Source organism: Vidua macroura, chromosome 9 (assembly GCF_024509145.1).
Source record: "Vidua macroura isolate BioBank_ID:100142 chromosome 9, ASM2450914v1, whole genome shotgun sequence".
Taxonomy (NCBI): domain Eukaryota; kingdom Metazoa; phylum Chordata; class Aves; order Passeriformes; family Viduidae; genus Vidua; species Vidua macroura.
In genome coordinates this window covers 18,561,166-18,682,637 of record NC_071579.1, presented here as the reverse complement: position 1 = coordinate 18,682,637, position 121,472 = coordinate 18,561,166, and the positions used below count along the sequence as shown (strand labels likewise).

The 121,472-nt window shown below is 41.0% G+C and overlaps 5 protein-coding genes across 17 annotated transcripts in view; 1 reads left to right on the top strand and 4 right to left on the bottom strand.

Moving 5' to 3' along the window:
• Positions 1-638, bottom strand: part of SSX2IP (SSX family member 2 interacting protein) — a 19,775-nt gene extending 19,137 nt beyond the window's left edge. Inside the window, exons 1-2 of one of the 3 annotated variants that reach the window (XM_053985557.1) lie at positions 552-638; positions 165-288 (exon numbers count right to left, since the gene is read on the bottom strand). The gene's annotated coding sequence lies outside the window, so the exon portion shown is untranslated. Of the gene's footprint in view, positions 1-164; positions 372-447; positions 492-551 lie in introns of those variants that run through there. The other 2 variants (XM_053985556.1, XM_053985558.1) reach the window with 2 other exon arrangements.
• Positions 639-30,273: 29,635 nt separating this feature from the next.
• On the bottom strand, positions 30,274-47,005 carry LPAR3 (lysophosphatidic acid receptor 3). 3 transcript variants are annotated; one of them, XM_053985432.1, is made up of 4 exons: positions 46,943-47,005; positions 40,719-41,231; positions 37,451-38,208; positions 30,274-30,909 (listed from the first exon to the last, which is right to left on the bottom strand). In XM_053985432.1, exons 3-4 carry the CDS (start codon positions 38,184-38,186, stop codon positions 30,560-30,562), a joined length of 1,086 nt encoding a protein of 361 aa, XP_053841407.1. In that variant the 5' UTR covers positions 38,187-38,208; positions 40,719-41,231; positions 46,943-47,005; the 3' UTR covers positions 30,274-30,559. The 3 variants fall into 3 exon arrangements, with proteins under 3 accessions (XP_053841407.1, XP_053841406.1, XP_053841408.1); XM_053985431.1 differs by lacking the exon at positions 46,943-47,005 and adding an exon at positions 46,405-46,510; XM_053985433.1 differs by lacking the exon at positions 40,719-41,231 and having other exon boundaries at positions 46,943-46,961.
• Positions 47,006-50,420: 3,415 nt separating this feature from the next.
• MCOLN2 (mucolipin TRP cation channel 2) lies at positions 50,421-71,133 on the bottom strand. Of its 2 annotated transcripts, none has more exons than XM_053984949.1 (14): positions 71,027-71,133; positions 67,555-67,714; positions 65,726-65,899; positions 62,088-62,232; positions 61,471-61,558; positions 61,244-61,340; positions 60,701-60,800; positions 59,077-59,192; positions 57,787-57,936; positions 56,369-56,470; positions 56,115-56,237; positions 53,428-53,634; positions 52,176-52,291; positions 50,421-50,910 (listed from the first exon to the last, which is right to left on the bottom strand). In XM_053984949.1, exons 1-14 carry the CDS (start codon positions 71,074-71,076, stop codon positions 50,874-50,876), a joined length of 1,665 nt encoding a protein of 554 aa, XP_053840924.1. In that variant the 5' UTR covers positions 71,077-71,133; the 3' UTR covers positions 50,421-50,873. The 2 variants fall into 2 exon arrangements, with proteins under 2 accessions (XP_053840924.1, XP_053840926.1); XM_053984951.1 differs by lacking the exon at positions 71,027-71,133 and adding an exon at positions 70,778-70,814.
• Positions 71,134-74,373: 3,240 nt separating this feature from the next.
• On the bottom strand, positions 74,374-90,001 carry MCOLN3 (mucolipin TRP cation channel 3). 4 transcript variants are annotated; one of them, XM_053985063.1, is made up of 14 exons: positions 89,727-90,001; positions 86,580-86,809; positions 84,661-84,828; positions 83,978-84,131; positions 83,421-83,505; positions 83,244-83,340; positions 82,528-82,627; positions 80,571-80,683; positions 80,344-80,493; positions 78,279-78,380; positions 78,045-78,167; positions 77,321-77,527; positions 76,841-76,970; positions 74,374-75,658 (listed from the first exon to the last, which is right to left on the bottom strand). In XM_053985063.1, the coding sequence occupies exons 2-14, from the start codon at positions 86,805-86,807 to the stop codon at positions 75,639-75,641; spliced, it is 1,677 nt and encodes a 558-aa protein (XP_053841038.1). In that variant the 5' UTR covers positions 86,808-86,809; positions 89,727-90,001; the 3' UTR covers positions 74,374-75,638. The 4 variants fall into 4 exon arrangements, with proteins under 4 accessions (XP_053841038.1, XP_053841039.1, XP_053841040.1 ...); XM_053985064.1 differs by lacking the exon at positions 89,727-90,001 and adding an exon at positions 88,692-88,790; XM_053985065.1 differs by lacking the exons at positions 80,571-80,683; positions 82,528-82,627.
• A 208-nt stretch (positions 90,002-90,209) lies between these two features.
• On the top strand, positions 90,210-118,158 carry DNAI3 (dynein axonemal intermediate chain 3). 5 transcript variants are annotated; one of them, XM_053985701.1, is made up of 23 exons: positions 90,211-90,267; positions 95,818-95,899; positions 96,157-96,195; positions 99,566-99,747; positions 100,286-100,390; positions 101,220-101,357; positions 102,839-103,038; positions 103,293-103,409; positions 104,055-104,239; positions 105,147-105,271; positions 105,373-105,462; positions 105,909-106,028; positions 107,303-107,431; positions 109,379-109,452; positions 110,817-110,958; positions 111,729-111,816; positions 112,495-112,625; positions 114,054-114,117; positions 114,463-114,593; positions 115,270-115,456; positions 115,871-115,962; positions 117,213-117,346; positions 117,924-118,158. In XM_053985701.1, exons 1-23 carry the CDS (start codon positions 90,211-90,213, stop codon positions 117,928-117,930), a joined length of 2,619 nt encoding a protein of 872 aa, XP_053841676.1. In that variant the 3' UTR covers positions 117,931-118,158. The 5 variants fall into 5 exon arrangements, with proteins under 5 accessions (XP_053841677.1, XP_053841676.1, XP_053841675.1 ...); XM_053985700.1 differs by having other exon boundaries at positions 115,252-115,456; positions 115,874-115,962; XM_053985699.1 differs by having other exon boundaries at positions 115,252-115,456.
• The last annotated feature ends 3,314 nt before the right edge of the window (positions 118,159-121,472 follow it).

The window sequence follows — 121,472 nt, the reverse complement described above, 5'->3', positions numbered from 1 at the left end:
AAATTTAAAGCAGCTTTGCTACAAATAAATAAAATTTTAAATAACGTTTTTAAAAAAAGCCCAAGTCACTTACGAAACCTGTACTCTTTAGATCACGTGAGCCGCCAGCTCAGCCCGAGCAGTCACAAATTCCCTGACTCAGTAGAAAGCTTTACGGCTCTCACCTCCGAGCATCTGCCGCTTGGAGCCTCACAGAGACAGCAAACGCTGGGCCTCACAGCGCCGGGGGAGCGCCGGCAAAGCCAGCCCCGCGGCGGCTCGCCCTCGTCCCCGCCGATCAGCCGGAGCCTGAGAGAAGGGAACACATGTCAGGACCCACAGCCCGCCCGGGCCAGCGGCTCCTGTGCCCCCGCACGGGGCCCTCCCCCGGCCCGGGGCGAGGCCAGACCACGGGAGCGCCGCAACCGCCGGGCTCGGCAGCGGAGCCCAGCCGAGCAGCGCCGGTACCTCCGCCCCCGGCCGCCTCCCCCGCGCCCCGCCGGCGGCCGCCGTTACCCGCCGCGCCCAACGCCCCGCCCGTGACGGGGCGGAGGAGCCCGCGCACCCCCCACCTGCTGCGGCCGCAGGGAGAAGGAGAAGGAGGAGGAGGAGGGAAACGATTCCCGAGCGAGCCCCACGGCCAGCACGGCCCCGGCCGGGCCCCGCGGGGTTAAACCCGCGCCGCGCCCCGCCCCGCCCCGCCGCCATTGGCCGCGCGGTTGCCGGGAGACCTTTAACGGCACCTGCCGGGCGGGCCGCGCCGCCGCCACCTGCCCGCGGCCCCGCCCGCAGCGCGGCCCCGCTCCCCTGGCAGGTTGAAGCCGGCCCCCTTGTGCCATCGCTCCCTGCCTGTGTAAAAAGGCATTCTCTCCCTTTTAAAAGCTCTCTTCAGGGACGGGAAGGTGTGATGAGTGTGAAAAATGCATATTTTATGATTGGCTTTACGCAATAGTTACAATGGATGTTATATGTGTAATGTTGGAGAGTTATGCTGTGTTAATTCTCTCAAGTAGTGTGTTGAATGTATTTTTAGGTTATAACACAATGTTAAAATAGAAACTATACTATGTAAGATACTTTTTAACTAGCTCAAGAAAGAGATGAGATAATCAAGGAATTCTTCGCACAAGGATAACAATTACAGAAACCCCTAAATTTTCCAGAGGAGAGGAATTTATGGCTTTCCTTATCAACAGAAACGAACTTCTTCAAGCCTGACTGAGACTCAAAGGCGCCTGGGAATTAACAGAAACTTTTTGACAAGTACCAGATGAAGTTCTTGTTTTAAATAAAATATATGCATAATCATGAAGTGTTTTGTATATGCAACAGGCTGTTGCTTTTAAGATTATTCCTTTGTTCACAAGGCATGCTTGTCGTGGCTTAAGTGCCCGAGAGCATCCGGACGTCCGTAACTCTTTGTTTTTTATTGTCTTGTAATTGTCCTAACTCTAAATTTTTATTACTCTAATTGTATTACTATTTTTATAACCATTTTATTATTATTAAACTGTAAAAATTTTAAAAACCAAGTGGTTGGCGTTTTTCACAATGAGGTTTGCCCTGAGCCGTCTCCAGGCTCAACAATCCCAACTCAGCTGACGTGCAGAGCTGCTCCAGCTCTGAGCACCTTCGTGCTCTCCCAGGACAGCACCGTTCTTGTGCTGAGGACACCGGAGCTGGCTGCAGTGCTCCGGGCGGGCTCTCACGGGAGCAGAGAGGAAAAATCCCCTCTCTTGACCTGGTGCCCATGGCTCTTTGGATACAGCCCAGGACAGGGCTGGCTTTCTAGAAAAGCTCATGTCCAGCTTTTCGTCCACAAGAACCAGCAAGTCCTTCTCCACAGCTGCTCTCAATGGGTTCTTCTCCCAGCTCCATGTCACAAAAATGCCACCCTGTGAAAGACCTGACAGCCTTCTCTGTGGCTGGGAGTGATGCTGAAAGAACACCAAGATACCCAGCCTGGCACATACTTTATTCCCCAGAGAACATCAGTTAAACTTTCCAATGTCTCACCATTAAATATGTGACATCATGCCTTTCAAAACTTGAAGTTTTCATCCTAATGTATTTCCAGGTTAATAAACAATAATTTTCAATATTATCAATCTTAACCTGTTGTGGTATTTTTTCAATTAGGATGAGGTCACCAGAATAGGCCCAATATTCTCTTTACATTTAGCTTTAAGGAAAGTGCTTTGTTGGAGGATTCAGTACAAGTAATCACAAGCATTAAACAAAGTGATCTCAAGGAAAGGAGATTCATCAGAAAATCCAGGACCATGAAAGGGAAATTTTGAGGCATGGGGAGTTCACAAACAACCACCAAAGACACTCAAAAGACCTCATATTCAAATAAGTAAGTGGAAACAATTAGCATCTATATATGTATTCAGGAAATGTAATGAATATGTAGTAGAAATGTGATGAATATGCATTAGTTCCATGGATATAACCTGGCCTGTTAGGTTGCTCATCATGAATGCTTTGAGGAGAAATCCCCATGCATCAAGTACTGCTAATAAACTAATGCCAGCTTTCTAACCTAGTAAATTTTGTGACTAGAAAGACACCACCACAGAGGAATAGCAGTGATTGGGATATAAAATATTTATTTTTAATAGATTGTAATTATATACCCTGTCTTAAATTCAGTTGTCCACCCAAGTTGGCACATTTCACTTATTTTCTGAGTATTTTCAGTATAAGAAAGTGGTAACATAGGACACAAGTAGTACATTAGCATTTTCACTGTTAGGGTCACCAAGTAGGCAGAACAATGCTCTGTGTTCCATCCAAGGGATGGAACTGCAAAAGAAAATGGGCCTTGTAGGTTTTCCTGCCACAAACACAGCGGTGATAAACCTCCCTACATCTCTCACACACTGCTTCCCCTGCTTCCAGATTCTCTTTCATTCGGCATTTCTGGTTTTCAAACGTCAGCTTAAGAATGTAAAAATGCTGAGTAAGGTCAAAATCAGCCTTTCAAAAGTCAAGAAAATTTAACTTCCAGGGGCAAAGTATACTCCTGCCATACATATTGGAAATAAAGCCATTTCTCTCAGTTATGAGCAGACCATAACTACCTCTCCAGGCAGGTGAAAAAGAATATGGGGCAAGTAAGCTGACTACTTCTTACTGTGTCAGAAGGATGTTCTATCAGCTTGCAGAAATACTGATTATTGTTTTGGCTTTTGGTACCTTTGCAAAATAACTTAAATTTTTTTTTTTAGTAACTGTTTTTTTAAAAATGTTATTTAGGTTGTAGGAAATCATTCCTTGCGGTGCAGAAGAAAACTTCCATTTTATCACTCAGGTTAATGCAAAGACTTTGAATCTTTATACTTGAGCTTTGCCACAGGTGCACTCCGAAGAGGAAGCAGACTTACACAGAATATGTTAGTGGTAATGGCAAGTGGGACAACAGACCTTGCTCACAGGAAGGATTAAGCTCCTGGAGCTTTAAAACATAATATAGGCATGGGTGGTGCTGAATTCCCTTTGTCCATTTGATCTTAGCAGCTGTTCCTGAAGTTGATGCTATTCAAAGGAGAACTCCCCAAGCACTCTGCTGTGCATCATGGATCAGGTTTGGTTTATGTTTTTTTAAAAGACTGCCCAGGAAAGGAAAAGTCTTTGTGGGATGCATTCAGGCAAAAGAATCAGAAAATTTTACCTTATGAAAAACTGTAATCCAACACAATCCTTCACTGATAATCATCAGTTTGGTATAACCTAGTCTTCGTAAACTGGAGTGAGAAGTAAAACCCAGCTTTCTAAAGTGATTCTTAACAGGGTGACATAAGGAGGATTTTGGTACAGAGAAAGGGTGGTATCTTTGGGAGCTTGGGGTCCTCAGGGATACAGTAAAGGATAACATCAGCTATTTCCTGTATTCTCTTGAGTAATTTCATAAATATCCTGTAGTGGATGTCAGGTCTTTGACAATAACCCAAATTGTAAGAGTAACTCCTTAAACAGTTTTTTCCCTTCTTTATTTGGGCTTGCTTGAGTCCAATCAACTGAATTATATGGAGTCTCCTTTTATTTTGTTTTATAATTCAGTTTAAAAAAAAAACAAACAACTTGTGTTATTTCATAGCTGTTCCACTCTGTCATACAGACTGTTAGCCCAAAAATTGATTGTAGTTCAATTTCTTTTACAAACATACTTTATAGAATAAATTATCGAAGAAATCTTGAAGATGTATTTATAATTTCTTCTTTGTAATTATTTGCTAAAAATTGGGATTAAGAATTATAATGGGAAAAAAAATTAAAGAACCAGAGGAAACTGCTTTATGAAGTGAAATATACAAAATACCTCTCAAAATTTAAATTCAAGCTGGATTAAACCGTAACATGAACAGTAAGACAACAGGCTCCTACAATTCAGAAGGCGAGGGGCTGATCCACAGGTTGTTTGCATTTCAATTCAAACTCATCTTCTTAAGTACATTCAGAAACGCTGTTTGCTGGAGTGGTTTCTATAGCAGTGTCCTGCTTGATTACAAATCAGCAGGGCTGACGAAGCCTGGGCGAGCAGAAGCTCATTAAAATGTCTGATCTGGTTATGCAATAGGCTGGTGGCAGCCTGTGACTCCTTTATTGTCCCTTGGTGTAAGAACTGCCTCTCAACAAAGCCCAGCTCACAGGGCTTTCATGTCTCTTTGTGGAGATGTGTAAAAATAACCTCATAAGCCAGTCTGTGGGTTGTGCTATGCACTAGTAAGAGCTTTAAGGTCTGCTCTCAGTTCCAGCTCACACATTAGAAGCTTCAGTCATGCAGTGATCTTAATGGATGTCTCTGGAGCCCATCGGTGGCTCCAAAGATGCAGAGACCTACAGCAGGTTACAGGACTTTCCATTCTTAAGCCCACCTGTGTGATCCATTCCCTCCTCTCCCCCAGTGTCCCACTGCATGAGAGTCACTTGGCTCAGTATTTAAAAGACATTCAACTTCTGGCCAAAAGTTTCTTCTGCTCCTGCACTTGGACAGTGAAATTTCAGACTAATCCCTGTTAGGTTAAATAAAGCAGAGAGAAAGATGTCTAGCTCTCCCTGGGTGTTTGACCAAGTACACCAACAGTCACAAAATATCCACAGATGAGATGGTGTTCTTACCTGTCAGAGTAACAAGTCTTTGTGCCAAGCCAAAGCCATGGAAAGCAAACTAAGCTTCAGGAATCCAAGAGGGTGCAAAACAAAAAGGATGCTGACTCCACAGAAAAGAACCCACAGCCAAAACCGTTGAACAAGACTGCCTCAGGGTGAGTGACAAGATGCCAAATAAAACACGGACTGCCACTATTTCACTGCTCCTCCCCAAAATTGTCTACATAGTTATGCTTTTGCACAGGCCCTGGTTTTTATTGTACCCTCATCTGAGTCAGTGCAGCTCATTAATTCTATTTATTTTAAGTTTTTGGTTGGGCGAGAGTTCCAGCAGCTTAGCAGGTGAATTGGCTCACAGGGTGTTCCAAATATGCTAGAGCAAGTACAAAACAATCTAGGATAGAAGAAAGAGAAAAGAAAGAACAGGGAGAGGAATGGGACTCCACAGTTTTACTGTCAATGAGGCATTAGATACTAATCCCTTTCAGGGACCCACAGCCACACGTTACTTTTTGCAACCTTATTTCTGATTAAAGATGGGAGCAGATATTTCCCTCATTTAACTATCTCCACACATAATAAGGGTACCATAGGCACTCAGTTTTTTCTTCCATTTTGGGAGGCAGGTACCAGGTAAGCTTTCACTGAATTTACCCCAAAGACCTTTGGAGGAAGATAAAACATCAACTGGCTACAATGCCTGCAGCAGCTCAGGTTTCCTTCTGAAATTGTTCAGACAGTAGTTCAAGGGACCTCTTTCATGAAGGAAGGAGCAGGACAGACAATGCCATTTAGTTGAACTGTTTTGAAGAGTTTCAGTGATGCAGATATTTCATGACAAATTTTGATGTTAGTAGCTATAGCAACTCGTGCCATGAAACAGCTGTTCTCCTTCCCACCTTATCCCGTACTACACATACATCATCTTTGGAGAATATGTGCAATATTTTGCATGTCTGCTTCAATCTCCTTCTGAAAAAGCTTCACAAAAATTTGTTCAGCATCTCACACTTGTGAAATATCACTATGGGCAGGGCCAAATGTCACTGAATCTTGTGCATCTAACTGCTCTCCATCATTAGACCAGCTGCTGAAATAGTTGTGCAAATGCCATTACCAAACACTAAGGCACTCAAAAGTGTTTGAAATTGTTTTAGTGTATTTGTAAAGGAGGAAGGGACAAAGGTAGCACCAGGGAAATGAAGAGAATCTCCCACAGTTTGTGAAAAGCAGCAAAATAGCATTTCGGGGGAAAGCAATAAATGAAGTGTGTTAGTTTGGTGCCTGCAGAAACAGTGTGTGGTTCATCTCATCTCACACCAGACTCACACCAGGAGTGGTGTTAATTTTAAACATGTGGGAAATTAAGCACCAAAGTATTAAGTGTATCTTTAGGGAAACCCACTCCATAACCAAAGGCTGCAATTTATTTTCTTAGTTCCAATTTCAGACCATTAGAACATTAAATTTCAATAAAAATATGTCCCTGACACACTCAGCTCAGTTTACCATTTGTTTTTCAGTCCTATGAAGCAGCACAGGCCTCAGAGCTACCAGGACACTGCACATAAATACAAATCTCTTTCCTTGAGAAAATTTACTGTAGCATAATTTTCTGACTGTAAAAGAAGAATTTAAAGCTTTCACCCAGTGCTACTATCAACCATACAGTGAATTATTTAAGAAAATAACATTTCTTGAATAATATTTTGCTTTTCTCTCAGTCTGATGCCCACAAAGCAACACAGAGTGTTAGAAAAGCAGCATAAAGTAATCATTCCATTCATCTCTCTTTAGCTGATCTCTGATTAGCTTGCAGAGCCATTAAACTGCAGTTGTCCACACAGAACACAGCTGATACTCCAGTTTTTAAGCATTCTCAGCTGCAACTAGTTTTGAACAATGCCTCTCCCAAGAGAGGTGCTTCATATCACTCCACTGAAGTGTCTGAGCAAGGGTGAGTTAAAGACCCTTAAATCAAAATCCTTTATTTTTCTTTCAGGATGAGCTCAGCAGAAATGTAGGAAACAACTGTGTATTTGATTCTCTATCACTCTTCCATCTGGCGAGAGCTGATGCTCAGGAGCCTATGTACAACTTAAACTTCACCTGCACTAGGGAAATAAAAGGAAATTTCAAGACAGATTACCAGCTGAAAAACTCTTTAACAGAAGTGCAATATTCAAGTTAATATCTTTAAATATAATCAAACTCTTATGGTTTAAAATAAATTTGAGGCACAAGAGTATGGAAGTGAGCAGTGTCTCTCAGATGTCTTTGCCCAGACATGCTGGCTCTGCTGAGAGCTGGCCTGCCTCTTGCACACTGTGCCTGCAGCAGAAATGCAAAGGCCAAACCAAAACTGAAGAACGTATTTTTAAATCTAAATGTTTAAAGATTATAAGAAAGTCCTGGTAATGTGAGTTGTTTTCTTCTTAGTTCTTGATCTGAAGCCTGCACAAAGAATCTTCTGATTCACCAGCACATACAGTCTAAACACGATAAATACAGCTGGTACACGAACTCTGTCTAGAACTGGAAAGACAATGATGAGTAACTTGTTCTCGCCAGTCTCTAAGGTAATATTTTAAGAAAAGTTTTCTGTTATTTGAAGGAATAAAGTGAACTGCTTAAAAAACCCAGATTGAGGCCAACAAATGGATGTTTAAAAATGTCCTTGAGTGAAATAATTTTTGCAAAATTGTTACCAGGAATTGCATTCCACTCCATAAGCTTAGGTTATTTCTTTGAATATCTGCAGAAACAACATCTAATTTTGTATGCTGTGGGAAAAGTAACAAGTCTCTTATGCACTTCTGCAGTCATTGTCCAGGCTGTGATGTGCTCTAGAACACTTAGATGATGATGATGATTATTATTATATCAGGTACCTTTTGACTGAAATTTGGTGTTCTGCATTATACAATTGGATTTACAAAAATTTAAACAGAGTCCTTTTGAAATGAAACCAAATAAATCCTTTTAAACATCTGTATTGGAGCATAAAAGGAATCCACAATGAATAAAAAAGGCATTTTTTCGAATAAAACTGATCACAAAGCATGGTGGGGAAGGTTTGTTGACATATTGAAATCACTTGAACTGCTGAAAACTGCAAAAGAAAAAAATCATGGTGATTTGTTTTAGGTTCAATCATAAATTATGCTGTTATTTCTGGCTCCATATCCACATAGCTGGCAGTTATCTTTCCCTGGTGGCTCAAGTACACTTGCTGGATTTTGAAAGGCAGTTGAAAAAAGAGGTTAGGGATTCCTCAGCTAGAATAAAACAATTTTGATTTTAATTTCAAACATTCAGTATTTTGTGTATGGGTGTGTGTGAAATTACCAATAGAAGGAATGTGTATGGGCTTCATGAGGAAAAAAAAACCCCTGTATTTCCTTCTTATATTATCTGTAGGAAGGAGAGGAAAGGGAAAAACTTCTTTTTAGTTGTACAGTGAGGTGCCAGCATATAACATAATTCCCTGATTTAGTGCAAAGTTTTAGAGCGGAGGATTTAAGACATTACTACCTGCAGTTGTTTTCTTCACCTCTTGCTGGAGGTGACTGCCTCTGGAATATCAAGTAGAGCAGTTAAGAGGAGAATGTCTATTCCTTCTTGACAGAGTTATCTCCTGGAAATGAGAAAAACCTACACATGGCTCCATGGCACAGCCAGTGAGGGATTAATGGTTGATGTGTGGAGAACTTGCATGGGAAAATGACTGAGGAAAACTGGCAGCTCACACTTTCAGTAGAGCAGGGCTCAGTGCCAGCTCCAAGTGGGAATTTAATCATGGCAAACACCAGCATGAGACAGTTCATGGATCCAGTGTTGTGGGATGCAAGTGTGGGGCAGTGCTACGCCCTGTGTTTAGCCCGAGGGTGAAAGGAAAGCCCTTGCAGGGGGGAAGGCTGCAGAGCATTCATGGCAGCACCTCAGCACTGCTCCTTGTCCTGAGAGCCACAGGGCTTCCCTGTGGCCTTCCAGAGGTCACAGATCTTGACAAGCTGCACACAGACCTAAGGATGATGAGAAATACAGCAATCCATGTCCCGTGATTCTGCAGACAGGCAGAACAGGTCTGGCTTCAAATACATATATATACAGTTTAAAATGTTAAAAAAAGCAAAGAGGTCTTAAAAGCAAGATAACCCAGACCCACTAATGTAGAGAAATTTTCACAATGTTGTAACGTTGTTGTCTTCTAACCTTAATGTCTCTGTGACATCCAACGCTGAGTTTATCACGGACAGAGGCTCTGAGCATCCCTGCAGCCTCTGCCAGCTGGGGACCACAGTACCATGGCCATCTCCCCCATTCAGGTCTCTGAATTTTTAGAGGCTAATGTTAGGTCATTCATTTCTACCTCTTCTCCTGAATAATGCCTAAATATTCTGCATGATAAGAGTGTGGATTTGGAATTGCTTCTCTTTAGTCAAAACATGGAGGTAGTCTGCCAGAGCCTTCAAAAGGGAGAGACTGGTGCTGTGATTCCTGCAGGGAAGGGGCTCTGAGCCCGGAGAAAAATCAAATTTCTAAACACATTAAAAGGCATTAATAATTTCAAATCTGATGGGTTGTTTTCTACAGAAAATTGCACGTACCAGTGCTATTTGAACTCTCCTTTTTGGGATAGTAAGCCTGTCAGAATATGACAACACTACACTTCATTTCAGTGGAACAATAGTGGCATCCAGTGGTCAATCAGCAAATCAAAAGCCCTGCTTCTCCAGGGTTTCACTGGGGTGCTGTGATCTGTTCATGCACCTCATAGTCTGAGTCTGTCCTTGCTTGCTTTTTTTTTTTTTTTTTTTTTGAATGGTGGGTGGTAGATAGTACTTTTGCTTGAAAATGGAGCATATTTGCATTGCTGTAGAAAGAGTAGAATACATTTTCTAAAGTCCAATAGTTAAAATGTTAATTGTCCAAGGCTCTATTGCAGTTGGCAAGTGACTGTAGGGAGGGCAGAGTTGGCCTTGATGTGAACACATCTGCTCTAAAGGCCCTGTTCTTGTGACGAATGAGGTCAAACAAACAGTAGTACATCATTGCAGCTGTCTTCTGTGTTTGGGTCCTGTGGCTGTCTGGAGGAAGATCTGTGTGCAGTTTTATAAATCACCAGAAGTAATACTTAGGTTGCTATAAATCCTTGGGAACTTATTTTGCCATGTCACTGAAGTCAGTTGCATCATATCTCCTTACTAGCCATTTCACTATTAGGAAAATGTGTTGTGTGGCTTTTTACCATGTCTTCCTAGACTGAAATCATGTTTTAGGATAATATGATTTGCCCTATTTGGTTTTAGAGTCTCACCTTTAAACTGTGGATGGAGAGCTTCCATTCACATCAGGCTGATCATCTTAATGCCCATTGCCTCTGTTCCTGCACCAAAAGAAAGGGGGTGTTCTCTCCACCAGAACTCCAAGTAGCCCATTTACATCCATCTTCTGTTTAGTCCATTTAGATTTCAGCCAAAGCAATGAACCTAGCCCTGACTCAGTAATGACAAAATATTTGGCTGCAGTCTCAGTCCGGCAGGAAACAAAATGCTGTAAATAAGATCCTGTGATACCTAGGGGGAAAATGTAATAAAATTACTCTAACATCTTGCAACAAGCATAATATTTTTTCCTATCTGATATAATCCTGACAAAAGTTTAAAGATTCTAACAGGGAACTTGATTTTGAATTATGTAACTTGATTGTCATAATATACTTGCACATCAGCCAAGGGGAAAACAGAATACTTAACAACCTGGATTCAGATCTCTGCAGTGTAGATATTGATATACCATCCATGATTACCACAAGTAATTGTGAGTGTTCTGAATGTATCTTTCCAAATTCCACCTTAAAAACTAAATACAGTTTTTACTTTCCTTGATAATAATAACATAAAATATGTTGAAGCTTTCCATCTGCCTGTGTTGATAGCATTCATGTCTATCCTAAATGTGTCAAATATAAGTTCTATAGTGTTTACCCATTTCAGATTTATACTTTTTTTAAACAGCATTTGTGCTACTTGACAAATACAGAAATACAATTAATCATAATTAGGTGGTGTAACATCTGACAGAAAAACTGAGTTATCTTCTTTGAGAAGTTCAGAAAAGTTTACTATCCTATAATTTAACATATGGCTGTCATGTGATAGGAGGGGCATTGTATGGAGGGGAGAGGGGGAGTCTTCAGTTGTGGTTAGTAGATGCTTGCTGCCCAACAAAAGGATGTCTTCTATCGCAAATGTTTTGTGCATTTTATTTAGGCTTATGAAATTCCCAGTTCTGATTTTGTTCAGGTTTGCCTATCCCCTTCTTTTTCCCCTCCCTGCTGTAAGGTCCCAACTCAGTCGCCATTGAAGTGATTGTAGACTCCCACCGACTGCAGTGGGAATTGGATTAAATCTCTAAAACAACAATTACATGCCTAATTGCTTTTTACTGCTCACTTAAAAATGCATTCTTTGAAACACTACCAATATTTGTAAGGGCTGAAGGCTTAATCTTCCAAACTATTTAGGTTATTTGGAGACCTATTTTCTACCAGTGCCTGGGGTATTAAATAAATGCTATAAAAGAGTGTTATTTACATTATGCATTTCTAATAGAAGTGTTTATATTGCATCATTATTCTTCATATTGGTTTTCCTCTAAATACCAAGACTTTGCTGCTTTGAAGTCAGTGGGAGATCTGCCCCTGACTTCATCCAAACTGAAATTGAGAGCTAACGTGAGGAAAAGAGGATGCAGTTTTCAGATCATGCTGAAAGACAGACAAATTTTGTGAACACACTTCCTAGAACTCTGTGCTGACTGTCTCTTCTGGCACCACAGGACACCCTTGCCCTGTGCATTCCTCAGTGGACAGGCATTTTGTGTCTCCTGAGCATCAAGAGGCCACATGTTAGTTTGGCAGTGGCTGTAAACAGTAATTGAAGTGACTGTGCTGATTGGAGAGTGGCTCAGAGAACTTCCTCTTCTGCAAGTGGCAGCCTGCACCAGCTCAGCTCTCCCTGTCACAATCCTAATTCTAAAATATGAACCCCATACAATAATGGGTGTGAGAAAGTTACGCAGAAATTAATTAACCACCAAAGATCTTATACTTGACATCTGAGCCTCTGAAAAAAATTAGTCACTGAAGGAAAACAGAGCAATCCTCTTTCTATAAAATCTACTTGAAAGAAACAATATAATTAAAACAACCCTGAATCTCACAGGCATGGCCTAGAGGAAGATTATAAAATCTGAATTTGGCTGCATGCCTAATGATTTTTACTGCAGAAGTGTTAGCTTCCTTCATCACCAGCCTCCCCTCTGAATGTGCAAACCCCATCTCAGCCACAGAGCTCTTCTGACTATAATTGACCAAATTCAGGCATCTTTCTAAACAAATAGAGCAGGAACTGCACAGGCCTGGAAATAATGCTGAGGAGCGCTGTGAGGCACCATAAGGAGGCAAGTCCGATTTGGGAAATGGATTGAAATGGCTACAAAATTTTCTCTTTAATTTGACAGAAGATTTGCAAAGAACATGTTGAAAGCAAATAGCCTGAAATGCCATGAATCTACCCACAAATCAGCTGATCAGTAAATAAAAATGAGCATGCCACAAATTAAGGTGGCGAGTACAAACATACTCTTAATTTCAGCAGTATTTCAAAGTATGGTGATTGCAGACCAAGGGAGCGAGATTTTTCAAGGAATTAAAAGCGTATACCTCAATTTGCTACAATATATTGATATGCTCAAGACTCAGATTTAAAATAATTTCAACATCATATCTTGATATGCTACTGTAATAAAAAAAATTATGCTAGTTTCTGGTGGACAATGCTGTTTCTCTAGAGCTAATATAAAAGTAAAAAATTACTCTTCTGCTAATTCAATAAAGTTAAATAACTTGAAAGCAACCTATTAAAATATCTCAAGATTAAGACAAGCATATAAGAACTTTGTTTTTGCAGGACTCTTGGTTTTTCTTTTTCTTGGTAAATTATTTTTTAGAAGGTTTTTCCACAAAACCATAGGGTGAGAAAATAGCTTCCAACTCTTACTTTCTTTGTTTGCAGCTCTGCATTTCACCCTGTGACTACAGGAACAATTTTTCCCTAAACAAGTTAAATGTTTTTACAGTTTAAATTCTCATGGTCAAGTTTATCTGCATAGCAAAATTTTCCTTGCCAGTATTATTTGATTAGTAAGATGTTACTATGATGCTAGAGGCAAACATTTCCAGTACAATTAAGAACACTGTGAAACTAGGGCAAAGCTGAAGATTGCTGAACACAGTAAAGTGAAAGGACATTAATGTGGGACGTAACAATATTGAACTTTATCATATATTAGAATGGCAGTGGATCAAGCAAACACTTCTGGACTAATGGAAAATGGTTGTGCGACAGGACAGACATGATAAAAGAAAAGGTCAGTTGTGTCCATATGCCTGGTTAGTTAAAGCAAACAATCCTTCTCAATTCCATTTTCTTAGTGATGCTCTCCCTGTTGCTGGATCTGAAGAGCATGTGACTGTTGCAGCACTGGTCAGTAAGTGCAATGCAAAGGGAAAGGTTATACTTGACCAGATCATTTAAATATAAACATGAACGTAACACTTCTACAAAATAGTACCAACAAAGACCCATGTTCCACAAGCTGAGACATTACTAGCATTACTACTACTACCTAAGGTCCCCCCAGCAATTTTTCAATATAAGGAATGATGATTTTAGAGCACATTACCCAGCTTTCAGTGAGCTCAGGTCCATTTCCATGGCAACATGAGATGCAGCTGTCAGAAAAGTTGTTTTACAGAAGGCTGTAATGTTTGGCTCCTGTGCAGCGCATGGCTGGTGACAATTCACACAGCTGTAGGAATTAGTCTCCACTGCAGGCTTTTAAGAAATAGAAAAAGAAATATCCTATTAATTGACTGGAGGTGTGTGTTATTGTACAATTTAGCTTTTTAAAGACTTAATAAAAGAAGTCTTTGTAGGAGTATTTATTGTCTAGAAAGTTCCAATACCTGTGCTTTAGTTATAGCCCAACCCTTTGCAGGAGAAACTTGATCTGATTCTCCTTTCTTTCCTTGGTTTGTCTCTTTGTTTGCTTAAAGTAAGCACTTTTTCTGTTTCTCTTCAGCTCTGACTTGTTCACAGCCTTTGGCAGGGGATGACAGCCCATGCAATACCATGAATACTGAGTGCAAGGGGTAGTTGTTTAGCACGGTTTAAAAGCTGGAATGTGGTGACTGACAGTAGATTGAATAGACTGTGAATGTGATGGGACAAATGGTCTCACGAAGAATTTGTGCAACTTAATAAAGTTTCTATGAGAAAAATACTCAAACCTCTGGAAGATTCCCAAGTGTTCAACTAATGGAAAAGCCAGTACAGCCTTTTGAAATGTACATGCCCTGCACACACTGTTTGCAGGGTGAACAGCAGCTGGATGTAGCTGTGGCCCTTGGAGCCGTTCCAGATGCAGGGGAATGTCCTGCCCTTCCTGGAAGCCAAACAGCTGCCCTAGCTGACTGCCCTGCATATTAACACAAGAGGAAACCTGCCAAGCTCTAGCTTAACACACCAAGCTGTAAAATGTGGTGGCTCGGTGGAGCTGAGCATTCCCTTCAGCCACATCTCCCACCAAAACATTCGTCCATGGCAGGGGCCAGGTGGTCACCCAGGGGCTGTGGCTGCAGCACTCTGAATGGTGGCCATGAGCCCTGCTGGCATTGCTCTTTGCCAAAACAGCACCCTCACACCTTCCCCAGCTGCTGTGGCAGAGCAGTGATTGATGGTGCTGAGCGTGCAACAAGCAATCCATGGATTAGGCAGCTTTATTCTCCTAACAGGATTTACTGCTTGCACAAGTTCCCGAAACACAGCACAGCCTGCTTCTACTCTGAGCATATTGAATTGTGAGGGACTAACTAGACACATATATGGGAGTGTGGCATGATACTGTGCAACATATGGCTGTTCTGGTCTGCAGTGCCCAAATTCTGTCTAGCATAAATAGGCTCATTTCCCACTGACATCAAGAGTCGTTGTCTTAGATTATTCTGTACTGAAAACTAAAAGTGGATCTTGATCATCTCTCACATTATCAAACAGAAACTAGTTGTCCAAAGCAAGGCAAAATTCTCATAACAGTTTTAGCATATGCCACCACTCTTTCTCTGACAAGTGATTTTCCTCTCATTGCACTGACTGTCCTCTGATTCAGCAGATTACTAGCAGGACAATGTGGAGAATGGGCCTCTTCCAAATGCACACAGCAAGAAATAACTCAGTTTTGGCTTGCACCTTGGTTGAAATGGTGCCAGAGCTGCTCCACACCCTGACCAGCTCCATTCCAGGTGTGAGAGAAGAAAAGTGATGCATAAGGGAGGCTGAAACTTGACTCCTGATTCACTCCCAGGCCCCCTGCTCTCCAAGAGCAGCCACGGCAGGATGCAGCTCATGATAGACATCCACCATCTCCAGCAGACAGCTGCGTGTGTTGCCACTGACCCACAAGCACATTTTTAGGGAATACAAGGCCATGATGACTCCCTTTATATGATGAGCAGCAGATTTGTGTTCTGCTTCCAGATAAGAGACTGTCCTAGCTCCTCCTGCATGGGTGGTCCTCCCAGGATGTGAGAGCTGGGAGACACAACAGTGGTTGGGCCCCAGGATGCTCTGCCACTTGCCCAGCTGTAGCACAGAGCCTTGTAAGCTCTGCTTTGCCATCAGACTGCAGCACCACATGGAAACCCTTGCTTTTTCATGGCAAAAGGAAGTTTCTCCAGGAAGGGACATGCTCAGACATTCTTTTTGTTTTTCCTGCAGCTTTTCTGGTGGAGTAAGAGAGAAGCCACATCAGCTGTCAGTGAAATGACCTTTGGACTGTTATTTTTCAAGTGGTCTGCTGTGTTGAATCCCTAAGTGTACTAATGGACCTAATGAATGAAACCTCTTGGAGGAAGCAGAGAACATCACAGTGAGAGTGGCATTTAAAATTAAATCTAATCAAGTGTTTGGGAATATACTGCCAGGAAGAGTTCTGCCTCAGAGTTGGTGCTGGTTCTACTCACCCTCTACCTGTTTTAATCTCCAAGAGCAGTTGCATTTGCCTTGGTTGGCAAAACCAGACCCACCTCCCCCATGATTGTGGAGAGCAGCAAGAAGACAGCTCTACACCACCTGAGCCACAGGCTCATTCTTCTGCTGGGCAGGAGGGGTTTCCTGCCCTAATACCCTCTCCTTCCAGGATGTTCTGTGTAGATTCATTGCATTGCACCCCATCTCACCCACCTACAAGGTGCTGGCAAGGGAGGAGGATGCTCCAGGGTTCACCACTGCCAGTCCTGCTTCTGAGAAGATAATCCTTAACAACTCTGTCTTTGCTTTTTCCACAGGATTTGCTACTGGCAGACATGAACCTCTGCTGATCTCCCATCTCAGCCTTCCACCAGCAGCCCTGAAGAGGAGAGGCTCATTAACTGTGTTATTTCTTTACGCCCAAAAAAATGCAAATAAACAGGCAAACCTCTTATTTCCTAATGTACCCTGATGTGCCTAATGTACCCTATGGTTATCAACCGGATGTCTGCAGCACGTTCAGCCCTGGAGAGGAGAGGGTCATGAAGTATGTTATTTCTTTATGCCAAAAAAAAATGCAAGTAAACAGGCAAGCCTCTAATGTACCCTAATGTGCCTAATGTACCCTATGGTTATTAACCGGATGTCTGCTGCTTTTAGTATCTGTTTTAAGCTGTTTTCTACAATTGTTTGGTCTGAAATGGGAGTGTGTAGGGCACAGCTTGGTTCATGGTTCTAAGATGATTTTTAATTACTGAGTGGCTTAGCACTTGGATGCTCAGATCTATCTTTACTAATAAAACAGATTATTTCTGTATCTCTCCTGCTGTAACTACCTGGTATATAAAATCTCTTATTTTATTTTTATTTTCTTAAACTGGGCTAAGAAAGAAGCAGGACCAAGCTCCTGCAGATTTGTGCTTTGGCTAAAACACCAGCAGCTATCGAGATTCCGTGACCAACCTGCATTCTGGTGCTGGTCAAAGTAACTGAGTGGAAGGCCATGTGGGGTTTGTCATGCTGTGGTTGCCATAGAATTATTTAAAAGTTATTTCATTGCAGGACAGTAAACTTCAAAAAACAACAGTAACAACATGAGTCTTTCACATTTTTCTTCCGTTACCCTTGCTCCTGTTTGTAAGTGCAAATATTTATATATGAGCCAGGATAGTTTATCCCTCCTGCCGCCTTAACAGCAACATAATATTACTTAGCAGATCTTGAGTTCCACTCACATAGAGACCTCAGCCCATTTCAGGAAAGAGTTTAGCTGTTAACCCCTTCAAGAAGTCCAGGGATTGTAAGATTATTACCTGCAGATAATGCTGCTCAGGAGCAGCAGTAGAACCAGTAACGGTGCCTGGGAGCCAAGGTTGTGCTGTGGCTGCCAGCCTGCCTTACTCCCACTCCATCCTGCAAAACTAGAAGGGTGAAAATTTTAAAACCCCAATTCAGCATCTGCAATAGCATAGGAAGATCCCAGAACACAGTATTGGATGAAACCTAAGGTTCTTTTTAAGATGCATTAATAACCACACCTGAGGCTTCAACATGCACACTCATCTCTTTTTGAAGCACTCATTAGTGGTGCTTATCCTCTCTAATGAGAAAGGTCTAGTGTCCAGCTCGATTATTTCAGACTTTCCTCAGTGGTCATATTTTCTACAACTGCCAGGTTTGTTGCTGTCTGCTGGACACCTCTCAGTGTGTCCAGAACATTCAGCCCAGTGTCCTGGATGTGACCTGCCACTGTCAAGCTCCCATGCTGCTGGTGCAATCATCCCACCAACAGATCTCAGAACAAATCTTGGCTTTTTTCCCTACTTGTAACATCGCAGCACTAATGGCTTATATCCAGTTTGTGACCCAGTATGTTTCAATGATTTATTTTTGGGATAGCCCTTTCTATTTTTGCATCTGATTCTTTCTCTGGGTTTATGTTTGTTTGTTCATTCATTTGGGTGTTTTCTTTCCTTTTTGCTTTATTTTCTTGGTAAACTGAAATGCAACTGCAGTCAACTTTCCCCAGGGAAAGCCAAGTGCAACAGCCAGCAGTACTTGGAAGCTGTGGCCATAATCTCATACAGAAGGTTCCTCTCTTGAGGAGCACTCAAGAGAAACTCATAGCTAGTTCAAGGCTTGTGTGCATCATAGAGCACTTTAAATAAGGTTTATTATGAGTTTTGTGCCATGTCAAATGCAGTTTAATAGCCTGTTGCTTGATGCATCCCCCACTTCTCCCACGTGTAGACAAAGCATGTGGCAGATAAACACCAACCTTCTCCAAGTCTGCTGCAACACACTCCTTTCACCCTTGACTCGAAGCTGCTGCTCCATTAGGCATCCTTTCCTCCCCCATGCTTAGCAATCTCAAGCCTTCTTCACCATCCCAGACTTCACCTCTTCCCCACGACTGACAGTGCTGTGCACCATCCCTTGTTACTGTGCAGAATTAGCTGGGGGAGCAGCTCTGCAGCCTTTGCAGCAAAGGCAAATTAAAATCAGATGCACAGACACTAAGGGGGTTCTCAAAGGATTGCTCAGTGAAATGGGGAAAAATAACTGGAAGACAAAAGAAAATAATTCATTTTTCTGGGTCAGCAATGCCGTGACTCTGAAAGGAGATGGTAGACATTTAGACTCCAATAAGGAAGGGACTAAAAGACCATCAGCAATCAGAGGAAAGGACCATTTAGCAAACATTGGTGGATTCATTTTCTCATGTTTTAGCTTAAGCCTCCTGCTCACTGCATTCAGGCTTTGAAGTGCCACATTAATTGTACCAAAGAATTGTACCTGCAGATTGATGGCAAAACTCACACAGACTCTTAGCTCAAAACATCCAGCAGCAGCTCCAAAGCCAACGTTTTTACACTAGCAGTATCCTCGGGATTTCTCTGCAAGCCCTCTGCAGGAACCATCAGTAGCTACTGTTTCTTTTCCAAGGACACATTCACTTGTAGGCATACACGGTACCTCTCAAGCACTGAGAGAATGTAAAATTAGGTAAGACAATACTGATAAGATATAGTTTTATATAGGTTACAGTTTTCTAATTAGAAACCATCCCTTTTATTTCTACTTTCCCTTCAACAATATTATAAAAACCTCCCTGCTCCCAGTCATTAGCTACTATGCTTTAACTAAATATATCCAGTGATTTTAAATACAGAACTAAGCTCAGTTTAGCCCATGAATCCCTCTGAAGCTCTGTCTCCGTGGCCTGGGCCATGACTCAAGGCAGCAGCAGAGCACGGGGCTGGATGCGCCTGTTTGGAGCCGGTGTTTGTCCTTCCTGCCCCTTTCATTTCCACCTCCTTGAGACAGGCGCGTGCGGCGGCTTACAGCCACCGTGTCACAGCTTACATCGCTCTGCTGGCTGGGGGCAGAGCTGAGGGCAGCAGAAGAACCCTTGGCATTCACGCCGTGCCCAAGCCCGTCCTTAGCCCGCGGCAGGAGGGGCGCAGCCAGGCCCTGCAGCGGCCCCGCTCTGGGCGCAGGGCACAGCTGGAGGAGGAGAGGTGCCCGCTCGCCAGCCGGACGTCAGCGCCACGGTAGCCATGGCTGGGGGGACAGAGGCAGCCCGAACCTGCAGCTGCCTGTCCTCACCAAGAGCTTAATCATTTTTAAATTCGGAGAATGAATGCCATGACCTGCAATTATTCATCTTTTGTGTTGTTAGCTACAGCTCCGTGCGCTGTGCCAAATCACACGGTTCCAGACCGGTTTGGTGGTTGGAGCCTTATCAAGAGCCCCATCTTTACCCTCCTCTGCTGCCCTCTCCCCAGACCGCCCGTCACCCCCTGCCCAGTCCCTGCTGAGGGGCTTCCAAGTCTGGGCAGGATCGGCGCTCTGTGCAAAGTCCCCAGGGTGGGGAGGGAGCCCTTGGGGTGGCACATGGCCAGCAGGCATCACACAGCTGTGCCACCGAGGTGCTGGACTGTCCTGGCAGGCTCCAGGCAAAGGGGAGGAGGGGACCAGGAGTGCCATGTACCTCGCAGGGAACGTGCCGTGCCACCTCCCAGAGTGGCTCCTGCCGGCTGCCCCATGGCAGCACCAAGGGTGCACTGTCAGGGAAAAAAAACAGCCACACCAAAAGCACACCTTACCTGACACATTGCAGACTGCAGGTGTTATCACCAGGAAGAGCCTGGGCCCCAGCACAACTGCTCCCCATTTCTGGTTTTAGCCCTAAAACATGCATTTCTCCAATGTGCTTTTTAGACATCCACAGTTGTGAGCAGGGAGACGCCCAAGAAATGCTGGGAAAGCTGCCAGTGCTGCTGCTGTGTCTTTCAGCTCTCTGGGAATGTGCAGCTGCCATAGGGCACCACTCACCTCTGTGACTACTTCTTGGGGCAGACCAAACCCCAAGAGCAGCTGGTGGCCATTACATCATCACCCCTGTCCCTCCTGGGCTGTGACTGGAAGAGTTGTGTTCTCCTGCAATTTTCCAGGTTGGCTGAAGGACCAGCAGGTGCTGAGCCCATGGGGACAGGGGTGTAAGAGCAGCCAGGACCAGGGACAGGGTGCCCAGGCCTCCTGCAGACATGCAGCTTGTCTCTGTGCAGCATCATGAAGCTGCAGTGTTGCAGAATTTTTTGGTTGTTTCCATGTGCCTGGTCAAGACTGTGAGGCTTCTGAAGGAAACTGCAGTCCATTAGGCAATGCTTATTAATGGGATACCTGTCCTCAAGGAGTCTTCAGATCCATTCAATTAGCATAAACAAGGTTAATTTGTTGCTCCAATTATCATTCATATTTAAATACACTATTCACTACAGAATTGTAATTTTACATTTCTAAGTGACACACAGGACTTGGTTCAGGGCATCTCCTGCTTCATGAGATATGCTTATAATTAGACTTTTGATTTGTCATGAAGTCATGAGGCTTACCCAGAAGATGAAACTTGGGTTTGGCCCAAGTGATCCTTTTTTATCCTATGTGAACTCCCAGAGTTGGGAAGTAACCAAACAGAACGCTGCAGGCAGATATAACAGAGGGTTATATATTTGTACATGGGTTATAAACAATAACACAACATTGTTTAAACCAGGAATAAGCAAATAATTGTACCTAAAATAATAGATTAGTACAACATCCCTCCTATCAAAAGTAAAATTCCAGAGGTGCTCTAAGTAGTAACATTTCTAAAATCAGACCCAAAGAAAACTTTATTGTAATAAAACTTGTCTTATCTTCAGTGGTATCAGGTTTTACTACTTTTTGAAGATGCCTAAATAGACCTTTGACAGCTGCTACTGTTACGGTATTTGTGCTGCTGGGGCCATGGCATCTAACAGATGGAAAAGCAGATAAAGCAATAACAACATTCATGAGTAATGTTTCAGAAGTAGGAGTCATGGTCTTTAAATAAAACTGGGCAAAGCAGAGCTGAGTCAACTTCACTCCTAGATCAAAGAAAGCTGCAGTTGCTTCAACTTTGACAATGTCAAAAGTGTTCCTTAAAAACTAAAGGGCAAAAATTTAAACCTCATACCTGGAAAGATGCCTGAGTGCCCGTGGGCTCTCCAAGGACAGCAGTCACGAGGAACCTGCAAAGAGCCCACATGCAGGTGGGAGCCAGCTACTGCACATTGTCTGACCAGGACCACCAGGGCTCCTTCAGCAAGGCCACCCACAGGCTCTCCTCGATCCTTCCAAAATGGGGCAGGAACTGTAAGGAGCTCCCAGCTGCATTTGGTGGGCAAGCAGTCCCAGTCACTGTGGCAACTCCAGAAGCCCTAGGTCCTTATTCTCACAGTGACATCTCCCACCAGAACCCATGCAGAAGGGAGGTGCACAGAAATCAAGTGAGCAGAACACAGCAGTGCCACCCTCTCACTGAGAATGTTTCCAGTGTACTGTTCATGGAAACAACACATCAAAAGAGCGTTGCTTGTCTCCCAGACAAACATGGAGACCAAATAAAACATTAGCAAAACCCACTTTGCTGGGCTGGGTGAGGCACTGGTTGTGTCATCTCTGGCGTGTTGATACAAATACACGCTGGATCCAGCTTGCCTTTCGAAATAATAGCTCACTCAATCTTCATTGTGGGATTAAATGAATCAACAGCCCTTCAGGACAGCTCCTGATGGAGCCTGTTACTACCATTTGTACCAAATTAGTGGTTATCAGCCCACAGGAAATTATTGTAGCAAGTCAAAATATTCAGTCTGACTGCCTCGGGAGAGGATGAACTGCTCATACCAAATCCGAGTGTTATCTCATCCCTGGCACCTCTTCTAATCAACGCTTGGCTTGACTGGCCAAAAGGTTTTGTACTTCAACTCTGCAGCTTGTACTGCTGTTGCAAAGGGTGAGAAGGAACAGAAGGCAAGACTAGAGGGGAGACAGAGAGAAGTGAATTGTCATCCACCAGGGATTCCTTTCTAGAAACCCTCACTGAGTCATTTGGGCTTAAATCCCTTGAGATACTGAGGTGTCACCTCCTAATACTCCTTTCATCTTCCTACCCTTGTGTCAGGGCACTGAACACCAGCACCTGGTCCTGCTGCCCCTGAGCATGACAGCTGAGCCTCTAAACTTCCACAGCTCCAGGAAGGCCCAATCCCATTCAGACAAAAACAGCCACAATCACAACTTACAACCACAGCTGGTACATGAACAGTGCAATGAAGAGTCAGTAGCATCAGATTTCATTAATAAGAAGAGTTTCCATCTGCACTGGGAATCTCCTGTGACCATCTGCATCCCCTAAGGCCCCCTCATGTCAATCCCTCCGTGATTTCTGGCTCATTTGAACCACTTCCACCAAAAGGTCCTCCTGCCTGGATCACCTCATGCTGGGAAGGAGCTGAATGCACATGGCAGTTTCTATCCAGTTCAGAGAAACCAAACAGAAAACAGATTTCTTTGCTTCTGTTGCCCAGAAAACTCACAAGTTAAAAGTTTGTAACTTCCAACTCACATTTTAACTGCAAAAATCAGCCATAAGCTCAGGGTCTCCTTTTCTTTTGACAAAGTGTTTTTCTCAAAGTCTTTAACTAATGCATGCAAGCATAACTATTTTTGTTATTTTTGGTATTCTGACCTTGCAAAAACTCAAGACTAAAATCTCTGCTCAGCCATCTTTATTTCTTTTTGTGGCTCTCTGGTCTGTGAAATTGAAGGGTTGCTATAGGACCCAATACTGCTGGAATTTATCTGTTTAGAGAGAAGTGTGGTTTAATCTGTGCTTTGAAGAACAAAGCAGAACACACAAAAAATTACATGGACCATGCAAAGAGATTATAAAGGAGAAAACAGGACAAAACAATGTAGGTCAAATCTAGGACAAAATCCAATATTGTAAATTTGTGGGTATGGGCACAAATGTCCCCTCTTTAAAATCAGTAATTGTGTGTGAAAGGGGCTGGTGTGTTTGCCAGCCAGCCTCCTGCTATAGGGACAGTTTCCCATACAGCAGGGACTTTCCATCTAAACCACACCATTAAATGTCTTCACCTCACAGCTGCTGACACTCACAGGGCTCCTTTCACAGAAAAGGGGCCACTGGCAGCAGTGGCACTGAGTTAAAGCACGGGGGTGACCACCTGCAAGTTCACCGCTCACCGGCTTTGATCCCTACAGGCACAAACCCTTATGTCTCTAATTAAATTAACTCTTTTATACCTGTGGGAAAATCCCAGCCCAGCATCACAGAGTGCACTGCACAAGCCAATACACTAACATTCATAACAACTGATGTGTTAACTGGGATTTGAATAGAGTCATTTAAGCATTAATAACATTTCCATCTCTGGAGATCAAGCCTTTTCACTTCTGTGCATTTTGACATCTTTTAGCAACTGAGCATACTGCTAACAGAAATCTAAGTAAAGCAAACACACCAAGCACTTGTTTGCATAAATACAAATGGAACCTGGGGACAAAATTACTGCTACAGAACTGTGAGTCTTTAGCATAAGCAAAAGAATCTTAACATTTAGGGACAACATAGTAGAGAAATATTCTTAACTCTTTCACATAGGAAATGCAAAAATAGATGAGACAACAATGCTCCCAGGCCAGTATCCCACCACCTTCCACAGAAGCTTTAGGAGGAAAGCTAAAGAACCTGCCTAGATAAGAAGCACATCCTCAGGAGATCACATACCAAACCCCTAAGCAATTACTTGTGCTCAGAAACAAGAATTCCTTATTTTCATATATCTCAAAGCAAGTCAGGGAAACTAAAGGTCAGAGATGGTAAGAGTGCTGACTTACTCGTGGCCTACAGATATGCATAATGTTGGCTTTGGTGTGTTTTTTTTTGCTTGCCATAGTCTTTTTAATGGGAGTTTTTGTTTATTTCTTTTGGGTTTTTTTAGAGAAGTTAGGCCATGTCTATGATTTTAATGAATTTAACATTTATTGTTAAGATATTGTTGAGAACACATTAATAAGTGATTTGTATTTTTCTCAATCTGCATGTTGACATTCTTACAGGGCCATATATCAGAATCTGAAGTGCACAAATGGGATTTTAGTAAAGGCTAATTCAGAAAAGAAAGCTGTCCCTAACATAGTTGTCTGTGGTAAGTACAGCAGAGGGTAGTTTAAATGTTGTTTCACTTCAGCTCACACACGAGGAGATGCATGGATGCACGTACAAGACAATTCACAGTAGTGTATCTGTGAGCTGAGCAGTAGCACTTCTAAGTGGGTTGGAAGAAAACAGATGCTTTTGCCTGCTGCAATGAAAAAACACTCTCAATACTATAAAAACGTGTACAAAAGAAGCCAGGGACCAAATGGCACTTGAAAGATAAGCAGGATGTTTTGAATAAAGGCTGAAAGCATATGAGTCTAAATTCCTTGTCTTCCAAAAGACCTTGTGGGTGGGGAGGAACTATCATGACCTAATTCCTCATTTCCAGATGGATTTTTTTTCCCTGATAGAAGCATGCGTAGTCACTGCAAAGTATAGCATTTAAGGGGGACTGTGTTTTACAAAGATTTCTAGAAAAAAAAAAATCTGTGTCACTCCACACATCAAGCAAAGGAAATAATGCAGCTGCTGGCTCATGACAAATAAAAAATCTTCTGTAGTTACTAGCAAAATGTGACATCCAGGGTTATTTTTCAGACCTACTACAGTTGACAATATGATCTCACAAAAATGGCAGCACCAGCATAATTACGAGTGGGTGCAAGAGGGAAAGTGGGATCACTTTCAAGTGATTTAATTAGAATTATAGGCTGGGATAAATAACAGACTGTCCCTGTCTGCTTCTTTTTAACATTTCCATATATTTTCTTTTTTTGGCTTTAGTCTTGCAAGCAGCCATTTCTTTGGGCAGGACCAAAGGCTGATCCTGCCCTGCATCTGTTTGGGTAGAGGCCTGTGGCCAGAACCATAGGAAAAATTCATAAGAAATATGACAAGCTCAGAAGGACCCTTCCTCTATCATCTTCCATTGACCAGTAGTTTAGAATCTTCATGCAGAGCTCACTAAAACTGTGAAAGAATCATATCAGAAGTATTCTTCCTATATTTCACTGCTACTTGGAAGAGAGTTTTAAGGGAAAAATAGATATAAATATGTATAAATAAAGATCTGATCAGAGAAAGGCACCATCATACAGCTGCAGTAATTATTGCAGTTCAAATATATGCACAAACTGTCATATGCACAAATACAGATGTATTTCACCAGTCTGCAGGAATTACTGAAAAAAAAAATAAAAAAAAAGCTCACAAAAAACCTATACAGAGGGGAAAATAGTCCTTTAGAGCAGCCCCAAAGTAGTGGAAGGGTCGTACTCTAGAGGCACTCAAGCTTTAGCAATCTGGCTGCTGTCCCAGAGGGACTCATCACCCACATCACCCAGGTCAAACTGACAGCACAGATATCAGGGAAACTTCTCTCCCACGCACACAGCTGTTAAACAATGATCAGTCTAGCTGCTTATCCAGAAAGATCCAAAAGATCTATCTTGTAAAATAAAACCTCATTGTTCCCAGCTTTTAATAATAGTTCTCTGAAAAGCATCTCTAATGATCGTGACCACACAGGCTTTATGGGAGAGCAAATCACAGAGGACAGACCATACATCTTTGCCCTGGGAAAAGCCATGGAGCGTTTCTTCCTGGACCCTATGATCAACTGGAAAAGCAACTTTGGTTTGGGAGCAGCTGGAGAGAGAAGAGGAGAATATCACAAAGGTTTAGCAACCATAATTGCTATGAAAATGTTTTCTTAGAAGTATCTGCTTGCTACTTGCTGCAATACAGCAGCTCTCAAAATGCAGAAAGACCTCCAGCACCACCAGGAACATGCAGAATCTCATACCTATCTGACTTAATGGTAGCTCTTCCCTTTCCTTCCTCTGCCTCCTATGAACTAATGTGCTGGGGTTTCTGTGAGTGTTCACCCTAAAGCCTTCCCCAGCAGAATGTACTTATAGAAATAGGAGCAGGCACATGCAAAGTCAACTGATACAGATATTTTGGGATATTAGTGAAAAGGGGAACAAGGGAACCCTGCAGAACTTGCCTTCACCAACTGCCCTTCATTCTTTTAATTATTTTTTTTTCCCTACTCAAGTATAAATAGTGCTTTAATGGTTTCCTTGAGACAAACTATTCTGACAAACGTTTATGGAGTTAATAAGGAATTCCCTGCTCCGTGAGTAGGGAGATGTTTAGCCAGTTTGATACTGGAAACATTACACAGCCTGTGCTGTAGCAGTTCCTAGGAAAGTTTGATGCAACATCAGTTTCCTTTTCCATTCATGTCACATTGCAATTTATAGCAGTAGACCATGAGGTAGCAGCTCCAAGGAAAGCATTCTGCAGCAACAAAGGGCATGTCACTGCAAATAGTACCATTCTCCAAGCACCAGTTTGCAGGCTTTTGATTTTTCGGGTTTTTTTTTTTTGTTTGTTTGTTTGTTTGTGGGTTTTTTGGGGTTTTTTTCTTTTTTTTTTTTTTTGGTTGGTTGGTTTTTTTGGGGTTTTTTTGGGGGGTGTTTTTTGTTTTTTTTTTTTTTAAATTAGACAACAGAAAGGATAAGAGATCTCATACCCTCCCACTTACTTGTAGGAGAATGATTGGTAACACCTCTCAGACCTTAACTCAGACCAGGAGTCCACTGGATGAGGTGCTGTAAAAAAAAACTAAGTCCTTTACCTTCACAGAAGTCACCTTTTCCTGCTTACCAGGAAATACCATCCACAGGTAGTTATTTTGCATCCTAAATCCCAAGCTCTGCAGGAGAGACCTAATGTTTTTTCCCCTGCTGCAGATGCTCAAGATCTTCATCCAAGCTCTCTTCAGAGCCTGATTCAACCAAGCAATACATTGGCTAGTTTTGCTAGTAAATAGGAAAATTTTATTAAAACAACCCCCACCCTCGCCCTGGACCCACAGTAACATGAAAAAAACATTTCCCCATCGTTGTTCAATCACCATTCAAACAGGAGGCAAAGCAAGATTTTCACTGTGAAGAACCATTTTATTTTCTATTAGGTTTGTATACAGAGCTTCAGCTTAGTTCAGACAAACTGTGCACTGCAGTAGCTGTGGGGACAGGGGTGCCTGCATGCCAGGCCTTTGCAAGGCCACCTGGGGTGGGTTTGCAGGGCAAGGTTTTTGTAGCAGCGTGGGGTGGGGGAAACAGGGGTGGCTCTTGTGAGAAGACACCAGAAACTTCCCTATGTCTGACAGAGCCAAAGCCAGCTGGCTCCAAGGCAGACCCACCCCTGTCCAACATGGAGTCCAGCAGCAGCAGTGGCAGCAGATCTGGGTTAACGTATTTAGGATGGATAAAAAAACCTGTGCAGCTGCAGCTGAAGAGGAGAGTGAGAACTTGTGAGAGAAACAACTGTGCCAACACCGAGGTGGGCAGGAGGTGCCCCAGGCGCCAGAGCTGAGCTTCCCCTGCAGTCAGGGAGGCCCATGGTGGAGCAAAGATCTACCTGCAGCCTGTGGAGGATCCCATGCAGGAGAAGGGGAATGCCCAAAGGAGGCTGTGAGCACATGGAAAGCCCATGCTGGAGCAGGTTTGCTGGCTAGTAACTCCATGGGGGACCATGCTGTTGGAGAAATTTGAGGAGAACTATCTCCTGTGGGAGGGACCCCATAAAGGAGAGGGGAAGAGTTTGAGGAAACCTCACCATGAGGAGGAAGGAGTGGCAATGACTGATGAACCAACCACATTCCCTGTCCCCCTGCACCACTGTGGAATGGAGATAGAGAAAATCAGGAGTAAAGCTAAGCCCAAGAAAAACAGAGGATGGGAGGAAAGCATTAAGATCTGGGTTTATTTCCCATTATCCTAACCTGATGTGATTGGTAATAACTTAATTTTTCTCCAAGTCAAGTCTGTAATTGGTGATCAACCTCTCCCTGTCCTTATCTTGACCCATGAGCCTTTTGTTTTATTTTCTCTCCCCTGTCCAGCTGAGGAGAGGAGTGATGGAGCAGCTTTGGTAGGCACCTGGTCTCCAGCCAGGCTCAACCCACCACACCACCACCTCTACAAAGCACCACTTTACACGCTTTTCAGAACACCAAAGCAGTGAAGTAGTATTTGCACAAAAAATTGCATTATAATAGCAAAAAATGTGTAAACATTTTTAGCCTTGCTCAAATACAGCATCTACCTTGAATACTGGGCCACATCCCTACAAGATGGGATGGGATGAGCACGTTATGGGAGAGCTCTCTGAACAGGGCCTTCCTGTGTTTGCAAGGTACACTAAGGGCTGCTATGAAGTCCCCCAGTGCATTCTGCAAATCTCCTGCTCAGCCTTTGAGCCAAGGGCTGGTTCTGTTTTGACCAACACAGTCCAGATATCCATATGCAAGAGGCACCAAAGGAAGAATTTGTGCAAACCGCAGCTGAACTTTATCTTTCAGCTTCATAAAATATGTCCTTGGTGTTGGCTCTTCATGTTGTTCTCTGATAATTCCAAGTGGCCAAAACTTCCAAAACTTTTCCAAGTGACCTCTGGTTGTGGTAACCTGCCTCAATACTAGGGATCAGACTTTCTCTAGGAGACAACACAGGAAACTCCTCTTGAAGTTAAAATGGCAACAGGGAGTTCACTGCTGTTGAAACCAGACAGCATGAACCAGCTTTTTAGAGTACTGAGAAATCTACAATCCAGTTTTTAATTTGAAAGTTTAAACAGAAGAAGTTTACCATAGAGCTTTGTGTTGCTGGACCCTCTGTTAGAGTGTAGTCCATAAGTCAGAACTCCAGCTGTTTGGGTTGTGGCTGCCTCAGCACTAGATCTGATCAGTCACGATGCTGAAAGCCCTCCATGGCTCACTGCTTCGTGGCCCCTTCCTCAAGTACCTGTTCCAGTAAGATCTGTGGCAAATGTTAAATGTGGTCCAGACAAGACCTGACAATCAATGCATACTGTACTATGGCAGGGGCTTAAATTGATTTCAGGCTTTTTTTGCCTGTAAATTAATTTCTATTTTAAATAGCTTGATTGAGCATGGACATATGGGTATTTAAACTTTTCTTAAAAGTTCCCTTGTAAACGAGAGTTTTGGATCTCATTTCTCTCAGTGGCTCAGCAGGTAAAGAGCGAACACACCCATTTGATGTTATCTAGGGAAGTAAAAAATGAGCATAATGAACACAGCCTCGATGCTTTTCTGTTAATCCGCCCTCAATGCCTGCCTACACAACAGCAGCAGAAAGTGCAGTCTTTGCCTGCAGTATTCACCCCACTATGGAAGAGATAATGGGTTTTGTGCTTTCTGTACTCTCAGATCCTGACAGTCCATGGTCAGACATACTCACACACACTGATGCCTGGTCTGGGTCTCCCATCACAGCCAGGTTTCTGGCATAGCTTTAATAAACTACCAAACTACCTATTTTGAAAGCAAGATGAGGAGGAGGAAGAGAAGAGGTAAGCATGAACTATTTCATGAAATTCACAAACCAAGAAAACAGGTCACAGTTCTGTCCAACCAAGCTTGCAATCCTCCTCAAGATGCACAGAAACTATTCAAAGTATAAATACTCAATGAATGCCAAACCTGCACAGTCAGGCAGGTTTCTTCTCTCTGTAGGAGCTTAAGGAGGATCTCTTTACATTGCTTACATTTTGTTTCCATGCACAAGAATTCTCTGAGAGGTATTTATTCCATTCACATGAAAAAACAATTTCATGTACTTGAAAGACAAAAAGGATGGCAGTACAGAAAGTTTTCTTCATTACAAAGTGTTTTTCCATCAGGCAATTATTTATAAGAACTTTTGTTAACACTGGAGTTGAGGCTCTGGAACAAAGTGGATATATTGTTTACTAGCTTTGCCAGTCGATCTCCTCTTACAAAACCTCTCCCTTCCCCCTCTCCTTTTCCAGCCAAGTCAGTCCCTTGCATAGCTCAGGAGTTTCCTTTGTCACCAAGATCTCCTTTTCCACAAATTGTCCCTTGAATAATGCCATCTTCAATGTAGTGGCCCGAGATGTCCGTGCTCCTGCAGAGAACTGTTGAGGGGATCCGAGATGAGCGTCTCTCCTGGCTCTTATCCTCAGAGGAGCAGCAAATCATCCTTTTCATGGTAGCCCACATCTCATCATCTTTGTATGAATAAATTATTGGATTCATGACAGAGTTCAACAGGGCCAGGAGAAGAAACCACCTTTTAACATGCTGAATCCCACAGTCAGTACAGTTCAGTCCATCAAGCAATAAGACAACCAGGCCAGGGGTCCAGCAGACAACAAAGGCACCTAGAAATATAGGAGACAATAAAAAGAAAACCAAATCTGACTTCAAACTTTTAGAGCTTTGGAGTGTTTAATGTCTTACAAGATTACTGAGTTTGTCAAAATTCTACACAAAAATGAGAAAAGCAGGAGAGGACGAAATTCTAATGACAGTAGCAAGATTATATCTGCTACAGCTCCTCTGCCAAGCCCTGAGCAGGAGGCAGGGCAGCTCTCAGAAGACTGCAGGGAGCAAGAATCTGAGCTGCTGACAGCATCACCTCAAACACACATAGGAAAAGGTCATCACAACAGTGATTTATCCATGCTGATAAATAAACAAGAGTTCTGGAGCATTTAAAAGCAGAGAAGTGGCACTGGAACACATTTCCTCTGTTCATCTCTCTCAGGTACTGGAGGAGAAGATATCAGGTGGTTCACTTCCACCACTGCCATAGCATGATCTAAAGAGAGAAGCCACCCCACAGCTGACTCTGCAGTGCCAATTAATAAGGCAGGTGTCACATAATTTACACATGTCCTGGGGGGAAAACCCACAGCTAGTGTAGGATGTGCCACTCCCTACAACACACAAGCACTGTGGGCTCCCCAGTCACAGCTGAGCCCACCTCCTTCCACTGCTCCCTCCCAGGCTCTGCGTGCTGAGACACAGTAATTCGGCTGCTGGAAAATAATTTAGTTACACAGGAAAAGAGAGGAGGAAACAAACAGATGAATTGGTGAAGGTGAAGTGAAGGATGTAGCAGTCAGGGCAAAGAAATGAAGGGGTGGGAAAAAAAAAAAAAAAGCAAAACAGAGAAGGTATGAGGAAGTAAGTGCATAGTGCTGGGGGAGGAGAGAACTCTGTGAGAGAGGCAAAAAAAACCTAGAGGGAGAATGAGGTAGAAGAGATCTTAGACTGAACACAGCACAAAGAAAGCATTAAAACAGCTTGAAGGCAGTTCAATATTAGAGAAGGTTCATTTGCACCTTCCCTTGTTCCTGCACACCCACACTGTAAGTGAGGATGAGCAGGGGTAACACTGCTACCAAATGCAGCCCCAGCCACAAGCTGAGGGGGGCCTGGCCTGCCCCATCTGCCCCTTGATTCCCTGCTGCACTGCACCCCGTGATCCCTTGCCCAGAGCCCAGGGAAGGAGTAGCCATATGCATGATAATACTAACTTAGCACAAGCCACAATTGCTGTCTGACATACAGAAATAGAAAATTACAACTCTGCCCAGCAGTCACAGTTTGAACAATGTACCGAGGAAATTCCAACCACTTAGCTCAGCAGAGTTTCCCCATTTTGGAGCTTAGAAAAAAAAAAATAATTCAACAAATAATAGTATCTGCATGCCTAAAAGCTCTCTGGGGATGTGGATATCTGTTCAACAATTTTGGCAGAACAAGCAAGTCCACCTCATCTTTTGAAAGCTGCTGATACTGCCATGTGCAAGCTGTGGAAGCCAGCAGTGGGAGGGAGGCTGACTGCAGCAGGAGCCAGGCAGTGCCAGAGGCAGTGCCCAGCAGCACCCAGGCACCCACCAGCCAAGCTGCACACACGGGCTGGGGCCAGCAGCACTGACACTTCTCCCCATCGAGGACTGGACTGCACATTGCCCACATGACAGGCAGGCCATAATGGTATGTTAAGAAGATTTGTGTGATTTAGCAAGCACTAGGATTGCTGAAAAAGGTATCCAGGACAAGGTATTGTGGATCTTGCTGCAACCTTGTGCTCCTGGACTAGAGACAAAATTCAGCTGATTTACTCTGTTCTAGGCAATACTGAACAGAAAGGCAAGAGACCACTTTCTGCAGAAACTGAATTTTCTACTCTGCTGTACCAAGATTTTTGTGATACTAAGTACTAATTTCATGGTGTTAGTTTTGAGATACTGGTTAACATCAGTAACATTCCTCCATTGCCCACTGGCACTGGGAGCTGTGTGCTGCTACCACAGCACTTGTTTTCCCTGGTCAGTCTCTGTACTAGGCACTGGTTTGGCTCCTGCATGCTGAGCAAGCAGTTGTGAGCAGGGCACCAGCTCTCTCTTATCATCTACAATGGAGACAACACAGCACAGAATTGCTGTCCTGGGCTTCACCAGCAAATCCCAAATGTTTTAACAAGTGCTGTAACTCAACCACCCAGACAATGCTGTGCCTAGTTAAGTGTCTCAGCAAGTGTTTGGACACAGAGCTTTCACTTCCAAGGGTCACTGGCAAAGCTGCCAATCCACCAGCTCCATACAGAAACTGAGATGTGACAAACCTTCCTTAGAACAGAGGCTGAAAGCATTTTGATCACTTCTACCATAAAGAGTGCAAGGTGCAACCATGCTTTTATGGAAGTCAGCAGGAGAGGAAAAAGACCCCAAAAGGCACAATTAACAAAAGACACAGAAATCTCTCCTTCAAACAGAACCCAAGATTGCAGGCAGGAGTAAGTCCATGAACTCATAGGATGTATCCCTGTCTATCTATAGGAGCAAAACCCTAAAAGGTCACAGCTTCAAAAGTAAGGAAAGATAAAAGACACCTGCAGACATATCTCCACACATTTCCCACAAACAAGAATGGGGCAATGCAGTGACAGTGTCCAAGTTACTGGATAATGCTTTCTTGGGGCTGCTTTGACTCCATCAAAAACACTTTTTGCCCTTAGCACCACAGAGATGAAAGTGAGGCACGTCTCAGACTCGCAGCCTTGCTCAGATTTTGTTATTTTTACCACCAAGTTTTCAGAGGGAACCATGGTTAAGCATAAAAATATACCTTAGTCTCAGCCCTTCGGCAATTTTCTTGTTTGCAGAATATTTATCCCAAAGGAGTTCCCCTCCCTGACAAAGTGCCACACTCCAAAAATAATTTAACTTCTGGGACTCATTAAAATGCACAAAAGGGACATGAAATACAGCCTGACTGCCACATAGATTAGAGCAACTCAGAGTCTCTTCATCAAATTATGGGAGCTCACATGTCACAATGCCTCAAGGTTAGTTGGAGGATTTTCCATTAGATTTAACCATGGTATTTCTTCTAGATTACATCATCTCTGTTTAAAAATTAATTCCTGTGGATCTGGAGGCACTACTGATGCTTCAACAGCATCATTTCATAAACTCCTGCACATCAAGGCTGTCCCTGAGCATGCCAACACTGAGAGGAAAAAAAAAGCGCAGTAGGTTCCAGATGCCAATGCCACATGTGTGACCAAGTTAAAACAGCAAGTTACCAATTAAACTATAAAGTCACTGAAACTGAAAATCATTCCCTCCAGAGCTGCTATTTCAGCAGGAATCTCACTGCCAGGTTCAGAGGAGCTACCACATACACAACCATCTGAAAATCACATACCCTCACACCTGCAGCCACTCTTCTTCAAAGCTACAGTCACAGGCTGAGCTGGGATTATGCCACAAGGTCAGCCCAAGAGGATTTTAGCCCCTTTTTCTTGGTTTCACATCTTCCAGTTTCAACTAGATGACACCCTGTGGTTCAGCATGCCAAAGGGAAAGCCTTACTCCAATACCATGATGGACTATTTTAGGGGTTATGGCAGGGATGTGCAGGTGACAGAGACTTGACTCCCAGCCTCTGGAAGGGACCCTCCAAGCCTAAGTGATGGTGCAAAAAGCCACCTGAAGCTGTGATCACCAGGAATCCATGAAATGACACTAAAATCTCAATTCCCTCAGCTGTGGGGCCATGGGAGGAGAACCCCCAGAGAGGACAGGGATGTTTTGCTGGAAGGGCAGCCAGCCACAGCCCAGCTTTCCCAAGGAGGGAGCAGGAGGAAGATGGGAGGAGAAGCATGCCAGCAGTACCCAGCTACACATAGCCTCCTTCCACACAGCAGCAGAGAAGGATTTTTCCTGAATCTCCCATGAAACCAATAGAGCACATGAACAAGAATGTTGGGAATTATTACACATTATCCAGCACATCTTGGAATGGGCTTTTAGTTAAGACAATTATCAGGTGTGTACTCCAAAGCATTTTCAGATGTTTCAGAAAAAAAAAACATTAAAAATAACTGCTTTGGGCAAAACCCACATGCTACATATAGCTCTAGGCTCTTGCATCAGTGGTTATAAGCAGAATTTTGGAAGAATCACTTCAGTCCCATGGTGACTCCTGGTAACTGAAAAGTGCAGAAAACAAGCTATTTGGATTTTAATGCATTTTGCGCACAGTGCTTGAATGACTTGGCCAGGGAAGTACATTTCAAACTATTTTTAAAAATAAGTTCTCATTCTTGGAAATAAATTGTTATAAAAAGCCCCTCAGAGTCAAAATTTGGAGAACTTATATGAAGGAACATGCCAAGATGCACTTCCTCTGACCTATGAGCTTGAAGTAGACTGTACACCTAGCAACACCAGCACAATTTAACTTCTTTGGAAGCAGGCTCTGTTTCAGTTTTGTTTCTGACTGACAAAGTAAATATACAAAATTACGACCTCTAAAGCAGCACTTAGACTAAGTTAAATTTGCCTGGCCCAGCACACAATAACATTAAATGTTCTGCCTGAATTATAGTTCAATTTCATGGCTGAAAAGAGGAAGCTAATGCTGAACTTCAAATCAACCCACAGTCCTAAGGCCCCACTCCCTAGGAAAAGAAATACCAAGTTCGAAATGAGATTTTAAGTGGAGTTTCTTTCCACACAGCAGCATGGTCACAGAGAGCACTGAAGGCTTGCCACAGGCTAAAGGACCATGAGGGATGAGCGAATGGCAGCCACCATCCCTGTGCCTCCAACTCCCACACTGGCTTCAGGGGGCAGTCCTGCCTTCAACAGAAATGCTCAGAGAGCTGCTTTTTAAAAGTGCTCTGTTTTCTGTCTGTTTCCAATGCAACAGTTAACCACAGTCTACGCATCCCTATGCATTAGGGTAGGATCAGAGTTGGAGCAATTCAGAGTTTTTGGAGCAATTCAGAGTTTTTCTGCAGGGATTTTCTCCTTCCAGGTGGATGGTTTAGGTTTCACTACACGGGAGCTTAGGTGGGGCAAAAGATCAAATCTTGCTCCTGCAAGTCAAGGGCAGAGGGACAGGAACCACCAAATTTACTCTCAGAAAAGAACAGTTGCGGGATGATTTAGAAGGAAAGGCTCTGGCAGCAGGGAAGCCAACTCCAGAAGACACAGAAGTATAAGTGAGAACCTTGTACATGCTTGAACTACCAGTCCGCTTTCTTTTACAGAGTCAGGCACTGTGAAGTTTAATGGATTTCAGCTTCTGAAGCTTCTTTAAGACATCATTTGGTAGACAAAGGTGTTATAGCACTATAATTTCAGAAAAAAAATCCAATAAAATCAGATACCAGACTGTGCAAACAGCATCCAAAAACTGCAAGGGGAAGAAAGTGTCCTCAGCTTGAGCTTCCTACCCTGGCAAGTCCTATCTCCATGAAAAATTCACTTTTCTCCCGGAGCTCTCTAATACTGCCATGCTGCAGTATGACACAACTGTGCCCCAGGTACACATGGCCACTAGCTTTCCCAAAAGCTCCAGTTCTGCTACATTGGCTCATCCAACCTCAGAGCAGCTGTTAGAGAAGTAAAGCCATATTTGTGGTTAGAGTCCACCACCACCTGAGCCCAGCTTCACAAATGTCTCCGTGTACCTCCAGCTCCACCTGGAGCCCTGCTGACATGATATTTGGTTTCCAGGATACATCAGATTCAAGTAATTCTGGAGAAAATTGACTGCTACAGCTGGTATTTGTTCCAAGAATCAGTCACCTGGTCTGTTCATCTCCAATTTAATGTGCACTACATCAGAATTCCCTGATGAAGTGATCTGAGCTGCTCAGGTATCAACAGTGTCTTTAGGGTAGAACCCAGGGCAAATCTCATGTTATGGTTTAGAGATATAAGGCTAGACTCTACCATGATTATCTAAAGTATTTTGCACCATGCAATATCCACAGAATGAAGGTGAATCCTTCCCCTGAAAAGCAAACCTCTATCAAAGTCGCAGACCCACCAGCCATTCTCTCCTTTCCCCAGGGAAGGTGCATTTCCAGGGGGAAGACGTTTCTATGCCCAGGAAACAGCCAAGATGAAGATGTGCAAAGAAAATTATTGACATCCAACAGTAGTGCTCATGGCCTTGTGCAAATATTAAAAAGCATTATTTTGAAAATGTTCTACTAGGTAATTATAAACCTTCACAAGCCTTTCTCCAAAGTGATTTTGTATCTTCCTGCTAAAAAAAAAAAAAAAAAAACTAGAAAAAAAAAATAGCCAAAAACTTTTACCTTCACAATTTGTGTTTTGTAACAAGGTGCCTACACTTTTCTTCTATGTGTTGACCAGTCCTCTGTTTCATGTTTCTGCATAGTGCAAAGCTCTTTCAGTGTCTAAAGCACACAGAAGTCTAGATGCCTCCAGCACTTAAGGGTTCAGTGAGGTTTCTTTGTGTTAGGAGGGCTGAGCAATTTTTGTGTAGTTTGTTGTTGGTTTGTTTCAAATAAAAACTAAACCAAACCAACACAAACCAATTCACTGGCACTGCCAGCCTTGCCCACCATGGTTTGAAGCCTCTTACCTAAGACAGTCATGACAGTCTTCATAAGCTTCACAGGGGTTCTCCTCCGGCTGATGGACCCGCTAGTGTGTGAGGACAAGACATTGGTTTTCCTCTGGACGTACATGTAGATTCTTATGTAAACCACCACCATAATGAAGAAGACAACCAGGTTTAAGACACTCCAGAACACCAGGTAACTTCTGCTGTAAATGGGTGCCAGGGATGAGCAGACAGTAATGTCACAGAGGCAGTTCCAACCCAGGGTCGGAACAGCACCCATGAAAATAGCAATGGCCCAAATGGATATAATTAAGAAGGTGACTCTCTTCTTGGTGAGATTGCTGTGGATCTTCATGCGCATGATGGACATGTGGCGCTCCACAGCGATGACAAGGAGGTTCACCAGGGACGCCGTCAGGCTGGTGTCCAGGAGACCCTGGCGCAGAAACCAGCGGTTAACCGTCAACGTCTTAGACACCGGGCCCGTGTTGAACATCAAGAAGACATAGGCGATTCCAGCAAAAAAGTCTGCAGCTGCTAAGTTGGCCAGAAGATAGTAAAAGGGAAAATGAAACCTCTTGTTCTTCACCACAGCTGCTATGACCAATGAATTTGAAATAAAAATGAAGAGGCAGAAAAAGGTGCCAAAGCATAGAACACCAATGAGCTGTGGTCCTGTCCACTCATCCGCCGTGTCCGTCTTTGTCCTGTTGTAGAAAAAGTCCATGCGCTTGTCATAGTAGCATTCGTTCATCCTGGATTAAAGCCCCTGCATCCTAGGTAGGGTGGAAGGGAAAAAGAAGGAAGATTAACAATCAGTCAATAGTCCTTGCTTCAATCACTATTCCTTCCTTTTTGGGGGACAAGGGGTTGTGACAGGGACACGGGAGGGTGTATACTTGGAGGCCTTAAGTAAAAATACAAACTGTACAGGGTTGACACAGAAGATATGCTGGAGGACCACAGTGCATGATGCTTGGCTGAATCAGGAATTTAAAAAGATTTTCCTACTTTAAAAATTCCAGCAAAGTTCTTTTGCACAAGTAGTCATATTGTACAAGCAACAAAGTGGAAGTTAAAAAATTACTTTCTGGAGGTCATGGAGAAAATCTGAGCAACAGCCAAGCCATTCTTGCTGTGAAATCCCATGTCTGAGCCACAGCCCCATCATTATTTCCATTTCTCAGTGTAGCCAGTTGGGAAGCATAAATCATAACTCTTCCACTTTACTGACTAAGCAATAAAAGGCCCATTACAGAAAAAAAATTTTTTTGGTTTTTCAATTATATATTAATAAATGTAAAAAATGTGTGTATATAAGATACTACAGGCATATATATTCTGAGCGCATATCTGTTATTTACTAATAGAGGACTTAAGTAGATGTGCTGAAAAGGGAAAAGTATTTTCTAGATGTTTGACTATTCTAAAGCCAGGAATTATTTTACTGGGTTCTCAAGCACCACACGGCCCAGTTATCTTTAAAACCAAAATCCAGTTCCCTACCCAACCACAGGTTAAAGCAAACCCCAGGAACAGCAATGCTGGGGTTTATTTCTCATACCCACTCAGCACTATTTTGGACACAGGGCTATTAAACAAGATGATGGAGAGGGAGTCCAAGTTCCAGATTACATCACACTTCTGCTACTCTGGGCGAGGTCAATGTCAGCTGCTTTGGCAATTTTACTGCCATTTTAATGAACCAAACTGAACCTGCACTAATTTACACAGGAGATCTGACAGCAATTACTCATGGCTGCTGGACCCCATGCAGGGTCTCACAGTACAGAAGGGAGAGTTTGTGTCTGATCATCACCAGCCCTCACACCCACTGTCAGTATCTGCAGAAGGGTTTTAACAGTTCATTAAGAGATATTGTATAGTTTTAGCAAAACCCAGGAACGTAGCCATGGCACAAAATTGAAATCACATTAGATATTATACAGCATGGCAAACAACAAAAAACCTAGAAGAAGTCGTAACAGACAGAAAGATTTTAAGAAGTATAGGCTTTCCATCTCTGCAGCTAAAATTGTTGACAGATAAACATCAGGTTGACTTAGTCTACTATTACCCTGTGGTTATTTTACAGTTAAATCTCATCTACCCAGGGACTGGGAAGCAAATTAAACAATCCCCAGCAGGCTGGTTAATGCACCACTGTTATATTAAAGGTTCATTCCAAGCTTTGAACTAAAAAGGTCCATCATTTGTCATTTATGTTATGCTACCTGTGTTATTTCATGCAATATTTACAGTAATTTTAAATCAAATTACACTATTCCATAATTGTTATTTTCAGGAAATTTATCTTTTTTAATATTCAATTTTTCTGAACTAGCTCCTTAGCCTTTTTTCCTTGATATTTTCTTAATTCTCACCTAGTAGTCAACACGAAAGCAGGTCACTTGACATTGTTGTCCATTTTATTACCCTCAAGAATCTGGTCAGCCACTTTTTTTTTACAAAAGTCTATATTACTTAAAGCATCAAATTTAAACACATAGTCAGAACTAAGAACAGCTACTTAAGGACAAGAAGTGGAAGGAAACAAGTAATCATCCCTTGCGCTGAAATATTACAGAGCATCCCTCCATCTAAAAATAAAAGAGCCTCAGCAATGCAGATCCGCTGTAATGAGTCAACTGGAATTCAACGCCCACTGCTCCCTGTTCACAGGAACAAGGGGGAGTTGGGCAGTCAGGACATTCCCCATTCTCACCTGGGAACTACTCAAAAATCAAATTCAGGCTGTAAGTGACCAGAAGTCCCTGAGGAGTGGCAGACAACAGCTACTCAAGTAGCCAAGTGCTGGGAGCCCTGCCAGCAGAGGAGCCTCTGCTCTAACACATCAAGGCAGCAAAGGACTTACTGAGCTTGGCATTAAGCTTTTACAGAACAGCCCAAATGCCTGCAAATAGAAGCAGCATTTTGGGCAAGAATGGCAGGGAAAAAAAAAAAAAAAAACAAAAGAAAACACCCAAAAATAAACCCCAAAACTGTGAAAATTACAGGGAAGGTTTTTTGAACATGTTGTATCTTACTGTGTAATCATCTCAACAGATGAAGCTCTTGCTTGCTGTGACAGGAAAGAAATCTACAGATGCTTTTTGCATCTCATCTGTTTAAAAGCTTAAAGAAATTCAAAACATCAACGATGAATTTATTCTAAATACTTCAGTTTAATGAGGTCCCATTCTTATTTGAAGTAGTAACCAAAGAAAAAAAAAACATTCACACATCCATAATTCTCCACTGGAATAATTACACTACAAACACTTACTGTCGCACAGCAGAGCTCAAATGACAAATGATTTTGAAAGAGATGTCTTGAGGTATTGAGGTAAGATGAGGAGTAGAAAAGCATCCAGCTGAGGTTTAGAGTCACAGGGCAGACTCTGGAGATTTCCAAATGGAAGCTGCACCAAAGCAGAAGCTGAGCTGGAGCAAGTTTACATCCCAGTCCTTTGAAGTGGAGATGCAGCACTTGGCTGTCTGCACCAGCCTGTGTGCAAAAAGCACTTACAGTACCAGGGGCCTTGCAAGGTTTTCTTCACACCTTTGTCTGAAGTCCTCCCAGCAGAATGAGCCTGGTGTCAGGGGAGCTGTGCAGCTGTGACAAAGCTATGCAGCTGAGTCCTCAGAGCTCCTGCCCCAGTCCACAGCAGGCCCCAGATGCAGGATAGGATATCCCATAGTTCCTGGCATGTGACATGTCCTGGCTGGACTTTCTTCTCCAGGTCTTCTCTTCTGCAGCCAAATCAGAGAAGCTTATCTTGACCAGGGCAGGTTGAAACTTAAGAAGAAAAAAATAACCCTTAAATATAACCCTTTATTAAAAATAATCCTTAAATATTACATATTTCAGATCTGTTTATTAAGAATCTGAGTATTCAGACAAAATACTGTTCAAAGTTAGTAGAAAAACAGCTAAATTTGTCAGTCCAGACTTAAAAAGGCAAGTCATCCAGAGTCTGCAGCAGCGAGCTCCCCCATTGTGCTACTCACTTTAAGAAGAATTGCCTTATTTTGCTTTGAAATTGTCTCTCCCAAGCTTGACAGTTCTTGGGTTTTTTTATGAGAAAGGGCAGCAATCTCTCTTCACCTGTTCTACACCACTTGGTGTTTCCTATGCCATCGTGCAGCTCTCCAGCAGTTATCACATATTGCATATTCTACATGGGAGTTGAGCTAAGAGTTTGATCTTTTACTTGCAGGCAAATATATCAAAACTTGTCAAGTGCCAAAAACATACCCTTGTCTAAAAGGTTCTTTCCCTCATTTCAACTCATTTAATTACCTCATTTCAACCAATAGTAGCCACAAAGATCACAAACTGATGGACTATGAACTGCATTTCCCCTACCACTCTTGAGTAAACATTCAAGCTTTTTCTCTTTTTTGAGTGGGAAAAATCCTCTGTTCCAAAAAATCTCAAAGAATTTGGGATTTTAGCTAAATTGTTTTCAAATGCAAAAGCATTTGAAAGCACTTCAAGAATTCTTCCCAATGCATCTTGAACTTTGTCTTAATGACAGATGTATATATTTTAATTGCTTATAAATTCCTCTATGACAGTGTAACTCCTACCAAGTCAGAATATGTTCTTCACTGTTCTTTAAATAAAAGTCAAGAATTTGCATAAGTATGTAGGAATATATTACACTAGCTAACTGAATAAAGAGTTAGTGAAATAAAACAACACCTAGATAATATTTTCGACAAAAGGTTTGGCTAGTTGTAAGCTAGCATGCTTTAATGGTTGTTATTCAATTGGAATCTTGTTTGCTTCAATAAATTCACTGAAAATCTGTGTATTTATAATGAAGTTTATTATCAGTTATTTAAGTCAAGGATTTTGCTGATTGAAACTGTGATTAAAATTAGCTTTAAATAATTTTGATTAAAAATTAAATCTTGCCTGTGAATCAGCTCTGAGTTACTCATTATTAATGCAAACATTTCTGAAGGAAAACACTGATAGTATTTTAATGATAAAGTCATTATAAAATTTACCCTGCAAGCCATAATGTGATTCAAGGCACACCCCCATGGTTTTCTGCCTCTTCCCTGTCCATTAAAAACCAAGATGTTTCAGTACATTGGCTACAACTTTATTGAAGGACTGGCGTCAGTTTGGAGGACTTTGATGGCTTCTGCCCTGTTTCTGTACAAATGCAAGAGGGAGGGAGCAGACAGGCCTGGGATGGACAGAAAACTACAGTGAGAGGATTCAAGCCAGCTTTAGAGATGGACCAAAAGGCCCTGAGAGCAAAACTGAGCCTACAAGGAGGACAAGAGTGGTGAAGCCCTTTAGCAGGGCAGCAAGCCATCTTAGGGGAGAGGGAGGGGTGTGTGCCCAGGCAGAACACCAGCCTGGTTTACTGAGCTGGCACAGGAATTTCTGTGCAGAATTTCAAGGTAGTTCAACACCCAAAATGATCCACAGTGAACAGGAGAGATCACAGAGCCAGTACAGTCCGGGCAGGTCTGTGAGATGGCGCAGAGGAGCAAGCTGTGCCCAGGCTCAGCCTGCAAAGCAGGCAGGTTGCCAGCCCTGCCTGAACACTTTGCCTCCTGGCTCCCCTTCTTCATTAGCAAAAACCAGGTATTAAATACAGATCTCTAAGAGATTTTGAAACTTATTACAGAAGTTGCTCTGCAGAAAGCTGAGTTTATCACAATGACTGATGCACACGGGGCATACTGTGAAATACTCTCTTCACATTCAGACTGTCACTGCAGAGAAATACCAGCAGCAATTGCCTACTTGCACATATTTCCTTTGGCTTTTTAAATCTACCCTGCAAGCAGCAGACAGCTCTTGTAGAGCACCACAAAAGGAGTGTCTGGAGGTTTGCAGCCTGTGCAGCCCCTGCCAGGGCTCCCCACAGCACGACATTTGCCTGCCTGCACCCTGTGCCACAGGCAGACACAGACACCCTCTGTCCCGTTCTCTTCTTCAGGATAAACCACCACTGCTGCTTTTGTTTTTCTCATTATTGAAAAGCTCTCTCTCACCTTATTTCCCAGAGGAAGGCACAGGCAGAAGGAAGCCAGGGTGCTGGGCAGCCAGAGTATACACAGCAGCAGTACCAGTTCAGAATGGGAATTGGTTCCTTGTTCCCCTCCACACCCTGCTACATGTATGGCCACGGAGGAAAACACAACCAAATGATTGCACAGTAACCCAAGAAACCCATCCAGGTTACCTCAGTTTAGAAAGAAATACCAGTGCAGAAAAGGGTGTGTAACACAGCAGAAGCCAAAAATGTTAATATATAACTGTAAGGAAGAGTTTTGTGAGGTAAGTGCTCTGGTTCACTTTCAATTGTCTTTAATAGTTTATTGATATTATAAGCAAAATCAATTTAGATAAACAAACTGAAAGGAAGCACACAAAGAACACAAAATTATGCATACAAGTATATCTAAACTAAAGCTTTTTTTTTTAATCTGGTACTACTAGAGGATATAATTGAAGCCAACATTCATTTAACAGGTTTTACAGAGACAAATTATCTCAGAAATGCAACTTTTTACATTTTGTTTATTACAGAAATTGTGCAGGCACTGCCTGTACTTGAAACAGCATGGTACATGGTACACTTCAAGGACCTGAGAATGTAATTTTTCAAAAACATTTTTAAATACAGCTTTACAAATTGAAAAAACAAAATATTACTAAAAATCATGAGGCCAAATGAATAAGTTTTCAACAAGAGAACTTGCTTATTAGTAAGGGAATCTACTTGTGGTTTTGTTTGGCTCTATTTTTTTTCTCTTTAACTGTAGTATCTACAAGTTCAGGTAACTTGCTGAACTCAGATCAATCACTCCCAAGCAGCATTATCCCACTACCTTGGTCTTCAATACCTTTTAGACTAAGGAGAGCAAAGTGCCACACCCATTTTCTCTCCAAGCCTGTTTCACCTACAGAATGTTAACTTCAAGAAAGTACAGCAGCACTCATACTTCCACCATGGTTCTGGATATTTCCAGTAATAGTCCATTTCTGTGATGTCATCTTTTGGACTGGGAAGGGAGTGGAGCAAAAGGAATGAAGATGATTCTTTGGCAACTCTTAAGTATATGTGTTGGAAACATTTAAGGTTTTTATTTATCATACATCCTGCATAAAAAACCAATGCCATATGGTACAAATAGAAAGCCTCAAGAAAAGTATTAAACCTACCAAAAATGTAGAACCTCAAGACTAAATATTTAAAGTTGCAGAGAGAGGAAGTAGTACCACCAGACACGAACAACAGTGCTCTGTACACACAGTCTGATAAGAGGCTTAAAAATCACAGTCAGGGCACACAGGTGTCACCCTGTGCATGTAAGTGACAGTGCTGCTCCTCTGCAAACTGCTGCAGGCTGACACTGACAGTTGAACTGTGAAATAGAGATACAGGGGCACCTCTACCAAGGTATTACAAAGCTCAGGCTCCAGCTCCTGAAATCCCTTTTGTACAAAGCTGCTCTAGTGCACTAAATTGTCTGAAAGCTCTGATACATTGCAGAAATTTGTTAGGGACAGATAGCAAGTAACTCACTAGTTACCACAAGTTTAGACTTCAGACTTTGGTAATTTAAGACTTTCTGAAATTATGGTTTACTAGATCTATATATGGAGTTCAAACTAAAATCTTTGCTGCAAAGCCTTCATTTAGTCTCCTTTAAGTGTGGTTCTGGAAGGAGCTGGCAGGTCATCCTATAATGCGGAAACAGACACAGCATTTAAAGTATTTAAAAGTCATTCAAACAGCCTATACATTGTGAAACATGACTACAAGAAAATACCTGTCCTGCTTCTAAAGTAAGTTTCCTATTTCTGCAGAACTTCCAGTTCTTCTCACTAATCACTACCAGCTCCATTTTAGCCAGCTTTCTTTTACAAAACCTATAGAATGCAGATACAGACTATTTTAGCACAGTCCCAAACAAGTCAACTTCTACTGTTTATTTTCAGGACATACTAATGATGACCTAAATCACAGCACTTCTGATTAAAACAAGTCACCTGACTGCAACTGATCTGTTTAGCGATTCAGAGCCTGGGTTCACAGGCAAATGTGTCAGTGGAACTGTTAGAAATAGCACACTCCAAGACATATTTGCTCAAGACATAGAAGTTGGCCTAATGGCATAATAGTAGAATTCAGATATGTCAATCTTTAATACCCAGGATAAATATGTTCCCTACAGTGTCAAATCATATATTTCAGAGATTTTATTTCATTATCTGATAGCATAAAGCCTATGCTGGAAGACATTCCTAAAAGGTCAGTGTAGCACAGGAGGATAAGGACACAACCAGTCTAACTTATCTGAAACTTTCACCCAGAATTCTGAAAAAAGCTAAATACATCTCTCAGCTTTGCATGGTGGTAAGAACTGCTGCTTCTTTACTGATTATGCAGATTTGGTTTCTGGGGTTGTTTGATTTGTTTGCTTTTAGTTTAATTTTCTGTACAGAGATAAGCCTAGTAAAATCAGATTTTTCATCATATAACTGGATTTGAGTTTTGCTTTCTACTGCACCTTTTCGAAGACCTTAAGAACATGCAAGAAATCATACACAGCATAGCTTAAAGAACAAAGCTACCGCAATACAGCTTACCAGCCTGCAACAAGAAATGTCTTTTTCTACACTCATATCACAGATAAGAGAGCAGACCTAAGTACATGGTCTCTGGAAACACATGGGTACAAAACTGCTTCGTCTCCCTCTCCCCCCGGCCCCGACTTCGTTTCCTTAAGGGAAAGAACGTATCACGCAAAATAATGCAGCGTATTTTTCCGGTGCATTGCACAGATTAATATAACACCGTATTAAAAACCCACTTAACACAAGACCCTTTGCCGGCGCCCGCAGTCCGTACCAGCCGGCCGTGCCTCAGCAGGGCATGGTCCCCGCGCAGCCAGGGGTGTGCAAACGGAGACTCAAAGGCATGGAAACTCACGTGTGTGTTCCCGAACGCGCGCGTCCGTGTCCGCACACACCGCGACGTCTCTCCGGGACAGAGCGGCAGCACCGGCGCTGCCCCGCCGGGCTCGGGCTGCGCTCCAGCCGCTGCCCCGCCGGGCTCTGCCCGCGCTCCGGGTTCTGCCCCGCCGGGCTCGGGCTGCGCTCCAGCCGCTGCCCCGCCGGGCTCTGCCCGCGCTCCGGGCTTTGCCCCGCCGGGCTCGGGCCGCGCTCCGGGCTCTGCCCCGCCGGGCTCTGCCCGCGCTCCGGGCTCTGCCCCGCCGGGCTCGGGCCGCGCTCCGGGCGCTGCCCGCTCCGCTCACCGGCACGGCCCGGAGCGCGTCCGGGGCTCCGCTGCCACCGCAGAGTTTTACAGAACTCAAGAAGTTTTGCCAGCCCGACTCCCGGAGCTCGTCCAGCCCGCAGTAACAGTGTTCCTTCCCACCGCTGCCCCCTTCACCGAGCCGCCGCCCCGGGACGCTCCCGCCCCGCCGTCGGTGGCACGGGCTGAGCCTGCCCGCCCCGGCCCCACTCACCGGCAGCCCCGGCGCGGAGCGGAGCGGAGCAGCGCCAGCGCCGCCGCCAGAGCGGGCTCGCCCGCCCCGCTCCGCTCCGCGCCCCGTCACGCCCCGCCGGCCTTAACCCGTCCGGCCCCGCCCGCCCCGCACCTGCCCCCGGCCCGCGCCCAGCGAACGGGAGAGCTCGCCCAGGCCTTTGTTTCCTCCCCGGGGCCAAGGTTTGGCTCTCCCCCGGCACGGGCGGGCTAGCGAGACCTCCGAGCCGCACATGTCTAAAGGGCTGTGCGGCCCGAAAAGCCCGTCAGAAGGTCCATCATCACACATTAGGAAACAAATGCAAAACCCAGATAAAACTGCAATAACTTTTTGCGAATAGATCCGGACAGTACGGACAGGTAGAGCACTACACGTAGCTGTTCTTTGAAACACAGGGTAAGAAGCAAACAGGAACCATTTCACACCTAACAGTATGATAGAGAAACTTGGCGGCTCATGCCACCTCCAAGGGGCAGGACTGAGCAGCTTTGGAATCGAAGACAAGTCAAATTCAAAAGTAGATGGTAGTACAAAACCAAATTTATCTGAAGCTTGTGATCAAAGGGATCTGACCCATTGCTACCTACCTCAATCACTTGCTGAGGCCAGGCATACGTCCACATAGTGCAGACCTAAGCACAGGTCTGCTCAGAGCTGAAGAACTGACTAAATCAAATCTCAGCAAAAGATCTCTGTCCCACTTCTCAGAAATCCTGGTAACAATTACAGCATGAAAGTGTTAAAGCCTAGGTACTGCCTTGCACGTGAATATTATATATGAAATGTCAAACAGATTCCATTCAATTTTTTTTCTGTTAAAAAAAAACAAAACAAAACAAAAAAAAAAAAAAAAAAAAAAAAAAAACAAACAAAAAAAAAAACCAAAAAAAAAAAAAAAGCTCTGAAGAGGCCAAAAATCTTATTGACCCTGTTCCCCTCACCTGAATGCTCACCTTGAAGATGGCTCAGGAAATTTTCTTCTCTTCCTTCCTGTCCATGTCTAATACAAGCTTCTCATTATCTCATCCATTTCTATCCTCCTTTTGTTAAGTCCTACAAGCAATTAGCAAAAGCTTCCTATTCCCAGAGAACAAGAAAGCAACACTGCTTTTTCAGAGCACTTTTCAGAAGTTTATGTTCCAGTTCTGCTTCCATTAGTGTGCATCACCTCCTTAGCAGCTGGAGTGGGACCTCCTATCAGCCAGCAACTGTGTTCAAATCTGTATTAATGTGCAGAATTCAGAGTCAACATATGCCAGATTTCCTGTTAAGTTCCACCTCTGCGGAACAGAGAGCCAGTAACAGCCTCCAGCAAGTGTGTCTTATCTTCTTTTTCAAGAGAAAAAAAACCCCAGAACACCAGATGGTGAAGATAAAAAGTGGTTTCTACAGCACATTAGTGACATGCTCTAATATGGTAGGGCTGAAGCAGCAGTCTACCTAGCAAGCATTTCATATGATTCAAACCATAAAAAAAAAAAAAAAAAAAAAAAAAAAAAAAAAAAAAAAAAATCAATACTGGACATAAGTATTCTCTGCATTTCTTTTCTTGTTAATGCTTTCCATCATTCCCCGAGAGGTTCTCTCACAAACAAGTATTTATCTGAGCAATGGTTTGGGCAGGTCACATTAAGAAAGAGTTGGAGCTTGAGTGAGGAGCCACAGCTCCTGCACCATGGCTCCATGTCAGGGGTATGGGAGGCACCTCACCTGCTTTAGGGGAGAGAGGCACCAGGCCTCTGGAGGTGATGAGCCTGTTACATTGCCCACACATTACACCACTAATTACCCACACACATGCTTTACTATCTGCTTTTGCTAGGTTCCAGCCTCTAACCCAAGATTTCTGTAAGTACTGGCAGAGGGCAGAGTAGTAAGGAAACCTCAGTTCATTTTCAGATTTGACGGAACTGTTTGATTTAGAAAGAGGCACTCCTGAAAGCTAACCAATAAAATAGCAGCAAATTAGAAAACATCAGCATCTCATACACAGCCAAGTTGATTGCACATTTTAAGGGACGGGGGTCCTTGGCAATCAGTTAATGCTGAACCGTCTGCAGAAGAGTTTTTGGGTTATCCAGGGCCCCAGAGCACATACAAAAAGACTAACATTGCCCCAAACAAGTTCTGCAAATAAACACCAGGAGAAAAGTGGACTCTTCTGTCAGTAGAAGACAGTAATGTTCTGTTGTAGATCACACAGTTACAGAAAAGACAATTGCAGAAAATCTTTGCTAAGAGCACAGTGTCTTGGTTAATGGTAGCAATTTCAGTTACAGACACAAGCTAGAGATTAGGCCACAGCAACACATTGCACAGACTGGGATGGGAAGAAAATTCACTGTCCCAAATACATTTCATCAATCGAACCATTAAAATGTGCAAAACCTGGATGCATCAAAATCCTGACACCAAAAAAATCTGTTCTAGACACTTAGCTGCAGCCAAAGCAAGGCAAAATGGCATTCACTTTCAACACCAACAACAAAAGTTTAATTGTTATGAAGGTAAATACTAGGCAGGAGATTAAAATAAACAAAAAAAAAAAAAAAAAGAAAAAACAGAAAACTGACACTTATCTCACTCATATCAGGGCAGCATTTTGAATTGCCTTTGCCATTTGAAACACTAACAAGCCAGAACCTGCAGAGAACACTATTAGTAGTTAAGAACACACAGCAGACCGAGTTCTAGCCAGCACACTGACATCATCTACTAAAGAGCAGCTTTTTAAGAGAGCAAATAGTGCAGAGACAAAAGTGGAACATCTAATATAATAGTACACTCACCCCAGGAACTGTCAGCACTCCTGGAAGTTTCTAGAAATACCTGATTAACATTTATGCACTACTATCCTGGAAGTGCTTTTAAGTTCCCCAAAGTCTTCTGTTCTCATTGAATAACATCTATAAAGAGGCAAGAGGAAAGTACAGTCTTTCTATTTGACCATCCCAAAGACAGCTAGAAAGTCACCTGAAAAAACCAACTGCAAGGCTCAGTTGCTACATATTTTCTTCCAATTAACATGTGCTTGAAATAAAAGTAAAATTCCATGGCACTGTTTTTGCCTGAATTTGTCCTCTGGATTATGACAATACAACAATACAATACTATACCCCCCAAAAAATAATCTTTCCAGGAGCCTTCAGATAATGCTTACCATGAAAGTTTTCAACCCTGTAAAGAAGTATTTAACTATAGCAAAAGGAGTAAGTTTAACTGGGACACAGTATAAATCAATTTTGTGGGTAAAATAGAAAAGACAGCCAAAAAAGAAAAAAGGATAACAAAGTGCTTTTTAGTAAAGCTGTTAAAGAAAAGACTGTGCCCTATAAGTGTTTTGTGTTAAAATGATATACAAGAGGGAAAACAACAATTACTTTTCTGCAGCTTTTTAGTTTTACATAAATTTAATTCAAATAAATGTGCCAAGTAGAAATCACAGGCTGAATGCATCAAGTTACATGACAAACTCCTCCCTTCTTGACTTCTTTTTATTTAATACTTTTAAACACAGGATTATTTCTTAAAAAATTATTTTCATGTAATTCTTTTTCTTATTAACAACAACAGTTGATTCAAGGCCATTTTCCTTCCTCCTCAATGTCATTAGCAAACAGAGTTTCCACAGACAATGCTCAAGGATCAGTCTTCTCTAACATAACAGAACTTGAGGCAAGAATACAGAATTCTTCACAGCTCTTCTCCAGACACAGCTTCTGGGTCTCCTGTTGGTCAGCCAGCTGCTGTCACATGAATAGCTTTTGTTCCCCCAAAACCTTAATTAGCTAAGACAAGTCTGTTTATGAGGCAGATCCAGATGGCAGGTTTCACTGTAATTTGGAGAATTATCCTTCTCCATACCACTATGCTTTCTTTGCATATATCAGTAGTGAATTTCAATGTGCAGTCATCAATTAATAAGTATCAAGTTGTCATCACTCTGTTGTCTGCAAAAAAAAAAAAAAAAAAAATCACAATTCTCCAATCAGCAAGAAACGCAATAGGAAGCATCTACCCATATGAGCTCAGTTTTGATCCTCCTGTTCTCTGCTCTCATTTCCACATACAACTCCAACTCCTGCACTGGACAATGATGCAAAACCTGCTACAGCAGCAAAAGTTCTAGATTTTCACTCCAACCACCAGGCTTGTGCCCTCAGTACTGCACAGCATATTATGGTGTATATTTATTATGCTCAGGCACACAAATCTCTTATTCCACACAGTGACTTGCATGTGAAACCTGAAGCTAGGCCTGTCTGGAATTCTTGTTAACAGTTAGTTTTCATGTGCCCCCAGCAGTCACTGGGATACCTGCCCCTGATCATCTCTCATGTTCCTTTTTTGGCTATAGGGTCCCCTTCTGCCAGGGTACACCAAAAGTATAAAAATGCATTTCACAAAAGCATCAGTATGTAAGTGGACAACTATTCTGCTGGTAAAAGGGGATTTGTTACACCAGTTGTGATTAAGTGTTCACATTTTGGTCCTTCTCCCATAGCCTGGCTTCTTTGCACAGTGCCCACAGCCATTCTGTGCACATGAATGGATTATCCTGGACTGTCCAGGGACAGTGACAAGGTCCCTCCTGTCTCTAACAGGGCTCCAGAGGTGTGTTATGTTGCCTCAGAAACAGAATTCAAAGAATAATCTTTCAGATCAGCAAGTACCAGATGAGACATTTGTCCTTAAAGAGGACCACTGCCACAATGCCTACAAGAAGACATTTACCAGTGTGTTCCCAATATTCTGGCATTATTCTGGTACCAATATTCTGATATTCAAACAGTTTGCCTCAGACACGGCATCGTTTTGGGATTAAGCACCAACCTCTGGCTGAATCACCCTCTCACTTTCTGCTACTACTCCAAGCTTAGTAGCAAAGCTTTTTAGAAACAGACAACTTGAAGCAAATGTTTGTTTTGCTCTAGAACCCTTGGTAGTTTCATGCTGTACTTCACAGTCCTCTCATCAGCTTCTGCATAGCAATTTTCATAAGAGTATAACAGTTAAAACGTGTTTAAGCTCAGAACTGCTGCCTTTGCATCATTAGCTGACTAAAGATCTAACATGAAGTAAAAGAGGAACAACAACATCCAAATGTTAACAGGCTGAATTCTGGATACTCCAGCATTCATGAAGCAGCATTTTGCAGTGAGAAGCTAACTGTTGTACATCTCAGGAAAACACTCACTAAAAACACCCTACTGACCTCCTGCAGCAGCAGATGAATGGAAAAGAAGTTCTGTCTTTTCTGTAGCCAGCACTGCTATTGTCTTTTAGAAATTCATGTAAGTCTGTTGCTGGAAAACCACTTTGTTGGTATTTCTGAAAGAAAAAGCATTTCATTTGCAACACACGAGAAGTTATTGGGCATGAAACATTCTAAAATTTCCTCTAGAGTGTGACAGTTAAACCAGATTATTTGGTTCAGTAATTCAATATTGCTGTAGGAAGAAAAGAACCCATTTCCATCCTAGAAACACTACATAGCTTGCTTTGTTCCACCAACAATGTACGTCACAGAAAATTCACACTGTTCACAGATTCTCTTATGTTTTTTTGTTGCCCTCAAGGCTAAGCAAGTGATCTCAGGCCATAATGGTATTGATTCTCCCTTGTTCAGAGTGAGCTGCTGTAGTCACTGCAAGTGCCCTGGGCTCCTTTTCCCTAAAACCTCTAATTCTGGATTTGAAGGGTTCCGGTGTGTATATTCAATATTGCCATGCTGAAGAAATGCTATGGAAAAAAACAAGTTCAGCATACTGAAACAGCTCCCAATTGATCTGTGTAAAATGCTCTGAAGGCAGAGTCAGTAAAATACCATTTTGCAGATCAGACCATCCAGTAAAGTAAGAAGCACAGACAATTAAGTTATGTTTTGAGGTGCTTCAAAAGTGAAGCTCTTGCTTGGTCTGGAAGTTGCAGTTCATGTCAGACCAGCTTTATTTTGCTGGTCTGTATCTGACACCAAGACAAGAAAGAGATGAGACCTGAAGGGTGTGATCCACATTGCCTTCCCACTGGTCACTGAGGCTACCAGGAACACAAAGGGCAGAGAGCACTTGAGGTCAAGAACAGAAGGCAATTACTGAAAACTCAGGTTCGCTTGCAGACAGTCCATACTGGAAATGGATGGCACAGTTTTAACTTGAATGAGAAGTAGTGCACCTCTCAGAAGACATTTCCTTTTAACCACACATTTCTAAGCAGCACATTAAGGAGGCCTGGACACATAAATGATTTCAGAGTTATCTGCTTGAACCTTTCCAAACTCCTGCCAAAGACATATCTCTGAGATGTCAGCAAACCCAGCCACCCTTCCAATTTTGCCACAGACTAAATGAAAATATTTTAATAATCTCATCACACATCAGAAGCAATAGTAGATGGTATGGTGTTGAGCAATTAACCAGAATGAATGCAAAACTGAATAGAAGTGTAACAGAAAACAAACGCTTTACCTTTATGGTGTCATAGGAGTCAGTAATGAGTGCAATAAAAAGGCTGAGGATCATGTATATAAACAGACTAATGAAGGAGTACAGATATAATCGGCTGAACATCCACACCAGGGAACTCTTCTGTTGGATTTGAGCAAATGTTGCAAACATATCATCACCATTGACCAAAGAAAAAAGACATTCAGCCACTGTGTTCAGATCTTCAAACTAGAAAATGAGTACAAATTATTAGCAGAATGTGAAGATCAATCAAGACTCAAAGATTGAGTTTTACTCAAAGCAGACAAAAAAGCCAACTCAGGCAATTAAATATTACCAGACTTTCCTGTACATTCAGGCCAAAATATACATCAGTAATACAAACATGTAGAACTATCATCTTGACTAAGCATGATGTGTTGAGATCAGACATAAGAATATTTATTATCAAGAAATTAAACTTGTGATGTTCAACAGGCAGAACAGTCAATAACTGACCACCACAGAAAGCTACTGAATTATAAGCAATTGTAGACCTGCAGAAAAGTATCATTCCATTTCCCAAAGCACAGCTGAAGTGATTTCACAGAATCTATGCAGTAAATTAGTGGTAGTATGCTGGAAGCACAATCCAAATTCTCTGGCTTCCCCACTCTGCAGCATTACTGCAGTATGGGTAATAAATCAATACTGTGTTAAGGGGCTCGAGTCAGCACATAGCCTTCAGAACTCAAATGGTCTAAACTGAATTAACAATCTGTCACTCAGAAAGCCCTCTATGAGCTGTAAGTACAAGCTATAGCTTTATTATGAAGCTACTGGAGCACACCCTGTACAAAAACCATGGTTTAATTTCAAGGATAGTCTCTGAAACACCAAACTCCATTTCCCCAAACTGGAATGCGTCCTGAGGCTAAAACCTTTTTTATCTACTAGGTAAGCCCACTTCCCATTTTGCTCTGCCCTTCCAAATAACTGGATTTCTTAACTATAATTTATTGGACAATATTAATTAATATCCACATTAAAATATTGTGCATTATCAATGAACTAACACAATTGTGGCCCCATAATGAAAACAAGATATTAAGAGGTATATGCCTGTAAGGTGAACATATTAGTGCACAGGAACAGCAGATCTGGTTTACTTCTATGGCTTATTTTATTATTATTTTTTGAATTGAATTTTAAAGCCATTGTGAAACTCAGCAGTACATTATCCAAGAAGAAAGGAGGCATGGCACAGGTAATTTTTGAGCAACTCAAGTTTTGATGCACCAACACAAAGACAGACCTGCTAAGGGACTGCTCACCTGGAAGCACCTGCACTGACATAGCACAAAATTCAGGACACCCACTCCCTCTCTCTGACTATAGTAGAGGGTGTATTTCTGTATTTTTGAGCATAAGGAGCTCTCCCGTGTTTGTTCCCCTCTGGGAGGACTCCTCCCATCTCTTCCCAGCATGGCTCGGTGGCTGGAGAGCCCTGGGCAGCCAGCCCTGGGCTGGCCTGCCTTGCACAGTGCCACATTGCCTTCCTGTGGGACACTGGGGAACTGGCAGAAACAGGAATCCTCCACAGCTCCAGCTGCTTTCCTTGACATTGATACATGATATTTAGGCAAGAGGTAACATTTTCATAGATAAGCATGTTGTTGACTGTCCTTCCTTTGGGTCAGATAACGTACTTGTTGCAGGGAAGTTACAACAGTAATTATGCTGTGCCTTATAATGTTATAAACAACTGAGCCTCTAATGTGGCAAAAGATCTCACTGCATCCAGCATCCCCCAGAGAAATGGATTGTCATCAGCTGGGAACGTGCAGACTGAATACCTGCATTGCTCAAAGGAGAGAATTACAGTGAGTTAGAGCAATGCAAGCTCTGGGGGCAGAGGAAGCTGAATCAAGCTCTGCAGCATGTCTCTGTTACAGACACACTGTGTGCACCCAGAGATGAGGAATGAGAACTCAGACATTTGTTAGTCATTAAAGGACATTTAGAATTTGCCATGACAGGAGTCTGCCTCTGTTCAAACTGTCACATAGAGCCAAGAGGAAAAGCAAACAAGCTTTAGGGTTGTTTTGGCTTGTGTTCTAGAATATACAAAGCGCCTAGAATTACTCCTGCACCCAGGTTTCAGACAAGACATACCAGGCACACACTTTGATACTAACCTTAAGAAAACAAACAAACAAACCCACAACACACCCCCACACAGGAAGCAACAAACAAGACAGGCATTCATCCATCCCTTTATGAGTCACAATTTAGGAGCTGAAGTTACATGGCACGGAAAAGACGTGGAAAAACAAGGCCAGAGCCAAAGAAATTAAAAAAAAAAAAATGTACAGGGAACTATTTAGTGCCTCTTTAACCCAGCTGAAGTGAGATTGCCAGAAGAGGGCAGAAGAGGCAGACCAATGCACGTGGCCTGGGCAAACCATCCCCTCAGCACAAACAGCCTGGTGCTGGAGATCACTGTGCTGACTTCGAGCACACAGTAAAAGCAAGAATAGTTGTTTTGTTAAAAGAAGCAGGTAGAAGGAGGTACAGATGGAATGAGAAACACTCCCATGTTCACATTACAGCTTTTAAACAGACATTTTCATTTAAGACACATTTCTGTTGGTTTGGTTAGGAGCTATACACACACACACAGATATTCCCATCATTACACCACAAAAGGAGAGATATTGCTGATGTACCTTCTCATGATAAGGTCCCAGGACAATCCAACCACAGAAAGTATAGCCAAGATAGATCATCCCAGCACAACAACAAAACCTTAGCACTTTCGGCAGTGATGCCTGCATAGTTAAGATGAGCACCTACAAGTCAAAGTGCAGCAAAGAAGAAGGGGGGAAAAGCAAAAAAATTAGAGAGAGATCTGGAAAAAAAGTGACATGCATATGTATATATAGATATGCTTTAACTGTTAGACATTTGATTCTCTCCTTACATTGTAGGTTTGAAAATATCCCAGGTATCGGATGACTCCAACCCAGACAAACAAAGTTGATGTTCCAAGTAAAATGCTGCAGACATCATAACTTGTGAGGTTCTGAGGGATCCAAACAGAGCAGGTGGTCAAGTTACAAAGCAGTAGATATGTCAGCTTGACAGCTATTCAAGTTCCAGCAGTTCAAACAAACAAAGCAGGGCAGTCTAATACTGAAAGCCTGTTGCTACATCACAAAAATCAGATCAATGTGAACTGCAGTTATTTACTGAGATCATTCAAACACAACAGTGCTGCAAATGGAAGTACACCTATGCTGATATTCTTGAAATTTTTCATGAAGTGCAAAGTCTGGGAGAAAAAAAGCCCTTTGTTTGGCTGCAACACAGTTTCAAAATTAGATTGAATAATTCAAAATTTTTGTTTAAAAAGAAGGTTACTAATTGCTATTAGGCAAAGAAGCTCTTGTTCACTATTTAAAAAACATGAGCTATCATTTACATGAAAAGTGACCCTTGGGACTACAGGCCTTTCTGTGCATTTACATCTCTGAACAGGTTCTCTGCCAGCAGTTCAGAACCTGAGCATTGTTTTTACTACAACAGAATCTACTTGCACTTTACTTTAGAAGGCTAGAACTGGTTACAGTAAGCACAAGAGAGCCATCTAGCTCAAGTTTTCCTACCCTCAATCCCCACTTCAACCTACAGCCAGTGATTCCCAAGTGCTTCCTCTGAAGGCCACTCTGGGATCTGCCCTTTGAGCCTCAGTACAGGTGAAGCAGGAGCAGCACACTACCTACTCTGTTTTTCCCAGAATACAAAGTTTTGTGAACACATGAACTGTTGACACACAGCTATTGAAGATAAAATAGAATAAAGAAAAAAAAGAAAAAACAACCCCAAAAGCCTCCTGAAGGGCTGCCAGCTGGACAAAGCACATTGATTTCAGCAGGCCCAGGCAGGGAGGTCAGGGATGAGCAGGTCACACTGTCTGTACCTATGCTTGCCAGGAAAGCAAGCTGTGACAGCCATGTCACACAAGCCATCAAGACCCCTGTTTCATTCAAGGGGATGACTTGTGGTTTCCCAGTCCTGTACGTGCTACTTCTTACAGAAAGAACCACTCAAATTGTTGGGTCTTTCTGTTAGGAACTGTCTACCTACAGATGCCAATACCAGGGATTAGGGGTCTTAGTATTCTGGAAATAAGATGTTTAAATAGCTTTCATGGTCTTACTGAAAGACTTTGGGGAAGAGTGACTGAAAGTAGTTATTAGATAAACGAGGAAATGGACTAAAATAAGCAAACAGATGGCTATTGACTATTATAGCTCACTTCCCCCTGTCCCCAAATTAAAGCACATTACACATGGTTGTAGCAAGATTAGTATTTCAGCTGAAGTATGAAATTCTTACCTTGGCTTTTATTTCCATTTTTAGGATTGACCCAATGATTGTCATCACGTCACTGATAATTACCAGGACATACCACCCATTCAGGAACTCCAGGCGATCAGCGTAACAGACACGGCGCTTGTATTTCTCCAAGAAGAAATTCACAAACCTCTATTGACAAGCATTTAGATGTTTAGTTACAGGTCCCCTGGGATGAAAAACGTGGCAATGTCCAAGTTTCACACAACCCCTTCTCCTATAGTATTCACTGGAATAGTAGTTTAAAGCTAATTCTCAATAGCAACAGAAATAAATAGGAAAAAAATTAAGATGGATTTAGGCCAGGGAAAATGAACTTTCCACAAAACACTTGGTTTCATAACCTAACTATAGCCTGTTATTCCCTTTACCATAGGTTCTATCCACCTATAACAGAGCAAGGCCACCCAACTAAAGAAGTGAAAAAGAACTTAAATGCAGCTACAGGGCAAGAGCTCTCATTTCCAATAGAGCAAACAATATCACCTCTATGCCCAGCACAGCCCATCTGCTTTCACTTGCTCTTTTTGCTCAGGAACAAATGTGAAGTGCCTATTCCTGAGAGCAGTTTGACAGTGCCTCTGTTGAATCATGTACTCTTGACTCTTGGTCTTGTTTCCAAGCTACAGAAAAGATATATTGAGCTAGATAAACAAGTATTTGTGTTTTCATAGCCTACCTACCCTGGACTCTTCTTCTAAGTCTCATGAGCCACATGCTTACAAAAAAAAAAAAAAAAAAAAAAAAAAAAAAAAAAAAAAAAAAAAAACCAACAACAACAACCCAGCCAGAATTAGACTATGTGCTGTGCTTTACATTTTCTCTGGTTAGAGCTGGCTTTGAGGGATGTTCATTAAGGCATTAATTTATGACTAGACCTCTATGGAAATTCTACTCTGAAGCCAGGGAAGAAAGATTTGTGATTTGGAGGTGCAGGACACCTGCTTGCAGCACAAAGACTCAGAAGTAATTTTGTCTAAAATCCTGGGTGAGGGGGGGCAGCAGCAGAAGTCTCCTTTTGCCCATTGAGAGATACAACAAAATATTTCAAATTACAGCAGTACCCAAACAGAAATAAAATCCATTCACATTTAGCAATTGTCCACCAAGATACCTACATATCCTTTCTAGATTACAGTAAGAGGGACATCTTGCAACAGATTTCTCACTTTAACACTCCACGTTTCAAAAGGTACCCCTTCACGAGACCAGCAGCAAAGACAGCAGAGACCAAAGATCTTGAGCACTTAAGGTCGTGAGCACTGTGCTTACCTTTTGTAGTCTCCAGGCAAGAACAATGGACCGTGTGCAGAGGATGAGAGAAGCCAAGCAACTTAATATGACAAATCCATCAAAAACTAGAATATACTGAGTGTTTTTCTGGAGAACTGTAAAGAGCCAAGGAAATAAAGTAAGGTCAGTCTTTCCACATCTCTTTTAATGCAAGTTATGTGACATTTTGTAACAATTCATGCTCAAATACTCTCACCCCATAAGCAGATGGGTTACAAGCTGTATTCTTCCTGCAAGCATATCTTGAACACAGCTCAGCAGAGAATGATATCAAGGCAGTCATGGAGACTGGGCCACAAGAATGAAAAATATGTTCAAGTTCTTCAAAATAAACCCAAAAATGTGTACGTTAATACAGGTATCCTCCTTTTCACCTGTCCATCTGTGCTTCCACAGTGTTACAACTACATGAGGCAAAAGAAATGCAGATTTGGTCTGTATCAACACCATTAAATGTAAAAAAAATTCCCATCTTAGTCTGCAATAAGAAACTTGTTGGACTTTCTTTTCATGTTTTCTTTTCATCCACAAATTTAAAAGCCATCATGTGAATGCAAATTAGGTGTCTTCCTTTGCTTCCTCACATTAATAGTCCCTATCTTTTCCATAGCATACATTTTTAACTAAATGAAAGAGGCCAACACTCATTTTTAATTGTTGCAATAGCCCTTCAGCTCACCTTTATTACTGAATTATGCATGCTCCCTCAGCTGGTAATTAGACACAAAATAAACTACTCAGGAACAGGTAGTTGAAAGACAACCACAAGAAATTACTGGACAGAGATGCAAGCCAAGGTACTCTGAGGTTATTAAGAATATTTGATAAATTACCACTTTAATGTCGGTACAACACGGCATTACCAGAGAAAACCTGGCTTTGCTGAGGCAAAAGGCAGGCCACTCGACATATTTATTAATCAAGATATATATAGCACACCAAAAAATATTGTTCCATTACAGTCCTTTACAGCAAGTCAGCACATGGGAGAAGCAGTTGCATAGTCTGTTACAGCCACTGTTTCTTTAAGGGCCCTTTAGTGCATGTTCCTGAGCTGTCAGACCAAGCCTTAACACTAAAAATACATGGCAGATGCCAGCCTTTGTTCATACACATCATTTTATCTACCAGCAGTGGCAAAAAAAAAAAAAAAAAAAAAAAAGCAGCCAACACAAAAAACCAAATTTTCAGAAATAGTATCCTTCAATCGGTTAGAAGAAAACAAAATTGAAAGCTGTAGGAGGCTTCAGTTGGAAATTTATCCAGTGTTAGTGGATTAAATTGAGTTATCTCAGAGCAGCACAGCAATTAAACATCTATGGAAGAAACATTCCTCCTCCTTGCTCACTTGAGGTGGAGCTCACTGCTAACACACACCGGTATGCGGAGATGATCACGTCATCTCACATCACCCTCACAAAAGCAATTATTTCCCAGCTCTTGATTAGCAAGAGGCAATGAATTGCATTAGGCAAGTTGCATTGTTTTACAGGCAGGGGGATGGACAGGCTGGAAATGCCTTGCTGGACAGACTGCTACAGACCAGGGAAAGCAAAGGGAGACCATAACTGCTGTTCTGCAGACACACATGCACCATACTTACCCGAGTTAAATATGTGCCAGTCTTTGCATTCCTGAATGTCAGTGTCACTATCAAGATAGACCTTGATTTTTCCACTGTGAGCTCTATTATTGAAAGTTATCTGAAAATACAGAGCTACATCAGAAACAGGAGTAGCAAGATCGCATTCCAGAAAAAATAAATCCTGCTAAGTGCCTTGGACACAACATGTATTAATATTGTCGATCAGATAGGTTTTAAGAAAGTTGTCACCATAAATGATGATGTAAAGGACATGTATTGCCTTATGAGCAGTATTCCAAGAGGCCAAACTTCACACTTAGTCTTTAGATGAAGAACAACTCCTTATCCCTTTCTCAGGTTACAAAGTTACCAACTGGAATATGTTACAAAGCAACACTGTCCCACGGCAACACCATTTCAGCAGCCTTTGGGAAGGAGGGGTAAGGGCCAGGACATGCCCAACTGTGCTTCTCCTGCAGGCCAGATACGAGGATCACACCTACACCTTAACCTAAGCTCTCATAGACAGGGCTGGAAGTGCCACAGCTCATTTTCACTTACAGTATTTTGAAATGCATAGCAGTCAGGTAATTCACGGGCATGGATTGTCTGAAGAGCAATGCCTTTCAGCTTGAAGGAGATTTCAACCTGTATAAGCCTGGATATTTGAAAAAGTGTACAAATATATTTAAATATCACAGAAATATACACAAACTGCACAAATCAGAATCCACCATATTAATATGAAAGGACAAGTTGGAATAATTTTTAAAAACCCATCATTTTACCTGTAAAATTCAAGATTGAAAAAAGAAGAATTCAGCTTCAGTTCTGCCTTCTTACCAGTTAGTTCCTTTGGCTTTAGAAGGATACATTCTGAAAGACAAGAGGAAAATATGTTATCATAAAAACTTCACGTCAAAAGTACCATTAAACTGAGATGATCAGTGTGTATAGCAAGTCCTAATCAGGCAAAACATTAATTTTGAGCAAACCTATTCAGAGGCCCAGCTAGTGGGGTCAGAAGCAGGTGTGTGTACCAACTCATGAGCAGCTAGCAGCCAGGGCTCAGCTCTGAGAGGCACTAAGGGCACCCACCCATGGAAGGCACAGACTGACCAGCATCCAGAATTCCCTATTTGAACCTCCTGCACAGAGGGGGAAGAGATGTGTTTAAAAGAACAACAAAACACCACCTCACCATCAACTACAAAGATTTGTAGGTGGTTGAAGAGAACCTCTTATAATCACAGCTGTCTTTTCTAGACAGGTGCTAAAAACCAAGAGGGAAATAGGCAAGAAGCATGGTAATGTTCCTGTCATTGCCACACAAAAAGCTATCTAGCTTTAGAACTAGAATTCAAGTACTCCACAGCAAGACATTTTAAGTACAACAGTACTGTACCTGTTTCAATAGAAACATCTATGTTCAGTGTATCATTGGAAGGAAGCATTGTGCCTCTCTTGTACTGTTGTTTACAGATTTTTAAGCCTGATTCTTCATGTTCATAACCAAGTGTCCCCAGAGATATGTTCTTTAAGTGCCTGTACTAGTTTAAAAACAGAAACAGAAGTAGAAGTTAGAGAAAACAATTTTTTTTGCATTAGATAGGAAACTGAAACTTCAAAGTTATATGTATCAATACAGGTTTTTAAATTAAAAAAAAAAAAAAATCTTTACTTTTACATAAAAGTTTCCCAGTCAATTTACAGACAAGAGGGCTGCTGGCCACTAATTAGTAGTGATCAGCATCCTGGTGACACAGTGACCAGCCCTGTGCCTTCTGGGCTGCCTGCAGATGATCACCCACGAGTCAGAGAGCTGTTCATTAGAAGCCTGGCACAGACTTCAGGGCAGCATTGCTGCTAACCACACACCCCCAGGGATATCTTCACCTCCTGAAAGTGACAGTTTTCACACCACCTGAAACTCCATCGTTGTACACGTGATCCAAGTCACGGTTCTTATCAAATCCACACCAAGATCAAGCCCAAAGCAGCTCCCCGTGTGACTACAGAAGAGGGAAGCCATGCATTCACTGTAAAACCAGCAACCAGGGAACACACAGAGCTCGAGCAGCCTCCAAAAGTAACTTAACCTGCCCACTTTACACAAGCACAGAAGCAGCTGAAAACATGCCTGTGAGAAGGCACTTTCCTTTGCCACTTACTCCAAAATACAGCACAAGTCACCTTCTTCATTTGCAAGATACATTTGAAAACAAGGACTAAAAGTGGGAGCAAATAAAGCTGTGCCAAACCAAGCATTGTCCAAACATTGTCCCTGAGCAACACTGAGAACTACATCCCAGCCCAGTCCCCTCCAGACTTGCTTTCCAGCCTTGGTGTCCACTGGAAGCAAGAAACACCCTCTGATCCCTGGAGTCACACCTTCCATTCCTGCACAAGTGAGGCAAGCCCCCAGGGCACAGCCCTTCTGGTGGCCCTTGCCTGCCCAACAGCGATCAGTGCACTAAGCATGAAGGACAGGAGATCAATGACTAACCATGAAGGCAGCTGCCTGCCAGCTCAGTTTCCCAAGAGCTGACACTGTCCAAGAGAAGCCAGACAGACCCACGGCCTTTTGGGGAAGAAGGCATGAACACATAGCAATTCCTTAGTTTTTGTCATTACCTGATCTAGCAAAAGAGCTCAGGGCAGCATACAGCAGTGGTCTGCTCTCAAGAAAGCATTTAGCTTTCTTGGAGGCCTGAAGTAAATAAACATGGAAAATCAGGCAAGGTTTCCTAAATACTTAAAAATTTGTTCAACTGGCTTTGATAAAGATTAGTCTGTTTTCCTGTTTAGCCTGGATTTCTTTATTATGCATCATTCATTGTCATCCCATTTCCCCCTTCCTAGGGGCATTGTGGCCCCTAGCCCATCTTGTGAGGTACAACATCCCACCAGTCAGTAACAACCACACACTGCATGTCCAGAACTGGAGCTGCACCAGAAACTAACACACTTCTATGCAAAGCCCTGCCTTGCAGTGCCACTTCGAGTACACAGTTCTGCCAGCCCAGGAGTAAAGCATGGCCTCACCCTGCTCAGAGCAAGCCACATCTGACTAAGGCAGGTCAAGTGAGTGGAAACAGCACTTAGTCACAGCTCCTCATCCCACCGAGGACATCTCCAGATCACTGCATGCAGCAGCTGCTGCCCCAGCCACGTGTGCTCCCAGGCTCTGCCCTCCTGACAGCTCAGCACGAGGTGCTGGGCTACCCATGTGCCACTTGCAAACAGCACTATGAAACAACAAAAGTAAAATTCCTGTTTATAAATCTCCAAACAGCCTCAGAGCTGGCAGCAGAATATCCTGGTCTCACAGCCTCTGCCACAGGGCAGAGCACAAGAGTAACAACCTCACGCAGCTGCTTCATAATAGCAACCTCAGCTTGAACCCAGCAGAGAAGTGAGGGAAACCTGTGTACTCTTCCAAGTGTAAATGTATGTTTGGGCTTTTGTGTTGGTGGTCTGTTTGGGATTTTTTTCCCCCAAAGTGCTAAAATATTCCCAGTAGCATATTACACAGAGGCTAAAATTTGGTTTTTACAACTCCAGCTTTGCTGTGCACAATTACTATTTTCTGTAATGTCATATCCTTCTGCTTCACCCACCCAACCATTTCAAAAACCCAAGAACACAACCAGAACACCAAATCCTGTGTCTTCTAGTTGCCCATCTCAAAATTAAAAAAAAAAAAAAAAGCTTTGCTTTTAGCTTAGGAGTCATCTAGATTGGCTCTTCCCACAAGGCACTCTCTAAAGTCAGACAAAAAAAAAGGCAGTAGTAGTCAATGTTCACCTGAAAGCATGCTTTTTGAATTCTTACATGTAATATAAAAGTCTCAGGAATGCCACAAGACACTAAAGAACTCAGATTTCACAATTTAAATCTCCTTAAATGATATGAGTACATTTATACCACACAAACATTTTATGAAGAGACCTTTTTCTGATGCCTGGCTCATTCTTGAGGATATAAAGCTATTATTTCTCTACTGTCTTGTATCTGGAATTCACCTCAGCCTTAGTGCCTACAAAAGAAGGAAAGTGAAACAAAGCAAGCAAGGAAGGGAAAAAAAAAAAAAAAAAAAAAAGAAAGCATGGTTTATTGCAGAAACAGTGGTAATATGGAGAGTTCAAAGAAAGACTGAGAAAACTACTTCACCATTCATTTCAAATGCCAGGAATGAGAGTCTTAGGTCCAGCACATTTGATCTGCTGGTGGCTCTGCTGTAGCTTACAGGAGAGGCCAGGAGAGCAGCAAGCCCCCAGGAGTGGGTGAGTGACAGAGGTTTGGCCCTTCACAGCCCTGCAGCTCTCAGATGCTGCTGGGCACAGCTGCAGTGGCAACACTGCTTTAATCCAGGTGCCAGAGCTCATGTGCCAAGGCCAGTGGAAATGGAAGGTGGTTTGAAGCCACTTTTTATTCATCCAGGGTTAGTAATTTCTGGGTTTATCATCATCCCCAACACAAGAGACATTTCATATTCCAGAGTCTTTCATCTCATGACTTCCAAATGTATTACTGTTAAATACAAAAACATTTACAGAATTTTCATTCACTTTTCTCTGACAATTGTAAAGGGGTTCTTCTTTAAAATATCATCCCTAACCAGGGTGAATGCCTCTATGCTCCTAAGTACCATATTCCCCTTTTTGAGGCCTCAAGCCCTCACTACAAAGCTGCAATTCAGGAGAGCTGTTAAGGACATGCTTTTTAAAAGCAGCATAGGTATATTGAGGCCCATAGGCCTTCAAAGTAAGACCTAAACCAAGGTTCCAGTTCATGCAAGATGACCAATTTTCAAATTTTCTGGATTTTGGTATTAAGAACTACCTGAGCAAAATTCTGATTTGAATTCATCTCCAAGAGACAAAAACTCAGCTACAACACAAACTTGAAGACACTCCATTTACACTGATTAAGTGAAATACCAAAATTAAATCCAAGAATGGAAACAGAAAATCAGAAACTTAGCAGTTTATAGCTGTAGCTTCAGCTTTAACACAGTTATAAACACACACTCACGCCTACCTGATTAATAACATAAAAAATGCTATCGTAAGCATCCTGTTGTGTATATATACTGCAGCTGTAGTCATCTTCATCAGTTCCAGAATAGCCTTTCAGGAACAGGTGTTTAAAAGCAACAGTGTTTTCCTCCTTGAATGAGACCACCAGCTGGTTACTCAAACCAAAAAAAACGAGCTGACAAGAGACAAAAAAGAAATTGATCTGAATTTTGAACAGTGTTCAAGCAGCAGCATTTTGGAAACAGCTTTAAATTACAATAAATACAAACCAGACAGATGCCTGTTGCTGTAACTTTGGCAGGAGCAGAGAACCCATTAACCAATGGCATAAGAGTCCCAAAGCCAAGGTTCTCACATGCAGGGGAAGTGAAAACAGAATCTAACTGCAGCAACTGAGCAGACAGCTACATCACTTGCAGCTTTTACATATCATGGACCAACAACTCCAACTGGGATTTGCAAAAACTTCCTTGGAGGATGCAATTGGCAGACAGGCTAACTTAACAGCACACCCTGCTACCTCTGAAATGTTCTGCTTTGCCATGGACAAATTCCTGCACCTTTCCTACTTCTGGCATGGCACAGGATTAGAGCAATAAAAAGCCTCACCTGCCTGACCCAGGTGCTGCTTGAGGAGGCTATAACAAGCAGGAACAGCAAACAGCAGAGTTCCTACTGAAAACTTGTGTTCCCCCTGCCATTTGGATGGTCCCATTTCCACCACCACCACCACCAAGGAAAACATAAACAGAGCCTAGAAACTGCTTGGTTTTCCACAAGAGCTTCTTCATAGGCACAGTAGCAGGAGGATATCCCCAAGCCATGGCCATGTGCCTGACATCTGAGCAAAACCAAGGGGTGACAAGAAAAGTCTCAAGCAGCAGTCCAGAAAATCTTGTGGCCTTTGAAGACCAAGCAGCAGAGCACCCCTTCTGCTCACAAAGGACAGGGGGAGACTGGGGCAGCAGACAGAAAAATTTCATGTGCAGTGATACCCCCAGAAATGGAAGTCAGTAGGCAGACAAGTGGCAGTACTGAACCCTTACAGAGACATGTGAAGTTGTGCTTTGTGTCATCATTCACATGCAAAATCTATGGTCCTGTCTTTGAAGGAAGAGGAACAACCCAGCACGTATATTTAGCTGTTCTTGCAAACTGTCAGATGTCTGTCTTGCACTTCAAAGGTTCAGAAAATGTAATTTCTACCTGTGTGTGTGTCCCATTTTGCTTCCCTCCACATGCAGTCACTGTTAGAGGACTGTAAAATAACCAACTGCACTGTGATACCGGTGCAGTTTACAAACACCCTTTTCTTTGCCTCCACGTAGTATCTCAAACAGTACACGGCTTTTCAAATGCATTATTTGATGACAGAAGAAAGAGGCACATCCAATTCCTGCAGCCCAGCCACCCCATCTTTATCAGACACCACTGCATCTTCACAGTGAACTTTAATTTTCTGATTAGATACCAGGAAATATCACTTTTGAAATAGTCTGGTGAAACTGTAATCTAAGAATGTACCAAAAGGCAGTACTGTGACAACAAGCCTGAAAACAGTGCTGAATTTAGTGGGAAGAGTAATTTGTTTTAAAGTATGTCAAAAATGGCAAAATGTCTGGTCAAACACCGCTCTAAAAATCTCCAGGAGGCTTTTATAATTTATGTTATTCTTCCCCCTTGAAACACCTTTGACAGTATTTTTCCTTTATGGACTGAAGTGGGAGGTTCCAGCCAGTAAGAAGTACCCAGGGATGGTAAAGGCCCAGCAGCACAGACCTGCTTCACTTGCACATCACTGCTACTGTAAGAGTAAAACCAGAGGATTACCTGTGTCGTAACCATAAGTATCTTCAAAATCTGCAGAGCCAATTTCCATGGTATCTGACGTCTTGCTCTGTATTTTTCACATGGGTTCATGAAGTAAAACTTCAAATCCTCTTTCAAAGCAGTCTCTTTTAGATCTAAATCTGACTGAGTCATCATATTTCTGCTTCAGAAAACATATTAATTAGAAAACAACCGAATATTTTTGGCAGACAATTTCCTCATTGCAGTATCACCTCAGATCACCACATGACGTAAATGGTCCAAAATAGTTTTTGGGTTATCTTATGGAAATGCAAAAATATTTTCCTGTGATCACATCATTAAAATCATTCAAACACATCTGATCATTAAAACACACCATTTAGACAAATAATTAATAGGCATTAAATAAGGGGGTCTGTAATAGAAAGAAATGTAGACTTGCTATTACTCTCTTAAAAATCCATTTGAAACAAAGAGGCACAACTGTTAACATATTTGTCTGAATAATCCAAATTCTAGCAGAAGAAAAAGGTGTCTTAAAGATTAAACCAGAGCAGGTTTTGCACACACTTCTGTTACGAATGTGCAGCTTCAAGGGCTAAATTCATAGGCATTTTTTATTTAAATACTTGGGCATGTAAAAAACAGAGGACAGTTGTGTTTTAAATCACCTTAAGGTTCTCCTCTTCAGCTGAATGGGACATTGAAAAAACTTTCCCCATCTCCCAGTCATTTTAACCCCAGACTATGTTCAGTGTATCATTGGAAGGAAGCGTTGTGTCTCTCTTGTGCTGTTTTCCAATGTCATAAATTTTCAGAACTTTCCCACTTCACACACAGATCAGAACACACGTGTAATTTTTTTTTCTCTTTACATGTTAAGAGTATCATATCTGACACCAGATACCACTCATTTACCACGGAGAATGTTGTTCCCAATATTCTGAATTTTATAAAGGATAACATTTTGTCTGAGGCTCAAAACCAAAAGCATCGATTCCAAGTTTTCAGATACTTGAAATACTTTTTCATTTTTACTTTTTGTGTCCTCACCTGTTTGAAGTGCACAGATATTTAAGCTCAAACTGTTTGATTTGCTAGAACCAGCTGTCCAACAAGAAGAGAAATTTCAGTTAAAGAAGGACAGTAAGCCAACACTGTGGTGTTTCCTCAGAAGAGGAAGTGAAAACAACAAAAATTCTATTTTAATATTAAAAGCTCAAAAGTAATCTTTCCTACACAGCCTTAAATCAATCTTTCATAAAGATGATGAGAGGCAGAATGATTTTGGTTTTTGAAGCAGGAAAAACGTGGGAAGTTTCCAAGAAAGAGAAACTGTGGGCAGCATCCCTATTTAAACTTATAATAAAAGCATACTGGACTAGCTTCAGTAACATCTAAGATACACAAACTTTCAAAGATGCAAACACACCTGACAGAAGAGCTGTGATAATTACAGCTGTGAGCATTGATTAAGCAAACAGGTACATACATGCCTCAGTCCTGCACTGGCACCCAAAGACACCACTGCCCCTGTACCAGCCTCTCTCCAACAGGCAGAGGATGTGTGTGGGTACACAGTGAACAGGAGCTAACCCAGAGTGAAAGTGAGAGGACGAGGTGGGAAAGAAAGAGGAACCAGAACAGGGTTAAGCCAAATCTGGTCACATTTTAGAGCATGAAGGTATGACCTAAGAACCACTCCAAGACTTCAGCAAAATGCTTCCCCTAAGCTTCTAGTAAAAGCATATCAGAAGTGACAAATCTTTAAAAATAAAAAACAACCAAACAAAACCAGGCCAAAACTCCCACAAATCAAACAGCAAACATTATAATAAACTTTTTTTTTTAATATTCAAATACATACCATGAAAAACATAATGGTTTACTCCAAAGATGTGCATCAAGACCTTACAGCTATTCCAAAGACTTGATATTGATCAATAACAGCACTTTCCCCTTTACACAACTGTCATTTGTGACTAGAGATTATTTTCCTTGGTCTTTAGCCCCCTCTATTAATTAACTGTAGAAATTATGAGCAGGAAATTTGTCAAAGAAAGCAGCACTTTTTTTTGCTTAAGAGAGAGATCGAAGATTCGAGCCTGTATCGCTGTTGGACTGTGTCTTCCAATTAAAAAAACAGGAATTCTCTGGTGCAGTATTTAAGAAAGAATTCCTTTTTAAACAGGTGAAACGGGTAACAGAGCAACAGGTGAAATAAATGAACTGGTTTTGAATTAATTAATTTCTAGGATAGAAATTACATCCAAATAGACCACATCAAAACAGCAGAACTAGAAGTTTAAAAGCTCCAAGAGATTACTAGTGACTTACCATATTTCAAACAAACCATCTAATTCTACCACATGGTCATTAGCCAAATAATCTAAACCTAATTGAAACAAAGTACCCAGCTCAAGACAGAGCAATGAAGCAATTAAATTCGGCCACACTTGTGTAATTAACACCACTCAATGGGTTTCCATAGTCCGTTTTGGGAAGCACTGACACAATTAAATTTTTTGTTAATGAAGACTAACTGTATCATGCATGCTTAGGTGCACATCCATGTGTCATGTGTCTCATATATCATAACTGTTACTCACTCAGTTCTAACAGCTGCTGTAACCAACACTTCATTGCTGTAGCTGGTTAGGACAGTCTTGTTCAGCTGTTTTGTAGCAAGGCATTTTAGAGCTCAACATTCCACTCAAGAAAGAGGTTTCAACTGTAAGGACTACAATATACAGCTACCTACTCATGAAATACACTTGTAGTAGTTAGCTCTTCATCCAGCAGAAAAAGCACCATTGAATCGAGTGGCTAAAGTGCGCTTAGTAAGTGAGCACAGTCACTTTCTTTAATGAGTAACTCACTAGTGCAGCGTCCATCAGAGCTCCGTATCAGCAACATTTATCTACTTGAGCTCTGTATCTTGGACAGGTATTAACGAGAGCCCCGGGGTCCTAAGGGGGCAAGAGAAGGAGAAAAAAACCGAAAAAAAGGCCATCATTGAGTTCCGATCTACACGTCAGCCTGGGCAACCCAGCTTCACCTTCCCGATCTCTACTAAGCTCAGCACCCTGCCAGAGGACGGCACCGCTTCACTGTCAGAAGCGGAGGGGAAAGCCCTCCCGGCAGGGCTCACACGGTGGCCAGCCGCTCGGCTGCCGCGGGAGGAGCGGCCGCAGCCGGGCGCACTCGGAGCGCTCCGCTGCCGGCGGCGGGCGGCACCTACCTTGTGCGGCAGCCCGAGACACCAGCGTGCCGCGGCACCTGCGCGACCCCTGCTCGCCGCGGCGGCGGCAGCGCCCTCCCGAGCGGCTCCCCCGTGCCCCCGGTGCTACCGCGGCCCCGGCCGGCGGGATGGCCCGGCCCGAGCCCCGCGCCCGCAGCCGCCGGCGAAGGAGCGCCCTGACCCCGCTGCCCGCCGGGCGGGCTGACCCGAGGGCTCGGCACCGCGCCCACCCCGGCCCGCTTCCCTCACCCGCTGGCGGCGGCCCGCCCGCCGGGGAGGGACTTGAGGGGGATCTCCATGGGCCGCGGGGTTCGGCCGCCGCCCGGACGGGGCAGGACTCCGGCGGAGCAGCCCCGGCCCCGCAGCCTGCCCCGCCGCCTTTATGCGCCTGGCGGAGGAGGGCGCCCGCCGCCCACGTGCCCTGCAGCTCCCGCTGCCCCGAGCGGGCTCTGCCTGCGAGAGTAAGGCTCGCTGCTCCCAGGCACACGGCGTGACTCTTGGGGATGTCCCGGGCGGGGCTGGTGTGGCTCTTGGGGATGTCCTGTGCAGGGCTGAGGGTTGGACTGAATCATCCTGGTGGGTCCCCTCCAACTCGGCATAATCTCTGATTCTGACATAACAGTAGTTGCCTTCCTGCCAACTAGTAGTTGTAGACATGGCAATAACATGCAGGGAAGACTGCAGGTGAGATTAGCTACTACAGAGTTTGGTTTTCTTGCGGGTCAAGCGGTATTTAGTTCCTCAGAGGATGTGGTTTAATGCAGTTACTCCAAACTAGGGCATTCAAAAGAGAATGTAGACTCATAAGAGGCACCATTGCAGCAAGTGAGCTCTTTACCTGCCCACACAGTGGGCATGGGCAGCGCAGGATTCTTACATAATGCTCTCAGATGATGCTGTATTTGGCTGTGGTCACGCTGTAAGGGAGAAGAAGGAACAAAAGTCCAGATAAACATCCATATGCAGTTTCTCAACATTAGCTAAAAGGGTGTTGTGTCAGCTTGTCCATGAAAGTTTTCTCAAGGCTTCCTCTGGCAGTAGTTACTGCTTGAGGCAGGAAGATGCTCCTCACAGGTGCAGCCAAAGGTTTTGTTTTTTACAGCAGTGTCTGTGTGTATTCCTACCTCTTGTTTCCCTTCCTGTCCCCCCATCTGCCAGATAAATTATGCCTTTACACATTTTAATACTGGATAGGTATGAGCACATCTGAATTTGATTTCTTACTCTTTTGTATCCACACTGTTTACATTCTCTTGAGAATGTGCTTCAATCCAACATGGAAACTGGTACTTAGAAACAAGTAAGCCCACCACCTCTTCCTCTCAGTGTAACTTCATTCTGTTAAAACATCTGGGCTCTGCTGAGAACAAGAAGTTCTCCCTAACTGTATATGCAAAACATTGGCATTGAAATAAGCCTTGGTAGGAAAACAGCTGCTGCCCAGTACAGCACTCTGCGACTTATTTTCATGAGGACGTACTGACTATTGGTATTTTCAGGTGACTTTCCAGAGCCCAGTGAGAATCAGAACAAAGAAAATCTCTTACCCCTCCACAGCATCTCGGTCAGGGCTGAAAGCTCTGTTTCCCTTAGGAGGGCATATTTAAGCATGAGTTTATCAGATGCTTTATCTACTTCCTTGTTCTCCTCAGCTGCATTTTACAGTTCTATCTGTGCCTGCTTGATTGTATCAGCATAAAGATACCAATGTCTCCAGGATGCAGCTTTGCATGTGCTACCAGCATTGCTAATGCTGAGATCAGTGATACTCTGAAGTCACAAGGGGTTTTTTAGAATAAGATCATTGTCACATATCTTGGCTCTGCAAGGCCATAACCAGCACATCATATGTTGATAAGATTTAAGAGCCTCACCACACACACAACAGCAGCAGCCACAGATCTGGCAGAGCTGTACTTCATCTCAAACGCAGCCAGCAGGCTAGAAAACACAGCATTGACTGGCTTCTTCTCAGGTAAGCAGAATAGGCAGATGAAGATCTTAAACACCAAGGATCACACAGGTCAGAAACCTGGACAAGCAAGCATTTAGACTGCCAGCAGTAGCACAAAGGTGAACAATGTGAGTTTGAGTGTCAGCTTTTTTCTTTAAAAAACCCAGAATGCAAGTATGAGATATATAATACAAGCAGCATTTATTTTCCCAGTCAGAACTGGACATTTTGAGCAGTTGTAAGCCAGTAACCTTTCAGAGTACTGTTCTTCCCCAGTGTAACAGCCTGCATCCATAGCCAGAAATATATGATTGCTACCCTGCTAAATTTATAAGCAGTCCCTTTTTTCCCCTCACCCCATCCTATCCTTGGCTTTAAACATCCTTCTCCTTCTTTTAGATAGCCCTCCCCTCTGGCTTCACAGTCTGCCCCTGCCCATTACTGTCTGAAGGCAACTTGTAATTCATCAACTCTTTCCTCCTCAAACCCACATAACTCCCAGCTATGCTAAATTAAAAGTTGTGGAATCCAGCAGAAGTAACACAGACCATGGTTTTCCAAATAATTTTTGTATCTCAATTGATTGACTTTTTAGCTGTAGCACAAGCACATGTCATCACTTAAAGACTCTACCAGGGATTTTACTGCTTCACTTCAGGCAATAGAAACCAATCTTCAGTGGAAGACTTAGCCACTTGTATTAGGAATAGAAAGACTCTATATACTCTATATATTTCCCTGCTTTGTGGTCACCTGTTGTAGATTTCCGTGCCTTATGCTCATACTGCAGGCTTCTATTAACAGGCTTTCACTCTGCTATTCTAAAACTCTGTAAGAATTTGATACTTTAGAGCTCTGTCAAATTTTGTTGAAACTTGCTGCCAATTTAATAAGTTAATGGTGACAAAGCACATATTCTACCCCATTTCTAAGTTATATCAGACCATTTCTTGCCTTATAACTGTATTGACAAACAAAGTATTCTGTAGCTCTTTACAAAATATACCTGCATTTTAAGTGAATTATTAGCTTTCTCTTAACCCTGTATGAAAAAGCCATGTAAGTCGGCCTTCTGCATTTCACTGATCTTAAAGTGCTTGCTGCCCTTGCCAGAGTTCCTTACAAAAATTACTGTACACAATAGTGATGTGCACATTATATCTTGTGTGTTGTCAAAGATCCATAAAGAGTTAATTGTGTCAAGAGAAAACATGGTCACTTAATATTTGCTTTTTGAGGCAAGACTGCCTTGCGTCTTCTTGAAAAGTTTCAAAAGTCTTCAGTCTTAGGTGAGTGTTGAAAGAGAAGGACCTCAGTACACAAAGCTTTCAGATACTGTGAATAATCTGTTCTGCCTATGCCTTGTATTTGGTTTGCCTTTGCTGAATTTGAGGAGTGTTTTTAGTGTAAGGTTAAATACTTGAATATTTGTTTCTATGGCAAATTCTGAAATGCTGTTAAACATCTGTTGGAAACAGGTCCTCAGCAGGGTCCACAGGAACTAGCATGACTACAGGAAATCCAAGTTCACACACTCCACACTCTGTTTCATGCCAGAAATTGCATAGCATTATTAAAAAACAAAGCTCCTATATTAACCTGGCAACATATGTACTCTAAAGATGAATACTGACACACCCAATACTTACTGCAGCTGTGTTTATTGTAGCACATTTACAATGTGTAAGCATTCAGACAGAACATGCTTCGTGCCCTCTACAGCATTATACATTGTCACACACAGCTACAGCAATGTTGCTCACAAATGCAAGTTCTCTAAGATATGCTTCCCTTTAGCTTTCTATTCTGCTCCCAGAGTGAATAGACTATAGAAAATAAGGCATCCATTAAATAGTATCACAATCAACAAAGACTATAAACTAAGTTGTCAAAACTGAACTTTTATAAGAGCTAATGTGTCATCCAGCCACTGACAGTAGCAAGTTATTAGGTTGTTAGGAAACATCCAGTTTCTAAAGAGTAGAGAGAATAGACTCTCAGAGACATATCTCCTGTGTCTTTAACTCAGTTTAGACTTCAGGTTTACAGATTTATATGCCAGAGGAAGATTTCAAATTTTTAAAAAATAGGTATTTTGAAAGGGGTTTTTTTTCTGATTTTTCCTTTAAAAATGTACGATCCAAACACTGAAGACTGATCCAAAGCTGAAGACTGTAACTGACTCTGCCCAGTGCTTGGTATATGAGAACATTTCTCCACTCAGCTCATCCCTGAAACTTCAGTTCAGCCTGGCATATCCCAGCTTCTCTGAGAATAGATTGCCACTTACATCCAGTGGTACTTGTGTTTAAAGAAATATTTATTTTATGCTTTCAGCTATATTTGAGTGGTTTGTGAATCAACTCAGTGTAATGACTCCAGAAACAAATTACACCAAATTTCATAGTATTTTTTTTTTTACTATGAGTGCAAATAAACAAGAAATGCTGAGGGCTCTAGTGAGCTTTCATTCCTTCAGTAGCAGGTCAGCCACTGCAGACAGATAATGCCTGCAGTACTAAGGGCTAGGTTGGTGTTCAAAGCTGAAGTTGTCCAGCACTAATTCTACTTACAGTTGAAAGTTACTACATTTGTATACTACTCTTATGATCTAGCCAAGTCTCTGAACACAAGAGACAGGTTCTTATGCCCTTTGCATTCTAGCACAATTTGCTAAGGAATCAAATAGAATAAAACTACTAAAAACCATCCCCAAACCCCCTGAACAAGCAGTGAATGTCTAAACAAAAGGTCTGTAAGTTTAGCATAAACTTCTGCCATAGGCTTACACTGGTTTTTGAGAAAAGCAAATTAAGTCTTCAGAGATAAGGTTTTCCACCAGCTCCACTGTCAAGTTCTTGCAATGTGTGCTGCTTTAAAGCCTCCATGACACACTCCCACAATCCATTAAATATATTCTCTACAACCTGTACAAGAGAGGAGGGGGAAGTTGTCAGGTACATGCATCAAAAGAATAGTTTCACTGTACAAGGAGCCTTAAAAATGCAATTGAACTTTTAATAATTTGACATCCATTGACAAGAAACTGCTATGAACCACCAGAAAACATTCTGAATATGAGACTGCTCTCCCAGATGCCTGATCCCCACTGCACAGTCAGTAGGGAAATTATTACATCCCCACCCTGACCCATCTTATGCTGGCTTTCTTGTCTGGTTAAACGGAGAGGTGTGTGCAGAAAAGGAAATATTCATGTGTCCATGACCTTTATCCAGAGCAAGATGCCCTGCTCTGCTTCGTCCCACACTTTTATCTCCACTAAGACACTCGGTCAGAACAGGGGCTGGCTCACAGCAGGCTCTGTCATCTCCCTGCTCCAAAATACATCCCCATCTCCTCCCTCTCATAAATATGTTCTATCAGGCATATAACAACACAGCCCATCAGAAAAGCCCAATACCAAAGAATTGCACATTTGATATTTTTAATCAAGCAGCAAAATTTTCCAGCTCCCCCACCAAAAGGCTCTTCAGCAAGGAAGAATCAGACTGGCTGCCAGTCAGGTTAAATATAAACCACGTATCCTACAATCAGTATTCCTGAAGAAACACAACTTCAAATAACTGAAGCATTTTCCCTCCATAATGGAAGTTAGGCAATGTTTTCCAAGTGCTGTGGTAGTATCTTAAACTGCATGCTGTCTTAAAACCAAGCTGATTTTCTCCCCAAGATTCAGGCCTCTTACCTGCACAAGGTGTGATTAAAAAGTGGATAAGAGAACACTGAAGGAGTTAGTCTAAGTCCTGCCTGTTGCAGTGAGCACTGGAAATGTTAATGCTTACACATTACACATATGGGATTCCCAAGTTACTGCATATATTATCTTACTTTCTGTATAATTTTTCACATGTTAAATAATTATTAAACTTTGGAAGTTCCCTCACATCTTCTAAGAAAATTGTTGGCTGTAGACATTTTGCTGAAGTGCTCTGTTCATTAGAAATAGTTTGGGATTTTTGTGTGGGTTTCCCCCCCCCACACAACTTCCCCAAAACTTAAGTACTTTTCATAAACATTGTACAAGGGACATTTTTTAGCATGTTGCTTTTGTATATACCTTAATAGATAATTTTAATATAGATACATACCATTACAACAACAGAAGAGAGATGCAGAACTTTCTTCCTCTAACCTGTACCTCCCAGAGTTTGGTGAGTCTTTGCACTGTGATATAAATCTCTTAAGCTCTGTCTCTGGAAAGCCATCTTGCTGGTAGTGCTAAAAATTGATACTTAATTAAACCTTTAAAAATGCTAAAACCTACAATAACCCAAATTCTCCCCAGACCACTTTTGAGACGCTGCTCAAGTCTGAAATTAGAAGATTCATAGGACCTAATGTGAAAATACTGCTTTTTAGTAGCTTCCATTGGAACAGAAAAACAGACTTTTTAAGAAAAATAAAGTAGAGAGGGATTAAAAACCCTCCTGTCATCAATTTGCACCATCAAAAGTAGTCATTATATTTATTCTTTAGATTGGCATGCACTGTAAGTTAAAATATTGAGGGAGATGACAGTTTTGATAGCACCAATCTTGCACTGTTATTCCAATTAAGTCTGTGCTTACCTTGACAGTTTCATATGTATCTGTAATGAGTGCAATGAAGAGACTCAGCACCATATAGATGAACAGGCTGATGAAGGAGTAGAGGTAGATCCTACTGAATAACCAAACCAAGTAACTTTTCTGCTGCATTTTTGCAAAGGTGGCAAACATGTCATCTCCATTGATCAATGAAAAAAGGCATTCAGAAACCATGTTGAGAGTGCGAAACTAGAGAGGAGGGAAGAACACATGTCACTGCTTTATTTGGACACAAAGACTGTACATAACATGAAGAACATACACTGAGATGGCTGGCTGCCTCAGATCTCTTCCTACACCCAGGGGATGACAAGGTGCAAGCAGTAAAATATCTGAGGAACAGTTTGTCACCTCCTATACACATGCACATTCAATTCAGATAAGCAAATTTCTCTTTTAAGAGGGATAAGAATAATGTCTCCAAAGTTTTAGCCTGATACCAGTGTCTGCAAAATGGAAATTATTTCTTAAAATATCAGCATGTGATTGGGAGTCATGGCAGCTTCCACTTCTGACTTGGAGCTTTCATAACTTGAGGAAAGTCTGATTGAGTCATGGAAGTCAGACTCCTCAAACAGAGCAGCATCATGATGAAGATGCACTATTTTTACATTAAGGGAAGCCTTGACATGAAGAACTAGAAAACAACAGTAGTAGTGTCTCATTCTGTTATTCAAGCTGTCTTTTTCCATGGTCAGAACATTACCTTTACATGGTATGGTCCCAGTACAATCCAGCCACAGAAACAATAGCCCAGGTAGATCATAGCAGCACAACAGCAGAACCTCATTACATTGGGTAACGCTGCTCGCAGTGTTAGGATGAGAAGCTGCACAAAGCAATGCAAACAGTTAGAATTCAACCAGACACTTCTTCCAGTCCTCTTATAGCAACAAACAGAATAAATACCACCAATATGAAGATCCCAGGAGATCCTTACATTATACTTCTGAAAGAAACCTAGGTAGCGAATGACTCCAAGCCACACAAGCATAGTAGATATTCCTAAGAGTATGCTGCAGACATCATAACTTGTCAGACTCTGAAAAAAAGCAAGAGAAGAAGCAAAAAAATAAGAAAGGAAAAATGAATTATTGTAACAACTGACAGATTCTAAATTGTGATTCTCATTATTACAAAGATTTGTTTAGACATATTTTTCCTTTGGCAAACTCTCCCAATTAAAAATTAGTTTGAGGCAATATACATTAGAGAGAGGTCCCACAAAAGAGCAGGGGCACTTTGAAGTGGAACTAATTTCATTAGTTGCTCGTGCCTTTACACATGGCTGTTTGTAAAACAGATTCTAACAAGATGAGCTTTATTTGCAAGGCCAAGAGTGCAGCTGCACTGCAGAAGCAGAGACACCTCCTCTGTACCCAGCTCACCAAGGTCTGCAGTGGCACTACAAACATTTTTATGCTGCTTCCAGATTTGCAGCAACTGCTTCTGGAACCCACATTGACAGATTCCTCAGAGCATCTTAGGAATCTCCACACTGCATCCCAATGGACAGTGTAAACATGACACAGAACAAATAAAGTTCTTCCAGTAGTTAGGAAAAGCTCTTTGTAAAAATTAGCATGACTTATCAGCATTGCTCAGATAAATACTTAGGAGGATCTTGTCATGTAGTTGGGAACTATGGGCTATATAAAGCTATCAAGAAGCAGACTAATTTGATTCTAATGAATTCTCTCTGGAACTTATATCTATTGGCACTTTGCTGTTTTTTCCACCTATAGATACTAGCCTGTTTTCATCCAAATTAGCATGTACTCTGTTCCTGAACTGCAGCTCTGCTCTGACATGGATCGTGACTGCTTATTTGAAAAGAAGTTTTCATTCATTTCTGTTTCTATTCTCCTAAGATTAAAACATAAATAATAGATATTGGCAATGGATATTGGCTAATCTTTACTATCTGCATAATTCATTTAGAGCTTGACAAGAAACAAATTTAGGCTACTTTAATGTGAACTTGTTATTCAACCACTTTCATACAGTAACATGGAATAGGATCTTGTTATTATGGTCCACAAGGTTTGCAAAATGGACTGAAATGTACCAGTAGAGAGGAGTTTTAGCAAAATACTCTTACTTATATAAATAGATGTATGTATAATATAAGATACAGGAATCCCAAATTCAAGGTCTTATTCCAATCTTGTTCTCTTCTTTGCTTTTCCCAAAGCAGGATGGAGCTACCTCTTGTCTTAGCCAGCTTCCTCACAGCTTCTTTCTACTCTCAGTGAGTTTATAGGTCCTATGGTGAGACAGGGCAATTTGTACAGGGTGTTTGTGATAGGCAAGCTGTCAGCAGATGGATTTCAGACCCATCCTCTCATCACTGGTGTCCAAAGTTCACTATGTTGCAACGTCACACTTCAAAGTCTGCTACAGATTTTGTGAACAATATTATCTGAATATCAGAGTGCTTCAGGATAACATACTATAATAATTTTTCTTCCCTAGTTCTGTAAAACATAATGTTTTATATATTTTGAGTTTTGTCCATATCAATTTTATTTTGGAAAGTGAAAGCCCAGAACCTGCTGTGGCTGACTGTTATGTGCATGCTGGAAAACAGAAGCTGGGAAAGCAGCAAAGTGATATTTAAGGAGAGAGACTCTGTTAAACACTTGTAAACAGAATTCCAAAAGTTAAATTCTAGATTTGAATAAATTCATCAAATGAGCAATTATAAGTGAGGAAGGCAGGAACTCAACAGTCAAACTTTCAGAGATGAACTACATTTTATTCCTCAGAGTCACAGGGAGCAAAGATAATTCAGCACTGTGATATAGAGTGATATTTAGAGTTTTTAAATCTTGCTACTAGAAACAACATGCATGAGTTGCAATTCTAGAGGAGAAGATAGAATTTTAAAATGTCGTGCCACTCAGAAGCAAGTACAGCCAGCCTAAAGTCCTCTGAGAGATTTAAACCTAGGTTTAAATGGACAGAAACAGTTTTGCTTCCATCTGACAGTGTGAAAAGCCTACCTTAGCTTGTATCTCCATCTTTAGAGTTGATCCAACAATAGTTAGGACATCGCTAACTATAATCAGGATGTACCATCCATTGACAAATTCCATTTGATCACTGAAAGATACTTCTTTCTTATAATAATATAGGAAAAAGCTTACAAATTCCTAGGGGAAAGGAGGAAAGAAAACAGTTAGTCAGTCCTACACAAGACAAGGCTTTCCAAAGAAGGAGCTATACCCACCCTTTGGAGCCAAATTCCTTTAATCACTGATCGTGTGCAAAGGATCAGTGAAGCCAGACAAGTCAATATGACAAAAGCATCGAAGATCATCATGTAATGAGTGTTCTTCTGTACTGCAAGAATAAAAATGTACATGTTTATAGTGCCTTTATTCTTGTTGATCATCAATGAAGTAAAAATCAAGTTTTGATGTTGACTATATTTATACAACTGAATTAAGAAAAATTAGGGTATTTTTTTCCCACAAAATTTCATCTGACATATTTTATGAGAGACACAAGTGCATCTGCATACTGCAGATGCCACTTCAGTAAATTTAGGAGGGTTGATACCACATCAAAAAATATACCAAAATGTGAGTGCTTCTTACAGCCCTGCAGGATTATAGGTGAGAGTTAATAATTTTACAGGGACTGGAATGGCCTTTGGCATCATAGAGCTGTTCAGAAATATTTTTTTTTTTTAATCCTAGGGACATTATTATATGTATCTTCTCTTTCAGATCAGTATTTGATAATCAGTTTTTCTGTCCTAGGGCAGTGCAGATAATTTGTACTATTGCTCAGCTAGTCAAGATCAGCATTGAGTTAGATATGGGTTCTCTATCTCTTATGTTACTAAAATTCACATTCTTGATCATCTTATGTTAAACATTGTAGCAAATCTTTTTGTTTGCTTGTTTTTGTACCTACCATACAGCTGAAAATAGGCGAGACAATAGAAAGATTAGATTTTTAATGCTAAAAGGATGGTGGTTTGGGGAAAAAAAAAAAAAATCAAACAAGGAAATGCTAAATTTGCAAGAACATGCACCAATTCTACAAAGTGGGCTGCTGAAATTCTAGCTGACTTCAGGAACTGCAGTGCTGAGAAAAAGCCCAGCCAGTACTTCCTCGTTACACTGCTGCCATTTAAGCTGGTAGCTGAACAGCAGTACGCTGTACTCGTGCAGCCGCAGCCTTTACCTGCCCGCCTTTGCCGGGTTTCAGAAGGTGCGGGAGGGGCTCCGGGCGCCGGCTTCGTGTCCGAGGCGCCCTCGGGCAGCGGCGCGGGGCTCGGCCCCGGCAGCGCCGCCCGCTGGGCACTGCTGGCACGGCAGCCGCCAATCCGGGGCACCAGGGCCGAGCTCCGGGGCGCACTTCCTCCGGCCCCCAGTCATTTATTGCAGTCTGGATCTTTGCAAAAACACCATTTCTCCTTTTCCACTACCAGCCCTTCGTTCCCTAATACAGGCATAGCAACAGAGAAAGTGGCAAAGCAGAAAGAAGGACCCGGTTCATCCTATTGCATAGTGGAATCTAAAAGTCCTGGAAAGCCTCTGACTGTCAAAGAGATTATTTTTGCTAATGAAAAAAGATGATGTTTTGACCAAGACAAATATCTGCCAACAAAGGTGGCTCACTCTTGTGAGTGACTTTATAAGAAATTTAACTATCCTGTGCACTTCCATTATAGCCAAATATAGAGCAAATGGCATTTAAGCAACAATAAGAAGTGTTTCTAGCCATTCCACTCCAGCAAGCTTTACCAACAATGCTTCCTTATCTTTCCTGGTGCTAAGACCTGAAATAAATCAGCTTCAACTTTCCACCACTATCATGTGTCCTGTTGCCTGGTGCTAGAACGTTTCACAACTCTGCCTTAAGAAATGAGCAGCATAAGTTCAGTAGTGAAAGAGAGACGGATGTACAGTGAGGCATGGGAAAATTTTGGTTTGACATTGTCAATGGTGCAAGCCTTGAGAACTGCTACAGAAAGTAATGGTGTGGTTGGATTCCCAGGTTTTCAGATTAGAGGTTGAAGAACAACAATTTCTGAGAAAATCAGATTTAGAGTGCACATACTAGAGATTGTGTGTCAATGGTGCCTCACCTTTTCATAAAGAAAAAGGTTAACAAACATTGTGCTAGTGGACAAAATTTCAGCATGAAAAATTGAACACATTTATGTCACTTACTTGATCCAGAAACATGCCAGTCTTTACATTCCCTGATTGCTATATCATTGTCTAGACTTATTTTAATTCTTCCACTGTGTGCTTTATTATCAAACACAATCTGTATTAAAAACAACAACAAATGAAAAAAAGATGCATGTCTTTATAAAGTTAAACAATTACATATGTAGCCCACTGTATTGCTAAACCTGCATAATGATGCAGAATAACTATCCTAGGGGAGAAGTTACAGAACTTTTCTAAGCTTAAACTAATTCAAGTATCTTCAAATAAATGCTGTCAAAATGAAAGACAAATCTGCTGAACCATGGATTTGCCACAAATTGTTTGATCAACTAGTTACTAGGTGGAATTTTTTTGAAACTACATTCTCATTTCTCTGTGATCTGAAAACAACCTTTCCTAGAAGCATCTCTAAAGAAAAGAGATTTACTCTTCCATTATACTTCAGATGGATTAGAGCACAAGTGGCGGTAAGCCAAGCAAGTACTTCAGGACCACATCAGGAGCACTCAAAGCTCAACCTCCCACAGTGACAACTGCTGGTTATTCACAGGGTATACTACAGGCTACACTAAGCCATAACAGAGTAATGCAGGCAGCACTGGCCCAGTGGTACTCAACACTCTTCAGAAAATGCCTGTGCTGACCGTGTGCAGTAAACCAGCAAATTTTCTGGTTTTGAACAGAAAGATACGTGGCAGGCTTCCACATACCCGCAGAGTGAAATCGTAACAGTCGGGGAGCTCGTGGTGACGAACGGTCTGGAGGTTGATTGCCTTCAGATTGAACGTGAGCTGCACCGCCACCAGCCTGCAACAGAGCTTCAGGTCAGCCCTGCACAGGGAGAATGCACCAATACCCCAACACAGGAGGTGCCCATTCCTCCTCACCTGGGGAAATCCAGAGTGAAATTCAAATTGTGCTTTCCCATTGTTGTGTTGTCTAGTGAAGTCGTTGGCTCAATGTACAAGCAGTCTGGAATGGATAAGGACTCACAACAATATCTCATGGGTTATCAGGTTCTTTAACCGTAATCTGCCTGTCCCACTCCCGAGGCTGTTTTGAGCTGTTGGCTACACCAGACAAGATAGCACACTTGAGTGAGGAGTCATCTGAGAAGCCAACTGACAAATACACTGGCTTCCTTGAACGCCAGCCAAGTTACTCATCATGAATTCACAGGGATCGCTCCTGAAAATTAGCCCCAAATATTTGTATTAGATGATCACCAGTGCTAAAGGCTCATCACTTCTTTGTGGCATTAGACATTGTTGGTGAGGGCTAGAGCTTAGTTACACAGAATTTTTCGTACCAGTTTTGGCTGGTAGCAAATTCAATACAGATTATGTGATAAGACTATACCATACTGTAAAGTTTTTTAAAGAATTTATCAAAAATGTAGGTCACATCCTCTCAAAGAACTGATAAAATAGATTAGGTTCATCACCAGTCACAATCTCTGGGTCTATATCAAAGGTGTCGTTTCCAGGACAGATGATTCCTCGCTTGTAGAACTGCTGACAAACAGCCAGAGGTGTGTCTTCCGCCCCCCTCTTCTCATAAGCATGATTTCCAACAGAGATGTTGGGCAGCTGCAGGTACTAAAGTTCAAAACAAACAAACCAACTTAAATAGCAATAAAACTGATAGTCTTTGAGAAAAAAAAAAAAAAACCCAAGCCAAAACAACAAAACAAAGCAAGCCAGAAGTGTTTGGATTGGTAATAATGCATCTCTCTTATGTAAAACATCACCTAAAGAACTGTGAAACCTAAACCACACAACAGATGGGCCCTCAAATATCTTATGGTACTTGACAAAAACACTAAGTACAGGATTTGGATCTAAATACCTTTTTGGTTATTATATTTTTCTCTTTACAATCCGTACGAGAAAGCCTAATTTGTTACTTGCAAAGAATTCTGGCTCAGATCCAAGGAGTGCTTTTAGTGTAGAACCAGAACACTGACTAGCTTTAAGGATGTTACCACATTACAGTGCTCTAGCAATGACAGAAAACCGAAATGAGTTGATGTTTTTGTCTTAAGCAATTGACACAGAAGTTCAATTCAAAAAAAGGCACCCTGGCAAAGATCATATATATTGTACATATTGCAGCAACAATTCCTACCTGGTTTATTGCAAAGAATATCTGGTCATAGACATCTCTCTGTGTGTATACAGCATAGGTATCATCCATTCTGTCCATATATCCTTTCAAAAACAGATGTTTGAATGCAACAGTGTTCTCTTCTTTGAAGGCAACCACCATTTGATTGCTCAGTCCAAAAACCACCAGCTGAAAAAGACATTTATATTTCCTGTTCAAAGACAAAGTTGGCTTCTGGATTAAGATATGAACCCTGTTCTAAGAACAGTCTTTTGCCTCACTGGTAGACATGGCAATTACATGCAGGCTGCTCCATTCCAGCTAGTCAAATGAAAGTTTGACTTTAAGGAAACAGTGGGTTTCACAATGTGCCTTTAACATGTTTACAGCATCTTGGCCAAGGACTTGAATTTTTACAAAGAAAATGATACCATATCAGGTTCGAGCTCCCTATATACTGTTACACGTGCTTTGTTAGTTCGGCCTGGCGTCAATTGACCTGCCCTGGGGGAATATCATTGTTCCTCAGCCAAAAAGGCAGGACTAGACTTAACAAGACCCCACTTTGAAGTCCTTACTCCACTGCACAAAAGGGAAATTGAGGACAACAGGAAAAGAAACATCTCTCAATCAAGTTTCGGCGAAAAACGCCTTGAGAATAACTCACCAAAGCTGTGCTTGTAACAGGATAACACCTGAAGTTGGTAAAAAAAATATATTGCAACCGTTCATGAAAAGTGAGCATAAAACTCTGTTAGCTATTATCCAGACTGGAAAAGGTTTCTAGAAGTACATGATGAGTTGTTTCTGGGAGCTCACAATTCTCTTGACTATTGTTTCAAATATGGTGTCAGGTGTATTGTGAAGAAACTCATCAGAGATAAGTCTGAATCAGTAGTCTATAGATTTATGGCCATGGTACAAACTGGATATGCAGGTTTTGATAAGGGTAACTCAGTTACAGAGATACTGAAATGCTCTGTAGGCAAGCTGAGTAGGCTCAGCACACAGGAATACAGCAGCAAACCAACACTGCACAGACTAAATTACCTACAGGCAGATTTTCCTGAAAATACAAAATCAGCAGTAGTTTCTTTCTTATTTGGATTCTTCCATCATCAATTTTTACTTTTAGTTGCAAAATGGGAGAGATGACAATCAGAGAACGATGACACATTTAAAAATGAAACCATAAGGGACACAAATATGCTGCCAGATGCATAGCAGGAGAACTTTTACTGCAGTTTGTGCCATCATTCATGCAAATGGAAAGAAAACATGCTTTTCTATACATGTATTGCCATAGCACTGGCATGACCATAAAGGGAAATCACATGTGGGCAACACTAAAGGATCATCTGAGGCCTTAGAAAGGTTTTGTGAAAAGTTTCTTCTGCCTTAACCACAGAACTTTGAGACAAACAACTGTGTTTTGAGCAGTAGATAAATGTGTTATATGAATTCTGTGGTGCAAGGCTGGGTGAGAGGAAGAGTAAGGAAGAATTTCTGAGGTTTTTTTTCAATGCAAGAGCTTGTATGCCCTATGCAAGTTATAAGGGAACAAAAAAAAAAGTAAAAAAGCCACCAATTTCAGTTGTTATCACTGTGATATTGAAACAGAAATTACTTCTCCTTCTCTCAAACACAACAGTGAAGTAAGTATTGGGGTAACAGATGTGTAGGGATGCCATCCTTTGGGGAAAAAATGGCAAAGAAAAAAAAAGTAAAGTAAAAGGTCAAGTTAAGCCCTTAAACATAGTTCTTTTCATCTGTACTGGAAGGTTATTTTTTTTCAGTCCAGAGATCTTAGCTACATATATGCAAATAAGATAATTTTGCAATCTATCCTCTCCCTTTCTCTGCACCACACCATGAACAGCATGTCACCTGCATTCATTTGACTTCCCATAAACTGAATCCCTGCTTCCATAGGTACTCACCTGAACTGTAACCATTACTATTTTGAGTAACTGAATCCCAAGTTTCCAAGGCTTTCTGCCCCGGGCCCAAAATTTCTCACATGGGTTCATGAAGAAAAATTTTAGCTTCCTTCTAAGCTGGTCTTCCAAAAGCCCCTCCTGTGATACTGATGAGTGTCGTTTGTAGCTGCAAAGGTTTTCATTGTCATGTGCACTGCAGCTGCTCACAGCCACTTCAGGATTTTCCATTTCTGAAAAGAAAAGCAGTCCTTGTCCGTTGAAAAACCTGCAAGCATCAATATAGCAGCAGCAGATCTGTCTGCACTAACACCTGGACTCCAAAGGTGTTTATCTTCCGTGAAAGGCACTTACACTGAATTTCAGACCTTTCACTTATTATTGCACACGTTCTGCAGAACTCTAAGAAAAATATGGCCAAGTTCTTAAATTTACAGCTAGGCTGCCAGGACACTTATTTAATAGTGGAATTTCTGTCTATTTGGACTTACAGGATCACTTCCTGAAAACTTCTTCCTCTCTCACTTGATAACAACAGCATATGTGCAAGACATCCTGACTCAAGAGGAGCACCAAGAGCCTCTCATGACCATTCACTCTTCTGGAAAAATTATCTACTGCTGCAGCTAGTATTTTTCTCCACACCTACAAGCCTATGTCCAGTCCCTGAAAGAAATGGACTTTTCAAGAGAGGCAGTGGTTTTCTCATACATTACTATTAGCATGGTTTACTCTTGGAAATGGAGCATGACAAATTGCAATTCAGATAAATTACCTGAGAGCATTAACTTGTCATTTGGCAGGATTATGTCTTTCTCTTTTGCCATAAAAGACCCAATGCAAACCACCAGCGATGATTAACCAAACAAAAAGACCAAGAGGTAATTGAATCCTGACTAGCCAGAGGCTCACATTTGAGCTCAGTACTAGGGGGAAAGATTAGATGAGAACCTAATAAACATGTTTTGAGACATTACTTTGCATAGTATTCAGCATGCTTACATTTTGATCTGTTACTAAATTCAACATTTTATAAATGCTTTATAAAGACTCCCAAACATTTTATAAATGTTTTATAAAATACTAAAGAACTAGTCAGGAATTTTTTTTCAGATGACATTAAGAACAGAGAAGACAGCCTAGGCTGTGAATAAATTAGATAGTTTATTTTTGATTCCCATAAGAATAGTTTCGTATATGACTCAAACAAAAAATCATCATCAAGATTGATTTTTACAAATGTCCAGTCACATCCACTCTCCTTCAGCAGCCCTGCTGAAGGAGAATAACAGAAGAATAACACTCTGTTTCAGACATGATTCAAGACCTTCAATTTCCCCAGCTGTCAGGGAAAGCAAGAAAAGTTTTGAGTCAGCAGTGTAACACTAAGAACAGGCCCATACAGAGGCCGAAAAAGTTCAGCTCCTGTTTTATCAAACTTCCATTGTCCTGCAGGACAGAGTACAGACTGCTGTGGTTTCCACTCATCTTCCTCACAGCTGATCCAGCATTTCTAAAATTAAGCCTTAATCTGCCACTGCAATAGTCAATATCAGTGCATAATCAATATCAGCGGATTAAAAACAAAACCAAAAAATAGTCAATATGAGTGGATTAAAAAACAAAAACAACAACAGCAAAGAAAAAAAAAACCAAACACCAACAAACCCACTTCTGGCCCGCACGGTGGGATCGAGGCGCCGTTCCCACAGGCGCAGCCCCGTGCTCCCGCACATCCCGGGCCGGGGTCTCGGCAGCCGGGGCGATCACTGCGGACCGGACCGGGCCCTTCCCTTCCCTTCCCTTCCCTTCCCTTCCCTTCCCTTCCCTTCCCTTCCCTTCCCTTCCCTTCCCTTCCCTTCCCTCAGCCGCCCTCCCCTTGCCAGCCGCTGCAGGCGGCTCCCAGCCCCGCGGGCTGCCGCAGCCTTGCGGATGGCACAGGGGCCGACGCGGGAGCCGCCCGCGTCCGCATCGCCACCCGCGGCCGGGCCGGAGCGCGGCAGCCGCTGCCCCTCCCGGGCTCGGCGCCCCTTCAGCGTGGCACCCCAAAGGCGAAGCCTGGGGCCCGGGGGCGCGCCCCCGCCCCTCTCCCCGCTGCTAAAGGCTCCCGCGTACCTGCCACCCGTGACGGCTCCTGCCGCTCCCCGGCCTCCGGGGGCTGCCGCTGCCGCGGGGGCGGCCGTGGGAGCGCCGTGCCCGCAGCCGCCCCCGCTGCGCGCCCTCCCGGCTCCGCTCGGCTGGGCAGGAGAGCCGCGGCCTCCGCCAGCCCGCCCCGGCCCCTGGGCTGGGCCGTGCCGTGCCGGGCTAGGCTCGGCTGTGCCGGGCTGTGCCGTGCCGTGCCGTGCTGGGCTCGGCTGTGCCGGGCTGTGCCGTGCCGTGCCGTGCTGGGCTCGGCTGTGCCGGGCTGTGCCGTGCCGTGCCGTGCCGTGCTGGGCTCGGCTGTGCCGGGCTGTGCCGTGCCGTGCCGTGCTAGGCTCGGCTGCGCGGGGCTGTGCCGTGCCGTGCTAGGCTCGGCTGTGCCGTGCCGTGCCGTGCCGTGCACACCGGCACACGCGGCCTCTGACACCTTGTGCCGCACATCTCCCTCCTGCCGCACGTGACGGGCGGCTCTCCACACTGTAATACACTCCCTATAGGACGGTAATGCCGGCTCCAGATTTATTGACCTAGGCTTCTCCACCAGGGGAAGTAATGTTATAAATAGCTGTATCGCACCCGTCATTTAAAAAAACCCAAACAAAAAAAGCCCCAAAAATCCCTTTCAGGTCACGGAACTGTAGGTGTGAAGGGTAGCTAGTGGTACAGTGAATATGCTGAAGTAATTCCACTTATACACAATTAAGCTATTAAAGTTATTAACTGAACTTGAAAGAGAACGGACTGCTGCCTCGGGTCTGTGCCAGTCCCGCTGCACCGCGGAAATGACCCCTTTGGCACTGCTGCCTGACAAGAGGATAAACCTCCGGTTATAACCGTGCACAGTCTTCAGCTGCCTAATTTGTGCTGCAAGTACCACTCGGAACACTGGTATAAAAGGAGAAGGGAAAATAAGGCCAAGACCAAAACAAGGAGAAGAGCAGGCATTTTGAGAAAGGGAACTTCCTGGCTGTACAGATTGACAAGGAAGACAGAAGGGACCCTCCTGCTTACCATAAGAAGGAGTGGACGGATCTCAGAGTGGCACCAAGGACCAGCACCGGGTGCTCCGCACAGGGAGAAAGATATTCCGGGGCTCCTTGTGTTTTACATTGCAGCAAGGCAAACTAAATTATTTTTATGCATCCAAAATACAAAATATATAGATTACAAATCGTCATATTAACAAACCGCATCGAATCGCCTCAGTCCCAGCGGGAGACGGCCTCAGCACTGCCCGGCAAACACCGAGGCGATGCCTGGGCTGGGGTGCGCGGGTGGCCTGGCTGCAGAGGGGTCTGCCGCCGCCTGTCGCCTACACACCCCATCATGCCCCGCGCCGCAGAGCCCCGCCGCCGGCGCGTCTCCCGCGCACGACATGCTGGGACGAGTAGTTCTTGTCTGGCGCATCCCTGCACGCTGCCGCCGCGAGGGCGGGTTTGCAGAGCAGGGCGCTGATTGCCTGTCCGAGCCGTCAATCACCGCTGGCCCCGTCGCCATGACAACCGCGCCGCCGAGGGCGCGCCGGGCCGGGGCCGGGGCCGGGGCCGCGCAGGTAGGGGACAAAGGGCACGGAGGGGACGCGGCAGCGCTGTGGGAGCGGTGAACGATGCCCCACCCCAGAGCCCGCGACTGCCCCGTGCCGCCTCCGCCGCCCCTTCCCGCGGCGCTGCCAGCGGGCCCGGGGCCGCGCTTCCTCGCTGCCCCTGAGGGGCCGTGCCGAAGGCCGGAGCGGAGCTGGGGCTGCGAGCACTGCCCAGCCCCGCCGCAGCGCCCCGGGCTGCTGCAGCCCCCGGCAATCCACACCAGCCCCGCTCTCCGCACGGATCTTGCTCCGCAGTTCAAAAACGAGACGGTTATTTTTCTTACCTCTGCTTAAAGAAGTCTTAGCGAATGCAAATTTTTACAATATAGCATTTCTGTTGCAAAAGTCGCGACAGTGCAACATATGTTACTGTTTGGTTCCTGGCAGGACCGTGTTATGACAACTTCTATGTCATACTTAGTAACTTTTTAAGTACCAACCAAATTGCTACGATATTTTAATAATCTGGACCAGCGGTACTGGCTCATACCAGAAGTTCTGTCTGGGCAAGATAGTAGTAAAGCCATATTTCCACTTTTCCACTCTTTGTACCTTTTTTTTTTTTTTTTTTTTTTTTTTTTTTGTGGTTCAATGTATTATCATTACTTTTAGTAACCCTCAATTTTTCATCTGTCAGTTTGCCCTGTTACGTTCTCACACTGTGTGCTTCTGGCAGCTGTCCTGTCCACAGGCAGTATATTTTCAACTTAACATACTTCTTGTGCAATGAAACTCTTCTGCAGTCCTGTTGTTTGTTCCCAGTTGTTTGTTCCACATCCGTAAGCTCATGTGATGCCAGCTCGATCTCGTGTTAGGACCATGAATCAGCATCTCCTGGTCACTTTCTCTGTGTCCCTTGTGATTTCACTGACTTCTATCACATCATTTTCAGGCTAAAAATAATCCTAGTTTATTCCCAGTACAAAATATGTTCTATGTCTTCAATCATCCTTGTTATACCTTTTCCAATTTTAATCTATTTCTCTTTGAGTAAAAGAAAGGAGAGAATCAGAACGCAGTATTGGCCAACATTCTAATGAAGTTTTCCATTTTGTTCTCTTATGGCTTTCTTATTAATTCTTAACCTAATTTTACACATATTGTACTTACCATCCCAGATACTGTAACTACACCTACTAGTTTATATCAAATAAGAAAATCAACACCAGGTTCAAGTAAGCCTGATTTAATGAAAAGTTGTGAATATGAAACCAGGTACATTCAAATTTAACTATTTATATGCTGAAATTATTTGGCAGTTGCCAAAACTTCAGCTTTACTCCCTACAACTTATACAGTGAAGTTGTGTCCAAATATGCACAAGGATTATTAATATTTTTTAATAATTTTGTATTATTTGCTCTTTGTGTAGAGTAAAATAGAATAAATTTAATCAAAGGCAACATTGTATGTGAAATTCTGGAGAGGCAAATAATTTTCAAGATGGTATTTTTAACACGTTCCTAAATGATTACCAACAGAAATGTGTGTTTTAGCTTGCTAGTGATACAACAAAAAAAGCAATTAGCACATAGTTTTGATCCTTTCCTTGTAGTGCTTTTGTAAAATAGACATGCATCCAATTCTTGTCATCCCAAATTATATTAAATTACAGTCCTAAAATAGTAATGCACACAAAATTGACTTTAACCATTCAATTAGGTAACTAATGAATCATTCTGTGTCCTAAAATCAGATGGCATCTTATGCAGAACTGATACCTAATTAGTTTTTGCCTTTTGCAGAACCTAGCAACTTCACGGATTTGTTTTTAGCTGTAAATGTTTCAGTACATTAAATGATTAGGAGAACACTCTGATCTTATTTTTTCTCTTAAGCCTAATGTTCAAAATATTAGAGCCATCTGTAAACAAACTAGGCCATAAAATGTCAAACAAAGTTGTCAAATATTTACCCAGATTTTAGCAATTACATAATGTAACACTGTGTTCCACTGGAAAACTGCTGAAAAACTAGACTGAACATAATTAATGAAACCTAAATATTGCTTACTTTCTAAAAATAAAATACATGGTAATATTCATGAAAATTGATTTTCAAAAGCTGTAATTTTATATAGATTTTACACTCTTAAAATTTTCAAATTATATTAATTTAAATGTTGTTTCCAACCTCTTCTCAATCATAGAATCATAATTTTTTATAAACATAATGGAAAGGCATAATACATTTGTGTGTGCCTTGGCAAGTCCTTTTTAAATAAGCAGTTACTAAAAGAATAGTAACTAACCACAGATTAAAAAATTAATCATTTTGGTCACATTTTCAGATAGTCCACTAATATAGAATGATTTTTTTCATGGCTTTCTTGATAGCATTTAGTATTTTGTATAAAAACTTAGGGGGAAAAAAGCAAACCCCCAAACTAAGAAGTAACGACTGAAAATAGTAGCTTTTAATTTACATATTGGGACTTTTGTCCCATTATACTTTTTTTTGGAAGAGGTGAGGTACAAAAGGCTGCTCCTCAATATATATATTTGAAAATTTGGTGTGTGTGTGTTTCCTGAAGGGAGCACCTGGAGGTTACCATATTCCTAAGTAAAAAACAACTTTGCATCTAGGTTTTGTAAGTGGCTGTGGGCCCGGTCATGCATCCAGAGAAGCTTCTGGAAGCTCTGCCTTCACTTTCTCTGCAGGCCTTCCCTGTTTCCTGACCACTGACAATCCCACAGGATGACGGAGGGGCAGGGCGATATGGATTTGGGGATATTGTGGTAAATTAAAAGCTACTATTTTCAGTCGTTACTTCTTAGTTTGGGGGTTTGCTTTTTTCCCCCTAAGTTTTTATACAAAATACTAAATGCTATCAAGAAAGCCATGAAAAAATCATTCTATATTAGTGGACTATCTGAAAATGTGACCAAAATGATTAATTTTTTAATCTGTGGTTAGTTACTATTCTTTTAGTAACTGCTTATTTTAAAAGGACTTGTCAAGGCACACAAAAATGTATCTACCTCTGTAACTCTTCCTTTCCGTGGAGGAGGAGGAACTGATTACTGGGACACCATTTGAAAGAGTTTTAACTGTTTTTATAGGTAAAATATACTTGAAATCCTTTGAAAGGAAAGGAATGTTTTTATTTGCAAGTTATTTTACTAAACATAGGATGTGACTTATGTCAACCTTCTCAGTGTTTCCTCCATTCAAGTGACTTAGAGATTAGGATACTCAGAGGAACTCACTCAAAATTTCCAATTTGTTGCAGTGCATAATTATGAAATTGTGAAGTAATATATTGTGACTGGAATATGTATGAGATGGTTCATATTGTCCTTCAACTAATTTCTGCAAGAGCTGCCCTCATCTCCTGTCCTGGAGGGCTGTCTCTCTTACACAGGGGTATAAATGTTGGTTTCAAATTAGAATAGTCACAGAACCCATTTACAAAATGCATTGCAATTTTTATATGTAAATTATACAAGAAGATAGATAAGAAACAGCTTTGCACAGCTTTCCTTTTTAAATAAGGAAAAATTAATTTCTTTTGACCATCTGAGTTGATGTGCACTCTCAGTGAGGTAGGCCTAAGTGTTTCAGAACTATAACCTAAGCATATTGTATAGGTTCCTTTGAAAGATTATACATGTATATGAATCTATTAAAAAATACATACATATATATATATATATATGAAAATATATTGGCTATGTTAACAGTGTTTCCACTCCTGTATTAGACAAAAAGACTGTGAGAATGAAGGCAGAAAAAATTCCCAACTTTCTCCTTAGATTCATGATATATGATTTGGGGAGAGCAGGTTTAAAAACATCATCCCATGCACAGCAAAAGTTTCAGAATTCTGAAACATTATTTTTCTTTGCATTTGTATCAGCATTGCTTTTTGGAAGAAGCAGAAGATTAAATTGGTACTATTCTTCAGACAGATTAATGGAGGGGACTGCATTTGCCATAACCAAGAGAGATTAAAAAAGAAATACACTAAGATACCATGGATGCAGCCTGCCACCTGTGATCTGCAAGATCCAGTATGATACAGAAAAGAGTCTGAGGATTTATAGAGTATATTTTTTCTACTTTGATTGGAGTGGAAAAGAAAACTGCATAACTGTTATAAGAGTGTCAGACTGCTCACATTAAAGCCAACACCAAAATTTACCTTGAGTTCATGGGAGGCCAACATGTATCCCAAACCTCAGCTATTCCATCGGGCTATAATTCATGACCCATATCTTGCCATCAGTGGCCATCTCCATACTAAAATTTAGATCAGAAGCTAAGATTATATTGCTTGCTTCTGGAGTACTTGAGAACTATGTTACAAAACAGTAAACCACTGTTTCTCAGTCTGGGTATGCCACTGAAATTGCAAATGTACAGGCCACAGCATGTTTGTTTTAGCATTCACTATTTTTAGGCTGTTCATAAGGAAACCCTCAAGACATAACATTTATTTTATAAATAATTCACCTTTTTACCTTAAGCATCTTGACAGTAAATGTACTGTTCATGCGCACAGGCAGACAGGCTGCAGCTCCTGTAAGAGATAATCAGAAATAGTTATGTCATGCCAGCGTTCCTGAAGGTGCCATCTCTTTCTGTCCTATCTGCATCTACTTTCCTCTTGTTATTGGTAAAATTGTAATAGCACCCAAACACTGTAGCTGCTCTGTAGACATTTAAAAAATGGTTCCTCTCCCAGTCAGTTTACAGTGTTAAAAAGTGTGAACATGGAGGAGGGAGGATGAAAACAAAGTGAGAACTCCACTGTCCTTATCCCATCTGAATGCCTCTGGCTCTTCAATATTAACATCAAACAATTTTATTACTGCTAGGAGAATTTGGGCCATCCTGATTTAGTTGTTCCATTGGCTGCTGTGTGAGCACCTCCCACATGATGGTGCTGTCCAGCCTGAGCAGCAGGCAGACAGAACTGCATTTTCTTCTTGCCATGGAACTGAGTCTTTCCTGCACTTCTGTTCTAATCCTTTCTCCAGATATTGAGATGAAGGAGAGCAAATGAAACAGGAGTAGCCTTCTGTACAATATCATCTCCTGCTGTGTGGTTGCTACATTTAATCAGGCGTATATCTTCTTCCTGAGCTTGTCATCCACAGAGCTACACAGAAAGATAAACTGCAAATAGAAGTGCTTTGTGCAGCTGAGTAATGATTTGCACTTACAAACACTGGGACAAACATTTATAACTGGTGAATTTTCACCCATGCTCTTCCCACTTCATCTCAGGTCTTTAAGCTTTTAGTAAGGGAAACCTCTATCCTAATTTAACCTGCCACTATTTTGGACAATCAGTGTTTATTTTTAAACACTCTGGGCAAAAGAAATTTTTCCATCTATTACACATGATATGAAAATACAGCTTATGACTTAAAACTATGAAACATACCTTTATCTGCATATGAAAATATTACTATAATGATAAGCTACATAAAGTCATGGACCAAATTTTCACTCATATATGGTGCATTCTGTTATCTATTTAAAATTATTTATGATACTTATCTTTCTCTAGAGAAATCTGAAAAAATGTCCAAAAAAGTCAAATCCAGCAAGACCACCTTGAAAGGTTCAAAAACACCGGCAAAGAAACAAAAAGGTAAAACAAAGCTAAGGAATCGTGAAAAGTAAAAAAAACACATCTTGGTATGTAAGCTACAGCAACAATGAAACAAGCAGCAACCTGGGCTCACATGAGATCTACCTTAATTATTTTGGCCCCATGCATTAAAAAAAAAAAACAAACATGAGATCAATTAGAATATGTTATTTTATATAAATAACTGAGAGAGGTAAAATGACTCATTATAATTCTGTAACCAACACTACTGATAGCATCATGTCATTTTATTTCAGGTAAAAAGGATGAAGTTGATCTTTCTATGGCCAGTATAGGTAAGTGCTATGATGTCTGAGCTTTAAAGTAGTAATTATGGAATACTCAAAGCATTTTGAAGCTTCAGTGTTACTAATGCAGGAAATTAAAAGAAAATATTTTTTTATGAATGTGAAAAAATAGAAACTATTAAGAAATGCAGCTATCACAGTAATTACAGTGGCTCTCTGAGTAGCAGGCAGTGCAGCAGGAAACAGGTATGGGTTTTAGAAGAGGTTTTTTCCTTGGTTTGAGAGGAGTTGGGATAGGGGGAAATAAGCATCTAACAGAATTATAGGGTGCAAAATCTTTGCATTTAGAAATAGTTTAGCAATTGAAAGAAAAACATGATTTTTTTTATAATCCATTAATCTTTGATCTTTGTCAAACCATTATTAAATTTCATGAGAAGATTATTTTAGGAAACCACTTGTGGTTCTTAATCATAGATACCAATAGACATCAATTAGCATATTTCTTTCTTTGTAGGGGAAAAAATTAACCATGTAAAAGTCACAATTTGACTTATGTTCAAGTAAAGTTCAGTTGGTGCAATTATCCCTCAGACATAAATTAATATCAAAGTAAAATTTATCTATAGTTTACAGGAACAGTCCAAAGGGTTATCTTATTAATTGGCTTGTAACAATACAGCTTTTATTGTTAAAAGCTAAAACAGTGTGGCAAACAAGAAATACACAAACTAGGTATTTCTAAAAGAAACTGTAAATCACTTGCTTTCCTCCATAATCCTATGAGCACGGGGTGAAAATTGTTCTCTGGTTAGCATCACCAAAATGGCTAACCTGCAGTTAATGAAAATGCACAAAAAGTAATCCCTCCGATGATTAAAGTGGTACTTTAAAAAATGTGTTTTCAGTGTTCCAGGAGATGGTTAGTACGAGAGAATTGTACCTCCACCTACTGGCAAATGAGGTTAGAGCTCTAACAGCTAAAGTACTGCTAGGAACGTGTTGCTGAAAGCAGGAAAAAACACTGGTGTAAGCAAACACTGCCTGTGCAAGATTTAAACACTCTGCACACACTCCTTAGGCCTGCAAGTTTTATTTACCTCTTTCTTAGAGTTTCTTGGTCTCTTGTGAAGTTCTCCTAGCACTAAGAGCTGCTGTTACAAATGATACAGGTACAATTTATGAATAGAAAAACAATGTGAAGCCTGTGATCAGATGTTACACACTTTTTACTGGAAAAGAGCATTCAATAAAAATGTTTATAATGTAACAACTCCAGTATCTGCTCCTTATATTATAGATTCTGTTAGAAATAATATTCTGTAATATAGAATTTTAATTCTTTAGACTGAAAAGTGTAATTTTGATTCAGATCATTACTTTGTTTTTAGCTTGGGCTTATAGCAATAGAGTGATGAAAAAAATGCACTTAGAGTATCTGTCATACTCTGTTTCCTCTTGTAGTGATGTTCATTGTATTCTTGCTTAACTTTAATGCATGTTTGTATTGTTTCATTTGGCAATGAAAACTACATCTCTTTAAAAGGATTTTTTTTCAGCACTAGCATTTGTGCACGAGGCTGTATACATAATTCAGAATTTAAAAAACAGCACCATAAAAGCTTATTGTTACAAACAATAATGTCTAAAACAACCATTAGTCCTGGCTTGGATTTTTGGGGTCTGGTGTTAGCAGCAGTGAGTATGGACCAGACAACTTGTAGGTCTTTTGCAATCAACATCCCTATGATTCTGTATATTTTGGAAGCATCCACACAGAAATCCTGTAAATCTCCAAGATATCAAAAAGGAAAATCATGCAATATTGATTACAGTTTGTGATGAAAGTGAACTAATGGCCTGTGCATGCTACAAACAGATTGTATGTGCTATGAAATAAGTAGTGGACACTGAGTAATCCATACTTGGAACAGTGTAGCATGCACTAGAAACATCAGGCATGCCATTAACTTTAGTGATGACTATGGCAGAGCAGATGCAGTGGAGTAGCAGCACTGAAAGATTTTAAAGGATAAATGTCAGATTCATCAAACATAATGTACTATGTGCTAGGATTATGCAGAGATTAAGGAGGATTTATCCTTTTGTTAGTCCTTGTTGGCTTAGATTAGAGAGGACTTCTGGAAACGTGCTGACACAGCTGGTCACAATCATCATTTGAGGTATGTCAACTTCTCTTCAAGGCATGCACAAAGAGGAAAAACCCCACAGGTGCTGGGAATTAAGATAAAATACTAAGTAATTTAAACTAAGACAAGAGACTGAAACAAAGATAGAAAGTATCAGCTATTATCACAACAGCCAGCACATTTCAATACAGAAAAACAGTACACGGTATACATGTCCTTAAATCTTTTCGTTTCCAGTTCACAAAAAAGATGAACATCTGCTAACTTTCTCAGGCAAAAATGTAGTGGCCTTCACAAGGATTGCTCCTACTAGGGCAGCTGAGACAGAGCATGAGTCTGCTAGCAGGGCAGTGTAGCAAAGGAGGAGTCTTAGGGGCAGGGTTCAGTTAGCTGGGCCTAGAGTGATCTTAGCCCCTTACAGCAGTAATGCAAGCTGGAGACAGAATATGTAACGTGAGAAAAACCAGCATTACCCACACTGCCTGACTTACATACAGCTGGCACACACAATAAGAAGAACTGCATTTTATCCTTAGATTGAGTGTTTACAGAGCATAGCTGACAGGTCACCTAACTGCATCCAGACTCCCCCAAACCAATGAAGATGCCCATGCTAGCACAAGGATAAGAAATATCTTGTTCTGAGTTAATATGAATGAACCTAATAGACATCATGTGCGTAGAAAACAAGACCTGTATATTCTCCAGTAGAACTGAAAATAAATATCTGACTTTAATCTCAGTGAGCCTGCCTTAGTCTCATTTGATAAGTGAGAAATAGTGTCTCCTGCACTCTGAACTCAATGGGAGCAAGATGAAAGTCCAAAATCAGAAAAGCATCCTTACTTGAGAGAAGCCTCACCTAGATTAAACTTTGGCTTAATATGGTGCTGCCCTACAAGGAAGGACCACAGGGTATTTATTCAAAGGCTTTCTTAAGTCAGAACCATGTGGTTTTGCCCTTAATATATTAAAATATATATTATATTAAAACCAACCCATTAAAGATTTTTCACTAAAGTTGCTAATTACCTGTTCATCAAGAAGGAAAAAAGCCGCCCATACCAGGGAAATGATATTCATTATGTGCCAAATGTTGGGTATTTTCAAAGATTAATAAAGTATATATAATTTGTATTGTGTTTCAATACAAAACCAAAGCTGAGAGATTCAAAGGCATTATGCTAGAGACAGTAGTGTTATCAAAGTACACATGAATGTTTAAACAACACTCTGAAGTTATTGTGCAATTTTGCTTTTTTTCAAAGGCCACCCAGAAATCTTTCCTTTGCTTTTGACTGTAAAGACCCAAGAAATTTTTAATTGCCGACCTGATGAGGATGTCACAGATGAAAATTATTTCAAGTGTATTAAAAAAGAGGACATAATTCAAGACTTGAAAACAAGAGCTAAATCTTCTGATTTCCACCCTCTCAAAAAAGTTATCCTAGTATGTAGCATATTTCATTCTCACTTTAAGACTCATGCTCTCAGTGTCCATTCTTTTGAAGAATGGGTCTGTTCTTGTTTGACCCTGTGTAAACACACTGATGTGGTAATATCTGAGTGCTGGAGGTCATGGACCATTGTTGACTCAAAGTTTCTCATGGCTTGCCATGCATTTTTTCTACTAACTTCTGATTGAAAATACACTAAAAGTAACATAAATACTATTGGTTTTGATTCTGTGAACTGACAGAGCTTCACATATTTGGCTTCCCCTAATTCATGGCCTATTTATTGAGAACCATTAAAACTGTTTATTTTTTGTTTAATTGTCTGTATGAAAGATTAGTTTTGTCCCAGACTTATTTTTATTACAAAATAAACCCCATCTATTCCTTTCAATTGCCACACAAAATTCTCTGCTAAGAATACAAAATTAACTTAAGATACTAAATTGGTGGTAGCTTTTCCAGTCATAACCTCATGTTTGTTTTGAATATTATTTGTTTTCAGATTTCCACTAATTATTTTCATTAAAATAGGAATATCCAGGGGAAGAACTCTTGGTAGTTTTTGATCCAAACCTCCAGTATGGAGAGAACTTTTATATTGTTGCTTCTGAAGAAGCCAAGGAAAACTTTCTACAGGTAAAATGCAAGTATACCAGAGCATTGTTCTATCTATGAACATTTCAGAATCTAGTCTCAAACAAAGATGTCAGGAATGGTATTGTTAAGCACCCAGTATTTCTCTAATGGTTAAGCTGATCATGGAAAAATATGTGTATCACTGTAAAAAAATATTTTATTCTGAGATGGGCTAAATTAATTTTTGCATTTTACTTCAGAGGGCCTGTATAACCCCCACTGCTGCATTTTTATCATAAGAATTAATTTTCTCTGTCAATAATCAGTTTTCTCAGGCATAAAAGTAACAGAAAATAAATAATATAGTGTGTTTTCAAAGAACTATTATACTTATTTTTCATAATATCTATGAATATATTCTTCAAATCATGAAAATGTTCTTGAGTTCTAAATAGCCCTAGATAAATAGAACTTGTACACTGCACTGTAGGAGAATGTTTATAGAAAGATTATATAATTTTTCAATATGAGTTTGCCATCCAGCATCAGGGAATCAGGAGAAACAAAAATTAAGAAAAGTAAAATGCAGTTCCAGGCCAGAGAGCCTAATGGAAAAAAATCACTATAAATTCTTTTTATATGAAGATTTGCTTTCAGGACAACAGTCTCTCTTTGGTAGTTAAATATTAAATATTATTGGAAAGTTGTAATGCACAAATGAACAGGACCTAAGCCAGCCCTGCCCAGGGGCACAGTATACCCAGACTCACTGCACTGAGACAAAAGTAAAGAATGTGAGTGAAGACTGAAACCTGGGTTTCTAGTTAATACTTACATTTCAGTAACAAATTTTTGAAAAAGTACAATTTCTCACTGTTTGATATCACAGTCTTTAGCATCTGCAGAAGAAAGAGAAGAAACAGAAGAAGAAAACAGAGAGGAAACTCTGGAAGTCCACAAACCTTGGGTTTCCCTTGGCAGTGAAAAGGAAGTTGAAGAAGAATCTGTTAAAGAAAGGGATACAAAGGTCAGAATCAACAGATGTTAGTCAATGAAATAAATATAAACCCCCTGTGTTTATTTTAAGTTCCTAAAAAAAAAAACGGAAATTGGAAGCTGTAATCCTAGTTTTTATTGAGGTCTTTCAATAAAACTAACAGAGAGAAATAGAGAAATAGCTAAACTTTTAACAAAAGCTGAAAGTGCTGCAGAAACTTTTATTTTGAACTCTGTTCTCTTTAAGTCTTGCAAATAAGGCATGTATCACTGGATTGGACATAACTACTTTTTAAGGTGTAAGGTTGAAAGTCCTGATCATATTTGGTCAGTGGCACCTCTGCCACTTTTTGCTCAGTTTACCAAATGGCCAGATGACAATGGGAGTCATTGCTCTGTTTCCATGAAGCTCAGTGAACAGTTCTAGTATATGAATGGCATTTAAGTAGCATGCAACAATCTTTAAGCATCCTCAGGTATTACTAGCTGACTTTACAGAAGAACATATTTAATTAATTACATCTACAGATTATACATATATATATAGAGAGAGAGAGAAAGAGAGAGAGAGAAAATTAAATGTCCAAAAACTAGATCCACTCACAGCTGTCACTTAAGTGGTGATGTGTGGGGCATCTCCAAGTATTTAACTGTCCATGAGTGACATTTTTACTCAGTACCTAAGTCCCACTTCAGGAAAGACTGGCTAAGTTTTGATAGTTGTCAGCAACTGAACATCTTGCTTACACCTAAAAAGATGTCTGATTGTTCTAAAGCTATTTCACAGTCATTAATTTTAACACGTTCACAGTCTAAGAATTCTGTATTCTCCATTCTGCATTGTTGCCAAGATCCACTTAAAAGCGTTTTTAGCTTACTTTCCTTTCCTTTCCAGTTTTGTGGGAGGTGCTGGGAAAAAGTACCTGGATATGAAACCAAGACAAAGCAATACCTCTCTATTGTCCAAAATCAAGTGCCTACTTCTCTTTCTGGGCAGAAGTCAAGACGTGCCCCTTCATCCTTCCTAGTTTTCAACATAAGGAAACTCCTCTGAACTTTTCTGCATCTTCTTCAGAGTACTTTTCTCACCCTAGGCACTGCAAAGGAAGTTGAAATACCTCTCCCAAAGTTGAGAATTCCACCAAGAGGGAAGAGCTGAAAATTAGGTCTTGGAAGCCTAATTCAGTATTACATAAGTCTTCCTGCAAATAAATCCTTTAATTAAATATGCAGTTTTGATACTGGATTAAATAGAAAATGTAATTCTCTTGTCCCACTAGCAGTAATCCAAAAATGCTACAACTTCTAGTTTTACAAATATAAACCTGCCTATTACATATGTAGTTTATTTATAAGAGCACTTCGGAATTTCAAACTGCAGAAATATGACCAAGCTCAACGCAGAAATCATTAATGGAACTAATTCTACAATTAAATGAATGCAGCCATTTTAAAGAATGAACTTTCCAAAAGCTTTCTTTTCTGCTAGCCATGGAAATGTATCTTTTCCAGATTAAGTACAAGATCTCTCGAGTTCGCAGGAAGTTTGGTGCACCCATTACATTTACTGACAAGAATGCTTCAGATGAAAAAGACAGCTATGCTGAATGCACAGCCTATGAAGATGATACTTTTAGTATTAAAATGCTTGAAAGGGATGTGGGGGTGCAAATGGTTCCAAAACTAAGAGAAACTAGTACTCAGACAAAATGGTAAGTATGAGAAAACATTTATCAGCTTATTTATTAAGCTATGTACTGTTTCTTATCTCAACTAAAATTCTGGAGTTATTCAATTACAAACTGATAAATAGAACAAAATCAGGTGCTCTGTTTGCATAGTTTTTCTTAAATATTTTCTTAAAAGCATCTAGAAAAACCTATATATTGAAATTTTACACATTACATAGGTTTCTGTCTTTGAAATGTTTTCTATACTTACATTCAAATTTATTCCACTTGGTTAGGACCTATCCAAAAAATGCATCCACGCAGTATTATCCAAGGCAGTTGTCAAATGAAGCAATAGCAGAGAGTCTGTCATCTGAGACACTGAAAAAATTTCTTACAGCAGCATATTTAAGGTAAAATTATTGCAGCAGAACTACTTGAAATAATACAGAATACAAGCAAGTACTTGTCTGAATGGATCATTGGTCTAGTCAAATACCAATTTTATTTTTTGTTTCTATATACTTTTTTTCTTTTTTATTATTATATTAACAAACAATAACTTAATACTTGTTTATATGACAATAACCATGAAGTCTGTACTATATGGATATGAATGTTGCCTTAAATAGGTTTCAGAACTGCTAAAGTTGATAGTGATACATCTTTTCAAACAAACTGCAAAGCTGATCTTTCAAATACTGCCCACTCAGGCAGATGGTTGTGCAGGGAGCAAAGGTGCTGTTCTACCCATGATTATGCCCTTAGCCATGTCCTACTTAATGACATCTTTTGCACAAAGAATTGGACATTTGCTCTGAACTTGGTCCACAAAGAACCAGAGTTAAATTCTTGATACAGTAGCTATTTCTGTTCAAACAGAAGATTGTTTCCTTGCAGTGATACATCACTGAGGAATTGATACTTGATTTTTTAACTAATGTGATCATAATTTTGTGAAAAACAGAAGCTACCTCTTTACAGAAATATTTGTAATTCTACTATTGAGTAGTCACATCTGGATTATTGAAGTGTTAACTGTTCTTTTCACAAAACAGAGTGGAAATTGCACTGCAGCAAAATGAAATTATGAACGTTTTTTTTGATGACTGGAAGGCCCTAGCAGAAGACCAAGAAGAAGGCAAGCCAGATGTTTATCTTAAAGAATACCAATCATTTACAGATGTGCAGTACCTCAAGAACAGAAGCATTAGCTGCGTTCGCTGGCATCCAACCATTTATGGTAATGCAGTTACAGTACTGATTTGAATTTGCAATTACAGGTCTTAAATGACATATAAAATATGCATCTTTCATAAAATCATCAGCTTTCAAATTTAAAAAGAAATCAAAACTGATTTACTATCTCTGTTTGAATTGCCAATTTGAGGCAAAACGGAAAATGAGACAAATTCTTTGTAGAAGTCATATGGGCCATGCCAAGTCTTAACCAAAATGTATAAGTGGAGGTTATAGGTAAGAGAAATTTCCCCCATGAGGCTCATTTAAGCAGGGTTGTGGTGCCAGACTCTTCAGATGGCCCTGCATACTGTTGTGCTTGTGCCCATGCCTGGCTCTCAGAGCACGCCTAATACTGGTGAGGAATGTCACGGCCACAGCGGGACACGGCTCTGCTGAGCATCACAAGACACACAAAATGTCAGCTCCTGCTCCCTGCTGTGCATTATTGCTCTGCATGGCCAGACCTAAAGGCACAATTAAGTTCTATAAAAATGCCCCAGCTCCCAGCACACTACTAGCCAACACTGCAGTCTGGGTAAGAAAATTAATTGGGTTACAAAGATTTGTTTTCATGGTGGGTGGCCAGGACTACATGCCTGTCACATCATCTCAGGTGCAGTATTACACCATTGAGGAACATAAGCAAAAAAAAAAGAGGAGTTTTATCCTGATGCATAAGTTCTATGACTCATTTTAAAATAACCTAATGTTAAGTAACAAAAATAGTCTCCTTAAAGCGGATCTGAAAAAAGTAGCATACATGGTGGTTTATTTGGGGTTTCTTTCCTACTTAGTGGGTTTTCTTCACTTTATTCAGAAGGTATAAATATAAGTCATTTAGGATAATTATCAATGTGTTGAAACTTGAATTGTCTCTTTTGAGAAAATTTATTTTATCTTTTGATTAGGGATTATAGCACTGTCAGCAAGAGAGCAGTCTTCATACGAAGAACAAGTTAACCTTTCTAATAAATCATTGCTACACCAGCCAGTTATACTTTTCTGGAGTTTGTTTGACCCTCTCTGCCTCCAGGTATTTAATTATGACTTTTAAATATGCCAAGTATTTAAATAACATGAGAACAAACAAATAGTGTGACTATTTCTCAACTATCTTGTTTTTCTTCTCTCTAGTTGGTGTTGAAGGCTCCTGAGGACATTTGCTGCTTTCAGTTCAGTCCAAGTGATCCAAATATCATTGCTGGTGGCTGTGTCAATGGACAGGTTTTTCGCTCTTGAAAAATAAAATGGCATATTTCTGTATTTTCTTACAGTATAAAAATAAGGGTGAAGAGATGTATTCAACATCCAAAGTAACACACAGAGACAGACAGAAGACAAATGTCACAGAGTCTTGAAACTCTCTTATCCTGGACTGAAGCTATGTCTGGTTATTCCATAGCTGAGCCATTACTGTACAATGCTTCTTTGTAGTACTGATAAATAGGTCAAGTTGTAAAGACTTGTTTTTAGAGACAAATGTAACCTTTCTTCTCATTGCATCAAGCTGCAGAGAAAATACTTTAAAGACTTCATAAATTCTAGTGCAGAAAGTGAATTTCTTCTGCTTCCCCAAACCTCCATGTTTTGAAAAAAAAAAAGTATCAATGCACAGCGTATTAATATACATATACAAATATAATGTGTAATATAGTAATTTATCATTGTAGGTTGTATTGTGGGATATTTCTAAACATGAAGAAAAGCTGGAAAGTACAAAGCCTGTTGCTGATGAAATCACTGACTTGTCCGAGGGTGAGCCAAGAGCAGCAGCAGCAGTGGTGACTGAGGTAATTCCGAGGCTGACGGTTGGATATGGTGTACAGGGGTTTTCCAGCAGTGAGCACTGGCAGCACAGAACACCAGCTGAATCCTGGGCTGTATCCAAAGCAGTGTGGCCAGCAGGGCAAGGGAGGGATTCTGCCCCTACTCTGCTCTGGTGAGATCCCACCCAGAGCACTGCATCCAGCTCTGGTGCCCCCAACACAGGGACGTGGAACTGTTGGAGCAAGTCCAGGGAAGGCACACAGTTGATAAGAGCACTGGAGCACCTTCTCTACAAAGACAAGCTGAGAAAGTTGGGGCTGTTCAGCCTGGAGAAGAGAAGCTTGCACAAAGGCCTCATAGCAACCTTCCAGTATCTGAAGGGAATCTAGAGGGAAGCCAGAGAAGGACTCTTGGTTTGCAACTGTAGTGACAGGACAATGAGTAATGGGTAAAAATTAAAACAGAGGAAATTTAGGTTAGGTATTAAGAAGAAATTGTTTACTTTGTGAGGGTGGTGAGACATTGGCACAGGTTGCCCAGGAAGGCTGTGGTTGCCCCAACCCTGACAGTGTTCAAAGCCAGGTTGGATAAGGCCTTGAGCAACCTGGTCTAGTGGGACATCCTGTCCATGGCTGGGGCCTAGGACTGGATGATCTTAATGTCCACTCCCACCCCTTAACATTCTATGAAATCAAGGTAACAACTGTTAATATGGTAAAAAACTTCTACTCTAAGTATATTGCAGTGTATCTGTGTGTCTGTGGAGGAAAAACAGGTGAGGGTATCCTGACTCAAAAGAGAGGAGTAGATATCCTTTGCAATGAGACACTGGAAAGGATAAGAAACCTGATGAGTTCATGAAATCAAACCATTATCACAATTATCAGGTATAATTTCTACCTGATTATTATAGCTAAAAAAGTTTACTGCATTTTGTGCAACTTAGGTTTCAGTGAGTCTGTTCTTTAATGGGCACCAATAGACCCTCCATTCTTAGCTTACAAAGTCTGTCAAATGCAGATATTGTTTGTTATTGAAAGCAATACTGAAAGTATTCTAGATGTTTATGAACAGAGAAGCAGAAGAAATCTTTTTAGAGCTTTATATCCAAAGGCCTGTTTTGATGCTTTGCTTTTTTTTCCCCTCAAATGGAAGGTATTAGACCCCTAAAAATTTCTATAAATTGATCTGAAATACATGAAAAAGTGCTTACAGAATACAAAGTAATCTTTATTCTTTGATAGATCTATTTTATTTTGAAAACACACTAAGGTATCTTTTCTTCAAACATTTCTAGCCATCACCTAAGCAAGTCCAGCAGAGCAGCACAGAGCCACCTCTAGTGAGGCACTGTGCAGCCTCTTCCACACCATATTGTCACACAAAGCCAGCAACAGACGTACAATGGCTACCATGTAACTTGGAGGTGAGTTTAAAAATTCACATTCTTCTTTTTATTGCTTTTCTAATCTACTACCTCAGAAATCCTAATGTAAACTCAAGAGAAAATACTAAAGAGTTAATATTTGTATTCATTATTTTTCACTGCATTTAGTAAATACTAATAATCTGGTGCTTCTTGTCATGTTCATTGTGCTTTACAGCTGTGCTGTGCTCTTAGTCTGATATGAATCTACTAATACTGGAAAAATTTTCCTTAACTTTACAGAAAAGTATAATGCAAAATTATAATAAGCATTCAATATTTAAAATGTATTTAATTTCTACTAAGACCAATCTAGTCTGTCACTAAGAATTCCAAGAAATAACTTCAATTACCTAAATATCTGGATACCCAAGAATGGTGTTCTTGTAGTCACTTTAATTTTTCTAGATGCTGCCTGTCTACTCAAAACTTACTTTTTCTATTATGGTTTTAAAGCTTCAAAGTACTTACAGTCTATAGGAACACTGGGTGCTGATTTACTGTCAAAGTATTGCAAATGGTGCTAAATTAATTTGAAATGCAAATGTAATCAAATGCAAAATAATGACAGTGGAAAAGCAGGCCAAGAAGAAGAAAACTGAAATCTTTAAAAGGTTTATGGAAATTATATAGGAATAAATTTTTGAAGAAAAAAAATAGGACTTCACAGATACTACAGTCCTTAGTGGCTTTTCCAGAAAAGTGAGAAAAGGGGCACACACATATCATCAAATGTCAGCTGATCCCACTGTTCATTATTATTTTATACAGTAATAGTCATGGATACTAACTGGTACCAGATGTAAAGCATGAAGAAAGGGGTTGGATAGCAGAACATTGTTGTGGTTTTTGTTGTTTGGGTGGGGTTTTTCTTAGTCAAAGTTTAGGCACAGAAGGCTGTTTTTGTGTTCATCTGGGATAAGAGATACAGGAGACCCATGCTTAATAAATAACACTGACAAAGGAGTCACTTTGCCAGTATTTAGCAACATGTACTGGGACATAGTTTTTGTTATATAAACACGGATATGTGTCAGCCTTTGCACAACATAGCAGGTTTTATGGCACAGTTCCTAAAATCAGCAGTTTTATAATTAAATATTAATGAAAAATTATTCACAGTTATATCCAGAACCTAATTCAGCTTTGCCTGGCTGCATTGCTACCATTGTGATTCCAGATAGACAAATTCATGAATGAAAATTAGAGTAGGCCTAATTTGGCTTAAAAAAAAAAATTAGCTGAAATTTTGCCACATAAGTACAGTTTTTGCCAAAATATGTTTGTTTTTTATATACTGGAAGTTAGATTTGATTAGCCTATAATCCTTTGTTACCCCTGACACCTTTCCTTTATTTTTCTGAATAATTAAAATTAATTTGCTATAAACCAATAACTACTTGCTAAATGATAAGTAGTATAAAACCTGCATGACCCCACATGCACAAACTGAACTATTAATAATTAACATTTGAAGGCACCATTACAATCCCTTAGTGAGTTCTAGCCAAGTGATAATTTAAGATAGATGACCCATGGTGTAAACTTGGCAAAGACACATCACTCCCACTACACTGAACAGTTGGAGATAAATTTCTCAATTACTGGCTTTTTTGTTAAGCTGCATAAAAGAAGTTACAAACATGGCAAATTAAAGAGGGTCTGATTTGCAATGGTACCAGTAAGTATTTATCCTGCTAAGTTAATTTAGAATTTTAGGTGTGTAGCAGGCAAAGCTGGTATCAGTTCACTTGAAGCATATTTGTAAAATACCTTGACTTTATAACTGCAAATTAATGAGTCCTGATTTTCAAACCTTAGCCAAGCAGAAACAGTGACTTAATTTCTAGTAGCCTGTTTTATGTGTTGAAGTACTTACATATCAGAGTGTGATTTTTGTCTTTCATGATTTTCTTCCCTTGTAATAATTATTACTGTTATTTTCAGGAAAACCAAAAGGGTGGTACTTCTGAAAACAGAGATGAAAAAAATCTGCAGCTTGTAACCTGCTCCCCTGATTGGTATGTACAATACATACTCTACAAGACATCTTCCACTTTCCTTTGAAAAGCTTTATGAGGCATAATCCATTATTTAACTGGCACATTTCTGGGTTCCTATCAGCATATCCTGAGTAGCTGAAATTCTGTATGCAGAAGACAAGCACTTTGCATTCTTACCCAGTTAAACCCTTTACAGTAAAGGCATTGAGAGTTTGTTAACTGAAACCCCTTGCATATATATATTTATATTATGTGTATGCCCCCTACAGAAGAGTGTTGATCACACATGCATTAGCCTGGAAAGCCACATCCCCACACTTATATTTGTCTGTGTGACATGCACAAAAAGCTGTTAAAATATTCTAAGGCTTATTTCTACAGAAATACTGTAAACTATTTATAAATTTGGAGACTTAGCTGGCAGAATTACTCTTTGTGAATCTCCTCTTTTGTGGACAGTTATATTATTATCCTGTATGAAAGACTAGCAAGGGGGCAGAATGCAAAAAATGGAAATAAATGTTTACCTTTCATGATGTCAGAAGCAAGGCTTCAGGGCTACATGGCTGGGCTCAATCATATATTTGTTACTTATATCAAAGGGAGTGTCAGAGAGAGCAACATTTTATAATGATGCTAACTTATTTTCCCTAATCAAATAACAGAGAAGAATTTGAAGAATTAAATGAGAAGTAAGATTGCAAATGCAGCTCTTAATAAGTTTGCAGTGTAATGCAAGTAATACACGTAGAAGAAATTATTTTAACTACTCATGCACCAGGAATCCAAATTGAACAGGGAAGTCACTGTAATGTCATACTTGAAGAGCACAGGTCCCTGAGCAACTCCTGCTAGAAAAGGGAAAGAGATACCAGCAATGAGGAAAGTTTTATTGGCTATATCAAACCTGTGAGTGAATGTCCAGAGTAGAACAAAAGGATCAGTCAGAGGGCTGAAGATTCTAATGAGATGACAAGTATGAGTGGGACCATTTGCCTTGATCATCAGCAAATTAATTGGTACACACAAGAATTGGGACTGATCTTCAATGTGAGTTACTAAATTACCTGCTACAGCCTTCAGGAATTTCATCCAGGCAGTGCCAGTAGGTTCACCCAATAACTGTCCATAAGCAAACTGTATGAATAGTATCTAGCAGCTTTGGTATAATAAACTGATGAAAGGATGAATTAAGAAATATATTTCATCATTTGCAAAAGAAGCAATTAATTATCTAGCCTTTGTCTGATTTTCTGAGTCTCTACTGTTATTTAAAGCCTGAAGATAAAAGGTTTAAAAACCTCAAGCTTTAAAATGGAAAGAAAATTGCATGTAGCTGCAAACCAAAGCACTGTAAAACATATTATACAATTATTTTGCAGCTCAATATTATTTTGGGATATTCCATCCATTGAACGTCGTGAACAATTTTTATCTGAGAAAATAAAGGAGGAGAAAAGATCTCACATGCCCCCTGATAATCCAGATACTGATGAGGATCTCTCCTGGAAACCTCTCATAAAGGTAGTGTTCACAAATACCAAACAGGGATTGAGCCAAACTGTAAATATGGCCAGAACTCCAAAGGAATGTATTCTGCTTCCCAACTCTATTTTTTTTCCAGCAAACTGTGACTTCCTTGTGATTTTCTTTCTGATATGAAATTAAATACTTTATGAAATTAAAAACATTCCTTTGAAACTTCAATAAAATGCATTTTGAAAAGCTAATTCATGAGAAACAGCATGACTGCTTCTAAAAAACTGCAGTAGGTGCAAAAGTAGTTGTGTAAATAGTGTAAGTTCCTGTCAACCTTTTCAGATGCTCTGCTATCTCAGTGGGTCCCAAATAGTGCAACATGGTCAGCAGAACCATAATTGCCAGCAAACCAACATTCAGTGTCATGAAAACAGTCATAGCAGTTTGTGAAAAAAAAAAAAAAAAAAGTGAGGATGAAAAGAATGTTAGGTAAGAAAAAGAAGTTATAATTTTAGGCATGCTGAAAGGCATTCTGTGCTGCTCAGAATACCTGCAGCTGACACTGTTTTTGAACAAGCATGACCACTGGAGTTGGGTTGTTTGGGCTTTTTTGCTAGAAACAAAGCAAAATTCTTACAGGAAGAAAGTAACACAAAGAGCATTTTTCCCATGCTTGTATGTGAGGCAGCAAATACTGTTTGTGGAGTATTACAAACACACTGCAAAGATCTGTTCCATTACAGCAGAAAGTCATTTAGACTTGTACCTCAAAGATCTGACAAAATAGTTTAGTAAATGCACTTCTTTCTGAACAGATAAATCTGCGTGAAAGGGATAACAACACAGAGTATGGTCCCACGAGAATCAGTTTAAGGAAACTGCAGTATCGTTACAAACCTCCAGGTAATATTTTTATTACACCTTACAGAGGAAAATGTTTTTAATAAGCTTGTATTTCAGTATATACATAATAAAAGCTGAGCAACAAAATGCTGTATAGCTAAACACATCTGGAAAAAAAGATTTCTTAAGTATAGTGGTATTCAGTGTGTGTCCTACATGTACTGACTGCAAAGAGATGTACATGTCAAAATCCAAACTGAGCAATTCCATATACACAGTGACTCTACCCAGTTTCACTTAAAAGCCAATGCAAATCCCCCACCCAATCTCTTTATCCCTGAAACAATATGTCCTTTTCAGCCATTACAGAAAACTATTTTTAGAAACGCAATCCATTCCCTGGAGCAGAGATGTTAGCTCCTGGCTGTGGCAGCTATGGGGGATGTGTAAGGGCAGCTCCCACAGAGACACTGGTGCTGTGTAAAACTGGCACAGAACAGGATGGTGCTACCCTAAGCACTGTCTGGATATAGGAAGCACTGACTTCAGAATTGCAGCAATGGGGAGACTCCACCAGGAAACAGTAAACCTACAGAACTGCTGCTTTACTTAGCAGTCTTTCTTCATATCTCTTCTTAAAATTCCCCTTATCCACAAACTACCTTTACAAGACCAAAGGATTTGCTTGGTCTAATAAATTCCAGTGTGTAACAAAAAGATGTCACTGTCGTTTCTCAGGGAAGGCGAGATCTCGGAGCGTGCTAAGGGCACCCATCAAAGAAAGCCCATATACAGAGATGAGTGCCTCTTCAAGCAAAAACCTGGAACTGCTAGAGCATATATCCACAGACTTTTTTGTTGGGAATGAAGTAAGTGAAAATAATGTATTACCAATGAAAATGTTAATCCAAGATATCTGAAAGACTGAACAGTTAAATAACAGAATTTTTACAAATGTATGGACTTGCACGTTTTCTTCAGGTATAAATAAAATGATGACTCTGAACATGCCACCTTTTACTTCCACTTTAATACATTATTAATATTAATTAATTAATAATTAATTATTTATTTAATTATTAATTAACATTATTATTTAATTAATTATTAATTAATATTAATTAATACATTAATCATACTTTTAGCTACATGCTTAAAAATAATAAACCTCCAATATTCAGTAGACTATGAACCCTTACTTCAAGAGCAGAATTCAAAGACATTTCCAAAATATAGTTGAGCTTAACCACTTATTAGGAACCAAAGAGTATTTCCTTATTCCAGAACACATAACATTAGTAATTTTTTTTAGTGTCTTCCCACATGTCATGTGAAAACATTTATTCTACAGTTTGCCCCCCAATTTAATTTCCCCTTTGGAAATTCCAACTATTCATAGCCTGCTACCTACCCTATGCTACTACAATTCATGGGTCTTTCCCAGTTCTGAGTTCATATGGAAATGAAAATCAGGCTCCTAGCTACCTTTTTGCTTCCAGTCAGCTTTTCCCCAAATACTGGAGCAAAGCATGAGCTATCAAAACCAAACACCTAATTCTGCAGGAAGAACTGCCTACATACATCATGGCAAGTAAAGCAGTTTTGGCAATACATAACTGAAAAATGGTGATGCAAAACTATACTGTGTTTTCAGTCATTGGCTGTAAATTCAGGTTTTAATTTACTCAGATCATATTTGATGATGGTGATGCCTTTTCCTGGTCTTAAAAATCGAGAGCCAGACAGGGTTAAGGAATAAGGGGTTTTGACCTCAGTATTTAATAAGGATCCTCACTGGTGTACCCCTTGCCCAGGGTGGGATGCGCAGCAATGCACACACACAACAGATCTCATACACAATTTACAGACCTTCCAAATTGGCTTATCTCAAATGGGAGGCCTGGATGAATGGCATGATATTCCCCCATCTGAGGAATTCCCCCTGGATGGGCCAAATCTCCAGTTTACAGGATATGTTCTAGAGAGGACCTTGGTTTCCCAAGATAGTGTAGGATTTTCCAGCCTCCTACTACAAGGCCTTTAGGATATTTGCTCTCCTGGCCTAACAGAACACTAGGACTATGCTAAGTTATTAGACTTAAAGAATTACAAGTATGCATGCTAAGAATACTGAGGACACATCAAAGTTATATAAAAATTATATAAAAGAAAAGGCAAAAAATCATCTTGGCATCAGTGGTTATAATTAAGAAAAATCCCAGCTTAAAAGCAAGTCACTTTGAAGTAAGCCACCAAGCTCTAACATTAGCATTTGCTTGATTTTTTTGGCATTACAGGATGGAGAAGTTGTTTATTCTGACTGGAAAAAGAAAATTGATACTAATACAGCAAAACCAGTTAGTAAGTTCAAGTTTCTCAAGACCTGTTTAAGCCTTAATATATTGCTAACTTTAAAATATTTGTGTCTATACTTTGTCTTTTTAAGGTTCTTGCTCATAGCTCTAATAGTTTCTCTCACTGACAACACCTGGATTTAACAGGACAAGCACTTAGCTGGCATGAGAAAATAGCACAAAGATATTGGCACAAATCATGAAAGTAACTAGATTTGTGGCAAATCCAATTCCTGTACCTTGTGAGTAAAAAAAAGAGGCTGATATCTTCCAGGCCTGTGGTAGGTCCTGCACTCTTGTTTCTTGATCCCTAAGGCACCTGTAACAAGCAACTGCCTTTTTCCTCCATTAGGTCAGAAGCACTCCCAGAAATATGCTCTTCACACCGAAACTATCAACACTCTTCAGAAATCTCCATTTTTTAAAGACATCTTTCTAAGCATTGGAGGCCAGAGGCTTGCCATTTGGAAAGAAGGAGTTACAGTAAGTTACTTTAACACAGCTGTAACATTTGTGATAGGTATACAAGACAGGACTCTAACAGGCTCAGAGACTGCATTTTCAGAAACATGTAAGTCATGAAGCTTCATATCTTAGAAACAAAACAGATACAAAAGAAGCTTTCCATCTTCTTCACATCAGAAAACTATTTTAGATAAACCTTAGTAAACTTGCCTTTTTCAGAAAAAGTGAAGTGACTTTCTTAAATTCCAACCTTGTAAAAAGCATAGCTTCCCAGCTATTCATTTCTCCTGCTAGAGAAATGTCAGCTGAACAAATATGAAGAACTTGTATTTTAGGATAAGGTTTCTTCATCACATGAAAACAAAGAAACATGGGGGGTTTTTAAGTGTCTCATGCAGGAATCCAGGTGAGCGGCACCTGACAAAATCTACAGACCACAGGTTCTAACAGCAGACAGACAGATTACCTGAAGAGACTGGAAGTGAGATACCAGGTTTTTTACTTCCCTACAATCCTTTTTATCTGCAGCAGATAGCAGGAATTTTGCCATTGATACAATTTTTGTAATGGGACAATTCAAATTGTGAGCATTTTCCAAAGACAGATGATCTAAAGTATTGAGTTGATAGTACTGTTTTATTGTCTGGTCTATCTTTTGCTTTCAAAAAAAATTAAGAATGGACCAATCCTTCAGTCAAGCTGCTCTGCAGGAAGATACACTGCAGGACAATGGTCCTTAACAAGACCAGGAGTTTTCTTCATTGGCAGAGACAATGGAAATATAGATATTTGGGACTTACTGAAGAAAACTCATGAGCCATCTCATTTCCAAAACATCTCCAAATCAATCATCACTTTCATCAGCCCCTCCAGTGCCTCAGGTATGTGGATGGTGATTGCACTTTATTGTGCTACCCTATTTGCAAAATAGCCCATGAATCCAATGTACACAAATCTTATTACAAATGATCTTATATAAAATCTTATAAGATCTTATATACTTCCACAGATTTAACAATATAAATACAAAAATAGATTCATCAGTTCTAAGTGTACTACCATGCCATAAAAGCAACTGAAAAGATTTCATTTTTAAAAAGTCTGTTAAAAGAAAAACTTTAAAGGGATTGATAAAATAACAGAGCAAAAAGGTTGGGTTTTTTTTTCTGCAGTGAACAACAAACTAAAAAGACAAGGAAAAAAAAAAGAATCCTCTGTAGCTTGTCTTTGGGTGGAGGTTCACGTTGCTGTTGGAATTTGGATTGTTTATACTTTTTTTGTCAAATATCTTTCAGCAGAGCAGCATTTTCTGGCTGTTTCTGACAATCTTGGAGTTCTGCATATTTTGGAAATCTGTCAAACATTATGTAACCCTTCAAGTAATGAGGTTAGTAAGAATTTTTATTAAGCCTCTTTGACACTTTATCCTGAAAACTCCAACACAGAAACAAGTCTGCCTAGACAAAAATGCCTTCAAATAATGGCAGTTAATTTGAGATCAGCCTAGCCATATTCTCCAAAGATCACCTGTAGCCAAGCTGGCTTTGTACAGAGCTTAGATGAGAGTCAACTAATGGAAATCTCAGTGACAGGTGGCAGAATTCTACTGTTCCAACCTGGCTATATGAAAACACAATTAAGAGGTCAGCATTTTTTGCCACATCCATAAAATGACACCTTTCATGCAGTAAAACAAGTTTTAGAGTGCATAGTAATGTGTATATACTGAATTCCTTTTTCCTTACACCTTCTTGTACACGTTTGTGCTAATTTTTTTTTTCTTTTTAGTTTGGTAATTCAATATACATGTCTTCATATCTGGTTCTAGTTCAGTGAAAGCATGTTTTGAAAACTGTTAGTAACATTCCTACTCCTTCATGCTCTTGAAATAAGGACTATCTGTACCAAAAGGCCATGGGAGCAATGCAAGCAGTTTTAATTTCCTTTTTTTTCTACACAGTTTTCAGTTTTTCTTTTCCTCCACCTCCCAGCCAAAGATCAAGCTAGTGTGCCAGTCTAGCAGTCTTGCCTGCTGCCTAGTCTGTTACTCCTACATCACAAAACTATCTTCCCATTCTCTTGCAGTTTCATGTTTATGTAGGCACTTAAATATTTTATAAACATCCCATAAAGGTTTGCCATGCACAGAGATGCTGTAGGTAGCAATAAAACATCATGTCAGCAGCTTCATTTTAGTAAAAATAACTTCTCCAAAGGAAGGCAGGAGCTGAGAGATCTGAGGAAACACATTGCTTCTGCACAGATTACCTGTGCTTTGGAAAAAAACTCTTTAGGGTGCAGAATTATCAACCAAGGAACAGTCACTAATGTTTAGATTACATTCATTGTAACTGAAGTAGTCACTGAAAAATACTAGGCTGTTGAAGAGACTAATAAAAACTAAAACACAGAAACCCACATAAAATAAATGCATAATGTACTACCAAAGTATGGTAGTTTATGGTTTCTTTGTGCCTGAAGTTGGTCACATCTTTGGATTGTTTTGCTGCAAACTACTGGGATAAATCAAGATATTTCTTTTTCCAATTTAAATAAAATATTAACACATTCAGATCATCAGCAAGAGATCTGTGTCTCTGAGCATGTAATGACCCTTGTTTGTCACTGTGTTTACAGCATGCCAACGTACTTGATTACTTTGAAAGAGAAGTCAAATATCTGAAGTACTGTGAAGAGGAGTTTAAAGAGTATCAAAAGTTTCAAGCCAAAACAGAATTGAAATTGAGCTGGAGACAGAGAGACAGAAAACAGTATGTTATACCTGGAATTAAGAAAATTTCCTATGTTTCTTTTTATCTTTAAAATGCACCTGTATTGCTAGACAAGATTTTCCACAAAAAGTCAGGATGGACATAATCAGAATTGTTTAGCAGCTCTATATTTCATATTTATGGTTCTCAAGAATGGAAAAGTTGGTCCCAGTTCATGTGGTCAAATTAACCCCCTGCAAGAGCATTAGAGCCTATGGACATTTAACAACTATAAATTTGCTTTTCATTTTACACCTGTTGCTTGTTCAAAGAGTCACAATTTGTCAACTTCCCTAGAAACATTGCTCCTTCAAGAAAGGATGGATTCCAGCCTTCCATTCTTTACATACAAATTTTGCCTATCCATTCTTTGGTAAATGGTTTAATAATACTAAATAACTAAACTGTCATAATAACTAAACTGCCATTTCTTTGGTTGATTGATGTAGCCCATGGTGATGCCTATTTTCATTAATTTGTGATAGCACTGGCACAATCCACTGCAAAGCAATGGGGTCACATACAGGTTTCCAAGCTTAACAGTGCATTATTGCCTGGTATGTTTTCTTTCCTTCAGCATATGACTACAGAAAACAAAAGAAGAGATGGAGGATCAAAGAAATGCACATTATACCGTGTTTCTAGAGCTGGAGAAGCAGATAGTAATGGATTTATAAACAAGAAACACTTTCCTCACTGGATGCTTAGAGCCCATTATCACCTTTAGAACCAGCAAACTTCTTATTGAAAGACCTCTATTTCAGCAGAACATGTTTAGCTTTGGAAATAAAGAATCTGAAAGTGAGAGATTATTGTTTCATTAACCTTATCTATTTCTTTGCTCACAGTGTGGTTAAAGAACAATTGATTTGCACCCAGGTTCCCTGCTATTTTTCTGTAATACAGGAAAATAATAAATCTCTTTAAATAATAGTTTTCAAAGCTCTGTCAGGACTCTGAACCACTTTTACTTGCTATCAGCAATTTACAAACCTCGTTACTTAATCCTGGCAAGTGCTTACAAACAGAAAACTAAGTCCATTAAAATATATTGTTCTCTCAAATAAATCAGTATTATTTAGAACAAACAGCTTTTAGTAAGCTGGCTGTAGCTGTGCATTTCCAGCAAAAGACAATTATTCCTCAGAGAGATCAAATGGTGTTATACAGAAGTTTTAATATTTACCAGTGTAAATAAGTAACAGCTCATGAATATTAATAGCCACTCTCCATCCAGAGAGGACTCTTTGGTAAGTGGTTCTGCTGCTACTGGGTTTCAATAGCCAGGTCAGACACCATGTAACTGAGCAGAGCCTGTCAGGCAGAAATTAAATCTATCAGAAGAGGACAGATTAAACTCTATACGGGTGAGTTCACTCTTTCCATGACTCACCAAACTGTTTGAGGGTCACAGACTCCTGTCAAACAAATGTCCATGTGGTCACAGTAGACACTAAAGCACAAAAGACAACTGACACACAGGGGATTTGCAGAAAGGATCTTCAGCTGACAAGCAATAGCCAGCCCCAGTGCTCTGCTTCATCAGAGTAAAGCACAGCCAAGGAGAAAACAGGATCAGTGTGAGGCTCCTGCATCCCAAAATAAACACTGCAAATTGGGGTTAGGCAGTGTTAAAGACATGGCCCTTCAATTTTCTACATCCAGGATCTCTCTATCATGTACTTTTAGCACTTTGATTGAACTTTGGTCAGATTTAAGAGAGGTTTGGAGCCACTAGATAGGACTTGGTTTGAAAAATGGTCTCTTGTTTGTTACTTTGAAGCTTAAATATTATAGCAATATTCCTTGTCCTTCACATTGAACTAGCTCTAAATTAAAACCAAGGAAAATTCAACAAGCATGTCCCTAGCACCTGCAGCACAGTGTTTGCAGTCAGAGTGCAAACAGGAAGAGAACACTGCTCCTCTGCTAAATCAATATTTAACTAACAGCCTGCTCTACACAGATATGTAAACATCTGACTAATACAACTGACTAATTAAAAAGCTCACCTATTATCAGGCTTGGACTTCATTAGTACACCACCTCAGAGCATCTTCCACAGATTTCTTTTGATTAACAGAGCTGCAAACTACATATAAATCAGTCAATCAGATGGCCATGGCTTATCTGGAAAGCCCAGCCAACGTCCTCCACTGCAGCTCTGTCACTACTCCCCAGAAGAGGCAGCAGCCTCAATGGGAGCCTTGTTCCCCACCATAGAGGCACTCTTAAGAGTTTTAAGAAAGTATCCCAAAAAACAGAGGGATTTCAGATGGGTTTTCCTAACAGCAAGGCCAAAGAGGCAGCAGATCGGGATTCTGCTTATCAGCTGCCCTCCCTCTCTAGAGTAGTTTGGGGTGCTGCAGGAATGCCCCAATGGAAAGGGAGCAATCCTCCTGAGAGCCATTTTCCTCCTCATCTCTGTTCCCAAGAAACACAGGAGACATGAATTATACATCCCATCAGGATCCTTAAATCTGTCTAATACACTTCTAGATGTTCAAATACCTGAAGGGTCAGCTTTGCATCATCTCATGTCAGGCTATTCTGCTTTTGCCCTGAAGATGTTAAGACACATTACAGGTTTTCCTGCTTGGTGCTAAGGGACAAGGAGAAGGAAAACAGAAAATTCATTATGTAGGATGACATTTTAAAGCAAATGTATCATAGTTACATGACAGTGCAACATCATTCCCCCCCCACACCCCAAATAATCACCTTTCAGATGCAGAATGTGCGACAACAGCTTCCTATATCAAAATACACATACCGTCAAGAATCCCAGAGTCCCCATCCTATTCCTTGGGATGGGCAGGAAGGGGAAGGGGTTAAGATCTGACAGTGGAAATACCACGTGTGCCTCTGGTTTATCAGATTTATAGACTTATTCTGCAAAATCCCTGCGTATCTGTTGGGGATGTTGCCCTCTATTTTTAGAACATGCCTGAATAGTTGCAGATCCATTTCTTGTCCATACATACAGGTTACGCATTTGGGAAAGACAGATGTAAAAACCTGAAGTTTCTGAGCATGTAGGTCCCCAGTGGCTTAAACCAGCCTGAGGTCATCCACCCCACTATTCCACACTCCACACCATCCCCACCCACCTCTTGCATGCTCCTCTAATGAGCACTTTGGGAAGCTAAAAGGGGGAGAAGCAAAAAGGTGGATCAGCCACACAGCACCAACAGTGTTTGGAATGTGGAAAATCCTATTTAAACAAACAGGAAAGGATTAAAACTCTACAAATGGCCCGAGTCCACTCCTAAATCCACCTAAGTGTATCATATCCCTAAGAGTTGGCAGCAAAGAAAGCACAGACCTACCTTTGCATTTCTGCTTTTCCTTGGGGACTATAAACTACAATTCTTGGTGTTAGTTATGACCCAGCCCTGCACATGGCCATCAGTGCTCGGGTAAAACCATTTGTATGTGATTTTGGTGCAAGCCTTGGAGCTGCCTCTGTAAAAGCACCCACACCCATTTTCTTTACCTGGAAGCAGAGGTCACAACTGAAGGAAGTCCAAGAACAATTTGCTCTCTGAACTCCACTGCACGCTCTGCCCTCTGCAGTTAACCTCTTCCAGTCCCTGGTGAACAGGAGCTGCTCCTGATGCCAAGGGAGTCTCACCCAGCAGACAACAGCACAGGTCAGCAGAGCAAAGGAGGCTCCTGGCTGTGGCCAGAGGGTTTGGAGGAGCTCTGCCCTGCATCCACACACAGCCAGAGGCTGCTCTTTTGTGTAAAAAACTTCATTACTCTTTGGTAGAAGCAGGTTGTTTTAATCTCCCAATTTAGTGTTTCTAGATTAAGATAATCCCCACAGTAATCCTGTTCCTTAAGAATCTGTAACAATCACAGAAAGAATGCAGTTTGACCAGATTATATAACTAACTATATGAAATAGAAGAGTCTCTATAAGAATATATATATAAGGGATTACTTAACAAAAATACCACTTGGGAAATGTCTCATTAAAGGATTTCTAAGATACAAAATGTGTTTTACAAATTGTTATAAATAAATCACCAGGAAATGTTTGAGTAATAGAATATATTAATGTATTTTAATTACCTCATGATATTAACATAAGTACAATTTATGGCATCACTAATTTCCACTG

Excerpts from the sequence above, each read along its gene's own strand:
- LPAR3 (XM_053985432.1), bottom strand. The coding sequence starts at position 38,186 with ATGAACGAATGCTACTATGACAAGCGCATGGACTTTTTCTACAACAGG. Across the intron at positions 30,910-37,450 it reads GACTGTCATGACTGTCTTAG|GTGCCTTTGTTGTCTGCTGG; the intron begins GTAAGAGGCTTC and ends CTATATTTCTAG.
- MCOLN2 (XM_053984949.1), bottom strand. The coding sequence starts at position 71,076 with ATGGAGATCCCCCTCAAGTCCCTCCCCGGCGGGCGGGCCGCCGCCAGC. Across the intron at positions 57,937-59,076 it reads TTGCCTGGAGACTACAAAAG|AGGTTTGTGAATTTCTTCTT; the intron begins GTAAGCACAGTG and ends GCTTGTCAATAG. Across the intron at positions 56,238-56,368 it reads GATATTTTCAAACCTACAAT|GTGCTCATCTTAACTATGCA; the intron begins GTAAGGAGAGAA and ends TTTGACTTGTAG.
- MCOLN3 (XM_053985063.1), bottom strand. The coding sequence starts at position 86,807 with ATGGAAAATCCTGAAGTGGCTGTGAGCAGCTGCAGTGCACATGACAAT. Across the intron at positions 78,381-80,343 it reads AGATGGAGATACAAGCTAAG|AGTCTGACAAGTTATGATGT; the intron begins GTAGGCTTTTCA and ends GCTTTTTTTCAG. Across the intron at positions 76,971-77,320 it reads ATACATATGAAACTGTCAAG|CACTACCAGCAAGATGGCTT; the intron begins GTAAGCACAGAC and ends ATCAATTTTTAG.
- DNAI3 (XM_053985699.1), top strand. The coding sequence starts at position 90,211 with ATGACAACCGCGCCGCCGAGGGCGCGCCGGGCCGGGGCCGGGGCCGGG. Across the intron at positions 103,039-103,292 it reads ACTAGTACTCAGACAAAATG|GACCTATCCAAAAAATGCAT; the intron begins GTAAGTATGAGA and ends CCACTTGGTTAG. Across the intron at positions 110,959-111,728 it reads CCTGGAAACCTCTCATAAAG|ATAAATCTGCGTGAAAGGGA; the intron begins GTAGTGTTCACA and ends CTTTCTGAACAG.